The 144,179-nt window shown below is 34.7% G+C and overlaps 1 protein-coding gene across 1 annotated transcript; it reads right to left on the minus strand.

Annotated features, from left to right (window-relative positions):
* Positions 1-7,303: 7,303 nt before the first annotated feature.
* Positions 7,304-101,370, minus strand: LOC150104898 (paired box protein Pax-6-like). Its single transcript, XM_090395084.1, has 9 exons — positions 101,274-101,370; positions 79,652-79,714; positions 41,726-42,117; positions 21,700-21,931; positions 9,081-9,224; positions 8,679-8,761; positions 8,346-8,539; positions 8,001-8,230; positions 7,304-7,398 (listed from the first exon to the last, which is right to left on the minus strand). Exons 1-9 carry the CDS (start codon positions 101,368-101,370, stop codon positions 7,304-7,306), a joined length of 1,530 nt encoding a protein of 509 aa, XP_090251210.1.
* Between the last annotated feature and the right edge of the window lie 42,809 nt (positions 101,371-144,179).

The raw sequence follows: 144,179 nt of genomic DNA on the forward strand, positions 1-144,179 counted from the left end.
GGAGCGAAGACGGAAGAAGCTAAAGAAGCGGAAATACTCCTACATAGGGAAGCTGACCTTCAGTGAAACGTACGCGTTAAAAGCGTTGTTTTCTGGACTTTCTTTTTTCCTTTTTTTGTAACGGGAAAAAAGTATAATTCTGATATCTGGTTTTTATTACCTCTTTTTTTTTCGGTTCACAACACTGGACAAAGTGATAACCACACAGTTGCCTAAAATTTTTATAATCACTGGTGTTTTTCCAGTTCTTTTCTTCCTGAAAAAAAATCTTTTTATAATTGCTTAATTAACCTCTTGTCATATTACTTCTAAGTTCTGGGAATCACTAGGGTTCACTTGTAAAACGATTATATTCGTTCCATTACACATAAAACTCTAATGATGAAAAATATTCTAATATTCACTAGCATGCAAAGCAAATTGTCGGCGTGTGTTACAAAAGTCTTTCAAAATCATATGGAATATGGAACAATTGAAGCGAAGAAAAGACTGTACATATACAGTTACCCATCGGAAGTTCCATACTTCTCCTGATGTTGTGGAGTTCTGCAGCATAACACCTTGTACAGGGAAAATAAAACATGATGCAAAATCGTGACGTCATGTAGTTAAAACTGCAACTACACAAAATATTTCACTGCTTATCATGTAGTTAAAACTGCAACTACACAAAATATTTCACTGCTTATCATGTAGTTAAAACTGCAACTACACAAAATATCTCACTATATTATATTTATATTATACTTTATTATATTATATTTAATATAATTAAATTTAATATAATTTAATATATTATATTATAATTACTTATATTTATGTTTATAATATTCATATTTATAATACACACATACGTTATATAGTAACTTTTCTTTTATTTTTTACATATAAAATATAAAATGGTGTATTAAAAATTCTAAATAAATGCGAAATAAATTCAACGCTTTACGATTTTTTATATGACACATAACAATAAATTACTATTTCATTTATATAATAGGTTTTAAAAATAAAAATATATAAAACTAGTTAAAGTTGTATTTATTTTTCTTACCTATACCACTATAAAAATGAATGGCAATTTACGACGATAGGCTCAGCTGACTTTTAACACATGCACGCATGCGCGACAAACTGATTCAATTTTATCGTTATTATTTATTATCCGGAATATATTTGATCCTAATAATGAGGAAAATTTGGAATTCAGTGTCATCTATAATAAAGACGACACACTTTATATCTTCCACAAGCATTCACTTATAAATTAGATAAGGAAATTTCATGCTGGAGATTTTCACTTGGAAATTTAAATTTCATGAACTTCGCCATCAGGTGCTTTCTTGTAACTGAGATGCGCAATTTTGATTCATGAATTTCCTTCAGGGACTCAATCGTTGTGTTATTTATTAACTGTTTCTACTTACTCTTACCAGATGGCAGCCTAGTAGGATCCTTCTAAAACCAAGTCGTTCATATGGATGTAGTAACAAGTGAACATCGGTTATTTATTTATTTATTTATTATCACACTGATCAATAAATATGTTGAAACGTTTATAAACGAGTGATTTAAGACACATTTTTTTTTAAATATCAGACTGGTAGATTATGGTATCCTACGTATTTTGTCTGATGAGAGTAGAACTAATTCCATTTATATCTGATTTATTTATAATTTTTTTCTGATTGAACAGAGGATCAAGAGTTGGTCATTTCTGTGAATATTAATTTTTGACATTTGCTTAAACTATGAAAATCAGATTTTCCTGCATAATTATTTTTAGACATAATATGTACATACTTCGCGTAGATTTTATACAATAATATACGACAAATAAAATTTAAAAATGAGCAAAGATTTAGTTATTATATATTTATAATGCTAAAACCATGACTTTAATCAGATAGTATAATGGTAATTCATTTATTTATTCATAGTTATACAATTTAAAAACTTTAACAAGTAGTTCAATCAAAAATGCCTGAAAATAGGTCAGCGACATTTTTATATTTTCCGTCCTGTCTGGTCATGACTGTGTATATAACAGCTATGCTCTGACTAAATTAATTTTGAAGAAATTTCGAGTTTGACAGATGAGACAAATTTAAGTGCTTCAGTTATATAAAGACGAAAATATGAACGTCTACGCTGGGGTATTTATTGCAAATGTTGTTGAGACTGAAAATGAGCAATTATGATGATAATGATGAATGATGTCAGTTCACAAAAATGCATTTCATTGTTTTGCGACTGAATTGATGACTACATTAATTCAGGCTTTATAATATAAGAACGGTATAAATATATATTACTTGTTAATAACTGGATAATTGTATTATCAGGCCATGAAACTTTCATCTCATGAGAATCTTTTCCTTCCAGGCCATTCTATAACCTCAACATGAAATGGAGATCAGAATTAAAATCAGAATTAGCTTAAAATTCTATTTATTATGTATGATTCACTCGGGTTAGTTCTGCTTATTCGGCTTTTATTCCCCTTCGGAAATAAAGCTACTGTATATCCACTACAAACCGTTTTGCAATGAGTGTCTGTTCTTGTAGGATAGTAGAAAAAACGGTTGCCCTAACTTTTCTTACTTAACTACACGCACAGGTAAAGTTGGGTTACTATTCACCAATCATTTGAAACTTTTCGTTTGATTGAGAGTAGATAAGAAGAGAGACGAAAGAGAAAATGAAAAATTCTACGTTTCGCACATTATTATAGCCATCTTCATCAGGAGTTACAATAAAGTACTCATCAAATGCAAGTTCACGATGTTTCTGCTAGATCTCACAGTTACTTTCATTATGCGGAATCTCCTCATCATTAGTTTAGAAATCATTGTGATTTGCAGTTCACAAGTCGAGTGACACCTAACGATGGGGTTGAAATGAGTGCATATTTACATACTAGTAACAGAGCTATGTCTTAACCCGGAGAAGAACTTGTACGAACTGTCATAATGACAATCAGACTGGATTTTTTTTTATCACACCTGATACTGTCTTTTCCAATTTTTCTAAAGTTACGAACTTGAAATTTTGAAGCTATCAGACAAGACTTTAAAGAGGAAGATGATAATAAGAAATCGCTAACAACTTCCACATCCGAAAAATAAAATTATAAATTCTTTGCATTCTGGGGAAAAAAAAAAAAAAAAAAAAGCTACGACACGAATTAATGCCACAGCACCACATCAGTCATATCAAATATTGTCCGAGTTCATCAGACACGTCATTTCACACAAACGAAGTGTGCAGCAGTTTAAATGTAAACTTTAATTTTCGGAATTGATGAACATAATAACAGAAAGAAAGAAAATACCCACAATTTATCTGAGATTTCTCTATACACCCAAAATATTAATGTCCAGAGTAAAATATTGTAAAGCAAATTCATTGCCTTCTTTAACGAGGCATTCAACACGAAGAGTAATGTTGTGTTACGGTCGTGCAAAGATCAACAAAATCACATCGCCATATATTCATTCTGTACTTGCAGTTTGTCTTACAGGCATTATTTGATTTCTCTTAGTGGAGTTTTTGAAGAATAATATCTATTCAATTTACTCTTTTTACACTGGGTAAGTTGCACATTCAAATTCAGCATGCAAAAAGGCACATACATCAACAAGTGTTCCATAACACGATTTCTCCTTGTGGAGAACAAAATGAATAGCATATTTTGTTCAACAATATCGAGCCTCCATAGCTCAATCGGTCTCGATGATGCCCTTTGATTGGAAAGACGTGGGATCGAATCCCGATTAAGGATGCAAATGAGCTTTTCAACTGAACGAGTTAGACAGTTTTTTCTCTCCCTGAAACTGAAGTTTCATCTCTCACACAGGGAAACCGGCCAGAAGAACACACGTAATTAACAGACATAATAAACTGGCATCTTAGGCCTTAGTTACTTCAGGCATCATGCCAAATAACAGCATCAACAATATCGATAAACGTATTACCTTAAACTAATTTCTTCCGTGAGTTGCATTCATTTCTTTTTTTTTTTTTTTCACGTGGAAGTTATATTAACTACGGTGACGTTTGTTTGTGACTTTAGAACTATATTTAAGTTTAAAATAAACTGTGTATAAACTATTCGCATTACACTGCTTAATATTTCTAATTTTGGAAATATTGATTATATACAAAATAAGCAAAAAAAAAAAACACGTTCAATATATTGTACAAAGTTTATTACAAAACACTGGGACAATTCACATGTGAAATTTTTGCGCGCATTATTGATTTTCATTCACACAAACATAGCATAAAATCACTTTTGTTTTTCATTTAAACAAATTTTTAAACATTTCCTTCAATAAAATCTATACAAGATAAGAATTAAAAAAAAAAAAAAAACATTTTATTTTGTAATATAAATAGAATAACTAAACATTCAAAGTAAATGCAACGAATTTTTGAACCATAAAATGTCAGTTAAAATGCACAATTTGGTTTCCAAAAAATGTTCTTGACAAATAGTTAAATCAACAAGAAAAGAAATTCCAAACTAATATCGTAATATCTCGCGAGATATTCCAGAGAGCTGATATTTTAACAAATATCAATAGTAGTAGTGTTGATTTAGATTTTATATCGTGTGTATATATATATATATATATATATATATATATATATATATATATATATATATATATATATATATATATATATATATATATTCATCTTTTTTGACTGACTGAAACCGAGAAAATAGATAACAAGTTAATTTAATGGAACACACAACATGTTTCGTCAAAACGACTTCTGGTTTGGTAACACTTAAAGCAAATTAAAAAAGCCATAAAAACACTGTGCCATTATAATAACAGACTTGTAAACTGAAGTTAAGTTTGAATTGTCGTTATAGTCCGTTCTGTAGTTCTATTGTTGTGCAAATACGAACGTATGAGTTCACGCGTACGCCAGTATCTAATGGCAGAACTATGTGAGTCCGGTAGACTATAACTGAGGTTGCTGTTGATGTGAGACGAGTCTAGGACTATTTCTTTGGATTCCACTATGCGCCGTTCCACTTCATCGTGACAAATATAAACGTTTGATGTTGCGTTCCAATCTACTCCGTGTTGGCGGCCTTCATCGTTTTTATATTTGACACGATGAAGTAGAACGACGCATGGTTGAATCCAAAGAAATAGTCCTAGACTCGTCTCACATCAACAGCAACCTCAGTTATAGTCTACCTGACTCGCATACTTCTGCCATTAGATACTGGCGTACGCGTGAACTCATACGCTCGCATTTGCGCAACAATAGAACTACAGAACGGACTATAACGACATTTCAAACTTAACTTCAGTTTACAAGTCTTTTATTATAATGGCACAGTGTTTTTATGTTTTTTTTTAATTTACTTTAAGTGTTACCACACCTGAAGAAGTCGGTTTTAGTCAAACATGTTGTGTACTCCATTAAATTAACTTGTTATCTATTTTGTCCGTTTCAGTCAGTTAAAAAAAGATGAACATATTTAATCACCGAGTGAATGTAATTAATAATCATATATATATATATATATATATAATTATTAATTACATTTACTATCATATATATATGATTATTAATAATATAATTTTAAAATGTAAATTAGTTCCTAAACCATTTTTTTATTCTAATATACATTATATGGATATTTTTTGTTAGCACTGTTTTTTTTTTTAATTATTCAGGATTAAAAGCTGAAATCTGCGTGTTGCTAGTTGTTTTTTCCGATGTTAATGGCAAAAGGACGGCCAAAATATTTTTGCTAGTGACGCTAAGTTTATAACTATGAAAAATACGACAGATGAGTATTTCGGTATGTATTAAACGTTACAGAAGTATGTAACTGAAGACTTAGGTATGGATGGATGGCTAGAAAGAGCATCTTATATCACTATACAACAATGATTTTCAGTATGATCCTAAGAGCAAAATGAATTTCAAAAATTGAGCCTAAATAATTACAACGAAATGTAAGTTGATAACATTAAATACAAAGGAACAAAGTGTCTATGTGTAAAAGGCAATCACTTGAAATAATCGCAAATGGAATAGAGTTAAAATGTCGACCAACTACGCAATTCCCATTCGTTTTATTTATTTATTTATTCAAATCTTTTTCTTTGTAGTAGGATTTGATGATAAATTCGTCAAGATAACCAGTACATATTCAGGATAACACAATGAATGTAAGTTGAAAATCACAGTTACAAACTTAACAAAATATTTTTTTCAAAAAATAAAAATAAATAAAAGTTATTCATATATTGTTGAATTCAACAAGATATAATTAATTTTACTTTACTTTTTTTAAAAAATCTAAATGTCCTAACGTACGATATGGAAGACAGCTATTTTAACTAATTATCTATGCTACAAATATGCAGTTTTACATCCCATACCGAATATTCTAAGTCGGGTTTTATTAACCTTATATATTATGCTGATTTACAACGCTTCAAATGATTTAATTTTCCGACCGAACATTTAATGATTCAATAGCTCCTGGAATATCTGCAGAGAATTTCACTTAACCTTGCTCATTTAGGCTTTCTCAAAAGAAAAACACAGAACGTGCTTTTAAATGTTAATCTTTTCAGGAAAAAAACAATTACTGTGAACAAATTAATAGAAATAATTCAATAACAAGCAATTCAGAAGCATATCTATGTATTAAAATACCACTTATTTGTACACCGTTTATATATACGTTTCTTTTTTTTATTTTTTTTTTTTCGCATAGCGAACCATTTCGTTATAATGTGATGGACAGCTGCACAACTATTAAACATATATTTACCCTACAGCACACAATCTGCACACGCATACACACACACACACACATGCATATACACATACGCACAATTGTGCGCTCCACAAGCCCAAATAATTACCCCAACAAAGTACTTTTCACAAACGATGACATCGCTAACTTCTTCATTGGTGGATGCTACACTTCTATTTGCGATCCTTTAAATACAGAGAGGAGATTATAGTCCATTCCTCTAGTAGTACAATAAGGGTCTTGTATCATTTATATATATATATATATATATATGTATGTATTTTTTTTTCCTGAAGTCATTATGGGTAATCTTGATGTCCTCGCAAGGTCCAATAGCAAGAAACTAAAATTCAATGAAAAGATTCACGTCTAGGGAAACCTGGTTACTTGTTCTCTTTTATATTCTGTATTTTCTAAAGTCATGCGAGTTTTTCACAAGGCTTTAAGGGGCAGGGCATGGATGATGGGAGATTCACCGAACTCCCGTTAAGGTCATTGTCACTGTAGTCGTGTCCAATAATTGGAAGCCATGTTGAGGTCATTCGCTTGACCCGGAACTTGAACCGGAACAGACACTCCTGGAGATATTAACCCTGAAAAATAAATATCATCAGTACATCAAGTATAGTGTGATTATTGTTAATTATTGTGGATTTATAAAAATATAAGTAAAAACAATTGAAAAGAAAATTTTATAAGAAATATATATATAAATTATTGATATTTTTCTAGTGTGTAGATTTGTATGTTTTGTTTCTAGAAGAGGTTTACTGTTTTTTTATTTCTAAGTTTGACTGTGTGCCATTTCGTTGAAAGTCAAACAGTTCGCTAAAAATAGAGAAGCTAATCAAACTGTTAATAAAAATACTCTAATCGGCCCACGGTGCCATGCATTCCCAATTTCGTTACGTTCCTAAGTTTTAGTTTATCTAATCCGAAAAGAATATAAATAAAAGATATATGAAAAAATTATCGGCTTTAAATATATTATATGTTTACTCAAAAATTATTAAATTTTTTGAAAAAATATGAAGATATTTAGAACAAATATTATTGTCGACTAAATGTTTTATAAACATTTTTGTATAATAAAGTTTGAAGAATAACAACGGAAGTTTTTTTCTTAATAACTTGTTATAAATACACCACTTATCAATGGACGAACCTTTTAATGACAGATAGGATCGCCACCTACCGGTAGATGCTGCACCTCCATTGTTCACGGCTGAAAATTGGGTACTGACGGGTTGCATCACATGTGGCTGAGCTGACGGACATGGAGGACGACTGTAGTTACTTAAAGCCAAAGGATCGTATCCTCTTGCAGTTCCTGGTGGTAACATACAAGAATAGGATGAAGCCTGCTGTTGTAGGCACGAACTGGGAGCCATATTGTTGGAATAACTGGGCATAGTAGGAAGGTTGCTATGGGGAAAAAAGAAAAATAATGATTAGTGTTACGATATATAAATTTACGAAAACAACACCAATACAGTGAAATCATTACGAGACAGTGAAAAATTGTAAATTCACAACCTACCTGTATGTTTCGGCCATGCTGGCGATCGGCTGTCCTATAGTAGGGTAGAGAGAATTGGGAAATCCAGAGTTCAGAGGCAAGCGTCCGGGCGATGTGTTTGCCGCTGCTGCTACCGCCGCTTGTTCGGCAGCACGTCGCTGATTCCGTAGCTTCTCCTCCCTCCGCCACTTCGCTCGTCGGTTCGAGAACCATACCTAGGGAAGAACATAAGACGGCGTGTTAAATTATTTATTCAGAGGATCCAAATATGCTAATCTCTCTCTATATATATCATACTTCCAATTTAAATAGATAGAAAAATGGAAAACAACTTATTATTGCCTCAAATCTTACCTGTATCCGAGCTTCTGGCAGGTCTATCTTAGCTGCTAACCTTTCTCTAGCGAACACGTCAGGATAGTGTGTCCTCTCGAATTCTATCAAATAAACAGTGTGATTTAATTATGATCATATTTAGATGTGCACTAGCAATCATAAACTGCATCTTTCTCATTGAAGCAATGCTTTCTCTGCAAGGCAAGAAGACCTTGTGGTTACATAAATAAAGTGCCAATAACTTCTCAACCTTTGAAGGATATTATTATTATTTAGTTTATTTATTTATTTACCTATTTATTTTTTAACTATCAGTGTACTTGTTTGGACATAATTTATAATAAAAAAATTAGAAATTTCCGGTAAGAAAATTGCAATAAAAGAAAGGAACTAAATGATTGGAAAGAAACGAATTCTCACCTTTCTCTAAAGCTTCAATCTGTTCCGGAGTAAAGGAAGTTCGGTTCCTCTGTAACTTCCTTTTCAAACGAAGGCGGGCACTGTTGTCTTCTTCACCACTTGCGCTCTGGTCACTAGGAGTAGATGCTTCCGTAACGCTGCCTTCTACGGATAAAAAAAAAAAAAAAAAAAAAATCGGCATGTTTATTGGATGTAGAAAACAAAGTCAAGACCACACACACACACAAAAATCAACAATATTTCAAATCAGTGACATCCTACCTCGATACTCACAACTTTCTGTTCATATTTAACAGATATTTGCGACCGAGAGTGTACAACGAGTAGAACATCAACAGGGAAATCATCACCATACACTAATATTTAATCTTTCTTTCTTACTATCAGGTCCAACTCTCTTGAATGAACGCCACCTTCTCGTGCAATTCGATCATCTTATTGACAGTTCTTGTCATTTTCTCCTCAAGTCGTTCAATAGCGGTTGGAGATGAAGAAAAGCGGAAACGAAGGAGTGCTATCAGTGTCTGTAAGCACCGCTCCGTTTAGCAAAGTATTTCGAATCCCATTTCCACTATTGTGCTCCCCCCCCTCTTCCCCCCCGTCACCAACCATCGGAAATCAATTCAAAACCCGACTGGCTAACTGGCATTTTCTTAACTCGTAGAGTCAGATATTTTCTTCCGATTCTCTTTCTACCTTTCCCCGTAGAATGCTAAGAATCAAGTCCAAAACACTTGTTTGAGTGTACTACGCAACTTCTAAACGTAGTCTATGACGATCATAATCCTCCACCCATTTACCAAACTCTTAAGTCGGTAGCAATCGAAAACCTTGAAGGGCGGAGATACTTATCCCCAACCGACAGTAATCAATGTCCCCAAAGGCCATTAAGGACGCTATTTCTACAATCCGCGGTTGACCTCTGCCTACGGCGATTGTCCTCAGAGCTTGAGGTCAAAAGACGCTAAAACGCACAAGTCCTAAAAATGTCTACGAGATTTCAGGTGCTATTTCTTACTGCCGACAGAGAGAGAGAGAGAGAGAGAGAGATTATGTTATTTCTACGTGTTTTCTATGAGTTCTCCAGCAAAATGACATTGAATACAAATTATTAGTTATTAAAAATATTAAATGACGCTTACTGGAAAATAAACTCAAATATTTTATTTCGTAAAGTTGTGAACTGAATGTTTAGGTTTCTTTTTTTCTTCTTTTTTTAAAATTTAAACTAAGCCTATATAAGTCATCTTATATATAACATGACGCCTATTTGTATCAATTTTTTATTAAACTAAGGTACAGAATGACACCTGTTTGTATCATTTGTATTAAACTAAGTTATTAAATGACACCACTAAAAAACCATCTTTAATGCTTTATTCTGTAAATGATGGGTAGTTGGCAGCAGTTTGTGAATCTGCTCTTCAACTAATAAACCACGGTTTCGAATTTCGCCGATGGCATGGATGTGTTTATTATAGTCTTTAAGCGGAAAATGAATTTCATCACTTGGGAGAGACCTATCACCATCCTATTTATTGAGCCCTGAAGTTGTTGAAAGCATTCGATGTTTGGATTCTAGAACAGATAAAATTCAAAATAGAAAATATCCTTATCCAACAAATAGGAATAAATGATGTACCATACATTTAAAATTTCGTGGATGAGTCATAAAATAGAAACATATTTACTTATGGTAAACTTACAAAAAGGAAAAAAAAAAAAAAAAAAAAAAAAAAAAAGCAAATGGCATATAAAACTATTTAACATTTAATTTTATAGATGGTGTATACCACTTTGAGTTAGTTAAATTTAAAATAACTTAGTAAAACTTTGTTATTTTAAACAAAAAGCACAGTTATTTGATGGTAAATAAACTCATTATAGAGTTTAATGAATAAAGGATTTAATATTTCCTTTTAAATAAAAACATTCCTACACTTTATAAACCACGTCATCTATCGAGCAAAATTAAAAATATATATATATATATATTCCTTTCTATATATAAAATAAGCGAAGTGTAATTATAATACATACTGTAGATAAATAATTTAATAGTCGCATTCGTGCAGAATCATCCTTTCTACACGTAACTATACAGCATCATTTAATTTTCGAATCAGATGTTGGTTAAGCACCTCAGAGAAATTTCGTAAGTAAATTAAACCTTCATTTCCTCGAATAGTACTAAATAATCATTGTTAGTTGTAACTACAATATATTTTGGTAATTCTTGTGCACGTTAAACGTAAAATGTTGGGGGAAACCTGGTCTATAGTAAATTAACATTATATTCCTGTCAAAGTTGAACAAATGTTACTGCTAAATAAATTGTAATGCTTCTGTTACAGCTTTGAAGATAAATTAGCTTGCAAACAAATGCATTATTTACAGAAATGCGTAATATTCTGAGAACTGTGTCGTATTTCCTTGCCTGACATTTTCTATCATCACTTTTCTACGAAGCAACGGTCTTTAAGGAAGAAAAAAAAGTTTAATGGTTTCCAAAATGCTGTTTTTTTTTTCTTTTTTGTCGACTGTTTATGCAGTGTTATTTGTGTATCGCACCCATTTGGGTGATGATAGGAAATGAAAAAAATACATCAACCGTCTCTAAGGGGTGTCTTATCGGTTGGGGAATCGCTTTAATATCCTCCCTTTATGGAACCCACCAAACAATTTAATGGTAAGACGTTCATCTCTTCAGAAAAAACGTAAGAGAGAGAGAGAGAGAGATAGGAGCACAAAGATAGGAAGTAAATGTGAGCCGTCAATTTCTGCAGGTTTTCTTCTTTTTTTTTTCCTTTTTTTTATTTCTTCCAACTTTCCTTCTGACAAAATGGGGACTGGAAACGCGCCGTGAAAATGTCGCCATTGCTAGCGTTTCAGCCGTGCGGAGTTTTAAAGAATCCATCACTTTCTCTAGCGCATCCCCTCCCATCTCGATGGCGGAATCCCTCCCTTCCCCCCCCCTAACCCTCCCAACTCTCTGCACATCGCATACGGAAGACGGCCCACGAAAATGAAGGCTTTTCGCAACGACGAACGACGAATCGCGCACTCTAAATAGACCGATCTGCCGTTGGAAGAAAAGAACGCACTGATACCAGACGAACGCTCCATCATACTAAATTTCCTGTCCATCCCATCTCGTAAGGTAAGCTCGAAGCGTCGCTCTCACTCAGTGGGTGCTGGGATGCGAGCAACATACGAGGCGAGCGTGCCTCTTCTCTCTCTCTCTCTCTCTCTCTCTCTCTCTCTCTCTCTCTATGTGTGTGTGTGTGTGTGTGTTGTGCGAGCTAGAAGCACGACCGGTCGCGTTGTGTTATCGGCGTCTTCCGCTTCAGTGGGCGGAGACCACGTTAGGCAACGCCCGCCTTTAGAGTGGGATCTCCCCTCCTCCCCCCCTACAATCTGCACGTACGTTGGCTTGCGTCCCCGAAATGAGATAGGCGGGCGGTGACAGGAACAACGAACGAAAGGCGAATGTCGTCCATGTTGAGATAAGAGAAGACGCACTCGGTTGCCGTTACATAGATAGCCGGTCCCCGGACGAATGATGTCTGAACACATCCCCCTCATTTGGCCGCAGTATGGCGACTGTGACAAGATAATTTGACATTAATGTTCCCCAGATAGTCTAACGGAGGAAAGAAACTTCAAAGATGAAAATAAAAATATAGATAGAAAAAAAAAAAAAAAATCTGGAAAGTAAGAACGTCTCCTTTCGTTATAATTTTTCCAGTATTTTTTTCCTCTACACCACCCATCAATGTTTCATTTAACAGCTTATTTCTTCTATTTGCAGTTGTTGTACTAATGGTCTAACTTCATTGTCCACCAAAGATGTTTCCTTGCATTTCTTGTAATTTTGGTTTTGATAAACGTACTTTAGTTTACATAAGTTTCTATCTTTCTCTCGTTTTCTATCCCCCCCTCACAGCTTTTCTTCACTCTATCCCTATCTATTTATTATGCTAAGCACTCGGACCTGCAACTACGCACACAGCCAAGAAGACTACTGGAACTTAGTCCGTACAGAAGAGAACAGACACAAAATACGCAATTTCCTCTTCATCTGCGCTAAGACCATCATCTGCAGCTTCTACCTAAAGCACACAAGAAATAACCATCACCTATCCATCACCGAATGGGCACAAATTCTCATGTATAGCCTACGTCAGAAACTACAAAGCAGGCTTTCGCTGGAACTTGATTACTACAAAGAAACAAGAACTGTCGCGAGATTCATAGAGGAGTGGGCCGACGAAAAGTACACTTTGACCGAAAGATAACTAAGACTGATACTTAACTGTAATGTTCACTCTTTTATTGTATTTTCTATTGTATATCCGAAAGGAAAATCTTTTTTTCTCTGTAATATATATACTTATAATATGTAAATAGTCTTTTTGTTGCCTATCTTCCAATGTATATTTTATCAAATTAAATAAATAAAAAAAAAAAAAACACTCGGACATCCAGGACGACAAACAGACTGTGTAATCGAATCCCACCATTGCCATTGATGTTTTATAAATGTCTGTAGGTGTTACATGAATTTTATCGTCCGCTCTTAGACCACCACCCTACTTACTGGATGACTGAAGTGGTATTTAAAAGTTCCATGTTTGGTCTATAGAGAAGTATTTCCTGGTTATCTATTAGCCACCCAACCAAGGTACTAATACAATACTAAGGCACTGTAGTCTAGTAGACTTTCATGAATAAAAATAACTTAAAAGATTTTCCATTAAAAGTGTTTCGTATTCTAGGCCATTTTATTTAGTGCTTTGTCTTCTTTCTTTCTTTCTTTTTTTTATTTTTTGGCTTTTTCCATCTCTCCTTAAAACACACACATGTATAATAAGTGTACGCAAGCATGTATGGTTGTATGTGTATTCCTCTTGTTTATATCGCACACTCTTTAACATTTTCTTGATCCTTTCTGCTATCTACTTCACTGTTTGCTACACGGATTCTTCACGATTTTCCAGTACTCCACTCTGCCTTTATGTCCCCAAACGAATTGATAAGCTTACCTTCACATCACGACAACAATGCCATAATAAGTAATGTAAATTCCAGTGTTTGTGAGTTCGTCCAGCCAAACATAAAAGCTAATACCATTAATGCACTAAAAGTATTTAAAATAATTGTTGAAATGAGAACTTATCAAAAGAATCTTTTATCATATCGATAACAAGTCTACTGTATTGATCAATGTATGTACGATAAAACGAAACTCATAACCGTAATAACATCGGCATATAAATTCAACCAAGTCCTGCGTATTACAAAAGTCGGGTAACGTCTATAGATTCTCACATAAATGCCCCCGAAAGAAAGTTTAACACAAAAGCTTTTGCGAATACTCTTATCAAATCAGTTGTCATTCATACATCGACTGTTTTTCTTTGTAATTCGAAGAACGTGGCGTTATCAGCAGCACAACAATAGTCGTTGGTAGCGACACGAGCTGCCAATTACTCGATGCGTAGCAGCGGAAAATAAGGAGAAAGATAAACAACGGTTAAACACGAGACATGAGTTAAAGAATTCACGTTCGTCCTCATCCTCGCGCTCGCTCTGCAAACAAAATGGCTCTGCTCACGCGGGTTCTATCGCGTGAATGCGCTTTGCTGATTTCCATGACGTCTTTCTCAATGCAACTCCGATGCCAGCTTTAAAGTGATTGTTAGGGGGATAGTGGGGAGAGAGAGGGGATGGGGGGGGCAAGAGAAAAGTTTTCGTAAAAAGAAACTGATCCAGTTTTGTGTCATCGGTGCAACAGTTGATTTCATCCTAATTTATTCTCGAGTAGCAAAAGCAGACTTTGGTCGTAAATTGAATTTCTAACGCCTGGAACTTTGTGCACGGTGCCTAAAGTAAACAAGAGACCCTCGTAGCAATTGGACACACTTCGTACAAGGCTTTTCAATAAGTAGCCGACAGATAACCTTTCCCCCTCTTTATACCAAATACGTTCGAGTTTGTGCAGAAACATGAAACAGGAAGCAAATAGGAAGGGTTTGAGTAAAGGTTGAATGTTGTTTTGATATCTGCAAACAAACGAAGATGAGGAATGATTGTACTGTACAAACACGCTTCCAACTCCTACAATTAAATAGTTTTGAACTGTTTCTTTGTTTAAACAGTTCAGAAGTATTTCTTTGTTTTAAGCACAACCTTTCTGAGCATGAGAAGAGATGTGAACTCAATAAAGTTTCTTTAAAAAGGATTTTATAAAACGTAGCTAGAAAGCAGTGTCTAACACTGGTTGTTTCGTAGACTTAATATTTTGGATTCCATGAGAAAATTATTAATTATGATAATCACATTTTAAGGTATTTATTTAAGGGTATTTGGGACACAGCTTATCTTAGTTTTCGTCTTTGTGGATAGCTCTTAAAAGCGTGCCCATTTTCTTTGTGCGTATAATGACACAGAACATATATATACACGCAGAACTTGTTTTATTTCTAGAATTCTCTGAAAAACACGGACATTTTTCCCATTTGAAATAAAGCTTTCACTTATAGTACACATAGATAAAAAGTATATAAAAATGTGGAAAAGAAATAAATAATTTTTTTTAAGGATTTTACCAGCCTGCTCTCGTCCAAGACGGCAGTTCCCTCTTAGGGATTTTAGGCAATTTAATGCAGCTGGCTTGCTCATTCCTCTAAAAGTAAGTGTTTTATGTCTAAAAAGTATGTTCGTGGACCGATGTGCTATTATTACGGGATAAAAACCCCTGATAAAAATTCTCCACAGTATTGGAATACAGATCTTTCCAACTCGAATGCTTCACTTATACTAACTGAACTTTGGAGACACCAGAGTAAAATCACTGTCTAGAAATAAAACTAAATTAAAAGTATTACCGGCCTGATTGGCCCAGTGGTTAGCGTATCCTCTCTCAAGACAAAAGGCTGCGGGTTCGAATCCCGCCGTGGCCATGGGGGTTTGTGATTGTCTATGGAAATGCTAGTGGCGGTGTGGCCAATAGATGGCGGATGGCGTTGGTGTAGATGATGTGGTTCGCTGTAGTTGGTGGATTGAGTAGCGGAGATAGAGAGTTGTAGAGTAGGTGCCCTCCCTCGATGAGGCTTTGGACACCCTGGAGGTATCACGTAATAATTACTTTATTAAAAATCAATTAACGTATGTCTAATCTAATCATATAACATTTGTTTTACAGTTTAGCCTTGAAAAACAGATGTCATCGACGCTTTCTTTGATGCTTTATCCGATGGGTATTCTGAGAAACCATGTTTTACTTGATCAGCTATTTAATTGTATCAAAATCATTATTTAATAGCTGTATATTGTTACTGATATAAACTATGATATCAAATAGTAAAAGAAACAACTCTATAAAATGATAAGATCGACTTGCGTTTTCTCAAATAGTTGTCATTGTGGATCACAATAAAATAAAGATCACATATATCTATTATGGACCCATCTCTGTATTTGTAAAGTAGTTAATCGCTTGCCTTGAATTATCGGAGAATAAATGCTGTCTCTATCTATTTATGAAATAATATTAAAAAAGAAAATGTATAAGAATTATAAATTAAGATAAAGTGGTTTTTTATTATCAAAATTAAATTGAAAAAGCGTAAATATGAAAAATCTTCCCCTACCATTTTTGGTTTTGAAATATGTTTTACAAGAAGTTGAATCTGTTTATTCATATCAGTTATCAGTTACAAAACTAAAATGTTTCGTGTCGTTGAGTTTTTTCCATTCGCTCTTTAGTTTTCTTATGTTGAAAAAAGCGCTTCAAAATTATCAGAAATTCTAAAGGACGCGTCCATTGAGTTAGAGCAACGTAAGATCAAGCTTAAGCTTCCTCTGCATTTTGTTAGAAGTATCAGCGATGTTAAATTTAAATTCTGGATTAAAAGAACAGGAGGAAGTGCAAAGCCAACCTAGGCTACGAAGGTCAACTCGAGGCGGGCATCGCCGAAAGGAGGACTCTTCCAGGCATTGAACCTTCCCTTCATATACCGATTAAATATCGGCACACACATAAGTACTCACTATCTGCCCCAGACAGTATTTTCATATTTGTGATAAAAAAAGATTTTTTTTTTGTTTGTTTAGTTTACATATAAAAAAACTGATGTATAAGGAGTGACCATAAATTTTCCGCAATATCCAGCAGATGGCACTATTGCAGTTACAACAAAGTCTCTTCACAAGCACACATTTGCGTTAATCTCGCATACTGAATTGCTTTAGTGCGAAATAGGTGATTGGGTGTTCTTCGCTTGGCAATTTTCGCTCATTCAAGGAATGCAGAGGTCAAGAAACAGCGCGTTATGTTTCAAGAACCGCTTGAAATAACAAGCTGGAGGAAAATTTGAAATAATCCTTCACGTTGTTAAAAACTTACTTTCGGAGAGAAAACGATGGGTAGAACACAAATATTTAATTGGAGTTTACAAGCTGTGGTCTTTTGAAGATGCGTAAGTTGGAGAAAGCATCGATTAGCGGAACCGAATATAATATGGTACGGATTAAAAGGAACTTGACCAGAGAATGAAACAGCAGATAAAAGTCGTTATCGCTAAAATAAATAATAAAATAAAATAATCAGGAATTAATTCGAATCAAGAATTTTTTTTCAAACCAAATGGCACTATGGTTACAGACTAAACGAGAGGCTCAGAAAACTAATGAAAATGATCTTTTGCAAAGTCAGTTACGTGCATTACCTGTATCCAGGTATTTATGTCATACTTTTGAGCATTTAAACATCAAACGTAACGTGGACGGGATAAAGTATTCGATTTTATTTTATGATTTATTCAGAGATGACAAACGAGTCATGTGATTTCTGCACTGAGATTAGGGGGGGGGGGGAAGAGAAACAAGTATTTGGAAATTATAATACAGTACAAAGAGAACATCTTGAAATGAGAACATCTCCTGGATCACAATTAAAAAGTCACAATAATAGCGCGTACCGAATGATATCAAGTTTAATTACGAAACGAAAAAAATCTTAAGAAAAACATACTAATTAATTTGCCTGCTACTACTTTGCCGGCCTGATTGACAGAGTGGGTAACCATTCGGTTCTCCGTTCAACAGACCATGAGTGCAACCACACTGTGGTATAAATGTTTGTGAAAGACATAAGGGAGTCTTCTTACCCGGAACCACATTACATAGCATTCTAAAAAGAACTAGGCGATGGACTGAGTCCTTGACTCTTTATCCCGTCATCTGAATGAAGAAAATCTGCGTGGATGGGGTGTTATTGAGCTAAAAGCTCTAGGCATGGCTGGGTAACGGCAATAGCCGAGTCTCAGTTAAAACTTAATTGGCTACAGCATTGCCACTTGTTACCCTGGAAAGGACTTTCTTCGTTGTCATACCATTTTTTTCTTTACATGGCATCCTTATAAGGACTGGCTTAAAGGGGCGAAGTAAGAATGCTTTTCATCTTCCCCGTTATCTGTAGAGGACAGTGTAGGGATAAGGTGTTATTGAGCAATTAAAGCTCTGATCATGGCAGGAGGGTAACAGCAATAGCCAAGCCTCAGTTAGAACTCCATTGGCTAGAGCATTGCCATCCATTACCCTTCAAGGGTATTAATCACCGCATCTCACGGTCGATTAACTCTCCAACATCATTCACATGTCACCATCCTCTTTGCATAGCATACCTTATAGTCCTTATAAGGACTGGCTTAAAGGGGCGAAGCAAGAATGCTTTTCATCTTCCCCGTTATCTGTAGAGGACAGTGTAGGGATAAGGTGTTATTGAGCTATTAAAGCTCTGATCATGGCACGAGGGTAACAGCAATAGCCGAGCCTCAGTTAGAACTTCATTGGCTACAGCATTGCCATCCACCCTCCAAGGGTATTGGATTGAATGAATCAATCACCGCATCTCCTGCATAGCATACGTATACGAAGGATAATATGTATTGAATATAATAATTATATAAATGAGTGTATGTTTCATTTTTTTAATCACAGCTAAAAGATATCATTAAAATATAACATTTATCACTAAAATTAACTTATTATATTTATTTATTTTTGCTTTCATAACAATTTTATGCTAAGATTAAATATAAAAATGAACAAATAAATTAAAAACTTTACGATATTAATATCCAATTAACTGTCAAAGAATCACTTTAATTTTATAGTAATTCAGCGAGCATAAAATATTTGATGTCAATTACGTTCTATTGAAGGAATCCGAAACATGTTATTGACTCTTACGACCGTTGTGCACAAACGGTGAATGCAAGTAGATAGTTTTTTTGTTTGTTTTTCCGATTTCTAAAACCTTAACGTTCAAATTTTTGTTTTTTCTTTCTTCTTCAAGATACGCACTTTTCATTTTTTTTGGTCTCTTACATTCCCTTGCTGAAACCAATAATCTTGATACACTTTTTCTCTGTCCGAGCCATAAAGAACATTGACTGTCACGTAATTACATGTCTGAGCGAAAAAAGTGTCATCATAGCAGGAGTGGAACGAACAAGTTCAATGATGTCTTTGTGTGATAAGACTTATTTCTTAGTTTCCATTTTTTTTTTTTTTTTTTTATCTAGAAAGTCCCAAAGTTTATTGTTCACATTATATCCTTCGTAGATGAATTAGAGCGTACACTACGACCGTTGCCTAGCAACAAGTAGTCTACTTCTTTTTTTCTTTTTTTTTTTTTTTTAATTCAGCTTTACGGTAAACTTGTGAGCAATGCCAATGGTCATCACCAGAGACCAGCCAGAGATGGGACATAAAATTTTTATCTTTTAGTTCTTCCCACAGTATTTCATAGGCTCTTTCATCCTCCGGTCTGTATTCTGTGCGTGTGTACGCTCAGCATCGCTACGTTGATAACAAAGTTAATGACGCATTAGAAGCTGATAACTCTGTTGGCCGCGGGATAGACAGAGCGAGACAGCGAGTAGGCCTGAATTAGGTGGACAGTGGCAAAGATGAAAGAATGGCGCAAACCTTCAGAAACAGAATAAATGATGGAGCGTGGAAAGCACATCTCGTCAATAGGATAACTCGATTTGGAGTTTAATTTTTTACCATAATTTATTTTTGTTCAGTTCTTCTTCTGATAGCATCCTGATGATGGACTTTTTCGCCAGACCATTCAGTCAAAAGAGAATTGATCCAAAATACACTTTAATTTCAAAATACGTACCTGATCCATCTGTGGTTCCATGACGTCACTTAATGCAGCCATGAAGATATCAAGAAATTATAAAGATTTAACTTTTTCAGGAATGTCCGATCCGTTATTCACTTTTTCAAATCGATTCAAACATTATCGTGAAACATTTCAATATCTTATAAAGAAATAGCAGACTCTACACATTGAGTAACTGCACCTGCGTAAGACGATGATTCTGTCATTTGTCTCTCATGCTTAATCCAACCCAACTAAGTATTGAAAAGAGCAGTTTATAACACAAATATGGCACTCGTGATTGTTTGATACTGCCTCTTATGTGAAATATACTGCAGAAATCATTCGTTATAGTTAACAATGATTACGAGAGAGGGTAAAAGTCGTTATAACTAGAATATTAACATTTTTCCCAGAATCAAGCTGAAAATTACAGTGATCGATAAATTTAAAATATTTGTCATTTATATCGCAATAGCTTTCATTAAATTAACGTGTTTATCTTACTGAAAATTTGCATAAGGAGACTCCCCAGAGACTCAAAATGCCCTAGGAGAGCATTTTGAGTCTCTGGGGAGGGTGTTCTCCAGCATGGCCCGTGAGGGGCCCTTGTCGGTGGATGCTTTTCCCTGGAATATGAGTGGTTCTACTCGGTGTTGGGGGGGGGGGGGTGTCACTGAGTGGAGCCAACGCTGAGTTAGACGGTCTTTCGGCCACTATTGAGTGGTCTAGAGGTCGTTTTAATTTTTATAGACGGCTTTACTTCAATATAAGTCACTGTATCCCATGCATGTCGTACGAGGCGACTAAAATGGGACGCGAAACCTAAGAGAGCGAAACTCTCTTAGGTTTCTTCCGGAATTTTGCTCCCGGTGAAAGGGCTTAGATTTCGGGAGGTTTGCCCTAAGAGAGCAATTTGAGTTTCGGGGAGGGTGTTTTCCGGCGTGGCCCCTGTGGGTGCTTGTCGGTGGACGCCTGTCACTGAGTGGGCCAACGCTGAGTGGACGATCTTTCGGCCAGTGTGGAGTGGTCTAGGGATCGCTCTAATTTTTAAACAGGGCTTTACTTAAAAATCGCCATGTAGCATGCATGTCGTACGAGGCGACTAAAATGAGTACCCAGGGAGGTAATGGATGGCAATGATGTAGCCAATGAAGTTTTAACTGAGGCTCGGCTATTGCTGTTACCCTCCTGCCATGATCAGAGCTTATAGCTCAATAACACCCTATCCATATATTTTCTTCTACAGATAATGGGGAATATGTAAAGCATTCTTGCTTCACCCAACTAGCCAATAAATAAAAAAAAAAAATTCTTTCCGTGTAAGGCGATCTAAAAATCTTGTTTCTAGATGTATTGTAAGATGTAAGATATAGTGGTGGTGTTAATACGAATGAAGTATTACAACTAATATTTGAAAAAGTTGGCTGCACTCACCCCTTTTCTGAATTTGGGAGTTTTCTACAGGTATTGTTGGCGTACTAACTGGAGCCACATAACTAGGCGTGATCCCACTAAAAGTTGTTCCAGCAGGATACCACGGATTTGGCCTAGGCCATCCTTGGCCATTGAGCATGCGCAATTTATCATAGACCACGTCTTGCGCTTGAACTTGGGCCTGTTCCTTTTGCGAAGCCAGGTTCCGCAAGACACGATTGATTGATGATACCTGCAAAAGAAATAAATTGCGAATAATAATTAGAAAAAGCTATTCATGCAATAAATAAGCACATAGGATAAGATGAATTCAAGTAATTTATTTTATTTCCAAAGAGACCGTAAGAGGACATTGAAAAAAAAAAAAAAAAAAATGAGGATTTAGCTATTTCCCCCAAATGTCAGTTTGTTAGTTCCCTCATTTACCATCAGAGGGCGCCACACAAACGTTTACAGTTATGAAAAATAACTGCCCAAGCCCATTGATGATCGCGGCTATCATTTTGTCCTTACGGAGTTAAATCACAAGAACCTCTCAGCGGTGAAGCCGACCCATTGGCGTTGATCAATTAATCACAAACAGCCACCATTTCTCCGCGTGCCTTTTGCAAGTCCTCCCCATCTGGGACTTGTGTTAATTTGTCTTCTTCCGAGAAGGAGCTAGTACAACCGCCTTGCTAACTCCCTGTCGCTCCCTCTTTATCTGCTGCATTTGAAGGAGTGAGGGATAGATGCTCTGATTCGAGAAGAAAATTTATTACAGGGCCCCTTTAATTTATGTTGATGGAAACTAATAGTAAGGAAGTAGAAAAACGAAACTTTAATACCGGTAGACAAGGAGAAGAATAGCGGTTTCAGGAGGGGGAAAAAATAAACCAGTTGGAAGATATTTTCCCCCATTTACTTGGAAGGAAATTTGCAGCCAATAATTGTTTTTTAAAAAATCTAAAGCAACATTTATTCCCAGTGAAACATCTTTAATTTAAGGTAATAAATTATTTATAGTTTCAAACACTCAGGAATTCTTTCAGATTTTTAATCTGTTTATTTCACGAATTAAGAGTTTTCTCAAGTGATCACATTTCTTAAAGAGACTAAAACATCTTTCATAAACATATGGAAAGGAAAGATGTTCAGTGAAGCATGTAGCAAGTCATAGAAAAACTTTAATGGATCAGTAACAAGATTAAACATTGAGAAAGTAAAAAGTATAAAATGTTTACATCAGAAGTTGGCATTATGCAGACTCCTGGTCACCACATTACCAGCTTATGATACGCTGGACTTATTTTTATTCGCATAAATTGTATAACATTTTAAGCAATTTTATTATAGTTTTTAGTTTCCCGTAAATTTATAGGAATGGATTAGGTTTCCAACATCGAATTCTATGAAAAAATGATAGATAATAATAATAATAATAATAATATATTGAGTTTCCTCAAAAACATACAAATTTTCTATAATTTTGCCATAAAACTTTCGAGAATTGTTATAATTTTGCCGCAATTCATATCACTTCAACTGTTAAAATAAAAATAAAAAATAAACCTAACGAGCGAATCTATGAGAATTAAATGTATAAACTTTGTAAATCACGTAAAATTATATAGAGATACGTATCGTTATCATGGTCTGGTAGGTTTTTTTTTTTCTTTATCAGTATTCATTCATTCACGTTTTTGTCCGTATGTATTATACGAACAAAAACTGTTCTCAAATGCCATTATTTCTTGCTTTATTAGCGAATGCTAATAAGGAAACTCATCAGAAATGAAAGGGAATTAGTTGTTACTGTGCTGCCCTCTAATTATGGAACATAAACTTTGATTGGTTGTTTTCAAAATTCTTCTCTTATTGAGAAAATGTATTGTATGGAACTTATCTCTCTACAACTACCGGGTAAAATTTCTTGAAGAATTGAAACGTTAGGTAGGCATAATTAAAAAAAAAATAAATAAATTACAACGGAAAACTGAAATGTTTTCGAAGAAATAAATTATTTGATCTACAGATCTTTATACTCATTTTTATATTTGTAATATGGGATGAATTACTACATTTATGATACACGTAAATGTATTATATTATATTATATTTCAATAACATAATGTGATTGCTTATATAATTGCTTATATATATTTTTTTTTATTTCAATAATATAATGTAATTGCTTATATAATTTATTTCAATAACATAGTGTAATTGCTTATACCATAAGATATTTTTAAAGATTTATCAATTTACGATTTCTGTACTGAATTTTAAAAATAATTTTAGTGAATGTAAGTTCAATGTATTTGTTTTTAACGATTCTATAACTGCTAAAAAAAAAGTTCCTTTTAACTTTTTTTATATGAATCCAACCAATGAAAAGTTGTGAGCGCAATTTAATTCCCTTACTTTAGTGTACTAATCATGGAACTTTTTCTTAGTCGAGGTCTTTCTCTCCCCCCCCTCCCACCGAGAAATCATTTTTTAAATGTTTGATTTCATATCCTTTTTGTTCCTAGCATACTACTACATCAATCAGTTTATTTTTATTTTTCAAATAAATCTAATAACTATGTTAGTCCAGTCTATAAATATATATGAAATGTACAAAAACATTAATATATGTAAATATTGCGCTGAAGATTTCTTTTCTTTTCTTTTTTTCCTCCCCTCAAATAACTTCAATAAACTGAGTAAATTATTTTATACACAAAAACTGGTGTACTAATAAATTATAAATTTTGACTCAAATATTTTTTTGGGAAATATTCTGAATGTCTTCTATATTTTATTATAGTTTACAAAAAATTTCAGACACATTTTATCGAAATAAGTAAAATTTATATATTTAAATATTAATTTTAAATTATGAAATTAGTCACAAACTTCCCAAAATAACAAGAACAATGTTGGGAACAGTAATTCAATCAACAGTCATTTATTTAATACGTGATTTACGTATTGAAATGGAAACATTGCTAAATAAATAAGTTATTCAAGTAAGTTATATATATCACTACTATTTAAGATATTTAATAAGTTGTATGAAAGAAACTGGAAAAATAAAACATTTTAATTGAAAAAAAACTAGAAACAAGTAAAAGTTTTAGGTAAAGTTATATACTTTCTAAAAAAATATGAAATATAAAAGTATAATTATTAAAAAATCAAGTAAACTCATAAATCTTAGTTTATTCATCTCTAATCAGCATAAATACATAAACACCTATCAATATATATAATGTTAAACTATAAAAAATTTTTGAACATTTTAAACATGCATATATCACGCACCGGTATTCAACAGAAACTGCAGTAAAATTAACATGTTTTTATTTCCCGAAATTCTTCGGAAAAATAAAACATTTTAATTGAAAAAAACTAGAAACAAGTAAAAGTTTTAGGTAAAGTTATATACTTTCTAAAAAAATATGAAATATAAAAGTATAATTATTAAAAAATCAAGTAAACTCATAAATCTTAGTTTATTCATCTCTAATCAGCATAAATACATAAACACCTATCAATATATATAATGTTAAACTATAAAAGATTTTTGTACATTTTAAACATGCATATATCACGCACCGGTATTCAACAGAAACTGCAGTAAAATTAACATGTTTTTATTTCCCGAAATTCTTAGCAAATACAAATATTTTCATTATGCTATGACGCATTCCTTTCAACATTTACCCACAAAGGTAGAAGAATTTCTTGAAAATGCTTCGTCGCTTCCTAATAAAGACTCATAATGTAGTCGTCAAGCGTGTAATTCTTAACGGTTTTCGTAATTTTCTCCCTCTCTCTTTTGAGCATGCGTCTTTACATCCTAACACTTTTCGATCGGACGACAGTGCGGTGTTTTTGTTTGTCTCTTTGCCTATACTGCCAAGTAGCGTTCATTCAATCTAATTAGTCTTCGGAATTCTTCTTTCCTCAAATTTTTTGTTTCTTTGTTTTGTTTCGTTTTAATTCTCAACCGATAGTCCAAAACAGAATTCAGAACATACTCGTTTTCTCTTTTCTCACACGCTGTCAATTATTTTCGGTCCGTATGTTATTATTTTGATTCTTATTGGTCAACTATGGCTGGCAAATATATATTTGGGCCACAAATTCTTTCAGTTCGTCTATATCAGAGTATACAAAAAATGTGACCCGCGGACTGGCACCGGTCCTAAGTAAACAATAAATTCAAATATGACATGTGTTGTTAATAGAGAAAAATCAAGCTGTAATTTTTTTTTTTAAAGAAAATATTAAATTAAACAACAAAAGTGTCTAATTGTTGCCTATTCAAGTATACGATATGCACACATTACATATAAAATATATATTTATTCCCCGTTAGTTACTAATGGAAATCAGATAACAATAAAAATATAATTTATTTAAACTTGTATTAGTAATTTATTTAAAGTTGTATTACAAAAATTTTTCTCATACACCTACGCTTTTTCACTTTAGAAAATGTAGTAGAGGTTTTATGATGGATCTGAGGACTTGAAAATTCTTAAATGTGGACTGTTCGAATGCCATTACTCCTACAGATCTTCTTACCTAAGTGTACCATTATAGGTTTATGCTGTTTAATCAGCATTACAGTAGTGATATTGTTTATGACGAAATATTCACACATTGCTAAATAGTTGTTCGAAGATTAAACCTGAAGCGAAGTATCTAAGTTGCGAATAACCTACATTTAAGAAGGGGATGAGCTGAATTATAAAAATTACAGCATCCCCCCCCTCGAAATTTATGTTATATATTATTTATTGAAGAACAATCGCTTTTCCAATAATTTTGAAAAGCGAGAAAATTATAATTATACGCTATTGTTATTCTAATAGTTAATGTTCGAAGCATAACATGAATAGATCTACAAAAAACAGGATCAGAACCTTTTCAACAAAACGCCCGTTTAGTTCTGGGATATCTATTAAAGAGCCTCAGTAGCTCAGTCAGCATAGGCGAAGCCCTTTGGTCGGAAAGACCTGGGTTCGATTCCCATCTGTGACGTGAGGAACCATCTGGTGTCTTTCGAAGGGTGAGTTAGCCGGAGGTAGGGGAAATTTTCACCGGGAAACTCGGGTTTTTCGTCTCCAAGAACACGCAAACCGGTCCCGTGAACACGCACATCTTGGCCCTATGCCGTTCCCGATCACGGATAAAGTTTGGTGGGGGGGGGGGGGAAGCAATGGTGAACTACCCTGTAAAAATCTCACCAGAAATACTTTGTGGACAATGTCTACAAAGTCACCTACGGTCGGAAACGACTGAAAGGGAAAATCAGATCGGATATCTATTAATGACAGTAGTTGAGATATAAATTTATTTCTTTATCGCTTTTTATCCTTTCTTTTTTTCTGACTTTGTTATTTTATTTTAATTACTTATTTTTTGAAGCTTGAATTTAAAAAAAAAAATGTATGGCGAAAATTCTTTCTCCTAGTATAGCGAAAATTATACACCTCTAATTTATATTAGGCGTTTTAGCAATGCATTGTTATTATTATTTGACCATTAGTAACATTCTCTCTCTCTCTCTGTATGTGCGTGCTCTCCAAATGTGAAGGATTACATATAATTTGTCTCACGTATATTAGGTCTAGTGCTCGTTACGTTCGTATTAGGCATGGCCTATTATGATTTGAAACCGCGACCGCTTCGAGGACAAGGTGGTTAATCCTATGCCTCCGGTGTGTCCTATGTCTGTAGATGCGAGTGTTCACGGGAACGGTTTGCCTGTTCTCAGGAACGAAAAACCCGAGTTTCCGGGAGGAAAAAAACCTCCTTCCTCCGTATGAGACCGGCTAACTCCCTTTTAGTCGAAAGAGTTCCTCACGTCACTGACGAGAATCGAACCTAGGTCTTTCCAAACAAAGGGTTTCGTCTATACCGACTGAGCTAAGGAGGCTCAGCATCTAGAATAAAAAAAATAAAAAAAAGTAAATAACGGGTTTATTTATTTGTTTGCTACAACTTAAATCTTTTATTTTTGGTATGGGACATTGGCTTGTTTTTATGATTAAAGAATTTTAGAAACTTTAGAAGGTTAATTCGTCGCAGATAATCAATAAAGACTTTACAATAACTTTCTGAAAACTTTTAAACTTTTTTTTAACAGATTTCAATAATGAAAATGATGAACACCGTTGCCGAAACAAAGATTTTAACTGTTTATTAATGTTAATCCGGTGAACACGCATCTACAGACACGGGATGCCATTGGATAAGGAAGGCACCGGAATCCATCTTGTTTTTTTTTCTTTTTTAATAATTCCCTAGTATATTAGCATTTGTAACCTAACAACCATTGGAGTGAGAAAAAATACAACACAACACCAAGGATACCCCCATGAACGAGCCTGATTAACGTATCTACTAACTTATCGACAATAAAGCAGACTGCTGGTTCGAATCCCACCGTGATTACGATGTTTATGATTGTAGTGATATGGAAGATGTCTTTTCTATATATATATAGAAAAAATCCTTAGCCAACCCACGGTACAAAATGTACTATACGTTTGGGAAAAAAATAATAAAAACCCTTTTTTAGGAGGTAGGAACATAAACAAATTGAGTTAACTAAATAATGAAAACGGTTTGTTTTAAATTGATTTTACTTATTTCATTTTTATTTTTCCGGTATAATCTTAAAAAAAAAAACTTTTAATGGTACAAAAGTTAAACTCATACTTCATCCTGCCTGATACCTACAACATAAAATATCCGAATGTTTAGTTGTTTTAGTCTTTTAATTAAAGTTCAGATATATAAGAGAGCAATAACTAAGTAAAAAATGACTTCAAACAAATAAAAAAATAATTGAATTGTATTAGCATATGTCTGTTACTAACTGCATCGTGTTACGAAACACAATTTAATCCAAATATTGATCTTCCGGACCTTTGAGATATTGCCGTATATAACTCACGTTCTTATTTTTTCAATTTGTGATGAAGGCGGGCGAAATATTATTTAGGATTAAGATGGCATTCCGATTCAATTTCACCAGGAATTGATCACGTGAGCCGCATCTTTAAACTGCGATCATAATGGCTATACAAGACTGAGTCAAGGAGTGCACTTTACACCGTTCGTGTTCATTGTGAAACGAGTTACTAGTTGTGGTAAAACGTTTCATCGATATTTTTATTTTCTAGATATTTTAATAAGAACGTCAGAGACCCTAACTAATGGTCTACAGTGGATTTAATATTCTTTAAACCAAAAATCGTAATCTTTAGGTTCAAGGGCGCAATCTTCATTTTGGTTTTCTCTTATCGTGGTATAATCAACATATATTATTATTATTATTATTATTATTCGTGACACCTCCAAGGAGTCCGAAGACTCATCGCGGGTGGACACCTACAACTGTCTCAACCACTACACCGAACCTCTACTACGAATCATCTCCATCAACGCCATCTACCGCCCACCTCCACCACTACCACAACTAGTATTTTTTGTCTGTAAATTGCGTGTGTTCTGAAGTGCCGATTTGTCTGTATGCGGGATGAAAAACCCTAGTTTCCGGGAGAAAAAACCCTGCTACCTCCGTATGAGATCGGCTAACTCACTTTCGATTGAAAGCGACCAGATAAAGATTCCTCCCATCGCGACGAGAATCGAACTTAGGCCTATTCCAATCGAAGGGCGCAATGTACCGTTGTTCTTCCAATTGCGCTACGGAGGAACTTTTATATATATATTTTTTTATATTTTTTTATTTTTTATTTATTTATTATTTTTTTTTTATAGGACTCTTCCAGGATGATCATCTTTGCTGGATGGACTGTTGGTTGACTCTACCTGATAGATTAGATGCTTTCCTTCATCCACAAAAACATTAATCCTGTAAATGAAACTCATTTATAGACTATGTGCTCGTCTGAAGAGGTCTGCTCCTTCTATCCCAAAGCATGAGATAATCATCGCTATACTGCCTGAAATCCAGCAACTGGAATCATCCTTTTCCACACAAGTAAAATATTACATCGTTTGTTTCAGACTGTTTAGAAATTATACAAAGTTGTCATTTTTTTCCCTCGGCATATGATCAAACTAGAAACACTTCCTTCTGTGCATACTTAGTAAAATTTTCAGATTTTGGTTTACGATTAGTTATATTTTTCTTGCTACAAATATTTGATTGACAGAACGGTATTCTATTGAATATTGTTACCACGAAGTTATTTAAAATTTTCGAGTGTGTTTAAAGGAGAATAGTTAGGTGATTAGGTGAGAGGAAGGTGAGGGACCCACCACCCTCCCCTTTTTTTTTTTTTTTTTTATCATTGATCGATTTTCCTATCACAGTTTCTGCAGATACCTGTTGAGAAGTATCTGACACGGACTCTTTCTGCTAAACTTATTAGAAGTAATAATTTCGATTTTATGTTCACTGAATTAACATGGCTCATCTGTGATTCAGCTCTATTTGGATATTGGAATGCGACTATTAACACTGCACTTTTTTAATTAAAATTTTCTTGTGTAAAACAGCACATTCCAAGTAGCTCACACTCTGACTATAGTATCTTTCACCACTAAACGCTGAAACAACTATACTTAAAACGTCATTATATCTATAAAAGACATACAAATAAATTAAACGTGTATTTAAAAAACATAAATAACAAATTAAATATTTTTATAAATAAAATATTCAAAATTTTATTACAATATGTTTTTTCTGAAATATATCTTTAATTTATTTCAAAATTATTTAAAAATTATAAAATATTATATAAGTATTGGGTATTATCATTTTTTTCTCTGTACGTGAAACTTGAAATATGACTATTTACTCTAATACCATGCATCTTTTAAGGTTATAATACGGCTGTTATGCTTTTCTATATTACGAATCTGTTGTCTGTCATTGTGCAGATAAGAAAATTTTCCAGTAAGAAAACCTGTATATGGTATCTCATACTCCATATGAGAGTCTATATAAAGCTTCGTTATATTCTATAAGGCGCGTGTCCTATTACTGATTGTCATACGGGAAAAATTAACGAATTTTAGTAAAGTAGAATAAAAGCCATACTTCTTAACAGGTAAATTCAAAATCTGTGAGTTGTCTCTGAGATACTGGAATCGCCGATTTTGATTATGTGCACTACAACATCACTTAGCATGTGTTGCTCTGAATTTATCACTCGAACCATGGCGGACTCAAAATGTACTGTTATCAAGAAGCACAAGAGTTAAATAGTTCTTTTTGATCAGGCATATCATTGATAATAATTACCGATATCTTTCGTTTTCGAATTCACGTCTTTTATATATTATTTAAATACTATGCCAGTGTTTAACAGGGTTGTTAGCCATCCTCGACTGCTCGTGACCATCCCAATTAATTGTCCTCATATGAACATAATATAACCACAATGCAAATATTAAACCTTAAATTAACACCAGAAAGTTAACAAACATTAGATTCGTTTGTTGACATTTAGCAAAATGGAGTCATTTAAATTTATAGTCTCAGTTTTTTTTACACATTCTTAGCATATGAAATGTTCATTCTTTAATTTCCTTTTCACATTTTTACTCTACTTACAAAATTCAGAATCTGATCACCTTGTCTTTACAATGGGAAAATTATAATAGGATCTTTATGAGCTAACGTCTTGGTCTCGGGACAGTAATTTTCGCCGTTATTATATTAGTGTATATCAAGAGAACGTTTCTTCCAGGTGGCGCAGTGCTAGTTATTGGTTACGTCACAACAGACGTATGCTTGCGTAGCTAATAAATATGAAACTAAAGTAACCAGTTATATTACAAGACTGTACTATTTGAGAACAACAAAATTGTAAAGTTTGATTACTGAGAATTTTATTTTTTAATTTAACTTTTTATATACATTTTGTGTTGTGTATAACGTTTGTAATGCAAACAATGTAAGTTCGACACCCAGATTAGTGTAAAACGTATTAAAAATAAATAAAATAAAATTATTTATAGAGTCCCAATCTGCAGTCTCATTGGTATTTTAACTTTTCGTCGAAATACTCCTGCAATGTTTTCATGTAAAAAAAAAAAAATATATGAAAAATAAGACTTTTGTTATGTTGAATGTAAGAACTTTTTAAAAGCAGTCTCAAAAATAAATAAATAAACAGTTTCTGTTTTGTCGACAAACGTAGCTATTCCTGTCCAAAGAGACACAACCACAGAAAGAGGAAAAAAAATAAAATAAAATAACAGAAAAAAAAAGGCGCCATTCTCGAAACACGTGCCACTGCATTACCGAACTTCCGCAAAGTAAAGTGCTTACTCAGGAAATGAAAATCGAAAATTCAAATGAACAAAGGCGAAAAGGGGAATAAACGAGATTGGCCAGCATCTCAAATGTAACGAAAGCTATATAGAGAGACAGAGCACAGGAGGGATGGATAGAGGAAGGGGGGGGGCGACAAAAAATAGAACGCGACTTTGGAAGAGAGAGAGAAAAAGGGGAAGCAAAAGGGGGATGGATGGGAATACAAAGTTGACACTGGTGCTCAATTTGCATTGTAGATTCCTCCATCCTATGCAACAGCGGGCTGTATCTTGCTTTTGTGAGCACAACTGGGACCGAGAAATACGTTTTCCCAGCTGCATGTACGGTAAACATCCGATCGACGTGTCTTCGGCATCTTTTCATAAGATTTAGCCATGTAACATGTGAATTCAACTTCATAACTTTCCCGACATCTCGGAAGCAAATTTTTCCTCGATGTCTAAATGTACTTTGACAGACGACAGCTTTGTTATTATAATACTTCGAAAAACTTGAAGAAATTTTCTTCAGTTTTTCAAACTCTTTCTTTAAAGAAATAAGAATTTTCGCGTTTTATATTGACATCTCCACGAACGCAGTCTGAAAACTTGACTTTTATAAACACTAAGACAGAGCGAGGCAAGCGCATTGAAGCATACTTAATAAGTTGTACCGGGAAATGTTGGTTAGCTGAATTCGTCAACAAATACAAGAGTAAGAATAGCGATGGAAATATGCAAGACGAATCGAATGAAATCTTGACACGGTAAGAAATGTTCTCCGAGATATACACCTGCTATGACAGATGGATATACATATATATATATATATATATATGTATATACAGGTAGCATCCAAACTTTTAAGTTGCTAATAAAATGAAATTGGATTATTATAACTTTAGCGTAAGGGTAGCGGATCTTTTTCATATGTCAAATTCCATTATAGGATTCATGAAATTTTGATTTGAGTCGTCCCACTGTATGTGAACTCCATTTCCACAGTTATGAATATATTTGGGAGTGTATATCGAGTATGCATATGTTGAAAGGGACGAATGATAATCACCCAAGAGAACAATACGATAGAATTTCGGAGAAGGAAAAGAAGAAGTCAGATAAAAGTGAAATAGTAGTCAGAAATAACAAAAGGAGACTTGACAGATGATAGAGGAAACAGAAAATTAAAACATTTCCACTCTCTAGACATCTTTTCAGAGGAACATGAAAGAAAACTTCAGTATCTGAGCTTTATGCCGGTATCCAATAGGTTTGCGAAATACCATTTGTTATCCGAACAAAGAATGGCCAAATAAGTAATAAAAATAATTTAAATACTTACTTTGCACGGTGGTTTAGATCCGTATATTTCAAAGTGAATGAGATTAGTCAATTACTTTCTAATATTGAGACTTTCCGCACGTCAATTTGACATTTGAACATTTGAGCAGTTATTTTGATCTAATAACTATTAAATATAAAATGTAGTTAGTAATGTTTTGGCACTAGAAACGATAATTATACCAATCGCTCTTACATGTACTCATAATCAATTATTTAAGTAATGAGCCAACACCAGATTTTAAAAAAATGCATATTTTTTTTAAAGAAGTACTTTATCTCATCCGATTTCCCCAATACCATTCAAATATAAGTATGGATTTGTACCCTATAAAGCAAACTCTCCTAAGATTCTGAATATGTATATATAGACGCGTTTTTAAGGTTTTTGAGGTGAAATGACTTTAATTAATATACTTAAAACCGAGCAAAACAACCATCCCAAAAAAGTTCTTGGCATAATTAACTGTTTACCGTTGTTTTGACAGTTTATATAATAATGCTGAACACAAACAACAAATCAGATTTTTTTTTGTTGGTAAGAAAAAAATAATAAGAAAAAAATATAATATTTTTCTTATTATAAATTCAATATACTACCTACCGCTGTTGTACAAAGACGAGAATTAATTTAATTAATAAAGATTGTTTGCTATCGAGAAGATAGCTCTCCCTAACGCAGACAATAGCAGGGTAAAAATCATCGCCATTATTGATATACAACGAGGCACATTATACTATCTACCAATAATTGTCCGGCCATGCCTGTTATTTGAAGTTACGGATTATTCCCGGCTTGTTATCACATACAAACTGGTGTACAGATAGCAGGAAACAGTATTTCATCGTAGCAATTGAATACAGATGTTATAACAACACGACGTGAACTCTGACTTCGAGAGAGGTGTCATCGTGGGCTATCACATTGGTGGCATGTCCATACGTGCCATTGCCGCTCAACTGGAGCATCCAAAATCAATTGGCCATGTGATCAACAAGTGGAGACGTTCTGGCATCACTAGTGCAGAAAAATATCCAGGCTGCCGAAAATGACGGACAGGTACAGGAGGGCGTTAAAAACGGATGGCACCAAAAAAACCGGCTACAATCGGCATAAACCATCCGTGATGAGTTCCAGAAAGCCAGTAACACCATGGTGAGCACTAATACTGTACGAGAAGAACTCTATTTACTGGCTTTCCAAGGAAGAGCAGCGGCACACAAGCCGAACATCACAACAACGAACAGAGTGGCTCGTCTGGTCTGGTGCAAGAACTGGACAATTGACCAGTGGAAAACGGTACTCTGGAGCGATGAATGAAGGTTCATCTGTTTCCAGTGTGGGTATGGAGGCAGTCCGGTGAACGCTTGTTACCACAGTGTGTTATCCACAATCAAATTTGGTAGTAGAGAAGTAATGGTGTGGGGTGCATACAGCTGGTTTGGAGCGAGATTACTGGTCGTTTTTCGTGGTTCCATGAAGGCAGCTCAGTACCTTGATATTCTGGATAATCAGGTGCTGCCTACACTGTGGAGTTTTTATGGAACGCATCCGTGTTACTGTCAAGACGACAATGCCCCATGCCACAAAGCTGCAGCTGTTATGGAATGATATGAAGAGATGGGTGTTAAACGACTGCCCTGGCCTGCGCAGAGTCCTGACCTCAACCCCATTATCCCATTATGTGGAATATTGGTATTAACTGGACACCCTCGAAAAAGTCTATACAGAAAAAAAAAAAAATTAATAAAAGTTATTTTCTTTTCATGTTCCAAATGCGCTATGGAATACAGCAAAAACTTTATTCATGATAGAATGTAAGTCTGTCGAACAAAATATGCTATATAATTTATTTTGAAAAGTAATGTTAAATTAATATATAAAAATACATGTAAACTTTTTTAAAAAAATTGGCGTTTTTAAGTTTATTTGTAATACACCTTTAAATTAATTTGATATTCTAGATTGTTATACCTTTCTCTGTAGTCGTGAAATTCTCTATATGCAATTAGAGAAAAACCATCAGCATCTTTTAGAGATACGTTGCTCTTATTTTAAATTACAACTAAATTGCTACCTGGAATCTATCAAATTCCTTGTAATTGCAGCTCATTCTGTTTTGGATAAATAGGTCGCTCCGTCACAAAATATATTTCTAAACATCAATCCTATATTAGATTAAATAAGCGACATAAGTCCGGCTTTGTAGAATGTGGAATTAATATCACTAGTTATAGGATCTTTAAGATAATGCTAAGCTTCGACACGGAAGCATCTATAAATCTGAGTGTCTTTTTTAATGAACGTGAATCTTCATCGCCCAAATCTCAATTATGGTAAGGTATGAGTAAAAACTGTATTTCTTAATATTTAATATGTTCTTACTTTGTTATTTTTGAACGAATTATAATATGAATGAATAATAAAAAGAATTATTAAATCTTTAATGTCTTTATTACACAAATCTTCAATAAAGGCAATAAAATTATTGAAGATTTGCGTAATAAATAAATGGGTTGAAATTTGATACCAATAAAAAAATTATAACAATCAATCAATCAATGATATTCGGAAGAACTTTCTATGCTCAACTTTTTCATCTTTCGGTCTATCCGCCATATTAATTACGATTCCTGTTTGCGATGAACTGCAAGGTGAAAGAGTTAACCAGAGTTTGTATTCTCCCCGAAACTTTAGTTTGATTCAAATAAAAAAACAAACTAGCCGATGAACACACCAACAATTAACCACCTCGTTGGCCTTAGCTACCGCTGTGTTAACTCTACATAACCCAAAGAGACCAAATAATTAAAGAGAACTTACTTCAAGTGCGCACAAGTTGAAATACCATATCAGTGCACATGCGATAAACTGGCTAACCATTTAAATCTAACAGTGAGTGACAGAAAAGCCGATCACTCACTGGCTTCGCTGTCACTCTTAAGATAGTATCAGCTGATGGTCCAATCTGATATTATCTTGGTGTATATGTTGGAACCTGTCTTAATACATTTAGTTAAACTAGTTTCCTACGTATCCTTGTCACACAAACACGTCTTAATGCATAGATGTCTTCACAGCCAAGGAAGATCTGGATTATAGATTACAAAGGCAATAATATTTCTAAGTCTAATTCTAAATCTCCACCTCCAAAATGTTTTACACGTGTGTAATTCAATACCGATATTGCTTTTTTTTTTTATATTTTATGATTTAGTGTTTGCTGATTGACAACAAAGAAAATATCTTGCATGCCTCATATCTGAATACACAAGCATCTTTAATAACAATCGGTCAACGCCCGTATTTGCATGCGCCAATTTTGATTAAATCCCTTTCGGCTAATCTGAGCGCATTGGTCAGTTCACCATGTCACGTGACTCTCTCAATACCGTTACCGATACTTACTAACAGTATTAAAATATAATTAAAATGCTGGCAGCTGTAATAAACATTTGGAGATACATTTCCTAGACAAAATCGTATATTTTACTGTTTATTATGCGAAACTTTTTAGTTTTAGATAAGCTGAAGTCATTCTGCGAGTATATAGCTGCTGACGTTGGTAGAGCGAGTTAACTTGTCGAATCAGAAATTTTAAAATAATTGTGAGAAATATTGCACTAAAATCACTAATAACCAATAAAAATGTGTTTTTTTTTAAATTAAAACATTAATATAACCTCTATTCCCTTATTTTATTTGATAGTGAATGAGACACCTTTATATTTATTTAATACAATCCTAGAAATGGTACTTTTAGTGATATGACAGCATGTAACATATCATAATATGTTATCATAATATGCCAACTGAAGGTTTCTCGTATTTTGTATTAAATAAATAAATATATTGTGCTGTCGTTGCCTGAAGCCATCCAGTAAACAGGTTTGATTTGCAATTCTCACACAAACAGATGAAAATTGTTTATTGTCTACAAAGCAAACATAAATACGTTCACAAACATGCATGTCAACAATGGGATTTGAACCTACTGCCTATTTGTTGGAGAGGAGAAATGCTATCTACTCGAGCAAAAATTGAACTTCCCCAGATGAGCCCTTCGGCTTATAAAGACATGGATTCGAATCCGAGTCTCATGCCATGATGAGGGCGAAGATTTTTCCTTTAGAAATTCGGGAGTATTATGTCTAAAGTTTCATTTAGACATAATACACTAACTAGGGTTAGTTGCTTCGTTCAGAAATCAAACTACCTACTGAACTCTTTGATTAAGTAGTTTCTGAAATGTAAATTAGTTGTTAACTTTAAAACCAAGTAACGACTGATATCATAAAATATCCCTAATATTAGGCTGGAAAACAAGAAATGCTTATGAATATTATGCCACGATTTAGCACATGATATTTAAACATTTGAAATAAAACATTTTTCTACTATTATTTCTATACTTAAGCTGTAATCTCGTGCTTGATGGTCCTATTGTATTGCACTTTTCACAGTACGACTTCAAAACACTTAGCACCACTAAATTCTTCCCCCAAAAGGACTTCAGGTAACAGTTCTAATGTCAAAAAGAAGGTTCAAACCGATGAATGGAGTAAAGGACTATTTTTCGGTGCTGACAAATGGTCGTTTACGAGCAAATTAATGTGACCCTGGATGACAAATATGCTAACCAAGACAAGGTTAAACAGTCATGGTCCCTTTTCTTCTTTAAACGGAATGGGGGTCATCGAAAACGCTAGAACGCGCTGAAAGAAGGCACAAGAAAACGATCATTCTCTCTCCGCGAGGTTAACCCCCCCCACGGGTCTGTATTCCCCTTTCCCCGATGGGTGAGAACATTCAAGATACAGACACAACATTCACTCGCGTTGTCATCTGGATGTGATGTATGATGCACCTACCCCTCCCCCGTTGCTGAATGTGTCTGCAGCGTCTTTCACGGCGTTCCATTCACAGCGTTCTAACTGCCACTCGCCCAGTCACAGCCGACCGACCTGAAAGCGTTTAGTCCTTTTTACCTTTGACCCTCTACCACTGCCTTGTCGCTACAACCACAAATACAACCAGGACTTGAATAGACGGCAGTTACAGAGGGCGCTGCATTGCTTAGTATTAACAAAAGGGGGGTACTACGTCATTACATCGGTAGCAAGTTTCGGGTAAATAATAGAAAAAGATTCTACGGTTTCCCCCGTCAACTCCCCCCCTTCCCCCTTGGTTCTCCTCCCTAACGTCTGAATGTAGAAGCCGTCAAGTGACTTACGGCTCCTACAGAAACCAAGTCTTCATCTATGCACTTAAATTGTTGACCGCTCCTAAAAGGTTACCATCAAGGACTAGTTAACATAGAAGTCCAGTAGGCGGAGCTCCCGACAGTGAAGATATACATTTCATCATCGTTTGTTGAACCAGGTGTTACTGCTGGTCTCAAGTGTGTTGAATAGCCTGCATCACTCTTAAACCTAAACACACAGGTGTCGACGGAACAGTCTGGCGGAAAAACAAACGGTTTTTCCGCCACTCAAATCGAAATGCATGTTGCTGCACCTATCACGAAGGAATAGATTTGTATTATCCTCTTTCCCCTCTTTATACCCCCCTCCCCCTACGTGAAACCGCTCCTATCACTTGTCTTCATTATCACTTAATTTGATTCCGTGTTTTCTCCCATCCATGACTCCCATTCCACTTGACAAAGGATCGGGACTCTGGATCAGTTGATGTCTATATCGCGAGAGAGGGGAAGGCAAAAACATCCGTCACCAAGGGAGCCATCTACGTTGCCAGAAATTAATAAGCTGAGATAACCCAACAAAAAAAAAAAAAAAAAAGGAAAAAAAAACCGGCCGAAAGCTGTTAATGTCTCATGAGGGGTTCATTCATATCAGCTTTGTTCCTATTCTCCCCTGCACGTCCTTCATCTTTTCATCGCGTCCCACCTCGACTGGACGGTTGAACGGTTGAGCGAAGGTTACAAAGCCGCACTGAGTCGTTGGTATAAAAGTGTGGCACGCGTCGCGTTAATGACGTTAACAGGCCGTGAGGTGATGAAGGCGACATCTAGTGTAAGAAAAGACTTAATGAAACAGTAAACTTTAGACTGGATGTAGTTTTTTTTTTTTTTTTTCATTGCACTGATTCATAATGGAAGAATTGTACGGGCAAAACCCGGAGGTTTCTATAAGTGAAAAACAGATCCGACTGACGACAGTCAGGAAGAGTCCCTTCACAATTAGACATATATACGCTGTTATTGGAAATATTAACATAGAATAGAGAAGCAAAAAATTTAAAAGAAACTTAAATATAAAAAAATAAATGAACAAGAAAAAAGTATTTTCAAATGAAATAATAATAGAAAATTTTAATAAATGCGTTTTAATTTAATGATTTTATTATACACCTAAAAATTAGTGCTATAACATTTTTTCAAATAATGCAACTAATACCGTTTATTTATTATTGGTAGTAATAGTATGCATTGACTGCATTTTTTATAGCTGGTTGCGAACGTTTATCTGTAAAATCTAAATCACTGAGTCTCTCTCTCCCTTCTTTTCTTCCTCATGCACAGAGGGAAAGAAAGAGAGAGCTAAGCCAATTCTTGCAGCCCTGTTTGCCATCACTATTTATTCGACGGTGCGTTTACGTGCGCTAATTTTTGCCGCCGTTTAACGAGCTGTCCTCACCGGACCCGCCATCTCTTGCCTCAGACGCACCTCTGGCGTTCCACGCGAGCGCTGTGCTGTCATTGGTTGACATAAGGGTGACGGTCGATTTCTCATGTCCGCAGGTTCTAATGATCCGTATTGTCAACACCAGGATTCGGCCAAGAGGAGGTACTAACGTTACAGTATTATAGCTCTTTCTCTTTCTCGGAGAGTATATGAAATAAAGGAGAAATGTTATTTTCCTTTTTTGCCAAGAAACTTTTAAATTAATAAACTTTCCTAAGTGTCTGCCTATTCTAAGCGTGTTCACCAGTGTATTTGTGACATTACAAACATATGCATTCATAAATTGACATGATTCAGTATGTTAGGATAGTTCACATTGTTAAGTAAATGTTACTGTTAAGGATGTGGGTGTAATTTGCTTCGTTGCGTGATGATAATGATGATTGTCATTTTCTTTCCACTAAGATACATACGACCTTGAGTGGGAGCAGGTCTAAATCTTTTTCTACGTAGAAATCAATAGCGTATACATTTTCTTTTGAGTTCTTTTCGAAGACATTCCCTTATCATCATCAAAAAGAGAGGAAAATAAAACAAGATAATCTATGTTGAAGTTTCATTTTTTTATTTTTATTAAAACATTCTGAAATCTCAGGATTTTAATCATTCAAAGTTCGAATTTTGTTCGTTCGTTTTTGAAATTAATATATATTTCTCCGAGGATGCCTTAATTATATTAGACAGACTTCTTACTCCCAACGCACGATAGGGTTCGTCATGACTAGCTTCAACTTATTCTGGTTTGTTTACATGAGAGCTGTTATTAAAATCGACTCCGTCTTGGGATTAGATTTGCGTAAGGTTTTATATTTAACATCTGCTTTCATTTGGTTGTTATATCCTACGCTCACTGAACACAAATATGGACTTACATTGAAATGAAAACGAACTTCTGTTTTTTTGTGATTTGCACTACTGTCCATCAAAGTGCTCAAAATACTTTTAAAGCCACTCAGTTCCGATTCAAACAGTTGGATCATCTATCCAAAATACACTATTAATTATATAAGCAGTTAATAATGATTACACAAGGGTAGTTATGTTATTGATTTTGTGGGAGGGGGCTTCCACTCCTTCCAGTGAACTCAGGTCACCCCCCCCTCCCCAGCGAAATAGATAAAGCAGTAAGAAAACAATTAATTGATGTAATATACTTGCCTCGTAGTCTTACCAGCCTTGGTGTTAAATCTAAATACCTTTTAAACATTTTTTTTTTTTAAATGTTGACTTTTGTCTTTCTATTACTGTTCCCATCTGTATTTCGTTTGCTTATTATACTCGGTGAGTTCTCAAGTGGGATGTGACGTAAGACCAGTAGCAAAATATTTAAGAAAATAACCAAACGATAAAAAAATAGGAACAGTTTAGAAAAGGACACATTTGTGTCACTGTTGACTATACACGCATGCACACAAACAGTTTAATAATAGGAGTGTAGTTTTACAATCTAGACAACGGACCTTGTTTCCTGTCTTATATAAGTGAAATTGGATTCTTTTCGTTAATTTGTAACTAAATTATGTTTAGTAACGAGTAAGAGAAGACGCGTTCGCTTTTAGTCTACGAGAAAAGAGAAAATATCGCATTTATTCTTACATAAAAATGCATCTCATAAATATAGAAACGATTACAATAATCAAGACTAGAAGAGGAGTGTTTTGATCTCTCACACAATAAATAAATAAAACGGAACACTTACGCTCGGTACGGAGTCGTTCGTACACACCCCTTCCGACAGTAACCGGTCTCTTATCTCCCAAGCGAAGATCGACGGGCATTCCCGCTTAAACTGGGCGATCTTGGCCACCACATCCGGCGTAGCTACGCGGGGCTTGCTGCCGCCAATAGCACGTGGTCGTATCGAGCCCGTCTCGTAGTAGCGTCCCAGGATCTTGGAAACGCAGCCGTTCGAAACCTGCAGGATGCGGGAGATGTCGCAAGGTCTCGCGCCGCTGTGGGCCAGCTCGACGATCTTCTGGCGAGTGGAGTCGGGCAATGGACGGCCGTTCACGTAAACACCGCCCAGTTGGTTGATGCCGCTGTGGCCTGCAAGTGAAAGGGAAATTCCATTGAAATCTTTTGGATTAAATGCTCAATGAATAAGTATCTTGTACTAAAAATTAATAATTTTTATGCTTTATTCAGACTCCATCATTAATAAATTTTCGCTTGTTGATATCGCTAATGATAGAACTGGGAAAAGATTGCAAAGTTGTCGACTACACGTAAATAATTTTATTGTTGAGTCAAAACTATTCACACATTGCAAATCGATAAATTGTTTTTCATTACATACACTTATCCCATTTTAATGTGATAACGCTGAATTTGAAACAAAATAATTTTCTATTTTGCAATGTAATGAATTACTGAAATTTTAGTAAGTATGATATGGTCACTTTTTTATATAGTTCATCGCATTTTTATTACGCAATGTTATTAGGCTTAATTATGTGTTCACCCTTCTATTGATAGTATGATGCTGAGGGAAGTATTGGGAATGACTGAATCGCAACAATAACAAATTAGTTCCGGTCCATAAAAGCTGTGTATAACATTGGAACTCCTTCTGCTCGTTGGATGATTTGCAACTGTGCAAACATGCTTTGAATACGCTGACAGAGAGAGAGAGAGAGAGAGAGAGAGAGAGAGAGAGAGAGAGAGAGAGAGAGAGCAATGAGTTTGTGAGTTGCCTGTACCCAAACTGGGCTTTCTTTATCATTCCGAAGTTGTTTCTACCTATGTTTACCTTTCGGATGAAAACCAGAAAGAAATTGAACCAGATAGCAATCAAACTACTTAAGAAAAAAAGAAACAAAAAACATTACTATGAATTTTAATGTCAGATCAATAGATTGAACGAAAATACTTGTGTGAAAATGAAGTAGATGGAAAATAGATATACAATTCAGATTTAAACACATTATTGATTAATTCAGTTATTAATATTTAATAACTATACTAAGGATAACAAATAATTTTTATTAATTATAATTCTCTTAGATTTCTCTAATATTTAGAAAAATCTTTATTTTTTTAATAAATAATTCACAGTTGAATTCCAACAGCTTCTAATATATTTAAGACATTAATATAAATTTTAATTCTCAGTTACTATGGTTTAAGGGAGATGGATTCAATCCAATACCCTTGGAGGGTAATGGATGGCAATGCTGTAGCTAATGAAGTTCTAAGTGAGGCTTGGCTATTGCTGTTACCCTCTTGCCATGATCAGAGCCTTAATAGCTCAATAACACCTTATCCCTACACTGTCCTCTACAGATAACGGGGAAGACGAAAAGCATTCTTTCTTCGCCCCTTTAAGCCAGTCCTTATTAGGACTATATGGTTTAAATCGAAGTATTTTTCGTATATTTATGAGCAGTTCATTTCACAAGTTGGAAGATTTTGTTCAAATGAAAATAAACCGATATTTAAATACATATACATAATACGGTTTTGTAGTTTTTATGATACTTTGTCATACTTGGAATATTGTCCAAACGAACGCGTAGATGAAAAAGATTTACTATCAAGCGATATATAAATTCTAGGTTTGAATCTCTTAAACACACATGGAATTTTATCACAGCTAAGCTCTTCAATATCTCATACAGAGGTAGCAGGGGTTTTTCGTCCCGCAAGCAGGCAAATCGGCCATTAGAATACACGCAATTTACAGACAACACTGATTGTTAGAGCTAACGACCTTATCCTGATATTATGGTTAGGAAAGTCGTGGGTGCTTAAATGCCTCTTAGAGTCACCAATGATGAAGACAATGGGCTCTAACATATCAAACGTTTTGAAGACTGATTTAAATGAATTAAAATAAATATACCAGCATTATTCTCTTCTGGTAATGTTTTAGTTCTGTCTATAATCATCATCAACAGACATTATTTGCATAACTGTTATCATCACTTGATAAATCCTGAGAATTACTTTCGTAATTATTGCTTCGTCATATGTAAAGAAAATATAAAATGCAATAAAATCGAACTTGTGTTATTTTTAATAGATAACAATAAAAAATATATCCCATTAATTTAAAACTTATGCTGAAATAGGGTAAATGAAAGACAAAAATTATTAGAAGTTAGAGTGTTCTCGTTACAGTAAAGGCAATTGAAGAAAGTTTGAAGGTTTTGAGAAAGTTTTTAAGATGTGGAAACAGTAATTTGTATTGGATGAGGAAGTTAGTAGTTAAAGTTATTTTAGAGAGGGAAATGATATTATCGACTGTAAACTTGGGTAAACGGATTTTTTTTTTAATTCTTGATAATTAAAGGACTGAATTTTCTTTCTTTGTTCTGGATTGGTATTTAAAAAACTGGTGGTTGGCGATCAGAAATTTCGTTTGTATGCACAAGTTCGGTCACACAAGAAAGATGGCTATAAACGCTTTCTTTCATGCAGAAAATTTTTTTTAAAAATTCCCATTATAAAAGATTTTTTAAAAAAACTTTATAATGGGAGCTTAGCAATTCATTATTGTTATTATTATTATTACATAGCATCTTCATGAAATCCCAGGATTCATCGCGGTATTTCCCTATTCCATACTACACTAATCTACGTATAAGCGCGATTGTATATACTACAAATGTATTATTAAGTACGTATGATCTCTGGTAGCCTTTCTTTCTTTCTCTTTTTTCTTTCCAAAGGAAAAAACATGAGTTTTAGGAAGGAAAATCCCTGATAATTCCGTATAAAATCATTTTGATATTGTATATGATTTGAATGTCTTATTTTTTTTATTTCTAAAGAAATACAATAGAATAGCCAAAAGCGGTGATTAAAGTTAACTGATGCACAGTAAGCTTATAAAAGCAAAATACCACTCTGTTGCCTCAATAATCTTAAGAATATTTTAAAGTATATCAGTGTAACCTTAAAATTTTGTTTTATTTTTAGATAACTAGAATTGTTATTTAGTATTTAATTAATTTTTTGAATAGTTAAATACACCATTATTTAAATTATTTAGAGATTATATATATAATTTTACCATCCATGCTGTTTTCTCAAAGAAGAGAAGTTGAATTGACCGTGAGATGCGGTGATTAATACCCTTAGGGTAACGGATGGCAATGCTGTACCAATGAAGTTTATCTGAGGTTCGGCTGTTGCTGTTACCCTCCTTGGGCGATGAGTTTCGAGAGTTTTTGAGTTCGCTCTCTTAGGGTTTTTGCCTTAAGAGAGCAATTTGAGTAGTCTCGGGGGAAAGTGTTCTCCGGCACGGCCCGCTTAGGGGCTTTGCCGGTGAATTATTTTCCTCGGAATTTGAGCGGTTCCGCTCGGTGGTGGGGGAGCCCGTCACTGAGTGGAACCAACGCTGAGATATGGACGGTCTTTCACCCACTATGGAGTGGCCTAGAGATCGTCAGATTTTTTGAGATTTCACCTTTTCTTACATAGTCGGTGATTAATACCCTTGGAGGGTAATGGATGGCAATGTTGTAACCAATGAAGTTCTAAGTGAGGCTTGGCTATTGCTGTTACCCTCTTGCCATGATCAGAGCCTTAATAGCTCAATAATACCTTATCCCTACACTGTCTTCTACAGATAACGGGGAAGATGAAAAGCATTCTTGCTTTGCCCCTTTAAGCCAGTCCTTATAAGAACTGTTTACTCATTCTGGATTGGGAATCGACCGAGAGATGTCGGTGATTAATAATACCCTTGTAGGGTAATGGATGGCAATGCTGTAGCCAATAAAGTTCTAACTGAGGCTCGGCTATTGCTGTTACCCTCTTGCCATGATAGAGCATTAATAGCTCAATAACACCTTATCCCTGCACTGTTCTCTACAGATAACGGGGAAGATGAAAAGCATTCTTGTTTCGCCCCTTTAAGCCAGTCCTTATAAGGAAAAGGACTGTTTACTCATAGAAACATTTGGCAAAGATTTCTGCAGATTTGATATTCCGTATCTTGTACAATTTTTTATTGATTCAGTTTCTTACTCCAGTATTGTGTGCTTCGTTCAGGAAATTATTTACACAAGTTATTACACACAAAAGTAGATCTAAAAATTTGAAACATTAATAGAATGTCACGTTAAAAGTCAAACCTGTGTTTATATCTAATAAACCTTTTGTAAACATTTTCCTAACGAAACACACTATAGTCGTGAACGTCCACAAAAGATTAATGATATAAAGGTATCATTTATCAAAACGTTCTCCAGGATTTTTTTAAATAATCCAGACAGACTTTTAAACGTAACACATTTTTCGTTACCTGGTGTGACCATCAGGTAACGAAATTTATTGGAAGCCTGAAGTGGATTGAAAAAAATAGTCCCGTGTTTTATCCTAGAGTAGGGTTCTCAGATTTTTCTAATCCCTAGCCTCATCCACTAATACTCTACAGGTTAGTTTATAAAGCATTCTTGTATGGAATTCACATTACAAATAATCTTCCCGGTCCTTGCTACCAATTTCATCAGCTGATAACACTTTGGGAGGCTTTTCTGATCAGTTAGCAAATAATCTTGCTGCTGTTTACTCTATCAGGTTGTGTTTGGTGGAGGAGTCCGAATATAGCAGATTGCAGGAGGGACAGTCGAGCCCACTCTTGGACTGAAGTCCAGGCACTCATTGTGTGGGAGTTATCCACAAGTCCATCCCTGAATACATGTCCGTACTCTATAAATTTTCCCAATACTTCACTGCTATGGACAGTATCATAAAAAATTGTAGGGTTACTGCAGTCGAAAATATCTCCTACAAAAACCAATGTTTTTTTCAAAGAAAAAAAAACGAGGCTTTGAGTAAGAAGGGTGAAAGATGCGCTTTTGTCAGTTTAGATGTCTCATGTCAAATGATCAAATCTGGAATCTCTTTCATATCATAGGCTTCAGCTCAAGGTTTACTTGTCTCGTTTTGTTTCCTTCATTTCCTGCTCTCCTAATTTTGATGACTAGAGTGACCTTTTTTTGATTACCTGTCTCTGAAAGCTGATCACATATCCAAACGGTGAGATAATCTTCCATAATTCTGACTGGCTGATCTTCTCTAAATTCACAGACGAAGCTGAAATGTTTGCCGTCAGTAATATAGCAGTGATATAAATCGTTGACCTACGTAACATAATTCCAAATAATCCTAATAATTTCCCCACAACATGGAGTCTAAATCACTTGTCCCTCTAAACAGGGACGTTGACATTAGCTCTCCTCTTGTCACGCTGATCATAATTTTGTCGATGTTTCATTTCCACATAACTTTTCCTTCTCCCAGCCAATCTCAGCTTCTTATTTTATGGCACTACAATTTGCTTCAATTGGGATGATCTTCGGATTTATATGCTCTTTTCCATCGTCTGGTTATTGCTTCTGCTCTCCTGATCAAAGCACTTGATCCGATGTATTAAATGAAATTATTCTTGCTGGGATGAGTGCCTTTATTTTCCACTCCATTAAAAACTTGTGCCAGAGCAGTCTTGCGAAGTTTAAATCTCCAGGCCTCTCATTACACTCCGTAAAAACTCAACAAAATAAAATAATAATAAAAAAACATCAACAAATCTAGACTTTGTAAGTGCCAAATGTTTTAAGCTTGTCTGTTGCTCAAACGACATTCAAATCTTTTGATCCTTTGCTAAAACTATTGGGAGAAACTACTATGTTTCAACCTCTCTCTTTCTCCCTCTGTCTCGTCCTAATGGAATGATAAGGCAGACCTTTTGAAATTAGCCTTTTCTTCCAATTGATGTTTAGAAGATCAAGGCAAATCTCCCTCTAGTATTCCACAATCCACAACTGTATGCATCTCCCTTCTTTCGTCAGAAAGGCATGAGAAAAATATTCGATAGTCTTGGTATTAATAAGTTGTACTAAGAGCTTGTGGTCTAAAACTAACACCGATTCTACAATGTCTTTACAAGCTGTCTTATTGATCTGGCAGCGCTATCCAAAAGCATAGAAACAAGGTTTTATTCATCATGTTCCTAAACAAAAAGATAAAAGTCGGCTATCAGAGTAATGTCCCACTGCCCTTAATCTCATTACTCTCAAAAGTGTCAAGTGATAGAAAAGGTCATGAACAAGCCGTTCTTAACTGTCTAGAGACAGATCGGTTAATTAGTGATTACCAATATAGATTCTGTCATTCTCGTTCTACAGCCAACCTCCTCGCTAATCTTACCCACCTTTAGACACAGATCATGCATGGAAAGATTTGGAGAAACTCGTACGATCATTCTTCATATTTTTAGGGTATTTGATGAAGTCTGGTGTCTCGACCTTCTTACCATGTTGCCATCTTAGGGTCTCCCTCCAACACTTGAGAGCGGATTGTCATCTTCCTCTCTGGTCGTTTATTGAGTGTCGTGGCAGATAGTTCCCTCTCTCTACTCTAATTTTTCCATAAATGCCAGAGTATCCCAACACAGGATTTCATTAGGAAAATCCTGACTTATTTCAAAGAAGATGGACCATGCCTCACTCCTGATAACATTCAATTTGCTAATCAAGATCAGTTTTTCTGTTTTTTTTCGAAGCAACTTTCGCATCACGTCTATAGCTTCTTTTGAACCTCAGCAATAAAAGCTTGGTATTATTTTTCATTGTAAAGATTATTTCTCTCCCGCTTATCTGCCCAACTTTAGAATATTGTTCTCGCATCTAGTGTCGTCTGGAGATTCACTTTACAGATGCCCCTCTCTCCCTTACTGAATCCCTCTAATTGCCTTATCGTACACGCTCTGTATCATGTTGTTGTTTTTTTTCTATGGGCATTTCCATGGACATTGCTCCACTAAACTGACAACCTCCATTCCTCCACTTTAATCATGTATGATCACGGGCAGCTGCTGTTAAACATCCATAAACCGTTCAACTCTAAACTCAGCAATCAACTTCTCATCATCTTTCTTCATTCGATTCCCTGTTCTTCAAAACCGTGTTCCACTATACAATTTTCCGCAACGAATACAGTCCCCAACTTTTCAGGTGACAAATGCATTTCATTGAATACCTGATACCGCCACCACCACGCTAAATGGAGGTCTGAAGTTGTTTAAAAAGTCTCATGTTTGTTCTATATCATCCTACAGTGTTTCTGGTTTATCGGACTTTATACCTTTTTAGGGAGGAGCATCAGTAGCTCAATAGGGTATCGAACGATGTGCCCCTTTAGTTGGAAGGTTTCACTTTTTTTAAAAAATGATCGCGAGTTAGCCGCCGCTTGCTTATGCGGAGATGACAGTTCTCTCCGAAATCTCAGTTTTTCAGAGCAGCCAGAAGAGCACACTCAGTTTACACACATAACTGCACTGGTTTCGTAGCCATAGTTACTTCAACTGTAATTTAAAACTAGAGATTTAATTGAAAGACTATGGCGATAAGCAGTGCGAACATTGGTCTTCAGTGGTCTATTGTTTACAAGTTGACGTTTCTGCTTACATATTTCCTTCATGGAAATCACTACAGTTGTATCCTTAAATCAGTTTTCCTCTCATTATTACTAATGAAACGTGCAACTGCGATAGGAGGCGGCAATCAGTCAATTATTCGTATTATGTACAAACGATGACATCATCGTTTGTCAAGAACAGTCCAAGTCTCAGTTGAGGAAAATTCATAATAAATCATTCAGAAAGACAGAAAATGAATATCATAATATAATATACAAAAACATTCTACCAAATTAAAATTATGAAGTACTGATATGATATAGAATTTGTGTTGTCAAACCAATCATCACTAAGTTTTGCATGCATTATGTTTGCACTCAAAAATTTGACTTACAAAAACACGTATCTAATTCATTAAAAAGAATTGAAATCGTAGAGGGGGAAAATGTTTTGAGTTTATGGGATTTTAGTGGGCATTCTTATAAGTGAATGTCACTAAATGACGTGCTGCGTTAAGTTTTGGATCACGTAGATAGTACTATATAAAGATATGATTAAATCAAGCATATCAGCATGATGCAACAATACATCACTTTTTTAGGTTTAACTTTCCTTTTTACACTGATATCACTTGTCTATTTGTGAACTCACTTTTGATCATGTGAAATTCAAATTTTCTTCCACAGAATGAAAGATATTTATACCATAGAGAATTTCCAAATTTTTGAACTTCATTTTGTAATTCTTCCTCCAAATAGTTTTATACAAAAGCACTATGTACATTCCAACTATAAAATGCTCATATCAATCACGTGTGACGTATGCTATTTAACAATATTGGTATCCAATCAAATCGCGTCATTTAAATTACGTAACGTGTTAGTTTTTGAAGAAGAGAACCAATCATTTTAATAGCTTTTAGTCGTAACTGAAATATACAAAAAAAAAAAAAAAAATGCAGGCTCTGCCTTTCAAATAAACAGAAAAAAATGCATAAAAAGAAATTAGTAAACATAATACGAATTTTTCTATCATTTCTATTTGTAAACGTCTCCCCTTAATAGAATCTCACGGTACTTCAGACACGGTTATCATTATGTAAATTGTGCTTGAAGTCAACAATGCTATGACGTCATCTTATGTTGTGACAGTGGAAGTTACTAAGAAAAAAAAAGTTAGCCTGCTATTATAGCTTACAGTAAACAAGAGAAAAACATTCACACGCACATGCAAGCTTTTCTTTCTAGCCTCATCAAAGAGGAATAATGTGTAAGAAATACTATTAAGCCTACCTGTTTTTTCCGGTAGAGAGCGAGGCAATACTAAAACGTATTACGCTTAGCGCGTGCATAAAACCTCATCCTTTAACTACCCTGTTGTCCCATTGGTCCAATAATCCGGGCAAGCGAGTTCTGATAAGATCATTTGTCTCGTCGATAAAATTTGTTGTCGCACTTTACATAATTCATTACATACCTCACCCCCCCCCTTCCCAACACACACACACACACATTCACCTCCCTCTCACAACTCTAATACTTGCTGGCCACAGTTAATGAGAATCGAGAGAGGGAGGCAGAGGATTTTTCGCGGATAAGGCCAGGTCCGCTTTTCCGCTAAACAGTGACACTGATTAGGTCCGAGTGCCGTGAACGATTTATGCACATCGGACGAGCCTCCTCTCATTCCGACGGCTGACGACGTCACAAAGCGGAGGCTGTGAGTGAGCCTGAACTTTCCGCCTGTCTGGACGCTGCAGGCCTAACGACTTGAAGCCGAAAGGTTTGCTCCTGTCGTAGGTAAGCCTAACGAGGCTTAGCTTTCCGCTTGTCTGGGTAAGCAGCTACAACATAACTCTTAACCTTATTTGCTTGTTACTGTTCTGCATACGTCGGTTGCCAAAAGTTAAGGACCAGCCTTAGTTATGAATCCTCTAAATACTCCCACACTAAGTAAATAAACTCGGCAAACAATGCATTCCCACCAGTAATTTTCAAAGCCAGAAATAAAACTTCAGTTGAACAGGATTGAATACAGATTCTGTTTAAATGCTTCTCTATCCTATGGTTAAACCACGGCTCATTGCATTCCTCATGCTCTTGTATCATAGTGAAATACGAAAAGAAGCCAATTATGAAGTTAGTTCACAAACAAACTCGTATTTCTAAATGAACTTTACTGTACATATTCCTATCCAAAGCAATCCATTTATATTTCCCGAAATTAATTAGTAAAAAAAGAAAAAGAAAAAAGATCAGTCTGATCATGATATAAAGGTACTCACAATCTAAACCTTAGAGTTTAAAATGTTATCTTTCTGCTTGAAAGGTTGGCCACCAGATTGGCCAAATTTATGTAAGTATTAAAATTTAACTCATAATTATCAAGTTTAAAAATGAACTCGAATAATGCCATATCAAAGTTCTGGTGACAAACTTAAATGATGTATTCAAAACGATATTTTTGGAAGAAATTAACCAAATTTTCTTCTCAAATCTTTTTTTTATCACGACTCGGTCCTATACCTTTAAAAAACCACTAAAAGCATAACGTAATGCAAAAAAACATAACATAAGTCCTTATACTTGGACTTAAACATAATACTTGGACTTAAACATAACATAAAACTTTTAAAAATATTTATATTATAATTAGATAATAATAATGAAAAGGTGTAGTAGTATAATTGCAATTTAAAAATTAAAACTGCTTTTTTTTTGTATGTTTCTTTTATTAATAGAAAAGCTATAAATTTCTAATAAACTTATATTTTTTAATTCTTTTGTTTTAAATAAAGACATTAATTTATTAGAACTGCAGAAACTTCAATCAAAAAATACACTTCCTATCTTTATTGACTCCGGATGTTTTCGGTTATGCGCGCCCCCTACTGTACATAATATGATTACGTCAGAACACTTTAATTACAATTAATTTATATCGAAAGAAGAAAACTCATGTTTAAAAATATACAAAATCTCTTCGTCCCCATTACATAAACTTTAAAAAACATTAAGACCATGAAGGAAACCAAAAACTATTCTCAATTCCGGAAGCTCAAATTTAAAAAAAAGTTTTAAAGTATTTCAGTTTAATTTTGCCTCTTCATCAATTTATAAAAACAGTATACTCATTATCTCCTCTTCTCTTAGCTTTGTGTCTTTTCTGTAACGGATTAAACAGGGGATTAAGCTTTTGAAGCTTTTGAAATAGTTTTCTTTCCGTCGTCAAAACTTCAGTAGGCCGGCCCACACACACACACACACACATACACACACTGAGGTGTATTGACCGTTAAAGGATAACGAACGCTTTTCTAAAGATTTCCTTTAAGCCAAAAACATCGATTAACGGTGGAGATTACATCCCTTTTCAACGCCTGCAAACTGTCGATCATTAGTAATTCAGCACTTTTTGTGCTCAGCTTTTTCTCCTTCACTGAAGTCACTGGAAATTGATTTATACTATCTGTGCTCATTCTCTATAATTAGGGAGATTATCACACTTCCAGCCTCTCGGTAACGTTAGTAATGTGCTTGGTGATTAAGCACAAGATCGCAGAGACAGAGAAGAGAGCAAAAGAACAAAAAAAAAAAAAAAAAAGGTTGAAATTATAGTGTAATTTTATAATTGCGCAGAGACAAAACGTATGGAATGGAAGAAAGATGTTTTCATCATCAGGGTGGATAATGATTGCGTAAAGAAAACATTGCACTGATTCCGAGGGTGGGGAAGCGTCGTTTTGTGATGCGCAGTTTTCTTGTGCTGCTTATTTTCTGCTTGAATTATTTGCATAAATTGCAGATTTTCCTATGCTTTTAATGGCAGCTAAGAAATGCAATCAAGTATCATTTAATACATCAGAACTGAACCTAATGAAAATAGATCTTGTTAGAACAAAAACTTAAAGGAAATTAGACTAGTATGCGTGTGTGATTTATAACACTCAAACAACAGTCAATTTTTGATTAAGCTTTTACTAAATATTTTTATTTTGATAAATTTTATTTATGTTCATTGCGTTACATATACTTCGAAATATAAAAATTTTATTTGAAATTATCAATCGAAATCTGTGAATTTCAATTGAAAATGAAATAAAACTACTACTTAATTCTAAATTAAGTAATCATAAATAAGGTGGAGTAATAAAAACACAGTTTATACAAAATCTTTTAAAAATTTTTCTAGTTAAAATTTAAAAACTTAGCAACAATAAATATTCGTTATTATTTTATAGACATAAAAAAAAATATCAAACGAGTTTCAAAAGTGATTGAGAACTTACTGAAATAAAAACCGTTGTCATGCTGGCTGAGTACTGAAGTAACTAAATGAACAAATTAATTCTTTTAGAATGTCGTATATTCTGTTTTTGTTAATGCTTTTGAATAAGGATTTCCTCGGTCTGACAACTGTTTATCCAACGGTTGGATCATAACTTTCATAATTATATATCATGATTATTTAGAGGATTTCTTTTGTTTGATGAAAAAGAACCATCAATTTGAAAGCGTTGTCGGACTAGTAAAATATTTAATCAAAAGCATTAATAAAAGGCGAATACACAAGATCCCATGTGTAGTTCCTTTAAGTATTGCGATACCAAGGCAACTCATGCAGAAGGCATATATTTTGCAATCTCTCGATCACCATTTTTTTTTTTTAAATTATAAAGTTTCAGAGATCGACAACATTTGTTCAATTAGCTATTAATAATAAAGGATATTTATTGCCTTTCTTTTAATAAAGTGGTGTTGTAAATCATCTTTCGATAGGATTATAAATAAGTTTAGAATTAAATCTCATTGTCTAAACTATTCTAAATGTTATTTATAATACAGTACTCGAGTTGTTTCCGAGTTTCATTTAAATCAGAATTTTACACCCTTTTCCCCCCTTCAGTTTCGCAAAAAAATGCTAGCCCATTGTTGATAAAAATGGGATAAAACTCCAACATTGATAGACAGCTTAGGTATAGTTTCACACAGTTAGAGCAATTCAGTGAACAATGTCACAAATAGTAATGAATTTCGATCACATCATAGAAAATATCTGATTTACACAGTATCCTTATTAAATCACTTCCGACTTAATTTCTTTGAAACTTAATGAATTACATATAAAATAATAAAGATAGAGAAATCCAGCTCCTCAAATTTTATAATGATTATGAATATAGATTACTAAATAAATACATTTAAAATGATACACCCTTTTTATTTTTGTACACAAAGTTTTAAAATAAAGAAATGAATACCACTCTGTGTGAAGGAGAGTATTGCTCGGCTATTGCCGTTACCAGCCATGACTTAGAGCTTTTAGCTCAATAACACCCCATCCACACAGATTTTCTTCATTCAGATGACGGGATAAAGAGTCAAGGACTCAGTCCATCGCCTAGTTCTTATAAGAACTCTGTGTGAAAGGCAGCAGAGTACGAATCCACCGTGAGATGCGGTGATTAATACCCTTGGAGGGTAATGGATGGCAATGCTGTAGCCAATGAAGCTCTAACTGAGGCTCGGCTATTGCTGTTACCCTCCTGCCATGATCAGAGCTTTAATAGCTCAATAGCACCTTATACCTACAGATATAACGGGGAAGATGAAAAGCATTCTTGCTTCGTCCCTTTAAGCCAGTCCTTATAAGGACTCCGTGTGAAGTTCTAATTTCGTATACTAAATAATCCTAAAATGGTTCATGTCGTGGTTTAGTAGAATTGTATTACATTCATTTAGATCATGTTTGATAGATTTATTCTTAGTGGATTCCACGACCTACAAAGCGTTTCACAGAGATGTTGGGTTGTAGATCATCGGTCACTAGAACAGCTGATTTGCATTAAATATCCCGGTACTCGTCTCATTTCCAATCAAGGCAAAACAATCATTTTGCGAAGACGTGTTTTGTATATGTATAGTAATGAGTTTGCTTTTTGGATAAGATTTCTATACAAATAACTGGTGGTTGTTTGGGATTAAGGCAGAAGCAACTAAGTTCATGAAGCCAGTGTATTATTTCTAATTGCCTCTTCTTCTGGTAAGTTTGGTAGCTCTGCAGTACGAAAAATCCCTTCTATCTACATATGATACCTGCTGACTCATCTTCTGTTTAAAAGCCCCTATAAAGGTTCTTTGCGTACTAAACAGGATTCGACCCGAATTTCTCCGACTACAGAGCATTATCGATACCGCTGAGGAGACTTCTTTGAACAGTCGAAGAACATAATAGCTGACAATCATATTTGTAGTTTAAGGCACCTAGAAAGAAAATACTAAGATATATATACTGTCTCCGTAGCTCAATCTGGTACAGACGAAGCTCTTTGGTTGAAAAGACCTGGATTAGAATCCCATCCGGGATATAAATGCATATCAGGGTTTTTCAACGGAAAGTGAATTAGCCGGTCTCATATGGGAGTGGAAGAATTTTTTTTTCAGCCCGCGAACAAGCAACCGGTCCCGTGAAGACACACACAGAACACTGCAGACATAAAATATTTACCCTTCGAGGGATGCAGCAAACGAATGGCAAGCTGGCTGCATTAATTGCTTAAAACCACTAATTAGAGACGACTCAACCCGTATTGGATGGAAGATCTATATATATATATATATATATATATTCTTGAAAACAAAGCTTCCATCTTGAAAACAAAGTATATATATATATACTTTGTTTTCATTAAAAAAAAAAGAAAGAACAGAAAACTTTTACTCGTTCATGTAGAGATATTAGAGAAAATGGATGCTAGATGAAATCTATACCAAAAGGAAAGAGATACTCTTCCACTTTGAATAAAAATATTTTCTCCAAAGTCATAGCGAGTTTTACTGAAACAGAAATCTGTTACATTTTTTCCCCATAAGAAATCACGTCATTTCTCTACAATCTACAACTTTAGATCGATCACTTTTTATATGCGTGAAATGTTATTTTATGCAGTGGCAAACTTACATATAGATGCTCTTATCGATATCTCTTAGGGTTTTCATATGAAAGAACTTGAGGTCCATATGCTTAACTTCCTTTCTTTGAACGGAACCAGATGCACATAAATATCGATGATTTTTACCAGCAACCCTGACGTTTAACTTCACTTCTCATTGCCCTCAGCAGTGACACGCTTATCTACATATTTCAGAGTGCAAGAGCCGTCTCTTGTAACTGGACCACAGACTAGTGACTCCTCACCAAATTAATCTGCAGTATTCTTTGAGCTACATACTTTAATGAGAATCTCAATTTAAACAGTGATTATAAATAATCAGTATTTCATTGCATAAATAGAGATAATTTTAGTGGTTCATAATGTATGAGTAAACATTGTCTGTGAAAAAGTATAATTGGAAACAATCTTTGTCGTATTTCAGGAATTTTATGAGTCTTCGCGAATTTAAATCTAAAAATCATATAAAATAACAAAGCAAAATCTGCCTGATTATAATAGGCGAAACAATAAATTTAAAGTTATTATCTCCCTATAAGTATTCGCTTTATCTCCTGTTATTCAAATATATTCAACAAATTTCTTGTTCGGTATTTCATATTCACGTTTTCTTATCAATTTAAATATCTAGAAATAAAGTAGGATTCATATGGAAGTGTTCCTTGCAATGTTTATATAATCTGCTCCAGATTAGCAATCCACTAGGAACTGTAGTGTCAATTATTTTTTACGCCTTTAAGAGTTGTGGAGAATAGTGCTATGAAACACACACTCGCAAGTACTACTGAATGAGAATCTCAATGGTTGAATGCAATCAGTAGTGAATGCTGGCGTTATCTGTGGTTTTGCAATGCAGAAATATATGGGAAAAGCCACACAATTCCATAAAAACAATGCTTCTTCTCTAATATGTATAAAAATTTTATCGTGGACAGTGGCTTGCGCATTTTATATCAATTCAGGAAGGGGTAATGAATACAAACACACTTCACACAGACCTAGAAATCTGTGTTGCAAAATGTGACTAAACTTAATTCAAATTGCTATGATAAAGACCACAATGTTTAGCGCCATCTGACGTATAAACTCTGAGTGGTGCGCAATTTTCTGCGCAGGTGTCCTATTATCAGCTTTGTCCAAAGAAATTTAGAAACAGATTTCTGAATAAAAGTAGCATTTTAAAAAAAAAAAACATGAATATTTAAAAAGATCAGTTTCTAAAATAACACTGTAGCAAATATTTTGTGATCTACTATGAAATCTAAACTTTCTTTTCCTATCTATATCTAAGTAAAAGAGTTGTCTATTTAAATCATTTTAATTTATGTATAATAAACAGTGTTACTTAATGGTGTTCATATTTAAAAGTAATATAATATATATATATATATATATATATATATATATATATATATATAAAAAACGATGAATAGCCAAACCAGATCAAAAGTTAACACTTTTGATCATCAATCAGTTGGTAAGTTTCGTAAGATTGAATAACTGTATTTATATAAATTTACATAATGTATATAGTTTATAACAAGAACTAGAAAACGAAATTTTAATATAAAATGGAACAAAATACGATCTACCAGTCTGTATAAGTAACCAAAATTAAATGCATTACTAATTCTATTGTGAATTCCTAAATATACTGATATTATCATATAAATAATGATCTACTGTGGTTCTGTTTTGTATTGTTATTAATATGCTAATTGTCATTCTTAACAAGAAGTCAAATAAAATCCCAAGGGGAAAATGACATCGGGTATGTCTAGTTTTTGGGCCTTTTTTGGTTCTATCAAATTTTAAAATTAAAGTTATGACGACCGTACTCTTGGAATTCTACTCAAATAAGTTGTGCACATCGAATGACATAATAACATACATAAGAGATAGAGAGCTGTAATGCTCTTATCCAAATTGCATTTAAAAAAAAAAAAAAGGAAGGAAGAAGTAGGATAAACATTCGCAAAGCAGTAATACAAAATTAGAATCAAAGTAAAAGCTAATGAAATTAATAATAAGAAATAGAAGAAAAATATTTTTAAATAGCTTTACTTATAAATGTCGACCTAAGCATAAAAAATGAAATAATCGTAAACAATATTTAATATGGAAGATTTTAATGATAATAAATTGTGATATTTTAAAATGAATTTATTAAAATTGCTAAGACAGAGGAAAATATAATTTATTTTTCGATAAATTCTTAAAATTAATTTATTTTAATTTTTCCTCAATCGAATGGTAATCTAAGTAAACATCAATATATATATATATATATATATATATATATATATATATATCACAGATAAATTAACTATACATTTCTTCTACATAGTTAAGCTTAAGTTATAAGATAACAGGTAAATTTAATAATGTAAGGGAAGAGTCGGTACCATACATGAGGGCTGAGATGAAAACGGCGCAGAGGCGTACTTTTGCTTCGAAGGGTCAAACGCACACAAGATGTCGGCCAGGCGGCGACCAGGTAACTGGTCCTAGACAGATAATTGGTCTGTCGACGTTGGTCTCGAAGTCGGAAGAAGTTGCTAGGAGATCAAAACTCCACACCAAGTCCAGCTGCCCACGGTGGAGGATGAAGAAGGGGCGCGCACACAGATACCAAGACTGGCACCCCTGCCGCTGATAAGCGAACGCTGCGATTGGTGAGCACGCGACTACGGGCGGTGTCACAACGGCGATGCTGGGGCGGTGCGCGTGCACGCGTACAGGCCAGGCCAATGTTGCGTTCCCCTGTTGCGCCAACATTGCGGCACGCACGCTTGCACACACACGCACACACGCACACACAAACCATCGAACACGAGATTTAAAAAGTTCCTTTTGAGTGACTAGCGTAAAAATGCACGTGCAGTCTAGCTATTCTCCCCATCTTTCCTGAAACGTCTTTTTGGATTTTTTTTTTTTTTTTTTTTTTTGGAAATGCCTAAGCAGCTGATGACACTGTGTTCATTAAAATGGGATTAATCCCCGCTGTTAGACATGGAATAAACGAAGCAAAAGAGCTCTAAGGACGTTAGAAGGTCCTAAGAGTCTCTCGCTCATCTGTTATACAATGCTGCCACTGTTGTGTTATATCTCTAGTCTTGCTTTTATATACATTTTGTTTACCTTTTAACGTGCTAGTTAATAACTAAATGAGCAAAGTAACAATTCTTATAATTGGATGGTTGATTTACAGAAATAAATTTGTTATTATGTCTGATATGGAGCGGAAGAAGTGAAGAAAAATGTAGAGAAGGAAAGAACAGAAAAAAAAGAACGAAATACACATCCCGGCTATAAAGTAAAAATTAACTTCTACGCTGCAATTATGAAATTAGAAATCACCCCACTTGCACAAATGTTGACAGATGGTAATGCACCATGATAGTTTTACACGACTACTTTTGTTTGATCCTGATAATACAACATCTGTTGTGGAATGCTGCTCAGTCCTAATGTACCAGATGAACAATAATAATGGAGTAGATATCAGAAATGGCTAGTAGCTTCGGATTGGCAAGCTGTTATGTGTTTTTCTGCTTAGCGGGAAGAATACCACGAATATTTATGGGAGGGAAAACTTTTTCACGTCTATAAGAGACTGGCTAACTCACTTTTAGTTAAACGTCCTTACACATATTTTTCTTACTATAATAACGGGATTCCAATTCACCATAGCGCTACAAAACCATTATAGTTTGTTTATAAAAATTATGCTTCAATAAGATTTTATTTTTAAAACATCGTTAATAGAAACTATTAGCTAAAAATATTAACGAATTCTAAAGCTATATCTTCAGCTTTTCAATATAATATATATATAACGATGTTCTTTGTTTCTCATAAAAAAAAGTATTAAAAATACACACTTGGGCACAGTAAAAAAAAAATCTTACTTTTAGTTGTGAATGGTATAACGGATTTGTCAGTTTTAAAGAAAGAGACACTAACCCATTCTACTCGACAGGTATTGAAAATTTGCTAAAAAAAAAAAAAAAAGGTTTAGTATCCTTCATCGGATCTTTCCAACGAATTTAGTCACAATGAAACTCGGACTTTCTATTCAGTCCAAATCATCATTTTTAGTCCTTATAAGGACTGGCTTAAAGGGACGAAGCAAGAATGCTTTTCACCTTCCCGTCATCTGTAGAGGACAGTGTAGGGATAAGGTGTTATTGAGCTATTAAAGCTCTGATCATGGAAGGAGGGTAACAGCAATAGCCGAACATCAGTTAGAATTTCATTGGCTACATTGCAATCCACTACCCTCGTTTATTTACTTACAAGTTCTTAAAAGAACTGGGAGATGAACTCAGTCCTTGACTCTTTATCCCGTCATCTGAATGAAGAAAATCTGTGTGGATGTGGTGTTATTGAGCTAAAAGCTCTCTCGTTACCTGGAAGTCCTAAAAATAACTCTCTACCGGTATAAGAACTAGCATTTTTCAACCTGCAATATCTCTTATAGATATGGCATTTAAGCTAAATTATGGTGTTGCTACATTTTATTTCGTTTTAAAATCATTTTGGGTTACCTTAAGCAATATTTTAATTAAAATTAGTTATTTTCATCAATATTTCATATTAATAGTCATTCTAATATGATTAGATGCTCGGAGAAATCGCTATCAGGCCGTTTTGCATAAAATCAAACAGTTACTTGTTACCAATAATGCAACTTTTACATTAACTATATGAAGACAAGGAAACACCTTTCTCAAACATATCTATAAATGAAACTTGATAGACGTTTATAAGTGTCAAAACTTTATCGAAAAAGAAAAAAACTTAAAAATATTCTTTACTGCAAAGGAGTTTTTGAACTAATGACTCACAATTTCCTCAGATTTGTTCGAAATTCCAAATCGGGCTGTGTGTGATACACACACACACACACACACACACACACACACACACACACACACACACACACACACACACACACACACACACACACACACACACACACACACACACACACACACACACACAGAGAGAGAGAGAAAGAGAGAGCGAGATTCATTAAATACGTGTATTTTTACAAGTTTTGTGGAAGATCGAACAGCAACATTCTTCAAGGTCTTAGAGAGATTTCTCTCGATCTCTCTTTCCTTTATTAATCACTACAGACTCAATCAGTTCTTCCAATTCATCGCATTCTCTCGCGAATATGCCTTTCTAGAAGGATTTATTCAGCATTAAGTTGTCAACCCTATTGCTTATTCTCAGTTGTTAAATATTGATTTAAATTCGGTAGTTCTGTTTTTCTCAATGGAAAACAGTTGGGCAGTTGAATTGCATCTCATCTCAATAATTTCACGTCCCATTCATATACTTAATGCTTACATTGTGTGGAGATAATTGAATTAAAGTGGTCGCTCTTAAAATTTAGAGACGAAAATGTCCATATGATTACTGCAAATGGATGTGGAAGCATTTTAGAACTCTTTATCTTCCGAAAAACGAAATGAGGCAAGAAAGACATCATTTTTATTTAAGGAAAGCTCTTCTGATATCATTTTTATAAGATACACAGTTATTAGTGATGATATAAATTTGTCCTTATTTGAAGTTAACGATACGGGTTACTTGCAAAAAGAACAATTTGCGCAACTCCATTTGGTACATTTCTTGCAATAATCAGCAGAGTAATCTCATTTAAAAACAAATATACACAGCGTCATTTATTGCTAGTTAGTTTGACACAAATCCGCACTTTCCCTTCAAGTCTGAAACATTATGTAAACAAGTGCCCCCATTTTTTTCTTTTTAGACAGGCAACCTTCTTATTGAAGTCTTTTAACTTCTTCCAGTTATTCTTTTATTCGCAACTAAATTTATCTTCTTCCTCACTAACATTCTGAAGAAGAAGACACAAGCCATCCTATACGTAGAGTGGAGAAGCTTGCAATGTGTGTATCGGTTTGAGCACAGTTTTAATTACTCGTCCATTTACTGTTATTTATATACTTCTAAGTGCTTCGATAGCTGGTCTGGGACTGTTGTCTCGTGAATGATGATGGAAGTTAGTTTTGCTCCTGGTGGTTCAGGTTTTCCCTTGCATTTCGTAGTGGTTATATGTACTGTAAAAGTTTAAAGAATGAATTTAGATAATCCGTAAGATTATACCGTTGCCACCCTAGAAGAACTCTATAAACAATGTCATTAAAATTGACACTTTTATTCAAAGATTATATGACGAAAATAAGCATTTATTATGTTGTTGTTTTTTTTTATTTCGCATAGGATTTCCAAACATCACACTATAGGAACTCGAAATAGTGTGAAAATCCTATGATTACGTCCCTTTTGGATATAAATTGATAAAGTCATCTAAAATCACTGAATAAAGACAATATATGGAAATAATTTCATACAGATAGATATCTTAAACAGAGCTTAACATATTCAAACAAGGCATGTTCAAAAACGTATATGCTCTGTCGTGAAAGGTTTACATTTGAATGATCCACCTGCTTGACAGCAAAGTTAAAGATACATTCCTGTTATTTTAAATTCTTCTTGCATTCTTAGCTTCCTTATTTGTGAAGCAACAGAAGCCAAAGTTTAGAAGACATAAAATGATCCACTGATAAATATATCGATTCAACCACTTCTCCTTCCTCCCCCCTAACTCTGTCCCCCCATCACCCTGCAGTGAAGTGATCTGGTAATGAGGGTATCCTAGCGAGAAGCTTCAATGTTCAGGCACGAGAGCTCTACCCGCACTTGTCCTGGAAACCTTTATCGATTACAGTATTGGTCGAGGGCGGCAGAGTCGATATAGAGAGGTATGCTTGGTCCGTGCGTCTGTCCGGGCGTTCCGCCGCACCAAAGGAGATGGAGATATCTGATCAACTTCATCACCGAGAACGCAAAGATCAGTCTGGTGACAGTTGCTATGGAGATGGGAACTGTAAGAGTTGGCACAAGACGACCAGGGATTCCGAAACACATGTAAGTCTAATGCAACCCCCTCCTTTCCCTTCGTCGATACAAAGGCACTTGATATATCTGAAATCAGGAATCGATGGGAGTAAAGAAAAGAAAAAAAAATCAAAGTTTGCGACAGATCAGATTTCAAGACAATTGGCAAACCGTTTTGGGGTAGCAAGAGTATTGGAGAAGATTACACCAAGAAATCTTTAAATTTCAATAACACTGTGAAGTGGTGTGTATGTTGTCATTCAGAAGTGATTTCCGAAGCAGAAGGAAAGAAAAGTTTAGAGCTATCATCATTCAGTTATAACAGAGAATACGAAAAAAGATTATTTTAGCAGGAGAGGGTTTGCTTGTATTACATCTGGTATAGTATGGATGCAATGACAGACTAAGCCTTTAATTTCTATACTGTAATCAAATAGGGTATATCAATACAACATACACTACAAACATCCTATTATTGAACAACAACACTTAGCTTAAAAAGGTTATTCCACGTCGAAGTATTATTATTATTTTATTTTATTTTATTAAAATCGACATCAAAATCCCGATGTCAATACTATAAATTACCTTAAAAGGACTGGCTTAAAGGGACGAAGCCAGAATGCTTTTCATATTCCCCGTTATCTGTAGAGGACAGTGTAGGGATAGGTGCTATTGAGCTATATAAAGCTCTGATCATGGCAGGAGGGTAACAGCAATAGCTGAGCATCAGTTAAAACTTCATTGGCTACTGTATAAGTACAGCCATCTCTAAAAATTAGGACGATCCCTAGACCACTCGATAGTGGCCAAAGACCGTCCAACTCAGCGTTGGCTCAACTCAGTGACGGGCTTCCCCACCACCGAGCAGAACCGCTCATATGTCAGGGAAAAGCATCCACCGACACAGTCCCTCACCGGAGAACACCCTCCCTGGAGACTCGAAATGCTCTCTCAGGCAAACCTAAGAGAGCGAAACTCAGCGACCCAGGGGGTTAACAGCAACAGCCGAGCCTCAGAACTTCATTGGCTACAGCATTGCCATCCAAGTGTATTAATCACCGCATCTCACGGTTCATTCCTTCCACTCTATAAATATAAATTACCTTATCAGAACTGACTAAAAGGGGAGAAGCAAGAATGCTTTCCATCTTCCCCGTTATCTGCAGAGGACAGTGTAGGGATAAGGTGTTATCGAGCTATTAAATCTCTGATCATGGCAAGAGGGTAACAGCAATAGCCGAGCCTCAGTTAAAACTTCATTGGCTACAGCATTGCCATCCATTACCCTCCAAGAGCATTAATCACCGCATCTCACGGTGGATTGACCTCCTTCCCAAGATCCCCTATATTTTAAATTACCAATGTATAGGTTTCAATTTTAATGTTAAATTATAAAAGATTTTAATGGGAGTACGAATGATTATCTCATTTTTCATTAAACTTTTAACAGAAATTATTTTAGCAAGGATCTTTTATATTAAAAAATAGATTTAAAATGTATTTCATTTGTTACTACTTTTTCAAATCTTATACTCAGTTAATTATTGTGTTTGAGACACACACATCTGTTGCCTTGGTGGCAAAGTTGGCACTTGACTTGGTTGGAAAGCAGACGTGAGTTAAGATTACATCTCTGACGTGAGAAATTTTCTTACCTATTTTTTTTTTTTTAACCGTCTTCAAGATACGTGGATGATAATGAGAAGACATGCAATTGATACCGTATCAGAATGAGATAAAAGAGTCGACTTATTCCTGCATAATAAGTTAGACCAGTGATTCTCAACCTATGGTACACGTACCACTGGTGGTACGTGAGCATTCTCAACCTATGGTACGCTACACATCTTAGCAATTTACTTTAAATGTAAATAAAATTAAATTAAGTCAGTTTAATTGACAGAGGAGGGATGATATATGCCGTAATAGCAATTCTTGTTACGATAATTAATGTAAATCTCGATGTAAAGTTGCAAACCTCTGTACTAAATAGCACCTTTTGGGTGGGCTATAGTAATATGTTGTCTGGGAAATCCTATTCTTCAAGCCATTTTTAAGCCTTCGGTAAGAAAAAGCGTGGTCTCCCATCGGGAGATAAAAATCATTTACTACCTAGAGACTCTCATAAACATCCAAACTGGAGTTCAAATTCATAGCGGGTTGGTTGGAGACTCTATTCACTCGGCCAACCAGATGACTCCTAAAACATCTATAACCAAATCTTTCTCTTTATATTGTATATATTTGTTCAATATACCTTGCTATTAGAAAGAGGAGAATCTCAGTGCTAAATTAGCGCGAAGAATCTCACTTGTCTCTCACTGGTAAATTAACGTAATTGAAAACAGAAGTCATTAAAATTTCTTCGAGTGCTTCGTTTTTATCTGTTAAAACCAACAAATTACTTCCATCAATCGATCACGATTAATGCAGCGAAGAAGGAAGAAGCAAGCTACTAATTATAAGTGAAGTGTAAGAGAGTGATGTAAATAGGTTTAAAATTCTAATCCGATTTGCATTTTCATATTCTGACTAAAAAAAAAGTCAGTTTCATTTAAGGAGGTTTAAAAACCATTAACGTAGTGCTCAAGACTAGTGAGAATGTATTTTTGTCCAGTAATAGACAATTTTGTTCTGTAAATAACAAAACTACATATGCTTATATCGTCTTCCTGATGATGTAGTGAATAACCAATAACCGGAAGTGACGTCAAAATCTGTTTTTTTTTTTCCTCTCCAACATTAAGTCACTTGAAAATTTATCATATGCTGATGCTTCTGTCGTCTCGAAAACGTTTTTTTTTTTTTTTTTTTTTTTTTATCACAGGTTCCTCTTAATCTATAAATACAAACCATCGTATAGATGGTTTTCCCAGAAATGTGTGGCTTTCTATATTCAAATCTACGATTTTTTTTTAAAAGTGCAGTTTTTAAAACTTCTTTCAGTGTACTGCATGATCGGTCACTTCCTAAGGCTTCACCCAAAGCAAACGATCCGAAGGGAAACCCTACTCCACACGTGTATCGAGGCGCCAAATCTCAAACCTTGTGTGCGCGCGATGGTAACAAAATATGGCTTCTTGCTAGTTTCTCGTGTCGTTGTGACGTAGTCGGGGAGGTCAGCCTTGGGTGCGAGACAGTAGACAAACGACACTCCACGACCTATTAGCAATTGAGATGGTTAGAGGAGAGGGGAAAGTCCTGCCAAAGGGAGACGATGGACGGAGTGTGTGTGTGTGGGGGGGGGGAGATGGAGTGCTAGATTAGCTGGTTCAGTCATGAAAGTGTAATGGGTTGTTCTGTCGTTGAGTGGCGAGTGAGAATTGCTTCACGTTGGTGTATTTACTCCTCCTCGATGACTTCTGTACAGGAAGAAAAACGGACTAGAAATGGTACAATGGCAACTCGACTAGTTAGATAAGATTTAAATAATGTTTAAATGAATTAGCACTAAGGAACAATTCTCAAGAAGCTATTATTAAATCGAGAAGAATAAAAATATTTTATATATAACTATTTGTTAACATTTATATTATATCTTGCAAATATATTTTTAATTAAAATTTGAAATATTTCTAGAAATATTTTTAATAAACCTAATACACCATCTTCTAAAGGCTATAAATTGGTCTAAAATATATCTTATAAATGTGATTGGTTTCGCGAGGGAGAAAAAAAGTCCTTTTTAGGACTCTAGGGAAATAAATGGCAATGCTGTAGCCAATGAAGTTTTAACTGATGCTCGGCTATTGCCGTTACCCAGCCATCACTAGAGCTTTTAGCTCAATAACACCCCATCCACACAGATTTTATTCGTTTAGATGACGGGATAAAGAGTCAAGGACTCAGTCCAACTCCCAGTTCTTTTAAGAAATTGGTTTCATGGACGTTGGAATCAACCGTGAGATTCGGTGATTACCCTTGGAGGGTAATGGATGGCAGTGCTGTAACCAATGAAGTCCTAACTAAGGCTCGGCGGTTGCTGTTACCCTCCTCCCATGATCAGAGCTTTAATAGCTCAATAACACCTTATCCCTACACTGTCCGATACAGATAACGGGGAAGATGAAAAGCATTCTTGCTTCGCCTCTTTAAGCCAGTCCTCATAAGGACTAAAAATTGGTTTCATGTTTACATACGCTATGTATATTGAAATTTTTGATTTTCTTACTTCCATATGATATATTGCAAAATTTTAAGCACGTTTTAATTTTTTTTCATATTATGTTATTTAATCCTTGTGTATGTATGTGTTCTTAAATGAATCCTTATCAGTAATTCGCTGCTCCCAACAGTTCTTCATTTCTTGAGTCCATTACCTAAATTGAACAACTATTCGCATTGTTCACAGGAGTGTTTCAAGAACAGACCAATCGCTAACCGAAATCGAGCTGTCTTGCTACGGTGGCCTCTGGTTTATTGATAGGCTGTCTTGGCCCGAATCTTGACTTTGGGGTGAAAGGTTATAGTGGGAAAGATCGGCCAAGCCAAGAGGCAAAGCCCTCTTACACCGATGAAAAGAAAGAAACTCGCGCTCTCCCTCTCTCTTTCTTTCTTTCTGTCTGTCTCTCGGACCTGAATGTGTGGAAGATAGCGCAGACGACCGATCGAAATGACCACTACCGCAGGCAATTGCTGCCGCTACTACAATGCTGTTCATTGAGAATGTGCCTTGGATTCTTCGGCCGTCAATAGAAGGAAAAAAAAAAAAAAAAAAAACTGTGGGCGTTGAAAGCTTTTTTCGCCGTGACCAAGATTTTAGTGTTATATGATCCTTTATAGGCTGAAGTTTGTGTTTGACATCGTGCGATTTTTTCTTTTCTCTCTTTCTTTTGTGGCTACTTCCGGTGTGTCGTTATTTTTTTATTTATTTTTAAAGAGAAACTTTAGCTTGCGTTTTTACGCTTGAATGCCTTAATTTTTTAAACTGATTTTTTTTTTACTAGCGATTTTTGCAATATTTCATGAACACGCATTACTATTTATCTTTTTTTGATATTAAGTTCAATGTGCCTGCTATGACCAAATGCTTTCAAATATACAAGCATGCGTTTGTGCGCGCCTTTGTAGATAATACTTATGGTTTTGCTACAAGAATACATTGCTTTCTCCGTGTAAGACAGTCCAAATTCCTATCATCATGAGTGAGACTTAAACCTAGGTTTTCTCCAGCCTTGTGATGTTTGACCAAAACTAATGCACAGCAGAAGCGATACATATTATTACAGAATGGTAAAATATCATTCCGATCTCCAAAAAAAAAGGCATTAAAGTGATTTCTGTTAACGAACACATTAATAACGTGGAGCCAGTTTTTTTTTTCTTCTAGGATATGGCAATTTGAAGACCGGAAATCAGGGAGAAGACAAAAGAGGTGGTTTTCATCCACTGGATTCTGACGTCTTCTTGAAAAATCATCCGATTTCCTTCATAGCAGCCATTTCTACTATAAAATGTATGCCTTTTCGTTATTAGTTAAATACCATATTAACTCAAGCTATAGCAAACTAAGATTCTTCATTGTAATTTAAATTTTTTTTTCTTCAATGTTTAAGCCTTTACATGATCCCTGATGAACCTCGGATATAACATTGATTCAAGAATAAACTCGATTTTCACATTTTAAAATCTCACCTTGTAAACTATTATAAACAATAAATCTTCTTAAAAATTACATAGCAAATAAGAAATTCTATTTAAAATAAGTTTTATAAAGAGAATAATTAATAATAATTATCTTAATATCATGAAATCTCAATACACCTGTATAATAATTTCATAATAGTTTGTAATATTTAATATAAATGAATATACAGCTTAATTTTTCCTAACAAAATGGTGGAAGATTTAAATTTTTTAAAGAAATAAATATAGAAGCCAAGGCTAAATTTAAACCAATGTTATATCAATCATTTTTATTATTTATTTTCACAAATAATTGTAATAAATTTTCTTAGAACAATATGTATAGGCTTCATTTTGGGATAGATTTTAATTTTATGAAAAGTCATGTGACTCATAACAGTACAATGAAGTGTAATGTATATGAGTGTCACCCATAAAAAGCTGAACAGTAAATTTCAAAGTTTTATTTATGTAGTTGCATTTATTTTTTTTTTGTCTTAATATAAATAAACATTATTTATTTATTTACTAAGCATATATTCCGATGCTTATTTAGTGTCATAATATATTGTCCATAGCATCTAAAACATCATATTGTGCAATAATTAAATTTTATCATGCAAAAAAGGATTTGAAAGTGTTCGCATGGATAATAATGAAAAATTAGTCTAGGATGAGGCATTTGAAAGAATTACATAACAGTTACGAGAGTTATATTGTAAGCCCAGAGTGCATTAATACAGTGGACGATGTAATATTTTTTATTTATTTTTTAATATTTTTATAAAATCCTAAAAGTCTGATCTGAAAACATAACATTAACACCAACCGCATTATTGAATGGAATAAAAGTAATATGCCTTATATAGAAGAAAACTACCGTTCCAGAATTTTCAAAGAAGCAGCTACAGTCGCCCGTTCCACAAAAAACCTCAATAGGAATCAAGGTTTAATCTTACCTGATATATGGAAGACCTTAATCAGATCACTAAACACACATGAAATGAACTTCAGCGCCAACAACAAAATGTTTCTCAACAAGTAAATCATGTATCTGCGACACGTGTATTGTTTCACGCTCAGTACTATTTTGTTATTGAATTAGAATTGTCAGTTAACATCTAGCTTGTAATTTACTTTGCCTACCTTATTTGTATGCCGACAGCAATAGCCGGCGAAACTAGTTGGTTATTAAATAGTTTATTAACACTTGACCAATACTTCTAAATAAGTGTTAGTTATTCATTAATCTCTGTGGTCAAGAATTATAACAATTTTCAAATAACATTAACTTTTTTAAGCCATTTACACTTCTAATAAGCACCTAATATTTTTACACCATCCAATGAAATTCGTCTTCTAACTAAATGTTATCCAGGACCCCGTAGTGGCCGGGATAAAAATAGCTCCACTGCAGCCCATGCATGTCGTAAGAGGTGACTAAAATGGGACGCAGAGTTTCGCTCTCTTAGGTTTCTTCCCGAATTTTGCTCCCGTTGAGGAGGGGCATAGATTTCCGGGGGGGGGGGGGGGGGGATTTGCCCTGAGAGAGCATTTTGAGTCTCTGGGGAGGGTGTTCTCCGTGGTCCCGTGAGGGGCCTTGTCGGTAGATGCTTTTCCTTGGAATATGAGCGGTTCTGCTCATTGGTAGGGGGAGGCGTCACTGAGTGGAACCAACGCTGAGTTGGACGATCTTTCGGCCACTCGTGAGGAGTGGTCCGGGGATCGTCTTAATTTTTAGAAAGGGCTTTACTTACATACCAGCCCATGCATGTCGTACGAGGCGACTAAAACGGGTACCCAGGGAGGATAATGGATGGCAATGCTGTAGTCAATGAAGTGTTAACTGAGGCTCGGCTATTGCTGTTACCTTCCTGCCATGATCAGCGCTTATATTCCTATATAACCCTATCCATACATTTTCTTTAGAGATAACGGGGAATATAAAAAGCATTTTTGCTTCACTCATCTAGCCAAAAAAAAAAAAAGTATTTTCTTTCTCTACTATTTTCTTCTTTATTATTTTTTACCTTTTAGTTTTTTTCAATACTAGTTTCCAGTGCTCATGAATCTACAATGTAGAATACCTGAAAACTATGCTACGCATCCTCGCTCCACTAAAGATAGTATTCTACATGTCGTTACTTCCTTCTGTGCAAATACCAACCGTCTGCTCTATTACTCAAGTTTTTAAAAGTGTATTAATAGCAGTTTAAAATATATATATATATATAAAGAAAGAAATAATCCACATTTATGCGGTCATTGACTGCTTCAGATACCATGTAAAGCGACTAGAGATTAAAGCCCACTTGCCTCGAATATTAACAGCGACCTTCCTCCGGTAATAAGCACTTCCAGCAAGCGTGTCACGCATCAGGAAGACACAAATGGACTGCCATTGTTGGGAAAATTAAAAGCTATGGCAAACTAATTAAACAAATCCTTTTCTGTTGGTGGCGAGTGGCAAAGAAAGCTCTACAAAGGGCCTCATTCTTTTGCCTTTTTTTTTTTTTTTTAATCCATCCTGGTTTTCAAAACTCTCCAAAATTAAAGTTTTTGTTTTATCCTGTTGTCCCCTTCGACTGGTGTGAACAGCTTCTCCAATTACTACAAGTTTTTTTTTTTTTTTTTTTTAAAAAAAAAAAAACGCCTTAAAAACTCCGTTTCTGCATGAATAGGACAAAACAATCTTGTCACTCTTCTTTTTTTTATTATTATTATTCGTCTCACCGTATTATGAACAGTAATGCTCGCAGTATCAGATCAGGTTCACAGAACTTTCATCCCTCTCTCTCTCTCTCTCTCTTTTTTTTTTTTTTTTTTCTTTATTATTCGATCGACTCCCGCGTTTTTGTTTGTCGTCCAGAGCGTGCCACAAACGATTCGGGAGAATTAATTAAGGAACAGCACACTGAGGCAAGCGTGTATACTCGGTAGCCTGCCGTAGCGATTTAATAAAGATATCGACTACTACTGCCTATTCTGTGTGGGATTGGATAACAGGAGAATGGGGGGGGGGGGGGGAGAGGAACCGCGTGCAGCTGGAACAATGGCGTTGATCAACGTGTACATTTCACCACGCGTTGTCCTTTGGGAGACTGAAGTCTGGCGATGCTAGCCTTCTCTCGGTACATTCACGTGCCGAGTGTGTTTCTCGCGGTAAACTCCCGCTGCGTCCCACGCCAAAGTTGCCGTTTGATGTAATCCCGGGGTCTTGTCTTTCGTAGAGAGGGAGGAAATGGACAAAAGAGGCGATTGCCTGAACATTAGTTTCACCCGTGTCCAACTGTGTGTCACCATTGTAGGGAGGTCCCGACGAATGAGGATGGCCATCCCTAGTTACCGCACTTTACTGCCGTCTTCCCCATCACCGCATGTGATTATCTCGGCAAACGAACACTCTAATTATAGGCTACAAAATAATAAGAGTAATTTTATTGCAACTATAGCCATTTGTCAACACAAGCAGCTATAGTTCCCACATTAGTGAGAACTTTCTATTGGTTAGATCTTTTAAGAGAAAGACATTCACTTTCACATAATTTTTTACAAATTAAACTATATATAGAATATTTAATTAAATAAATCCTAAAATTATAATGTATATATTAAAATACTTAAAATCTTTAGTTTACTCTAAAAGTTTTCTTAATATTAGGATAAAATCTTAAAAATTCTTCCAACACCATAATTTTTAAATAATCATAATGAATTATATAATTTTAAGCTAAGAAGTGAAGCGAAAGGTAACTTTAAATAACTTTAAATTTAAAAGGATAAAATCTTTCCTTAAATTATTGTATTTTGTAGAATTATGCTTATTTGTTTAGTAAAATTAAAATAAAGTGGATTGACATAATATTATGCACTAAAAGAAACAAAAAAAGAATTAAATTATACGTTAAAAAAACCGACGACATATGTTAACAAATCTTACCGTTTTAGGACAGCTGTATGAACATTATTTCATCTTAAGATGTGGTGACATTATCCATTAAAAAAAAAAAGTACGCCTAAAAACTGTGTACCATCAAATAGTTATAATCATCCCCTCATGAGGCGAATTCAAGCAAGTCTAAGATTAGAAGTTTATCCAACGAACTGAGAATATCTCCTAATTCTTTTTTCTAGGTTCCGATAACTAGAACGTCTTATGTGTTTGATGCAATCATTTTAATGTACCCGGAATGGTTCGACTTCTTTTAAAATAGATGATGCCTAAGACACGTGACCAACCAAAAAAAAAAAAAAAGAGGAAGAAAGGGGGATAGGAATGGAACTGCTGGGAGATAATATATTATACACGCACCTATTCATACGAACTTCATAACGTTTGGGATTAACTGAGTCCAACACGCACGCAGCGATAAACTCGTCAATGTTCCCTACCTTTTACTATTCCAATAATGGAAGATTTCTATGGCAAACAAGAGTTCGCCCCTGTGTTTGGAACTGGTACAGAGACCGGCAGGAATATTGGGAGGGTTAATCCTGTCAACGTACGACAGACCCGAACAACAGACTACAGCTGGGTTATAAGCTGTATGTAACCAAAACGCTTATATAGCAGACTGTTCGCGGCTAAGCCTATTTGTCCGTAGTTCATATACACCGTATGAATATATCGGCGATGCATTCTCACTTTTTTTTTTTTTAATGAATTTTGTACACGAGTTTCATTAGAAGATGTTGGCAATTATTAAAAACAAAGTTACATTAGAACAAGAAGCAGCAGAAAATTGTGGTTTGCCTACCTTTATGGGGCATAATTGGCTCCACGTTTATCCACTGCCAGACTCTCCCTTCCGTGGCTGATGTAGGGAAGAATTAACACAGTAACTAAAGGAATGAGTTGTCTTTTGTTGGAAGAAGAGACTCTGCTGAAAATACAACAAATGGATTCATTTTTATTGTATTTTCTAATGAAGCGAGTATTTACATAAAAGAATTTGATTTTATTCTAGTGAAGAGAAATGATAGAATAAGCGTTTAACTGTGTGAAATCATAGACAGAATAAAGAGATAGCAAATTATATCTATATACACGAATAATTTAGGCTTACATTATAGGACAGATTAAGATTGTTTTTTGATTTTTTACTCCTCTGGCTGAAGCACTTAGTCTACAAACCTATCATAGCTGGCGTCACGATTTGATTTTTTATAACCACTTAACAGTCTAAATACTATTAGCATATTTTTCGTCTGCTAGACAATACGAATCTACTTGTGATAGATTTCATTGAAATCATGTGACTAGTTTTGGTAAATAATTACAAGGCTATCTACACATAAACTAAGCTACTAAATATGCAAATCAAAACACGAAATAAGTAAAGAAAAGGATAATAAAATATAACAGCAAGATAATCCGTTTAAGGATAATCACAATTATGTTTGGTTTGCGGACAACATTTCCACAAACATTTTATAGGATTCAGTTGACTTTTGTCACTATCATGAATTTCTAAGGAATCTTTGAAAGACATTTACAGACGAAGCCCGACAATAAACCAATTAAGTTGTCGTAATAAATATCGGAAGAGAAACTTTACCTTTAATTGCAGCAATCGACTTCAAAGTGATATCTTCTGCAATTATGCATATGAGATCCTATTTTCGATTACACAATTTCGTGATTTTTTTTAAGCATTTTTATTTATTTATTTACATGTTTATATTTGACATTTCAAATGAAAACAAAACATGTTCTAATTTGTTTTGCGTATGTTCTTCTGGCCGGTTTGCCTGTTTTTGGGGATGGAAAACCCGACTTTCTGAATCCTGTCATCGCAGTATAAGATCAGTTAACTTACCTTCAACTGAAAATTCCTGATAAAATTTCTTCTCCTTTTAATCAAACGATTTGAATCCAGGTGTTTTCAACCAAAGGGGTAGTGTCGAAGGCAGCTGAGTTACAGAGGCCATCAGGATTAAGTATTAAGATTTTTTTTTTCTCTTTCCTTATGACGTAAAGCTGGATGACCTCGAATTATCAGATGACATCATTTCTTTAGAAGATAATCTTAAAAGATGGAGAAAGTATGCAGAAGCAGTTGATTAGGAATAAATACAAGTATATGCGGTTTGGTAACAGGCAGACCAGTGTTGAATTGTAATTCTGATTTCTACTCACAAAGATTTTTAATCCAGAAGATCAAGGGTATTCAAAAAACATTACCTAGTTGTAGAAGGATGGTGTGACGATAGTTATGGGAATTATTGGTTAGTTATTAATTATGAAATTTATTTGATAGGAGACGGAGTTCTTAAGTTGGTTCACGTTATAGGATAGACTGCAGGAGTTTCTCACACTTTACTTAATATACAAGATTCATTTTTTAAACTTGGAGCTAAAAGTATGCTATGCTGAAATAAATCATTGGGATAGTTTTAGGAAAAACTTATATGTCACACACCTGAACAGAGAACGGGCCCTCCCTGGTCCGCTTCGACATGAAAATTAGTCCAATGTGTCACTGTGGGATACACTAGTCTGATTAGCACCTAATATTCAATTTCATCCTAAATGCGACTAATTGGATTGACAGATTGGGACTCAATCAGTAGGAACGAGTGGCAATCTCGATCCGTTAAGGTTTTTTATATTTTTTTTTTCAGATCATTTTCCGTATATAACATGGTGCATTATTGTCATGTTGAAAGAAACACGGGTCTGTCCTATGAAACTACTACAAGGTAGAAAGCATTCTATTGCATTATCCAGAAGTGTTACTTATCCGTTGACATCCATCTTCCCAGCATCTGTTATTAGACGTACTACGACAACAACAAAGATGCGTTGTTGTTGTTTCGTTAAAGTATTGGGATTGGATCTTTTAAATCTGGTGGTGCATATCAAATTCGCACGAATTAAAGACATAAATCTGTGCATTCTATATGTGCGTTATAAATTTCTGAATTTCCATCTTATAACACAAATATTTATTTGTCTAAGCTTGGTCTAAAAATACGTTCTCCCCTTTTAAATATTTCTATAGTAACTGATCCAGTATTCGGCACTTACTTAAACGATACGTACTACGACTATGAACCGTATATATATTCTAATTGGTCACTCGTCAGATTACAGAAATAACGTTTATAGTACGAACCGGTTACTTGAATTGCTAGAGAGTGGTCGGATATGTCAGTTATGATGATTTTTCAATTTGGAAAGTTCCTGTGGTATAGACATGTTCTTAGTAGGAACATGTCTATACCACAGGAACATGTTCTATAAAATCGATGAGATTTATAAATAAACTGAAGGTTTCGTATTCAATTTCAACTAGACTAGACACTAGTTCTTTCATCCTAAAGGCTGAATATTATTTATTTATTTATTATTATTATTATTATTTTATTTTTCAAACGTAGCTTGAATAGTGGAATAGACTACCTTTATATGCTTGCATTTTTGTTTGCGTCTTCAAGGAAGATTCTAGCGATCTGGATTAGTATCGAGTTGACTCGTATTACAACAGTAATTAAATCATAAAAAAATGCGACATCTCTTCCAGTATACAAAAAAAAAAAAAAAAAAAAGTATCTAAGCTTTGTTGAAGAGCGAGTTAATTATTCATTCACAGAAACACTAAAAACCACAAAATAATCATAAGCGAAATACGATACCAATATCTGGATAATGTCTTTCAAGTGGTGCGATACTAGCGCAACTCGTGGTAAAAGCCACAAACAGAAAATTTCTTGTTTTGCCTTTTAATTTTTTATATGTTATTTTTATGCATCGAGGAATATGAATTATATTAAGGATTTTATTTCCTTCCAAGTAGATTCATTCTGAATGTTTTTTTTTTTTTTTTGGCCACTGAAGTGCTTATTCAAAGATAGTATTGTTAAAATAGTACTTTATTCCCGCTTTGTTTAATTATGTCAACACACTAATATATTTTATACTTCGAAGCACCTTGAACAGACGGGAAAATATAAAAGTCACGTGATCATTTATGAATACTAAAACTGATCAAAAAGTTCAGAATAATTTGGACTGAATATGTAATGAGAATTGTCATTATAAGTGGCATTAAGTGACAGTGGCATTAAGTGACAGTGGCATAAAACTTTTCATGCAGTACAAACTACGATATTTTATTTTTAAGAAAGCTATAATAGTTTTATAAAAAAAAAAGAAAAAAAATTATATTAAGTAACTAAAAATTTTTTAATTTAAAATTTCTTGAAATTTTTGAAATAACTTTATATGAACTAAAGACACCTTTTACTTATATTGTAAAATATATTACATAATAAAGACGAAAGTTTTTGATTGCTTATCCAATTTCCCGTTCATTGTTTTTGCAAAAAGTTTATTGATTTTTAGTTACATGGAAGGAAACTTTAAAGCAATCACGTTGTCAACGATCTTAGAAATTTTCTAAAACTTCTTCCTGTGGGAGCTTTGTAAACAATCCACTAATTAGTACTGTAGAGAGATTTGCATGTCATTCAATAATTTAAATTTTTGCTTAGATAAGTAAATATACAAAACACCCACAAAAATTCTTCAGATTTCGGGAACGAATGACAGACAAATAAAATCAAAATCTGTGCTTTGAATTAAGTCAGCAAATCCCATATTAGTGATGCTAATTAATAGATAAAACAAACAAAATAACTTTGATGAACACTTACTGGATCTGTAACAGTGAACAGCTAAATGAGAAGCAAATAATTAATACACTAATTAATGCACAACTTTGAACTTAAGCTGAGCTGATATGTCTAGACTTAAAGGTTTATTTTTTTATGCCAGAAATCTGTGGACGATCGACCAAGTATTGAGGCGCAATCTGAAACAGTCGCCGATGTCGAATCAAAATGTTCTTGCTAGAGTTCTTCATATTCCAAGTGGGAAGAAGCAATTCAGATAGAAAATGCCTACAAGAACACAGTTAAATCGGAATAATAATCATATAGAAATATTTGGAGTCGTTCTTGAAATCTAATATGTAATTTTTTTTTATTTACCAAAAAGGGCTTGAGCGTGTCCATATAAGGCTTGTGATAGATATACGAAAGTTGTCTATTGATGACTGACAATATATCTCAAACTCACGAGGAGAAGTGACTTATGAAATTCATGGTTGAAACATCGTTTAGAACAGTGATAGTCGAACATTAATTCAGAATGCAAAGCGGTATTATGAAGGACAATGGAGGAGGAATTAAAAATTCCCAATGCTTATAAAACACAGCCAGGAATTTGAATGCTTTTGTATTAACAACATCAGCGCGTGGAAATCACTTCATAATACCTGATAATCATCGTGCTAACACAAGTCGAGAACTAAAGCGAGTTTTTTTTTTTTTTTTTTTTTTTTTTTACGCCATAAAGTTCCAAAAGCGGCTTTATTTAGGATGCATTTATTTCCCTTATAAGCTAGTTAATTAAATAAAGTACTTACTCATTAAAATAACTATAAAAATCTAATAAATTAACTACTTAATAGTCGATTGTTTCAGGATTTCAAACAAATACATAAACAGTTTAACGGTTTTTTTTTTTTTTTATTCGGCTACAAGAGTACAGTTAAAATAGTATTTTAAAATACTATTTTAATTGTACAGTTTAAAAATATTTCTCTTTCGGAAGAACACTTGTTGATATAGAAAACTTTCTTTTATAACTGACAAATACAAACTTCATCGTTAGCATCAAATTCCTGATATGTACCCTCAAGGGATGTATAGGATATGATAGTACTGCATGAAAAACTTACACTATTACTAACTTCCTATCTACAATTTTCCTCCAAATCAAATCTATTACCTGTCAAGCCTTCAACATTATCAGATCATATATTTCGACCTTCTAAGGCACTTTTTATCTATCAATCCACCTATATCTTGGTCTTCCTCTGAGTCTTTTTCCTGGCAGAGAATACTTGTTTCGCTAATCTTTTCTCTCCGATTCTGTTTAAGTGACTATACCACTTAAGATTAGCCTCTGCTAAGGCATTCCTGGATGCTGACAATGTCAAGTTCTTCCCTAATATCCTTGTTTTTAACATGATATTGCCATTGATGCCATCTGTTCATGCCTCTAATCTTTCTCAGGACTCTCATATCTGCGGTCTCTAGTCAAGTGTTTTTACTTGTAACGCAGCTCTCAGATCCATAAGTTAAAATTGGTTTGAACACTATCTTGTATGCAAAACGCTAATTAGTATTTTGCATAATGAAAAAATTAGTCAAAACACTAATTTAGTGTTTTGACTAATTTCTCTCTTATTCCATACAAATTTATTCGGTTGACTTCCTGCCATACCAGCTTTGTCGATTCTGTTGTCAAATACAAACTTAAGAAAAGAAAATGTGTATCTATTTCAGATGAATCACTTTGGTTTTAGTTCAATGACTTAATATGTAATATATGTCTTGTTGCTTGGAAGCATACATCCCTTTCAGAAATAAGGCTACAACTTTCTGTTATGATTGGATTCGCTATTAATAGAGAAAAAATTTAGATATATGGGTAAATGAAAAAATAAATAAATAAATAAAGTAAGAAAGAAAAATCTTCAAGGTATTAAAACAAATTATAAGATAAACTCACATTAAATAAACCTACCAAAAAAAAAAAAAACTACATAAATTGATAAATTTATATAGTTTTGATAAATTAACACTTGATAAATAACAAATAATATAGAAATTGTGCCAACAGATAAAAAAGGGGGGAAAGTCAAATGTTTTTAAGGGTGACTTACTGTCGCCCCTTTGCTGTGGCATAATAGCATTTATCGTTTTGAATATCTCAAGTTCTAAAAGTGCTGCAATTTAAAACAAAAACTGAAACTTTAGATCTCATATTCTTATTTTCATCAAGTCCGTTTGATCAGAGTGCTAATTGTGTATTCAACAAATGAAGCGATTGTAATAGGAACTTAACAGGTACTTAAGTTGTTACAAAATACTTTCACATCGTAAAGTAATGCACCGAAAACGTATCTCTTATACGTCAATAAATAATTCTCCCAGTTTGCAAGATTTTGCTTTGAACGTTGTGGAAGCAGCGATAAGAGGTATGAAAAAGCTATTGGTCTGGGAGATTGGTTGAATAAAAGTCTGTCTCTTTATTCATCCAAAGTTGTAAACCAAGTGTAACTGAATTTTCTTTAATACCTAAGGAGTCGTCTTGCAATTAAGTTTAGCTAATCGTCATCAGCAAAATTTAAGTACTCAAAGTAATAATTATATCATTCATACTTCTTAAAGCAGTAATTAATGCTTACTCAGTAATAATAATAATAATAATAATAATAATAATAATAATAATAATAATAATAATAATAATAATAAAACACTGTATTTATACTGCAGCAATGCTGTAGTTATGCAAGGGAAAAGTTCTTTTAACTTTCGATGTTGAACTCCGGAGGAGAGGGGGAACGAAGAGGAGGAGGGAAAAGTTATTCTCTCTGAGCATGAATAAAATCCCATTATCTGAAATGTTAATATATTTGTAAACAAGAAACAAAAAAAAGTTACGACATTCTATTCATTTATTTAATAGAGAAATTATTTACCATGAAGCTGAGTGTAAGATAAACACAAATGCTCCGCAGTAAATTAGTTAACGCAACACACACACACACACACACACACACACACACACACACACACACACACACACACACACACACACACACACACACACACACACACACACACACACACACACACACACACACACACACACACACACACAGTGCGAGTTTTAATTTGAATATTTAATATTTTGTTTATTTTTTTTATGTTTCACACTCACAACCATACGCTGGCTAAAGAATATTTAACCATTTATTATTATTATTATTATTATTATTATTATTATTATTATTATTATTATTATTATTATTATTATTATTATCCATAATAACGCAAGCATAGCCCAAACAAATATGCAACATGACATAAATCTGATCACAGACTGGCTCACGAAAAACTCCATACACCTAAACTCAGAAAAGACAAAATTAATGATATTCAGAAATCCACTGACTCGACCAGTTGATAACAAATATATAACCATCCAACATCCACTTTCCCAACATAAAAAACACACGGAACTGCAAAACCACTACAATCACTCAGGTTGAAACAATACGATACCTTGGAATTTACTTCGATGCAGATATGAACTAAAAGACATAGTTCCCATACGCCTAAAAACACTAATATACAAAGCACTATGCCAAAATATACTAAGATACGCTATAACAACGTATGCTTTCTGTGCACCCTACAAATTAAATAGATTATTGTCGCTACAGTACAAAATCATAAAACTGATCTTTTGGGAACAAAGAGAAAATAACGACCTTATATACATTGCAATGTCAGAACACAAAATACTGACAGCAAAACATTTATGTCACTATGCAGCCTTGCTAAAACATTATTTCGATGCCAACTACAGGACAGTCAGAAATACATACCGTATAACAAGACCTCAGACAACTAATTATATTACATATAAATACAATAATCACTACGGAAAGGCCACGCGAAACTTCTACATCCCAGACATGATAAACAAATTACCTTTTTGAATACAGAAACCTTACAAACTACAATAGCCTGAAAAGAGCTCTAAGGATACTATGAATAAGAAACACGCACCCCAAATACCATACAAACTTAATGAAACACAATATATTCGTTCAGGCTTCCAGTTCAGCGACGCATCAGTACATTACAAGTTATTGTGTGTGTGTGTGTGTGTGTGTGTGTGTGTGTGTGTGTGTGTGTGTGTGTGTGTGTGTGCGTGCGTGCGAATTTCTCAATCACAACACAGCAAAAAAAAAAAAAAAATAATAACCAACTGGTGTCATCTTCAGATAAGCTTACATATAAGCTTCGAGGATGAAAGCAGAGAAATTAGTTCTCATCCAAGATGTATCATATGTAACCAAATGCATGTAACGTACGTATCACATGTAAACAAATGTATGCAATGTAAGTATCATATGTAATTAATGTATCATATGTAATCAAATGTATGTTATGTATGTAATAACTGTAACAAAAGTATGCAATATAGAGTGATTATATCCATTGATATTGTATATATAGAGTGTAAAATTGCAAAGAAACATCTGTAATAATCATCATTATGAATATTATAATAATATACGTTGTAAACAGTTATTCTTATTATTACTATTTAAAAAAAACTTTATGTACGAGAAAGTATTTGTTATGCATAATTGTGTTCATATAATGTATGTAATTTATCTGAGAAATAATAAAATGATAAAACGATTAAAAAAAAAATTATTATTATACTGATTTATTTTTACAATGTCCACTACTCCAGAGACCAAACATGAAAATTTCAAACCTCTCCCAGTCTTCAGTAAGCGGGATTGTGAGCTAACACTGATCAAATTCATCTCCCATCTAAAGACACTCACAAACGTCCATGCCCATATCGGGATTCGGACCGGAGCTTGTTGCATGAAGAACGGATACGCTAACTACTTAGTCAACGAGGCCGGCAAAAGTTGGGTAAAAGTGAAGTAATAATTCTACAAAACAAATACAAACATATGCAGAAACAGCTTAAAACTAGGGGGGGGGGGGAAATACCATTAAATCTTATTCATCTTTTATAATTCGGAAGGGATGTGAATTATAGTTAAGAACACATTCTCAGAATTACTGTTATGCTCTACAAAAAATCGGAAAGGAATAATTGCTGTGCATGCAAAAATTGGATCCGATACTGGGCATTTATTAGTATGTGTTAAGCCCAAAAATTAGTTCATACCTACATTGACTGACAAATTATAGTGAAAAAGAGTGAATAATATCTGTGGGAGGATTTCAAAACATTATGAGTGAAAAGATAGAGACAAGAAACAAATCATGACTAGGAAAAACAAATGTAAGCTATTGAACAGCATACACTTCTATGGAAGCATAAAAGATTAATAGAAAGATCTACTTGATACTCCAAATATTTATACCAGAGTTGATATAAGGCTAATAAGTCGACAAATATATAACTGACCATTCTGCTTTGATAATATTTATTCGCTTTGAATGTTCTTTGCACATTCCTCGAATGCAGATAGATAGATAATCATCTAGAGGAATAGTAGGAAGATAAAAATGCTTGTAAAAGAAGGGAACAAGTGAAGAAACTAAATTAGAACATAACGTAAAGGATTAAATTCTGGATTAAAAACTATTTTAGACATCCAAACATATATCCAACATTTCGAAAAAGAACACTTTAATTTGTTAAAATATCAAATCCAGAGTTTTATTCAAAGCAGAAAACTTTACTTGTGTTATTTACAGATAGAAACACCAATAATAATAATGATGATGATAGAATTGAATTCGAAATACTTAACATTAAATCTTAAGTATTTCGAATAGACACCAAATATGGTACTTTTTTCGAGTCACTTCAGTCTTCCAATAAATAATGTCGTGGTCTCTCGGACAGAGCGATGAAAGTCGTGAATTCGTTTACCAGCTAAAAGCAACGTCGATGTCATCCATTCACTATATCAAGTATTAGAAAAGAACATTTTAATATGAGTAACAGCTACAATGAAAGCACTTGCATCAGCTAAAAGCACTTGCATGTATATACTCGTAGAGTTCTTATAAGACATATTGGAATGCTTTATACTTTGTGCTTTGAGAGTATTTTTGCAAGCTTACAGAGAAAAGCCATTAATTGCTGTAATGCTTTGATACCGATATCACCAGTTGATTACAAGATATAACCACATTCGACTACAAAAAAATCAAAAGTTGCAAAAACAGGGTCAGTAGGGAGTGCCAACATTTCGATGTATATTACTTATAACCTGAATGACAAGCCAGATTAATGAAGTAAATCCGAGAAGTCAAAAAAGTAAAATTTATCCGGAAGAGGTTCTTAGAATTCAAATATCTATATGCATATGATATCATATGCGATATCTCTTTGCGAGAATAATTTAACGCCAAATAATTCATCACGGGTATTATTTGGCGTAATTAAATCAATTTTCTAAATGGATTGTGCAAAAAAATAAAAATTAAAAACCAGTGATTAAACCAATTCCATGAATTACGGACCAAAAACGACCTTAAAATGCCATGCATCTGTAATAATACTCACAAATAAAAAAATTTAAAAAAAAAATAATAATAAATGATGGCATGAAAATTACCAAACATTTAACGATAATAAGTATCCACCTGAGAAATACTATTTAACTTAATAACTAAAAAGTAACGATTCTTGCATGACCTTATTTAAACTGTCTTATTACACAAAGGATGCAAGACCATTTGCTAATACAAGCATCACCTGAACAGAAAATAAGAAGGTAATGTCAACGAAATATTTATTTACTGAAGTACTAACTCATATTGTCAAAATTGTTATTAAGTTGATTTGGCTATATGCTTCCAATCATGTCTGCAAGAGATGAATACGTCTCTCATCACGTGCCTCTCCCTGTGAATAACAGGACCTGATATATAGTTTTTAAGATTCCCATGAGTAGTTTTTAATCATCATAATAGAAATAAGTTCATTGTTAGCATGCTCGTAATAACATCAGGTAATCTAAAATTAGGAAAAATTCGATATGCATCATAATAGAAATACGTTCATTGTTAACATGCTCTTATGGGGTAACCTAAAATTATTACGAAGTATATTTGATAACGAAAATAGAATTCTTTTTCCTCGATTATTATATTATATTATATTATATTATCTATATTATTATCTAAAGTCCTTATAAGGACTGGCTTAAAGGGGCGAAGCAAGAATGCTTTTCATCTTCCCCGTTATCTGTAGAGGATAGAGGACAGTGTAGGGATAAGGTGTTATTGAGCTATTAAAGCTCTGGTCATGGCAGGAGGGTAACAGCAATGGCCGAGCCTCAGTTAGAACTTCATTGGCTACATTGCGATCCACTACCCTCCAAGGTATGGTGGTTCTCACCTCATATTACTTATCTAAACATTTCATTATACATTATTCATGTTTCAATTATTTGAGAAAATATTTACTATTCTGCGTTGATTTTTTTCAGAAAAATCTGATTTTCTGAGAGAAAACTTGTAAAGAATATAAAGAAACAATTCTAAGCTTAAATACAATATATTTAAAAAATGATTTTAGATATACTACTTCATTTTACTTATTTATTTATTTTTAAATTCCGTTTGTTAGCAAAATAATCAACATATTTTTTCATTGTTTTCAAATAATAAACAAGCTTTATAGAATTTACACTAGAGGGCGTCTATTTCGAAATCATTTCTCGCTCATTACTTCTGTCAGATAGTAAAGTTAGAGAAACCCTGTCAGACGTCTCAAAGGCTAAAACAGTCGTAATAGCTCCCAACACATGGAACGACTTATGTGGTTGGTGCATTGACGTCAAATCAAAAGGGCTAAAGTTAGCGTTTATTACAAGACGATCGTAAATGGACAGCAAAGAAAATATCCTTAATCTTACAGAGTTTTTCATTTGCTGAATCATCGAGAAGCGAAATAAATAAATAAAATTTCGCCGATGCTTACCGTTATTGGAGAGTGCGATATCTTGATGGATTTCACTATTCTGCGAAAGGCCGATGACTGTGACCATTTCTGACCACCAAAGAAATAAGAATAATTTGGAGATCTGTGTCTTTGTCTTCTTTTTTTTTTCCTTCCTTGTCATCAATACTTTTAGGGCTACCTAAGTCACCTCTGGCACAATGCTGTCCGCCCATTGACTACTTCAGCATGCTTCCTGGTTCAAATAACCCCACAAAACAACCCATCACTGTCATCACCAGCCACTTACCGAATTAACAAATACCACGGAACTTCTCACTGATTACAACCGGCTCTAGGAAACGCCCGCCCTGGACTTCATACGCTACTGGCGCACGCTTCGCGTGGGCGAACACCAGACTGGCCGTAGAGGCCAGTTCGCTAGACGAGAGAGCCCTTATTTGTGGCTTTTGTGATTGTCAGTTTCAGTAGCAACATCTGACGTCACTACGAAAGAAAGAGAGAGAGAAAGAGAGAGAGAGAGAGAGAGAGAGAGAGAGAGAGAAGAAGAGAATGAACATGCGGAGACCGACACGCCGATTCTGAGACCGTCACTTTTTCAGACAAAACGTGCGTTGAAGTCATCCTTGTTAAGTGCAATTGTTCTAAGGCCAAGCAAGCGTCATACAAACAAACAAAACAAAACAAAAAAAAAAAATCTAATCTGTTTTGTTAAAAGGCACACGAGAAGTGCAGCCAAGCACTTGAAGCAAGATAAATGGAAAATGAATGATCAATAGATCGATTGTATGTTAGGCTGTGAGATTTCTTTTCAGTTATAAACGACAATAAAATTATTTTTCAAAGCCATTTTTAAACTAATTATTCTGTTTTTTTTTTTGCTTAAGACCGTAATAATGACTATAGCTACAAACTTCATTCTCTATGTAATAAAAGAAAATATCATATCAACCATATACTAAATTAAAATTAATTATTACAAAAAATAATAAATAAAAATCAAAATTAAGCGTTTTAAAAAAATAATTTTTACACTGTTTAAAAAGATATTCCTTAAATTTTTTTTCTTACACTATATTTTTTTTAATATAATTTCTACTAAAGTGAAAGTAATGGTAAAAACATTTGTCAAGTCAGCTACTTGACAAGTGTCTAAACTGTGAATTGCAATCGATCATGGATGTTACACTGCAGTTTTAACATTCCAACGAAACTGAATGTAAAGATTTTTTTTACCCGGTTCTTAAAAAGACATAATAATATAAACTCCTAGAAATGCCGCGAATGATAGAGAATACAAAATAAACTTAACTCTAAATTTAAATATAATTCCTAATAAGTTAAAAAATACACTTCAAACATCAATGTTAGTAAACGTACAAGCTTTTACGTGACTTTTTACGGTTTTATGTTATGAAAAACGGTCACACAAATTAGGACCCCATAATCGAAAACAGTGTCGTTCCTAAAGGACGGATGAATTGAAAACGATCATCTCATAATGTCAAAGTATAAATCATACAATAGCACTACAGTACGTTCCATGTGAATTTCAAATTATTGAAAAAAAGATAAGGTTTTAACTCTCAAAAAGAAAATAAATTCTTAATAAAGAATGGAAAAATAATAATAAAGAAAATTGAAAATTATAAAATAATTTTTAGAATAAAAAAGAACACCATATAAATAATGAATATTATTAAAATATGTAGAAACAAAGCAAGTATTGTATTTTGAGAGAATCGACCGTGAGATGCGGTGATTGATTCATTCAATTCAATACCCTTGGAGGGTAATGGATGGCAATGCTGTAGCCAATGAAGTTCTAACTGAGGCTCGGCTATTGCTGTTAACCTCCTGCCATGATTAGAGCTTTAATAGCTCAATAACACCTTATCCCTACACTGTCCTCTACAGATAACGGGGAAGATGAAAAGCATTCTTGCTTCGCCCCTTAAAGCCAGTCCTTATAAGGACTATTGTATTTTGAGAGAGAATTTATTGAATTCAATCCAAATACCCTTGGAGGGTAATGGATAATCGATAGCAGTGCTGTAGCCAATGAAGTTCTAACTGAGGTTCGGCTATTGCTGTTACCCTCCTGCCATGATCAGAGCTTTAATAGCTCAATAACACCTTATCCCTACACTGTCCTCTACAGATAACGGGTAATATAAAAAGCATTCTTGCTTCGCTCCTTTAAGCCATCCTTATATAGGGACTATATTCTGCTGAGATAAAAATAATTCACTTCTAGTCCATTTTAGCCGATGAAGTTTTAACTGAGGCTCAGCTATTGCCGTTACTCAGTCATGACTAGGGCTTTTAGCTCAATAACACCTCATCCACACAGATTTTCTTCATTCAGATGAAGGGATAAAGAGTCAAGGACTCAGTCCTTTTTAGGACTGTATTTTGTGTATATTATATTAATTTTAATATTTAGGCTGAATGGGCGGTATTTATTATTTTATTCTCCGAGATTAGTCTGTAGGAGTTTTCTTGTGAAGTATTAAAAATAATCATGTTTTATTTTATGCCAATTTCTACAAAATTTTTATGTAGCACTTCATAGGACTGATCATAAATCAAAACGTACAATTTGTGGCCTTATGGGGAGTAGTAACTTGAAGCAGAAAACAACTCCCATCCTTGCTTTTATCCAAAATCAAGCTAAAGGAATGCAGCACACGAAATTACATTCACCATCCTACTTCCATACCAAAATCGATGACTGATGACTTGCTTTAAATATCGGATACACTTGAAAGAAACGTCCTTCACCATCTGTTGAACAGATACTATCTTTCAATATAACGATTTTTGATTTAATTTTCAATTGCTAAGACGATCGTTTCGATAAATTGGATCTCATCAGCGAACTAGCATTTTCGACTATAACGTATAAGTTCAACGTTTAGCGTATATAGAACACAAAGGGATTTTTCATTCTAAAACATTCAAAAAGATTTAGTTGTCAGTTCTGTTCTTTGTTGCTTGGTGGATTAATGACTAACACCAGAGATTTTCCACCTCGTTTTGATTCACATTTAAGCTAAAGCAAGTTATATTATATTTATGCCAATGTTTTTAAAATTAGCAATGCCTGTAATGAATTTATGAGTCAGTCTATTTGATATAGACTGGCTTTGGATTAAAAATAATAATAATGGAAATCCTTACACGCTGGGTTATTCTAGCGTTATCCAAAATCTCTTTTATAGTAAGATATATTATCTAGAAGGAAATTTTTTTTTGGGGGGGGGGGGGGATGTAGAGGTCCTTTTGCTTCTTATATAAAAAAAAAACTAAACTGCTGAATTAATATATAGTACATTATTTATAAAGAGATGTTATATATCTCTTTTGATCTTATAGTCAGATTAAATTTTTCCTGACAGCTTATGAGAATATAACCTTCGGCGTGGGGGTCGCCTTGGTTTGCACAATTTAAATACTCACCCACGGGCCCATATTCGCGTTTTATTAGTACGTTTAGGTTTCACTGGCTTGCCAGCTGTTTCGAACTTATTGGTTCTCATCAGAGGCCAGAATTACTTTAAGTGTATATGTAAAACGCCGCATGTTTACCACACTGACTAATAATTTGTACGATCCTAACCAGATGGTCCCAGAAGTGCACACACCGAAACCCTTTCTACACTTGCGGGTTGAACGTGAGGTATGATTTCAAATCTACCTTCACCTACTCTTTTAAGGACACCCCCGGAAGTCCTTTGAAATTTCTACGTCCATAGTCCACCATCCTGATAACCACTGTCAGAACCGATGATTCCAGCGCATTTGCCGAGAACGAAACGGCTGCACTTCAACCCCCCCCCCTTCCCTCAAGTTTCCATGGCGTGGATTCCCCCTTCGGGAAGCAGCCGTGGCGTCTCAACTCATGTCCATTTGAGCGAAATAATTGCTTCGTCACACAGGAACCCCTCTACCGATCAGAAGAAGTAAACGTGGAAGTCAAATCCGCTGACCTGACGGCCTGGATGGGCACACATAACTGATCTAGTAGACCTGAAAATTTGGCCTCCCCAAAAATAGAAAAGTAGTCAATGTCGGCAGAAGATAAAGCTAAACTAGAACATGCCGCCCCTACAAGTGGGCAAGATGATAATGGTGTCGTTACAGAAGGAATGTATGACTAGGTTCTGTAAAAAAAGAAAGCTGTGGTAGTTTCTAAAGTATAGGGTTACCACCCATGTTTTTCCCAGAGAACGTGAGAATTTTGCCTACAAGTAAATTGCTCGACAGAAGTCTAGTTATTATTATGCGAAGTTTATTTCATCTGCTAATTTTGTACTTGAACTGATATCACATCACACCAATGAAAAAGTAAATAATAATAATAATGTACAACTAATACTAACTATAGCTGATATCGTACTTCTAAAATTTCAATTATTGTAAAATATACGAAATAATTATAGGTGCGTGAATTTTATATGCATGTAAATAATTCAGTTTATTAAAATTTAAAATATTAATATTAATTTTAAATAAGTATTATCAATTAATTATAAGTTTTAACAAAATATAAAGTTCTTAGAAACTTTTGTATAGTATTCATGAATGTGATGTGAGAAATTCATTGAGCATATATTGATTATTTATGCTTTTTTTTTTATTGTCAACAAGCCTGTTAAAAATGGAAGTACACATTTCTGAGGCAGACAACACAAAAGAGAAGAGATGCAAATTAACAGCTCCGTCACCCATTATACTCCATCCACATCTAACAGTTCCATCACTTTTAATTTAATTACGTTTTAGTCTTTCCACATGATCCAGTTTCCCTGGCAACTTCTGTTGTCAGTTCATGCCAGCACTCTCAAACTGTGTTCGCTCACGCGTTTTCTCCTCAAATCGATTGATAACGCGTTAGGCTACTGTTAACAATAGACGCATGCGTAAGAGCATGACGTCAGGAGATATTTCCACCAGTTGTGAAGTGAGGCATACAAGATGAACCAATGACATAGTTTGGAAGCTCACGCTGAAGGAAGATGATAATGATATTTAAATAAGGTGATAGTCTTCCCTTTACAAAAGCAACACAATCCGTCAAAGTTATGCATTAAGACAGGGGAGAAAATGTTGATGACGAGATGTTCTGGCGGCATTAATGGCTTTCTTGAGTGTTGTTAAGTAGTGATGACTTAAATGTTTACCAAGAGTTTAATGAATTATTAACTCCGAAAAAAAAAAAAAAAAAAAAAAAAAAATTGGAAAAGATTTTTCCCAAAAGGCTGCTAATAGTTCTATGAAGAACCAAATAAAAGAAACTCATCTTAACGGAGACTTTATATGTAACTAATTCTACTTTATTTATTTATTCATTTTTTAAAACGAATGAAAAAATATAAGCCAATGAAACAAAGCAAATGCATTAATTAATATAACATACTGCGTTAATTTCTGATTTTAGATAATTTCATTTCTATAATACATTTGATTCCTCTCTCTCTCTCTCTCTCTCTCTCTCTCTCTCCCTTTCTCTCTATTCTATTAAGGTTATACAATGCTGCTATCGGTTGGACAGCGGAGATACCACCACAAGTCTTGCGATTCCCCACCTGTGCGCTATGGCGCTATATTGAACTATTATTATGTGTTAATTTTTAAAACGATTACTAAGTTTTTCGGACGCAAATACTTAATAAGCAATTTGACTCTAATTAATTAATAAACGGAACTGTTAGGTATTTCGTTTGGCCGAGGTGAAAAAAGTCTGGGAACGTCTGACTAGTCCGAACTGGAAGGCGATAATAAGGCATATACATGTAGAAATAACGCTGTAATTGGGTTTATAGAACTATATTCTCAAAATCTGTTTGAAAGTAAAATGCTGATTATATATATATATATTATTCTATTAGTGGTTGTAATAAATAAAGCTAATTGTTATGTTATTAAAATTAAATTTACTAAGATGCATTCAAAAGACACCCTTTTATAATAATTATGAATCTAATCGGCAATGAAGTTCTAACTGAGGCTCGGTTATTGCTGTTACCCTCTTGCCATGATCAGAGCTTTTATAGCTCAATAACACCTTATACCTACACTGTCCACTACAGAGATAACGGGGAAGATAAAAAGTATTCTTACTTCGCCCCTTTAAGTCAGTCCTTATAAGGACACGTGGTATTCAGACAAGAGTTGCGGTGATTAATACCCGTGGAGGGTAATGGATGGCAATGCTGTAGCCAATGAAGTTTTAACTGAGGCTCGGCTATTGCTGTTACCCTCCTGCCATGATCAGAGCTTTAATAGCTTAATAACACCTTATTCCTATAACGGGGAAGATGAAAAGCATTCTTGCTTCGCCCCCTTTAAGCCAGTCCTTATAAGGATAAGGACACGTGGTATTAAAATTTATTCTGGGATGATAATATAATCTGTTTTTTTTTGTTTTGTTTTTTTGGCTGGTTAGAATGAGAGGTGGTCAGATCAAGCAGTTTTCAATGTGTTGAACGCGCAGTTTATGTTCAGATATGTAAAATTAATAGATTATATGAGAATTGTTTTTAATGAAGTCTAGGAACAATGCGTAGTTTCGCTAGGCACTACTTGCTAAAATTGACACTTAAATCGACTTCGGTCAGGAAATGTATGATTTTTTTTTTCTTTTGTGAGCATATCGCAATCCATAGTTGCCTCATCATTCAGAAACTAACTATATTTTTTAAGGAAGGTATTACGTCATCTCTGAATGTATTTGTTTCATGATTGAAAAGATTACACTTTTAGAAATACGCTGGAGTTGCATGTCTTCACAAAAATCAACGAAAGGTTCACTAGTTTTATAAAACTAACATATAAAATATGAAAACAAAATGTAAATATAAGTATTTACAAATCAATGACAGTTTTCCAATTCTTCGAAGTCCTATTTACAATTCTGTTGACGGTCAACTACATTATGTTCAGTATGTTCTTCTTTGCTGCATGATTAGCCATGTTCTGCGTAATCAAGTAATTCTTGTCGAATATTTTCCTCGGCGTGAAGAAGTCAAAAGAATGGAACGTACTCTTGGTTATCAACAAACCCGATTCAAAATTCCATTGAATTATTTTAGTATAACTGTTGAACTAAGACTTTTCTATAAGAGAGAGCCTGCTTAGTTCAGGCAGTAAAGATGACCTTTTGTTAGAAAGACCTGGGTTCGAAACCCATAGAGGACACAAAAAACATTTATAGGAACAGACAAAATGTCACAGTATAGACTCATTTCTGAAAAATGCAGAATCACATACATAGAATTAACTGCTCTTAGCGCCTTCATAGCTCAGTCGGTATAGGCGAAGTCCTTTGGTCGGAAAGCCCTTGGTTCGGTTCCCGTCCATGACGTGATCTTTATCGGGTCTCTTTCGACTAAAGGTGAGTTAGCCGGTCTCATACGGAGGTAGAGGGTTTTTTATCCAAAAACTCCGGTTTTTCATCTCTCAGAACCTGCCCTATGAACACAGAGAGAGAGAGAGATCTACAGTCATCAAATACATACTTAATCCCTCATTAGAAGGGCTCAACCAAATCTAAAGGACGGGATGGGAAAGGGCGAAACCCCCCCCATACGAAATAAATAACTGCTCTATAATAAGATAAGTTTTTATAAAGCCAGTTATTTGCCTGTGACAGGCTATTGAGCCTAATATGTACAGTTTCATACAAGCAAATCTTGATCATATTTAATTTTCAGAATTTAAAAAAAAAAAAAATCTGGTTACCTGAGTAAATAGCAGATTCATTCTTTAATCAACAGGTGAATGCGAATTCCACCCAAGGTATGGATGTTAGTAAATGTCTCTAAGTGGTAGATGAATTTCATTACTGAGTGTGAGATCACCAGTGGAGGTTTCATACCCAGATCACTGAAGTGGATTGAAAAACGTTCTTTGTTTAGTTTATAGAGTGGGATTTCCCATTATCTAACTCTCAGCTCATACACTGTATTAATGTGACATAGATTTACAACCTTTCACGACTAAGATGCACATTAAAAATATAGGAAAGTGATGTGCTTTTTCTCTCCAAGTTTCTTTTCTTGTGCAATGAGTTCATTTATTCTATAAACAGATCTCAACTTCTTCCTTGGAGGGGAGAAAGAGATGATCAGAGACAGGTGTCTTCATTGCTTAGAACTCCTCATTTGTATTAAGAAGAGAAAGAAATGAAGACACTGTTTCCGAGAATCTCTTTCTTCTCTCCAAAAAAAAAAAAAAAAGTTTCCTCCACGATATCTTGGATAATGCCCCGATTCTTCGAGAAGAAGAAAAAACTGTTCCTTTTTGGAATAATATTTAACATGTCATAATACGGTATGAACATATTTCCTCCACAACTTCTGTAATAAATATCCAAACCCAAGGAATACTTAAAAAAAAAAAAAGAAAAAAGTTGACATTCTTTTCTGCATAAAGGCATTCCTTTTTCACCTGAATAGATGCTACTAATTCAGCAATTATTCATGTGAAAAAACTTCTCTTATTGATCCACTCCTCTCTGAAGTGTCACTCCTACGTTTGCGAAGTAGACTCCCGAAATCTCCTTAAAAATCCAATCATTGATCCCTCTTTTACTGACTTCTCCACTCTTTCTCTCATAGTAAGACAGTAAAGTCAAAAAGACACGCGCGCCATATCCGGAAAGACCCAGATTCGAATGCAGAGTTTCCGGAAGTGTTTTTTTTTTTTTTTTTAGTTCCTTTTCAGGAAACACGTGTTTTTCTTCTAGCAGAAGAAGCCAACTTGAGGACATACATACTTATAAATGCATACAGTTCATTGCGTTGGTTGTCTAATGTATAATACCTTGATGGACCTGTTTTTCACTCAGGATTTCTCAACAATCACAACCGTTACTCACTATTACTTTCCCCAAAGTCTATTTAGAACACTAACAATTGTTCCTTACAATTCATCCTTTCATTTTCCAAAGAGTGTAAGTGGAACGTTTCTTAGCCTACCACCCGTCAGTAATTGAGCTTACAGTCATCGGTAATTGAGTTCATTTCTGCTGACGATTTGTAATTAGAAGGTAAAAGAATGGTGGACAACTACTGCCATCTAGTGTTGCTTCCTTAACTGGCATATTGTCTGAAATATTGAGTTCTGCAGTTGATTTTTCATAAGCTGTGGAATTTAAAATAAAATAAAATAATAATAATAAAAAAAAAAAAAAAACAGATACCATTGGGGAAACCACAATACGTACAACTCGGGAACAGGTTCCGGGAAAAAAAAAAAGAAACAGAAAAATTCTTCTCAACTTCTATAACAGAAACTATAATGATGTTCGTGTAAGAATACACACGTACCGGTCTTTCTTCTGCAGGCTAGCGTTATAGAATTATTACCAATACACAAGCGCTGGCATGGACTGAACTACTGCATAAGTCATTCTAGTATAATTTCGAACTTAACAGTATTAACTGTCCACTTCTCTTCATTTATTCTGGCTGATCCTGTCCTATGGATCGAGCGTCCATCGTCATCATTTTTCAGAACTTAATACTTGAAATTATTTAAGTGAAATATGAAGAAAATTTTTCGCCAACACTTTTTCCGACCTAGAGTATATACTTGGGATGTGAACACTTTTTCCTGGAAAGGAATACTATCAACAATTTGATCCACTGTTATTCTTTTACTCCATTTCTTGTCATGTAGATACCAAGTTTCTGTCAAATACATTTCGTATAGATATTTTCATGGACATAATAAGTTCATCTGTTTTTCCCGTGAGATACCTCCGTAACCATTCGGAAGAATGATATGTCATTTGATTGATATCAGAGAGATAGGATTTTCCCCTCAAGACAAACAAACCAGCCGAAGAACACTAGTAGTTGAGAGATAATGAGCGCGCTCGCTCATACACAAATCATGGCCTTAGCCGCTTGATATCGTAAGCAATGTAATACTATCAAGGATCTTTCTTCTCAACTTCAACCCATCCAAGCAACTAGGATAAGTCCATGCTATCTTTTTGTGGTTTGTTTAATGATAAGACAGTTTTAATCAGTTGCAGTTTGGTGTGAGAAAGGAGAAGATGGCTCTTTATTCCTCCCACTTATCTCCGGATTTGAATCTGGCTCTGAAACTTGGTCCATTACTCGATGTCACTGTAGACTAAGTGAACCTGATGTATCTGATAAGTAAACACCCCCTACATGCATGCACACATAGAGAGAGAAAGATAGACAGAGAGAATTCAGGGACTTGTTCGTACTCAATAATCGTTTTTTTTTTTTTTTTTTTTTTGCAATCACAGCTTGTATAGAAAAAGGCAAAAATCTCTGCTGATTTACGCACTCAGTTTTCTGTACTTCAGACCACACGAACTTCTCCCCATGTCATAAAAATTATCCCAAAAGAGAAGCCATTAATTAGAGAAGCAATTAATATGCTAATGAAGTTTAAAACTCCGGCCGAAAGGTTTTTTTTTTCGATTCGTGGTATGTTGAGAAACCACAAAATGTATTTTTTTCAAATACTTCATAAGTGTCAAAAAGATGATAGGAGAAAGATTAGGACAGTCAGGGATTAATGAAGAGAGTTGGCTCTTTGCTAAGTTATGGACATTCCAATGTGTTTTACTATGCAATCATGGTTTCAAGTTTTTTGACTGTTTTCATTACGAATACCAGTAAAAAGCTAAAAGTAACGAATCATATGAATGTTAATGAGGTGTCAGTGAAATCGGTTTTAATTTTATTGTAAAATTCTATTTGCTTCTATTTCATTTTATAATTTTTTTTTATTTTAAAATTTAATTTTAATTATTTAAAAATATTCTTAAATGAATTAATTTATATTGTATTATACATATAATACAGTAATACTGAACAGAATCCAAAACACTCTCGAAAACAACTCCAGTAGAGAGCAGGCAGGATTCAGAAGAGGCTTCTCCACAATAGATCATATCCAGGTCATTTCACAACTAACAGAAAAATGCAGAGAATACTGGAAATAAATGTGGATCCTACTTACATCCACATGATAAAAGAAATTAACAAAAATCAGATGACACACAAATAACCCTATTTGATCAACCTATAAATATAGATATAAAGAGAGGGGGCTTTAAAGCGCTGTGATCTCCTCAAATCTATTTACAAGCACTTTAGAATACATTCTGAAAAAAAAAAAATTAGACCTAAACGGAGGAATAAGCATAGATGATGAAAAACTACAAATCCTTATGTTTGTCGATAATCTAGTACTGATATCCCACAATCCAAAAGACCTAGAAGAAATGGGTGAAACAATATACACAAACAACAGTAAGATAGGCATAGAAATGAATCTAGAAAAAACAAAATGGATCAAAAACATCTACACAAGTGACATCCTATGTATTGATAACATCCCTATAGAACAAGTTGACTCCTACAGTTACTTAGGACAAACAATAAAAATTAATAACGATTTTTCTGAAGAACTAGCAAAAAAGAAAGAAAGCTGCATGGTTATCATTCAACAGACTAAAAGAAACATTTACTGATCCAAATCTTGACATCTCTGAGATGGCAAAACTATTTAATGGTGACATTCTTCCATCACTCACATATTAATCAGAAACATGGAACACGACAAGAAAAGAAGAAGAAACTCTCAGAATAACTCAGCGTGCAATAGAACGCAGGATTTGTAACATCAGCAAAATGGAACATGTTAGAAACACGGAACTAAGAAAGAGATCAGGCATAAAAGATGCGGTAAACTGTAGTATATGAAAGCAAGATGAGATGAGCGGGTTACATTGCCAGACTCAGGGATAACAGATGGACATATAGAATACTCAACTGGCAACCAAGAATAAAGAGAAAAGCAGGAAGACCATCTACAAGATGGTCCACTAGTGAAATCTACGGTTATAACATGGAAGAGAGAGAGATCGTTGGAGGATTTCTCCATGACCTGCACTCATGGAGAAATCCTGAGTGAAACACAGGTCCATCAAGGTATTATACATTAGATAACATTCCTAACAACTGTTATTATAATCAACTAAATAATGTTTTTTTAAAGAATAAACATGTATAAAAGATTATGATGCAAATAAAATTTCATAATTTCGAAACCGTATTCATATGGTTTCGAGATTACATACATTGATCAGTCAGTCAAAAACCTATAAGAATGCTTAAAAGTTATTACATGTTTCGCGTGTTATTTTTATTTTATTTATTTATTTATGAACGTCTAATGAAATGGAATATACCAAATATATTTCTACTAGAGGATGGCATATTACTACTAATATCTCTTAGTTCAATTGAAAGGTAATACCGCATTTGGTGCATATTTTAGTAAAGAAATGGACATGATTGATATTCAAAACATAATACAAAAATATCTTAACGAACAACAAAAAAAAAACAAAACAATAACCTTTGCAAGATTTAATATTCCTATATTATAAATACACCAAAATAAATTCTAAATACTAATTCTATAACTTCACTATGATAAAAACATTGCTTGCGCGCATACTAAGAAAAAATGCTCAGATTTTGTAAGCTAATATTGATTTTTTCTAGTATACCACAGAACAGGTGAAAGTTTTGTTAACTAATACAACCAAAGGAACCACTTTGGACCAAACAAAAGAGATAAAATACGATGTCCATCTTTTGTAAACTCAGTATGTCCTAACAGATGGCCACTAAGCAGGACCTCAAGAGGGGCGGGTGGGGTGCCCAAGACTTTCCCAGTGGTTAACGGAGCGTTCCAGAGTACTGTCCCCTCTATGGAATAGCCTAGGGCCGTGAGAACTTGGTAGATTGTGAGCTTCTGCCAGTCTGCTCATCTGGAGAGCTACCTGTACGAACGCACGTGGCTGGAGGCCACAAAAGCCAGCGTTTCGTCTTGCAACCGCGTGTGCAGGTGCGACACTTAACATTCGACAAACGCTCCGTAGGCGTCCGGCTACACAACATTCCAATCTCCCTGAACCCCAGTGGGAACCGGCATTCTTTGAGGTTTGGCAACAGATGCAGGCTACGTAAAAATCATAATAGAGTTTTTTATTTTATTTTTTAAGGGAGGAGATAAAATGTTGTGAGAGGTTGTTTTATTTTTTAGAATTTTTCTTGGTGGTCCATTATATTGGCAATGTATGTGCACATGGCTGACATTATGACGATAGTTTTCCTTGACAGTTTGCAGATGATATTCGATATCTCTGAATCGCTACAGGTGGCAAGTTTTGCAAGAAATTCTGATCCTGACCTATAGCTGTGTGTGTTGGAAAAAAAAAAAGCTGGAAGTGTCACAAAACTTGGGTGGTTCAATAAATGAAAAAAAAAAAAAAAACAGTGTACTTCTAAACAATTAGCAATGTTTAAAAAAGGAAGAAAATGCAATATTTAATAAAATTAATAAATATAATTAAAAAAAACTTTATGTATATAATATTACAGGTTTCATAGTAAAAGATTCTAGGGAAATTTCTGATATAAGTTTTTATTTTTTTAAGACTAATAAAACACCTTATAAATTTTAAAATATTAATTTATAAATAACGATGATGAACAGCTTGGAACAGATACGAAGTTTCTCTGGTTGGCTTATTACCCCGTCCTCACCTTGTAACCAAAAAACTTCAAGATGTTAGAAAAAATGATTCTCACACTGGAGACAGCAAGTAAACCCTCAAAAAAGTGTAGCAATTCTATTCACTAGAAGATTAGTATCTCCCAAAGGGGACAGTATTCTGTTTGGTACCAAAATTCCATGGCAAATAAAAGCCAAATATCTCGAGTTACTACTAGACAAAAGATTATGTTTCAGTAATCATATCAGGTACATCTCTGTAAAATTATCCAAAACTATTGCTCAACTCTACCCCTTGATTAATCGATATAGCAAATTAAATACAAGGAACAAACTATTACTCTATCAGATAGTGATTCGTCCCATAATTACCTACGCTTCTCCAGCTTGGAGCCATGCTTCCAAAGTTATTACAACGAGTGCAAAACAAATGTTTGCGAATGATTCCAAATGCTCCGTGATTCATCTGAAATGAATAGATTCACCGTGATATGATACCAATACTCGTGTCTCCTCAATCCTTCCCTCTCTAGCAGTAAAGTTCTTTTCAAATGCGGCTACGCACCCTAACAACTGATACAACAAGCTGAAGACTACAACGAATATGATTTCTGCAAAAGACCTAAAGCCATTTTAATTTCCAATGATGTCATTTAATCCCTCCGCCTCCACAGAACGAGCTAAATGCTCATAAGTTATTCCTACCAAAGTTTACTTCGATTCAGACAACGGGGAATACAAAAGCGTTAAGCTTCACCTTTTTTTTTGCAACAGTACTGTTAAGCGTTTTTAAATAGTTGGATTGGAAACTTCACAATGACGATTCACTTGGGTATAATGGCGTCCCAGCAGCCAATTGATTATCAGCACAACTGTAACTTATCGAGGCATGGACTCCACCGGTATGCCATAGCATTCTATAGAGCTTCCGATCCATGCACACAGCCATTCACAGATGCCTACGATTGTACTGCAGGTTGTTCCTGTCATCAACAACACTTTCTCCCTTAATTCACAGTTCTTCAATTAGCTTGAAACTGATAGTACTGGAATCATCTGTGCCTCTTATTATTGTGCATTATTCTACCGGAAGTAATCATCATATGGATAAACTGTGAGAATGAAGGGATTTACTGGATCAGCAATGTTCAAAGTAGGCTGTGAACATTCGTATGTCTCTCCGTTGGCATCAGACACTTGAACGTTTTCAAGAAAATACAAATATAATGCTGCAATCTCTCTGACTTTGTTGTCAGCGAGGAACAACTGGAACCCAGAATCTACTGAACCACATGACCTCTTTCCGGATGTTCCCTTTCTGCTGTACCCGTGTTTGTTTTTAGAATTTCGTTGGTTGGATATTATCTAGTTGTTGGATTAGTTTCACACACACACATTCGTGTGTTTCTCTGAACACATACTTATTCTGTCTTTATATTAATACAGTCATATGAACTGAAATTCTGAAATCTACTTATAATTATTGTTTTCTTGATCGAAAAAAAAAAAAAATGAGACGGGCATGGAGTTTTCTGTTTTTTTTTTTTTTTTCTCCCCTATTTTGAAACTTCAAAATCTGGATTTTTTTTTTTTTTTTTAAAGGATTGTCAGTATTAGAGATTTATGTCTTCCCTTTCGTTGGAATCTGTAATCAATAAAGTTAGAAGTTCATCCCAACCTGCAGCAAGTCCTTGAATCGATTTTCAGTAAGAAGTGGAGCAGATCCTCCTATCTTCCAAAATGGTCAGTCACGCTGACAAATCCAGACATATTCGATGTTCAAGACTGTCTTTCTATTGTTTGTTCCCCTGCTCTACTTCACCATCAGTAAACAATGTAAAGAAATGTTCTGTGAGAGTAGAAACATCGAGATCGACGATATTAACACCTATTTTTGTCCTTGTTTTATAAAATCATCTTTGAATCCACGTACTTGAAGCCAAAGAACATATTTTATGCTTCGTCCCATTTCATTTGAATTGAATCATTAAGATAGACTAATAGTGTAAGTAGTACTTTATTGTTTATCAGTAGCTGCGCTTTCTGTGATTCGCTCTGTCTTCTTACCTTTCGTCCTATCTATAACGTATTGCTTGAAAGATGGAATGCATAGTAATTCTTTGAAGTGTGCACACCCCACGTACTTCGTAAACACTTTGACCTTTCCAAATACACGCTGTATTACAAGTAGACATTGTTGGATCTGAATATCTTAAGCATACCTCTTTCTGTATTTGACTTCATGGAAACTTGCCGTCTCTCTTGTTCTGTGTCTTTGTGAGAAGGCTTACAAGTAGGAGCATATTTTCCTGCGGTCATAGGGAACAAATAAGTGTGGGACAGTCGGCTCCCTCACACACACACACACACACACACACACAGAAATGAACGGGCTTTCTTTGAGAGCTTATCTCCTTTTGCTGTTTGGTGTTCGTACGGTGGACGCCAAACCTACTTGTCTCCACTCGAGGGGGGGATACATATAGAAACACAACCACCCCACTGTCGTTTACTGTCCTCTCGTTATTCTTCTCTTCCCCCCCCCCCTCCATGACAACGACCCACCTCTATAGCTCCTTACAAGAATCTCTCGTAGAATCTGAATATTTCAAAGAAAAAGCCGCCCTGTTTAGAACTCGAAGATTCAAGTGACCTTCGTCTGTGGCACCGTAATCCTCTCCAAATGTGTGTCATTGTAGTGAATAGTGGTCGGACGCTTTCAGATGCGGTTCGTCACCCCAGGTATTTCCGCTTCTCGCTTTACACACTTGTAGATGTATTTATATTTCCCTTATAGCTACCTGATAATCATAACACAAGTCACCTTGTACTCGGCTTTCGAAAAAAAGAAGTTAAAAAGCGACTATTGGTGAGATGAGCACTCCCCTAAGTGGAGATGTTGACAGTTATGGACCCCCATCCAGTCGTCCACTAAAGAAATAGAACTAGGAACGACTATGAAAGCCACATCCAGCTAAATGACTTCCCTTTTCACAACAACGTTTTACACTTTTGTAATATTTCCTAGCTTTTTTGTTTTAAAATATGGGACTTTAGCTTTTGACTTCGAGTCAAATATTCGATGCAAAATAGGTTTGATTCGTACTGTAAATTAAGAGTCACATTACCCAAATGCACGTATGAATGATTTTTCGAGCGAAATAGCATTATTGCAGTATTAAAATGATTATTTTTTTTCTTTAATTTTAAATGTTAAAATATTTTAGAATAAAATTGCACTATTGAAACATTATTAGTTACTAATTAAAATTTTAAAGCTTGCATTGTTATTTTATAGTTAATTATTAGTGCGAAATTGTGAAGAAAGTAAAAGTATGATTAATTGTACTTTTAAAGATGTTAGAGCTTAACTTTCTCAGTGGTATCAGACAACAAACCTAAACTGAGGGCCAAGCGGTTTTTGAGAATCAGCCAACGCTAAAAATTTAAGCCTTAATTTGGAAAATGAAAGAGTTTTGATCCTCTCATCGCTAAAATTTCATAAATGTTGGATGATTTTCAAAATCTTAATTATTGATTCTTAACTCATATTATCTTATTATTGAAATTAAAATTAAAAGAAGCATGTTGCACACATTTGTTAATTGTACGCATCTTCCAATTGACAATTATAACTTAAGGGGTGAAGCGAAAAGCTTTTCATATTCCCCGTTGTCTGTTACGGTCACAGCGAGGGAAAATATTATGTATTACGAGCAGTTTGCTCGCCCAGAACGGGCATGGAGATTATACATCACTGAAGGAAGTTAAAATGGCTTTTGGTCTTTTGTGTTTGAATGTATCCGTAATGAATTTAGACTACAACTTGCTGAATAATGTTACTTGGCTATATGCGATAAAAAATGGTGGATAAAGATCGGTTTAATTTTTTTAAAATAACCTAATTAAAATGATAGAATTAATTTTACAAATAATAAATACAAATAAAGTTTTAGTAAAATATAATTTCAAATATATAGAAATAAATTTTGCACAATTTACAGAGAAAATATTTTTTACATATATGCCCAAGATTCGGAATTCAGTTATTCGAATGTCACTGTTCATTCCAATACGTCACAATTCAAAACTCTTTACACACTGAAAAAAAATCATAAAATATACTACAATTCCAATTAAGTATAATTAAAAGAACTTTGGGAAAACGGAAATGTAGAGCAAGCCTTAATTATTTTATAATAAAAGTATTAATAGCGATACTTAATAAAGGTCGATTAGTATCAGTTTTTAAGCATTGAAACTGCATGACTGGTAATGACAAGCCATGTCTGGTTCTTTCTTTAAAAGAACCTAATTAAAACTTTAAAATTCAGTTTGAATAAAATGAGAAACTACACGATCTTATCCTCCCAATATCCATTCACACAAAATCAAAAAGTATTCTTTCTAAGTGATACTCCTCTTTGTTAGGATTACGACAAAGATATTCCCGTAGCGCCATCTATTATTCAAAGATAGAACCAGAGCCCATAATATGCATGCATAAAAAATTGAGGCCCACCATCATAAATCATACTTTGCCAGTTCACGGTAAATTTGAGAAAATATGTTTCATATGATATTACTTTCCAATGGCTTGCACACGGCGATTTTTTTACTTGACTGGCATTTTCAAACTGTGCATGATTCGTTGGTTGTATTTCCATGCAATTTTCCTATAAAAAGTATATGTGAATTTTTTTTTTTTTTTCTGCTTATGGCTCTTAAGAGCGCCTTGTAAGAAGAGATTAAATGGGTTCCGGGCTGTAAGGAGCGAAGCAGTGAGTACAGCATTAAAGAAAAAGGGAAGTAGAGTTTGTTAATTTGACTTTTTCATTATCTTCAGAAGGGGGATGAGTCGGTTCATTATTTCTAAAGTGTAAAAAAAATATTTAACGGAAATTGTTTTGTATAAATTAAGTTTAAGCATAAAATAATAGAAATTTACAAAATACAGAAACATTTAGAAATTTAAGATAAAGTAAATATATTTTCTGTGAATTTTTCTTTTTTAGGGGGAGGGGGAGAAAACAAACATCCCTGAAAATCTTCGCTTTCTACTTAGTAAATGCTAGGAATATTACTACCGATTACAAAACTTAATGTAGCAATTTAACTTAAAAAAATTTAATCACATATAAGTACTGTATATATATATATATATATATATAAGTATTGTATATAAGTACTGTATATATATATATATATATAAGTATTGTATATAAGTACTGTATATATATATATATATATATAAGTATTGTATGTATTTTTAACTCCCAAGACTTATTGACTTAGTGTACGTTTTTGTCATAACAATAAGTTCTTAAAAGAACTGGGCGATGGACTGAGTCCTTGACTCTTTATCCCGTCATCTGAATGAAGAAAATCTGTGTGGATGGGGTGTCATTGAGCTAAAAAGCTCTAGTCATGGCTGGGTAACGGCAATAGCCGAGCCTCAGTTAAAAATTAGGGATATAAAGTCCTAAAAAGGACTTTATATCCCTAATTTTCTTAAATAGTCCTTATAAGGACTGGCTTAAAGGGGCGAAGCAAGAATGCTTTTCATATTCCCCGTTATCTGTACAGGACAGTGTAGGGATAAGGTGTTATTTAGCTATTAATTAAAGCTCTGATCATGGCAGGAGGGTAACAGCAATAGCCGAACCTCAGAACTTCATTGGCTACAGCATTGCTATCCATTACCCTCCAAGGGTATTGGATTGAAAATCAATCACCGCATCTCACGGTCGATTGATTTCTAAGTCCTTATAAGGACTGGCTTAAAGGGGCGAAGCAAGAATGCTTTTCATCTTCCCCGTTATCTGTAGAGGACAGTGTATAAGGTGTTATTGGGCTATTAAAGCTCTGATCATGGCAGGAGGGCAACAGCAATAACCGAGCCTCAGTTAAACTTCATTGGCTACAGCATTGCCATCCATTATCCTCCAAGAGTATTGGATTTAATGAATCAATCCTCTCTGACCCCCGATCGATTGATTCCCCTTATCCAAGGAAGCAATAAGAAAATTAAGGTATTTAAAAAGTGGTGTATTATAATTTCATTTTCATTTTTAAGAAATTAAAATGAAAATCCCTAATTTTCAGCAAAACCAATTATAATAAAACTTTATTTTATTTTAATTATATCAAAATATAAAAATGTTTTAAAATAAAAAAGAAAGCTATACTATTAGCAATAATTTTTAAATCACCATCACTGAGTAAATACAATGAATTCTGATCTATTCGTACGTAATATACCATTACATTATACCGAACATATTGCTAGCAACTGCTCAAGTGAGAAAAGAAATATGTCAAGGGAACTGTAAGTTTACACAACATGACCCATTTTCTCATTCTGACCTCATGGTTCAGGTAAAGTAATGTAGCGAATATTTTCCGTCACATATGTCAAACATATTTTATAAGGAATGGTGCTTATTTTTGTATTGTCAAAACACACATAGCGATGATTCATTTTGCTATAAAAAAAAGATGCGAATGCATTAAGAAATGTAAGTGTGCCACAAGTCTTACTTCCCACGCATTTCGTATTAAATGTATTCTAACATCTTTATATTGAATGTAAAATATTACCAGCGTCAAGAGGGTGTCTTAGTAGCTCAGGAGGTTCTTCTGAGTTTTTCAAAATTTATCAAGAAGACATTTCCATTATGAAGGCGAAGAATTTAATTAAAATATTCTCCCGTCTTAGCAGATTGGAGAATTCTCTCCGGGGGATATTAGACAATAGGGAAGTCTTCCTGACATTACATCACAAAGTGAATTAAAGACCTCGTATTCTAGAGGAAGTCTTCCGGAGATAAGAGTTGATCGGACCCAGTAGGACTGCGTCAAATAATTAACATTCTTTTAAGGAATTGTTAGAACAAATCTGCCAAAGTTGGCCTCTGATGGTCCTTATTTCCTTAGGAGTTCTTTATCGCATCTGCACATGAATTCATGCAATCTAGTTTTCTATAGCAGTGTTAAGTAAGACAACAACAGAACGTTTACCACTATAGAATTATGCATATTTTATTTCCCCGATAGCTAAAAGATAATGAAAAGTAGCTTAGAAATATATATATGAAAACTAAAATTAATTAATCTATTATTGTAAATATAATATCTCTCCTTATTTGCCTTGAGAATGATAAACGTGGCGCTAAGATTATGTCCCTTATAGTCCTTATATAAGGACTGGCTTAAAGGGTCGAAGCAAGAATGCTTTTCGTCTTCCCCGTTGTCTGTAGAGGACAGTGTAGGGATAAGGTGTTATTGAGCTATTAAAGCCCTGATCATGGCAAGAGGGTAACAGCAATAGCAGAGCCTCAGTTAAAATTTCATTGGCTACAGCATTGCCATCCATTGCCCTCCAAGGGTCCCAATTTTAGTCGCCTCGTACGACATGCATTAGCTACATTGGTGCTATTCTTATCCCGACAACCACACGGGGAATCAAGTTTAGTTTCAGGATTGATATATTCTTAAGTTCTTAAAAGAACTGGGCGATGGACTGAGTCCTTGACTCTTTATCCCGTCATCTGAATGAAGAAAATCTGTGTGGATGGATTGTTATTGTTGAGCTAAAAAGCTCTAGTCATGGCTGGGTAACGGCAATAGCCGAGCCTCAGTTAAAACTTCAATGGCTACAGCATTGCCATTCGTTATTCGTTACCCTGGAAGTTCTAAAAAGGACTTCGGATTGATATATATCAATCCTGAAACTAAACTTAATTAATATATTATATTTGTAATAAATAGGTGTCCCATGTTTGACAAGATAAACTTAAAAAAAAAATGCCAATATTTTACATTTTAAATTAATTTCTATATATAATTATTGTTTATAATTAATTATATAATGTTTTGTAAGTTTTAGATAAAATTTATAAAGTAAAAAAGAGTTGACATAAGTTTTTCATAACATCGGTAAAATCCATAATATCACATTTTTTTATGTATGATACGCTTTCGGGGAAGTCCGAGTGATTATAAATTAAAGTTTTCATGATTAGATGAATTCAAGTATAAACAGTACGTTTTCCTAGGTCTCCCTATATACAATTTTAATCTACTCAGACCACTTGTATCCTCTTAAGAAGTTCGCTTACAACGCCGCCTATTCAAAAGTCAACATTCCTGTTACTAATATTAATAAATAATATTTTACACTGCTATGCTATATGGGGAAAGGAAGCAATAGTTGCAGCCTAGTCAGAACTTCCGTGTGGTTTTATTAGGAAAGTTTGCAGCGGCAAAAATTGTCCGCTTTCTTTGTTATTATTCCATTCACTATTGCACATTAATTAAGCTCGTGTAATGGATTTTCAGTACTCTAATCGAGCGTCTTTTAAAATATGGTTTCGATAGTCATTTAATATCCTCGAACCAGACGCAAAAAAACAAACAAACTGATTACGTTAGATACACTAGATTACAAAGAAAGTATTCGTTTGGCTTTTCACACCTGTTATTTTCGTTCGTCGAACCGCGATGTAACTTAATACTATCAGGCGCTTTCGTCTTGTTAACATTTCCGGTTTCACGCGTCAGAAGATGCAAAGGAAGAGGGAGGGAAAATAATAATAATAAAAAAAAAAGGATAAAAAAAAAAGGTGCCGAAACGTAGCTAAAGTTGATATCATTCAGTACGATCAGATCGCAAAGAAGACGGGCGGGTTCCATTTCAGCGTCAAGTTGATAAATTTTTGTGCCGCGAAGCGTGGAAGAAAATCGAGGTGGGGGTGAAATAGCAGACAGGTTGATGGTCGGGGAGGGGGTAAAAGGAGGAGGGTTAAGTTGGATATTTTCCGTACTCTAATATGACATTAAAAATCCAGGTGGAGTAAAGTGAAGATTAAAAAAAAAAAAAAAAAGAAAGAAAAAAGCTACCAATGAGAGACGCCGTTGGTGCGAAAGCAGCTGTGACACTTGGCACGAACTTAGCCGAGCAAGACACGCGATGTGCTAGCGGCGTTTAATAAGGAAGGCTACGGGGGCCTGCACAGTGGGCTAAATGAATCGTTAGTTCGTAAGAAATCGAGAAGGTCGATCTGAAATTGAGCCTGCCAACCTAACCATCCAGGCGGGTAGATGCGCATTATGACCTTAGCCTCTCCTTTGCCTGGGCTCCCCCGTAAGCACGCCTCAGCAAGCGCCACTTCGAGCTTGGCACGCGCAACTTGGCGCGCTTTAATACGCGGAAACAGCGAATGGGCAGCAAATCATTCGTGTGAAACAAGGCTTCTGTCTTGGCACGCGAAAAGTGCTCGAGCCCATGGGCTGTGTGACGCGCGTCTTTACCTTTTAGGAACGCTGGCAGACGGCCGGAAGGGAGTCTCAAAACTCCCTTTTACCTTGACCATAACTACGCTGGCGTAATGATCCTGTTTGCCACTCGCACGGGCTTTTGCCCTTCTCCCCTCTTTCACGGCTGTCTGTCTGGGCTCCAATGAAGGATGCGAAGAGAGAAGGGAGGAATCCAAAAAAAAAAAAAAAAAAAAGATGAAAAATTGTACACACCTGAATGCTGCTGGAGATGGTTCAAGTCTTCCCACATGGAGGATTTCTAGAAGAAAATTTGCATTTCTAGATAGTAGTTCTGAGCTCGGACCGGGCCTGTCCCCTGTGACAAGCTGCACACCCTACTTCTCAGTTTTCGTATGAAACCCACCATCAGTTGCCTACCGACAACAGACCTCCAGAGACTCCTCTCTGTTGCCACGGTAACCAGACATCGATTGCTTCCTCGCTTCAATTTCTCTGACCAATGAAGCATTCGCCCTTGAGCCGGAGGAGCTGCCACGTCACGCGATTGACAAGCTACCACGGCAGGCGGGACCAGAGGGCGGTAGTAGTCAAACGCACGGAGAAATATGAACGTTTAGTCTTTTCCCCATTCCGTGCCGTACAGCGTTCTTTTTTTTTTTTTTTTTTTTTTTTTGATTTCCATTTTTATGAATATTTTCCAGCAAGTCTTTTCGTGCATCTTTTTTTAGAATTTATGACAGATTGAGAAGCATGGAGAATTCGGTTTCTCAGGAGAGAGAGAGAGGGGGGGGGGGGGAGGAAGATTCTAAATAAAACAAATAAATGAAAGAGCATATATCGGAAGTCATTCGCAATTGCATTCATTGTAATCCAAAGAAGTTAATTTTTAATTTATAATAACGATATACACTATCACCTACAATTTATACAATGCTAATATGATTACGAAATACTTTTGTATAATGATGTGTGAACATTAAAAGGAACTGTCGTGTGAACCTCATTATAAATTTCTGATTGGTGTTTTGATGACAGAATCGGAATTACTAAAATAATTCGTATAAATTTATTGGAATACTTCTCAAGAAAAATTATTATTTTGATCTACATTCCTCTCGTAATATCAGATCGCAAGCAACAATTTACAGCCGAGACTTCATAGTTGGATGGTGCGCAGTCAGAATCCGATCCAGGATTTGTTACCGTAAATTTTAATCCATGTACGTGATATATCACGAAATTATCAAACTCAATAAGGGCAAGTGACGGGAAATGTGGAAGAAACCGTTTGTAGCAATCGAATTTGGGTTTCTCGGCTTGGTTTACATCTTAAGAGTCTTTTGGTTTGGCAGATGGAAGAGTATAGTTTGAATGGCTAAAAATTTTCTATTTTTTTACTTATACTGTCTGCCAATCCCCCCTCCCCCCCAAAAAAAAACCAAGTTATTCTGTGTGTGTGTGTGTGTAAAAATGACTTGCTTTGCGTCACAGAATCCTGTCTGCATCGAGAAATCTCTATGTTACTTGCTGGTGCAATACTGGGTAATCCGTACAAATTTATACGAAGGAATCTACCAAAGCGCTGCCAATTATTTTCACAGATTCCTTAAACTTTATAAAAGGCAAAAGAATTTTCTTCTCACCATCCAAATTCTGTTTAACCTTTATGCGTAGACCCACACTGCACCATGCAGGCTCTTGATATCGGATCGAACAGAATACGGTGACTAATCCTTATTCCTTTATCGTTTTTCTGAACGGTTTGTTTATTTTGCAGATTAAGAAAACCTACTTTCCAGAAGGGTAACCCTTCTATTTCTGCATGAGGAAATAGAAAGACCACCACCACCTCTTATAGATCACAGGATTCGGACCCAAGTCTTTCCACCAAAGGACATCTTTGAAACCGACTGAGCCAAGGAGGTTCCACAATCCAAATATAATAAACATTTCTAGTTAACAGAATTAGATCTAAAAAGGTGAACAATACTTGTTTATCTTTATATAAGTCATGCTATATCTATTTATAAATCCAAAAATTCCAGATCAAACAAATTGATAAAGGTTTTGAAATATATTTTCTCCTCCTAGCTACTAAATTACTTCACAGTTTACCATTTAGTATCAGAAATACTATTATATGGAATATCTCTCAGAATTATATTAATGAGTGCAATAAAGAATATAACGAAAGCTTTTTTAAATAGAAACAAAATAGGCTTTCGTGGTTATGTGGAAATTTTTGACAGTTCCATGGCCCCTTTTTTTTTATTTTAGATACGGTAAAATAGGTATGGATATAGTTATTTTTATACAGAAAAAGATATCTGTTGTCATTTAACTTTATATTAAAAAAAAAACTCCCAGAATTCTCAAGAATTAGAAACAAAATAATCATACCACATTAACACAACTGAAATCATATATCGCATTTGCAAAATAACTAGCTTTAAGCAGTTTCATGTTTGGTGCATGAAACTGCTGAGTATCAATTCCCAACACTTTAAAAATGAGTGTTCAGAATGAGTTTTACATTCTAAATGCTATTGACATGTTGTCCAAACTGTGAAAAACATTGCTTGAGATTACTGTTGACTAAAAAAATAATAACGTGAACAAAAATTAAAATAAATAACCCGAGAATTATTATATTTTGCTGTCATCGTAACTTTATGCAAATATTTTGCTGTCATCGTATCTTTATGCAAATAAATTAAAAAACATGAAAAAAGCAATAAACTAAAAATGAAAAGACCGTCTATATATATATATATATATGTGTGTGTCATCGTACCTTTATGCAAATAAATTAAAAAACAAAAGCTTAAAAAACATGAAAAAAGCAATAAACTAAAAAGGAAAAAGACCATCTATATATATGCAAATAAATTAAAAAACAAAAGCTTAAAAAACATGAAAAAAGCAATAAACTAAAAAGGAAAAAGACCATCTATATATATATATATATATATATATATACTGAAAAAAAAATGTATTAATATAAAAATTAAACTATATATAAAATATATAAGTATGTGTAGTATATCCAATGGCTTTAATTAAATTTTTAAAAAAATCGTAAGTTTTTGTCTGAGTAAAATGGCACATAATAAATTATATATAATTATATAAAGAAATATTATAGATTTCTGCATACTTGCAACAGCGCGTATAAAATTGAATAATACTGGTACCGACTCTGATTTCACTTTTGTCATTCATATCCACAGAAAAAAGATCGTAATTATATTTCAAATAACATAATCCGAACAAATTTGTAAATTTTATAACTGTAATATTGAAACGATAAATTGAAATTATGAAATATGCAAAGTACTTTAGCTCAAATTAAGTGGATAATGGTATAATTGCAAAATACTATCTTCTTTCGAGACCGAGGAACGATAAATGCTTAGTAATGCATGATGGTAGAGTTCTCTGGTCTGCATACTGGAAAACAAAGATAATTTCTCAATTTATATATAGATTAAATTGGGGATTTTTTAGTTTTCTATGAATATATAAGTTTTTTATTGGCTTATTTTAAATGAAAATGCAATTATTTAATTGTAATAAAGATTTCTTGTTAAGTTAATGTTGGAGGAATCTTATACACCTCTACGTTTCTTAAAGTTTTTTTATATTTAATTATAATTTAAAAAAAAAGTTAGTATTATAGTAATTGCATCCTGTTGCTTGCACGGTATATTTTAATATTATTACCAAGTTAATTGTTTATTAGAATAGAATGTTCTAGATTAAAGGTTGTTCTAAAATTATAATCGGTTTTATTATAATTCGTTCATAATTACAATTCTACAGCATGCAGAATTGTAATACATAAATTGAACAACCAACCAACAAGTTATGCTTTCTACAGCATGATGTTTATGAACGTCTTTAGGTGATTTTCATTGCCAAGTGTGAGAACCCCAACCGGCCTATAGAAGGAAGAGGCCTGAAGTGACTTGTAAAAAATTTCCATGTATGGGTTTAAATCGGAATCCAATATAATTTAACTCTTACTCTACCTGTGGTGCCGTATGTGCTATAAGTTTCTAACCTTTTCTTTGGGGTAGGAGGAATCCCATTAAAAAAATACGTGTCGAATTATTTGGTGGAAACTAAAGATATCACCATTCACAAGAAGAAAAAAAAAATCTAAGGATATGTGTCCTTGTTTTTGAAGTGTTGTTATCTTAAGTTTAAGAAATATTCGAAAATGAATAAAAACAAAAATACATTTGTCATACTACGCTGTTATAATATTGCTTGAGCAAACAAAAGAAATTTTCAAGACTTTAATCCAGAATTTAATTGCAGTATTACCATATTTTAGATAACTTTTTATATAAAAGAATTACATAGTTATTATTTTTTTGATAAACTTAAACATTTTGGAAAAAATTTTAAATAAAAAAATGGAAACACTCAACCACCTCTTTCTGATTAAAATCCTAATTATATTAATAATCAACAAGCCTGTGTTTATATGATTTTTACAATGTAGATAATCTTGGCAAAGATTTCATTCTCGCGTCTATTCGTTCATAAATTATACTTATCGGCTTGCACACATCTCTCAGACAAAGAACACACGCAATAAACACACAGGTCAGAAGAACACATGCAATAAACTGGCATAACATAATAGTTTATCTTCTCTTTCCCTTAATTTCTTAAGTCTAATGGCTTGTTAAGTTCAAGTAACCTCATAAAAACCTAATATCAAAGCTATAATAGCTGATTAATCCTTTCGGAACAGTGTAATATATCTGTAAAATGCGCATGTATTCCCTTAGCGGTTTGTCTGCCTGGTGAGTATAAAACCTCTTTTCCCCGCTACACGAGGATGAACTGAACTACTGAGCAGTAACCCTTCATGTGATTTGTTTGGCAGCACGTCACCCCAGTTGCTACACTTCAAGTATTTGGCCACTAAGCCAATTGCTTCAAACTCCGCACGTTTTAAGAAAGAAACACTGCTACTAGTGACTTGTAGTCTATTGGTGAGTTACAGACTTTTCAAAATTTCCTCAGCTTCATCATCATCAAATTCCTGACATGTACCCTCAAGGGGTATACAGGATATGATAGTACTACATGAAAAATTTACATCATTACTAACTTCCTATCTACAATTTTCCTCCAAATCAGTCTGTTACTTGTCAAGACTCCAATATTATCATTATCAGATCTGATATTTCTATCGTCTAAGGCACTTTGTACCGTATCAATCCACCTATATCTTGGTCTTCCTCTGAGTCGTTTTCCTGCTAACCTGGCAGAGAACACTTGTTTAGCTTAGTTTCTTCAAATTTTGGTCAATTTTTTTCTGCTGTTTCTTAATTGTGTCCATTTTTCTCATTGTCCCACTTTCACCATGCTGAAATGCTTTGGAAGAATTTGATTTTCTTTTGATTATTAAAATTTTAATTTGTGGCCTTAATGACCTTTCCATATTGTAATATTCAATTTAGAACATCTGTTCATTACTGTTACTCTCGCTAACAGTATGCTAAATGGCAATAATACATTGGTAAAGGTGAAAAGTAATACATATAATATATTACTTTACATATATATGATATATAAAATAGTTTATGATTTATCAAAGACATACTTAATAAAAATAAGTGTACCTTAAATTACCTTTCAGTATTTTAATAATCTTATAAAATATATATGATACTTAATAAAGTAATAGATTATTATGTTGTTGTTTTTTATATATAAAGCAATTCTTTTTGGAAACTTTGTTTGCTAACACTTATGCCATCTTATCATTGTACATCCCAACTAGAAGGCAGTAGTATGCCAATATTGTTCTAATGTTGGTAGATGAAGTTTATCGCCTGGTGTTCGAGCATCATCTTTGATTATTGGACCCCCACTACCTCTCTTATAGATCACTTGAATTTCAGTTTTGGCGTTGTCTCATTTTTAAATATTTAAAATATTAAATTGTTTAGGTATTTATGCTTACTTTATATAATGAATATCGCTACTATGTAAAAGACTTGTCTCTACATAAAAATTTATTTCCAACAAAACACTTCTTTCGACATCACTAGCGCCCTCTCTTGAAGGTATTGTGAACTAAATAAAATTCTAACGTGAAAGCTTTCCAAGCATGAAATTCTTTGTTATTTTATTTATTTATTTATTTTATAAAGAGGAGAATTATAACCATAAAATAGAAAATAGTCATATTATCTTATGTTAACGAATATTTTTTTAAGCAAAACAAACTAATTTTTTCGGTAGTCAGCAACTTTATGTAAGAAGCTAATTTTGCCGTATTAATTTAAATGTAACATATTTATTTGCTTTATTAAGCTGTTGTAATTATAATTACATCAAAAAAGCACAGATTTCAAATAATTTTCGTCATAATTCTGAAATGATTGACGAACATGTATAACAAACATGTGTTCGTTCTCAAATGTAATAAGTAAATGTTATTTTTCAAAGATTGTAGTAATTTAATGTTTGGATCTACTTTGAATTACATAGATAAAGAGAATATAGAGATAGAGAAAAAGATAGATAGATAGAGAGAGAGAGTGTTGATAAACCTCACAAAAAAGTTCTCTATTAGATAGTATTACTCCCAAATACGCAGCAGGTATTATATATGGCAGAATTATTGTCAAATTCTTAGTACACACACGGTACTAACATACTATAGGTTTACAACCATTCGTGAATGAGAGTTACATAAAAATTTTAAAAAATAATAATAAACGTAATAACTATTTTTGTTACAAATCAGTAATAAATAACAGATTCTAGTGAGAAAATTTCCATGTGTGTGTGTGTGACCTTCAAACACCCGCAAAACATGGAATACGGCCCGATGTGAAATTGAAACATTTCATGTTGGAGAAAGATGTGGTCTTGTTGGTCACCTGCAGTGAAGCTGTTGTCTAGTAATTATTATTATTATTACGTGACACCTCCAGGGAGTCCAAGGACTCATCGTGGGAAGACGCATTACTCCACCTCGCCAAACACATCTCATCCTCTCCACTACTACTTAATTTTCCAACTACAACACTACTACTATCAACGCCATCTATCGCCCATCATTACCAACAACAGTATTTTTTTTTTGTCTGTAAATTGCGCGTGTTCTGAAGGCCGATTTGTCTGTACGCGGGATGACAAACCCGAGTTTCCGGGAGAAAAAAACCCTGCTACCACCGTACGAGATGGGCTAACTCACCTTCGATTGAAAAAAAAAAAGCCCATATAAGGATTCTCCTCGTCACGACGACAATCGAACCCGGGTCTTTTTCAATCGAAGAGCGCAATGTTCTACTATTCTTCCAATTGCGCAAAGGCGGCTAATAGACTAGCAAAGTGAAGCAAAATTCAATCCGATACTTTCCAGACAGAGAGTATTGATTTCTTTTTTCTTCCTTTTCTAGGAAAGATTCTTATATAGAAACCGTTCATGTTGCTACATATTATACGGAACAAAAGGAAGCTTGAAATCAGCAACGAGATGAAGTTCGCTCGTTAGTGAAGTATAATATACGAATGTTTTAAGACACGGAAGAAATTCCTAGGATCGATTTCACTCAATAGATATTAACGCAACCTTGGTGGAAATTTGAATAATTTAAGGAGCAACTAAATCAAACTCGGAGAAATATCTGCAATCAAATTCCAACTATGTATATAAACGATTAATAGGAAGAAGACAGACGTTGCTAATGCTGTAAAGATTAAGCAACAATTCTAAGGTAATGCTGCATAATGTTCCTAATTAATATCCATCCAAACTTTGTCCATCTCACCTGCATCAGGATGGTTCATATCTCCTTTTTTTTTTCTCATTAGGATTTCGTATCAAACGTCCATTCTGTAGGTTAATGACGAATCTATCAAGTCTGCAGAAGAAAATTTACTGTCAATAGTTCATTTTTTCCCATTTTGGAACCAAACTGTCCTCAGAGTTCTAGTTTTGGACTGGGGGAGGGAAGGTGGGTTGGAATGGATGAGAAGCAGCGTTCCTTGTAGTACGTGACCGAGACGCCGACTTGTCAAGCGTTCCGTTAACGAAGAGGCAGCCGAGCAGAAGACATCGTCGCCGAAATGACGTTACACTTTCGCATCCAACGGAGAGGGGGGGGGAAGAGAAAATGTGTACGGGAATGGGGGGGGGAGAAGCGAGATTGTTGGAGAGGTGGACGTGAGAAGTTGGAATGAGGTGGGGGGGGGAGAAGAGGATACAGCTGATGACTGAGATAGAAACAGTGGCAGGACCATGGGGGAGGGGGAAGGAACAATAACGGGCCAGTCTGAAGTGAGGACAAGACTCTCTCTCTCTCTCTCTCTCTGATGAAATTCCCATTAGGAGCCGGTGTGCCCTGCCATTCTGCGGCCAAGCGGAAATTAGGACTTGTTAGCTGCGCGCAGCACCATCGAACCGGAAGGAAGGTCCTCTCCTGGTTTAATTAAGGCCTGGCCACAAAGTAAAAAGCTACTCTGTAACAAAGTTACGGAAAAGAGTCGGACGTCGGGAACATTGAGGATGGCCAATCATACGCTCAGGTGTACTGGTGACTTGATAAATGGCCAGCCGAGAACAACAGACAACCCAAATACCCGGATCTTGAGGTCATTAGTTATTGCCCACGTCATAGTAAGATTTTACCATATTGCTGTTAAGTGTACGGAAATTTCTATCTAAAATATCAATAATTATATAAGAAAACATAACTATTTGTATATAACTTATTGTACAATATCGAAATCTATCAAAAAAAGGAAAAAGTTATTCCTTTTTTATGATTTTAAGATTTATTTAAAATATTATATAATACACACCATTTTTATTTTTAAAGCTAGCTAAATTAAGGTCATTTTGAAGGGAAAATGTTCATTTTGTTCTTATGCTGTTCTTGTTTTTGACATTGCTATTTCAAGTTCTGACCTCGAATTAATTGTGTTTAAAAATACTGCATCCTTAGGCAATATGGACAGGAAGTTTTGTTTAAGTTACGTACAATAAAAACTCATTTTCTAATTTTCTAATTTACTTTCTTTAGAAGTTTCATTTAAGCAGAAACGCAACTAGAACCCACTTCACTCTTTGACTAACAATAGATTAACTCCTTGTACACCACCAAATTTATGTTTCCTTCATTACCAAAGTAGCCAACTTAAAAGTACCACTTTAAACAAGCGTTAAATCGTCGGAGCATCCAATAAAGTTCCAAATATATTTCCTACGGATATGTATAACGGATACAAACTCAATCGCATTCCATAGTTGGCTCAGATGAAACTGCTGTGGATGCCGCTCATAAACACCTTTCAACCTCATTCCTACTGATTCTCAGTCGGGTTAGAATCGATAGACAAGGTTACGAAAGTATAGTAAAGTCACACGATAATCCTGGAACCATTTCCTAACGATCCGTGCCTTCAGTTTTGTGAATGTCAATGGATTCACCTGGTTAGCATCAATGTTCGAGTAAAGCCATGTCATTCGGACGTCGTTCTACCAATTTGAAGGCATAAAGAAACCAATTGGTACGATGGCTGCATTTCATTGATTTCTACTGTTATTCACGCTTTTTGCAGGGTTACGCCAGTAAGAAGAATGGGTGTCGAGATTCATAGTACCAGATAACGTCTTTCTATTCTCCACTAGATGCTTGTTTTTCATTTATAGGAGTGGAATTTGATAAAGTTGTCTATTGATACTTCCGATACGTTGAATTCTGATACAGATTTTCATTTTTATGTACTCGTACTCATACATCATACTGCAGTATGATGCAATTTGCAAGATTTTGATTGGCCTATTAGATTGCATGATTCTTTGAACAAACTTTGGTGCTTCTTACATCAAAATCAAACAAGTATTTTGAAGCATTCTTTCTTCAACTTGATCATAAGTCTGTGTACTATTACTCGACACACTGCTATGCTTCAGCACATTCCTAAAATTCACAAAATCTAGTTTGTCAAGTAAAAAATTTGACATATTGGGAACTCAATATAATATTGATATCAGAACGATACAAACTCCAGTTCTGCTGCTACGCAAATATCTACCTTAGAATCGAGAGTGCGCACTTGTGTGAGAGAGAGAGAGCTCTTGGCCAGACTTCATCATCATCATTATCTTCTTCTTCTTTGGTCTTGCCTCGATCTCTCTCTAAGACAATGGCGTAGCTAGGGGGGAGGGGAGACGTTCCGCCCCTGGCGGCACTTTGAACCTTTTTGAACTTTTGCAGTTAATTCTAAAATACAGTCTCGAGAACTCAGTTCCAACTATTGTAATACTACTGCGAATTTTCCTCACAATTGCTGTAAGTGTTGCTAGTTGTGAGAGGAGTTTTTCTAAATAAAATTGATTAAGAATTACCTATATTACTATGAAATAGACTTCGCCAATGTTATCGACGATTTTTCTTGCTTTTCTTGCTAACAGAAAAGCAAGAAAAATAACATTTTAGAAGGATATACTCTGATATATATATATATATATATATATATATATATATATATATATATATATATATATATATATATATATATATATATATATATATATATATATATATATCAGAGTATATCCTTCTAAAATGTTATTTTTATATATTCTGATATAAATATATATATCAGAATATATATATATATATTCTGATATATATATATATATATATATATCAGAACTTTCCTCCCAGAAATTTGAAATTTTGATCTTTTAGATCAAAATTTCAAATATTTGAGAAGGGGAAGTACAGAAGATCAGCTGTCCGATGTGAAAATGATACTCTACTGGGAGAGAAGAGCGCCTAGAATATACAGGACTTTATGCTAGTAGCGGGAAATGTGAAAATGTAGAAGAAGCACCGTTTGTCTAAACAACTGTTCACAGGATAAACATTAATAAATCAACGGTGCAGATAACACTAAAGAAAATCACGACTAGTGTGTAGAGCATCGCAAATCCGTGATATTCAGAGAACCCATTGCAATAAACCAGGGGGTCTTCAACCTTTCAGACAGTGCGGGCTGAAAGACTGAAGAACCCCTGGTTTATTAAAAATTTCAATGAAGCTCGCGGGCCACTAAGCTATACTGCGGTATTTAAAATTGTAAGATGCTTTCCAGATTCAAAAGGAACGCTATGCATTTGATACTTTACATAAAATCCTATAAAAATATACAAACTCAGCATTAAGAGCGTAGGTAGGAGTCGGGTTCATGATAAGTAAATGCAATCAATGCTTGAAAAAAAAAGATAATTTAATGAAGAAAACATTCATTTTTTACCATGTCAATGGGAAACTTGGCAATGCTTTTCCTTTACCAGCTTGTCGATGTTGGCATCAATGTTGGAAGTCGCTATGCGCAGAGTATTCTCGAGATGCTGGTCTGTAATCTGAGTTCTTGTCTTGGAGTTCACATTCTGGAGAAGAACTGCTCACATAAGCATGTGGTTCTTATCAAAGCGCACATCTTCAAAGCATGTCGGCGAAGATTAGGAAATGCGTCCTAAGAAATGTAGTCTTTGTAAAATGTAAGCAAGGGCACATTGAATAATTCTTCTCTCAAAGAAGAGTTGTTTTGAAGTTCAAGCAGCTCGATTTGTACCGAGCCTGGCATTTCGGCAGCATTGACACTGAATGGCATTGAAAATAAATCTAAATAAGGCTGTTGGTTACGAAAATCACTAAATCTCTTTCGAACTCACTTCGTAACACGGCTAATTTTGTAGCGTATTCATCAAGACACGAACTGTTGGACTCAGCGAGAAGCTGAAAATGAGTTAAGTCTTTTTTTTTTTTGCGAGTTGTGCCTCCCAAAGTTTGAGCTTGGCCACAAAAACTTTGATGTGATCAAACAGAGTGTGCACCAGTTGATCTTTGGATTGTAGCCGCGTATTTAGGTCATTCATATGCAAGGAGATGTCGGTCACAAAGACAAACTCTGACATCCACTTCGGATCGTTCAATTCCCCAATCGGATTCACCTTGGTTGGCATGAACTGCTGTATTTCTCTCCTTATGTCAAAGACTCTTTTAAGAACCTTTTCTCTGCTCAACCAACGCACATCACTATAATAAACCACATCACCGTGATCCGCTTCGCACTCTTGGGTGAAAAACTCTTGGAATTGACGATGATTCAATCCTCTTGCCCTAATAATGTTGACGACAGTCACAATAACTTTCTTGACATTCTCAAATCCAATAGTTTTCGGCCACAAATTCTCCTGGTGGATTAAACAGTGACAATGGACGAAATCTTGACGTGAATATGACGTAAATTCGGACGACCGTTTTTTTTTAAAGTTCCTTCAATGTCGTTGGCAAGTTCTTCGACACATCGTGCTATAGTTACCCCAAACAAACTCGGTTTTCTAAACACTTCCTTATTATTTGGGCACGGAATATCCCCAAATTGTTTCAGCAATTTTTTCAGCTATTACATAACTTACTTTGATGCACGCTTCGCTCTCTTCCCTCTGCCTTTTAAACGTACCCTGCTGGGCATTTTAAATCAATTTGGAGACGGTTCACTTTGTCCACACGAAGCCGCCCTTGAAGGTGATCGAAATTGGACGCATGCTTTGTGTCATAGTGTCGTTTTATATTGTATTCTTTTGATACTGACACTGACTCACGACAAATTAAAGAGACTATCTTATCGTCGATCGGCACAAGTACAAATTGGTCCACTTTTCATTAAAAACCGGACAAGAATCACTTGATTTGCGCTTTTTACTCGTAGACGCCATAGTGATGGAAGGTGAACCAAAAAAATGATCCAAAATGGCCGTATAACGGTTATTATCCACTGAATATGTCTCACACTAATGAAAAAAGTCTTACAATATAAAACAACAATAGGCTATGACTGACACGACGAAGATGCGTGCTCTTATACACGTATATCACACTGTTCACGACTGACTGACTGTGGATGAGATCCTCTTGTATTTATATGAAAATAACGAAGTAGCGAGAACCTTCAAGATGTATCTGGAAGGCACTAGAGCGCATTCGAACGAACTACTGCTTCAGCCATCTACCTGCGACGTTAGTATTAGTACTTAAGTACCGCTTGGCGCTGGTAGATGGCTGAAGAAGCATGTCTATTTAATATTTATTTTTATAGGATTTTATGTAAAGTATCAAATGCACAGCGTTCCTTGTGAATCTGGAAAGCATCTTCCAATTCTAAATACCGCAGTATAGCTTAGTGGCCCGCGGGCTTCATTGAAATTATTTTGGATCGGAAAATGTAGATGTGGTAATATGTCTTGAGGACACCTTATGCTTGAGTTCATCACCTGAAGCGGCTTTTACTGGGCTCACCTATGATTATGGTCTCGGAAGGATGATCGCCAACGAATATGTAATAACTCTAGATAATTCAATGCTTCCATACATTATATTATATATTATATATTATATCAAATTTTAAAGAATATATCCATGTCCATGTCTCTTCCTTCATAAAATGCATCTCATCATATCTACAATATGATGATATTATCGCGACAAGAAAAAATGTATAATCATCTGATATGTGTCCACTATGTGTCCACAAAAAATACTTTTTTCAAAAAAAAAAGTATTTTTTTGAAAGTCATGATTTTACATTACAGTTTCAATATGGTGTGTGAGTGGGTGGCAACTGAGTTCCTCGAAATGCTTAACTGCCAATTATCCTGTAAGTAATGAATTAAAAAAATAAACAAAAGAAAGAAACAAAAAGACTTTCTGTTTATAAAAAATCTCCAAACACTTATTTTCTAAATAAATGAACACCTACATTAAGATGTAAATCCATTGAGTAAACTAAACAAATAGTATTAAAAAATGTATAAGACATAAACTATATGATTTATTCTTAATGATAATTTTCTTCTGTATTTTAATGATCAGATAATTTAATTTCACATATTTTTAATAATTATTATTTTTTTATGCTTGTATATCTCACATAATGATTATCCCGATGAAGCTGATGTGGACTGGTAGAAACATATCTGCACTTTAAGCATGATACTCGAAAACTGCCCGATTAAATGCTTGCTCCTGTAGTAGTATTTGTATCGGTGGCGCCATCTCTTAGCGAGAATATTAACCTAATAGATCGTTATTACGCTAATCAGTATATTAATAAAACTGGTTTTATAGTCAAATGATCTAGATTACTTGACAGATAAACATTACGTTGTATGTTATGAGTAATATAGAAATCTAACAAATGGTGGGTATACAAATAATAAGAAGCTGTACAAATATTAGGAAACATATTCAATGCTCCTGAGCTCTCTGTGGATTAAAAAAAAATAGTCAATTTTGATCACAAGAACTATAGGAGAAAATGAATGACTACTATTTGGGTTTTTTTTTTTGGTCAAATTTATTTTAAAACTAAGTTATACCAACTAGTTTCGCCAACTTTGGCTGTTGGGGTGCATCACACACATAGCGCGTATATGATCTACTAGTTGTTATGTAGGAGCGTTCTGTAGTTGGCAGCAAAATTTAATTCTGGCATGCTGAAAGATCTAATGAGTGTCTTCCAGATCTCGGGCAGAGTCAATCCTTGTTTTCTATTAAGGTTTTGTTCTGAACGGAGAACTGTTGTGGCTTCTTTTATAATTCGGGAGCGGAAGTCCTCCTCTAAGTAGGGCATGGAGCTTTTATCCCATTCTATCATATGGTTAGTCCTAGCAAAATGAATGGCTAACCCCGATTTGTCTTCTCTATTATTGTTTACGTCTCCTATGTGTTCCTTCTTCCTGATTTCGAAACTTCTTGAAGTCTGGCCAATGTAGTTCAAGCCAGAAAATGGCTTGAACTGCATTGGCGGAGATCGTAAAAATTGGCGAATGGTCTGTGCAGGTTTAAAAGCCACTCGTATTCCAGGCGGTTTGGCAATCTTATTGGAAATTGTCCCCACAAACGGAATCACTGTGGTAGAATTATAATGTATATCTTCAGGTTGTCTTTAGGGGGGGGGGGTCACAGAAAAGAATCTTGTGGATCAGTTTTCTAGGATAACTATTCTTTGTAAGGTTATTTGATATCAGGGACAGTTCATCTTGAAAGTCTTTATCATCTGTCGTAATGAGAGAGGCTCTATTTTTTTAGCATGTGTACAATGCTAAGTTTCTGAGAAACATGGTGTGGAGAAGTGAAGTGCAAATATCTACCTGTATTGGTGGGTTTGCAATAAACCGTAAGGCTGGTACGACCATCTATTCGTTTCTTCATTAAAATGTACAGAAATGGTAATTGGTTATCTTTCTCAAGTTCTAGAGTGAATTTAATTTTTTGATGCAAAGAGTTAATCTTTATTTTATTTATTTTTTTTTTTTTAGAAAATCGAACAGATCCTTTTCCGTATTTTTCCAAACGATAAAAATATCATCAACGTATCTCCACCAAACTGTGGGTTGAGGGTCTAGTTGAGATAAAATTTTACTTTCAAATTTCTCCATAAAGAGATCCGCACAAGATGGTGAAAGAGGGCTTCCCATTGTAAGGCCTGTTAATTGCTGATAAATAGTTTTATTCCACTTATTGAGGGAATAAGCTTCCTAAAATGTCGATCGCTTCTTCTACTGGAATGTTGGTGTATAAAGATGTAACATCCAGGCTTGCTAGAAGATCCGTATTGGATATCGAGATGTTTTTTTAATTTCTCCACGAAATGTTGTGAGTTTCGTATATAAGTATCTGAATTGCAGATGTGTGCTTTGAGGACACCTGTAAGGTATTTAGATAATAAATAGGTAGGCGAATTAATACCATCAACAATGGGGGCGTAACGGTATACCATTTTTGTGAACTTATGGAGAGCCATATAGTCTCGACGTCAATGGATGCATAGACTTCAATCTTCGTTTTAAATTCTGTTGGCCAGCTATCCATATTACGTAATAAATCGTTGGTATCATTATGATTCTTTAAAGTGGGGTCCGAATCTAGAACACGGTAAGTAGATGTATCAGATAGTAAGTTGGCAATCTTATCTTTGTAATCACTAGTGTTTAAGATAACCGTACAGTTACCTTTATCGGCTTTTAATATGATGATTTCTTTATCTTTCTTTAACCTAAACGTAGCTCTTTTCTCTGGAGGAGTGATGTTTTTGTGGGGAGCTCTTGAAGAAGAGAGAATGATACTGCTTTTTAGTCTGAGATCATTAGCTATGGGCTCCGGTAGCGACGAAACGGCCTTTTCTACACTGCATAAGATGTTCACTTTAGGAATTAGATCGGGGTAATAGAAAAATTGAAGCCTTTTTTGAGTATACTCACTTCCGGTTTTTATAGAACGCGATCAGAGAAATTACGTATCACCGTGTTGTCCGGTAAAGCAGGTTTTGACTGAAAATGTTTTTCGTAAAGAATATTAAAAAGAACTACAGAACGTTCCTACATAACAACTAGTAGATCATACACGCGTTCTTCTACTTTTATAAAATACAATTGTGTTCGGTTCATTTTATGGTTTTAGTGTTAACAGCTCCTATAATCAGTTCATATTATCTTCTGGATTAGCGATCACAGTTCGGAATATTCATGACTGTAATCCAGGTGTATTCAAGGGGGGGGGGGAGGAGGTTTGCCTGTTCTGAGGGACGAAAACCCGAGTTTCCTGGTGAAAAATCCTCCACATCCGTATGAGACCGGATAACTCACCTTTAATAAAAGAGACCAAATAAAGGTCCCTCACTTCACTGATGGGAATCGAACCCAGGTCTTTTCGAGCAAAGGGCTTCGTCTATGCTGACTAAGTTAAGGAGGCTCGTAATTTCTATATATGTTCATCTAATATTTTGCCATAATTTTTATTAAATTATGGCAAAATTTAATTTAAAATTTAACTGGCAAACAAAAAACTGTTTGCCAGTTAAGATAAAGGCAAACAGTTTTTTGTTTGTAGACGATAAATAATTGTTATTATTAGATATTACACCTTCTTAATGGAGGCCTGAAGTGGTACAAAAAAGATCGTGTTTGGTTATAAAGTTTTATAAATATAAGTTTGGTTATATTAAGGGGATAATAAATCCCTCATTATTTTAAAGCCGGATACGAAACTCGGAGATCTCAATCTAAGAGTTTCATGGCGAAGAACTATCGCCGATAGGTCTTCTGCATGAAACTCTTAGATTGAGATCTCCGAGTTTCGTATCCGGCTTTAAAATAATGAGGGATGTAGTATTAAGTATTATCTTAATTATCTATCGAAGCAAGTGGGAGTGTGCATCGGGAATAAGAGGACAAAGTGGACAATACTGACTGAATTCCTGTTAACAGTTCCCACGACAGCTAAGAAAGCGCTGTTGATAAAGTCGTGGCTGAATTCCAAACGTTTAACCCTCCTTGCACGGAGATAAACAGAATAAAAAGAACCGAACGAGATAATGGAAATAAAGAATTAAATTTGATTGCTTTTGACAAACAGATGTTATATTTATTAACATTTCTTATTTTATTAATATAATTAAACGTGTTTTTTACTAATAACATTTTTTTCAAAATTATTTATGTTATAATTATATATTTTTTTATATAATTATAATAACAGTGGAAAGCAGTATAGTAATTGCCCTCCCTCAATGAGTCTTTGGACTCCTTGGAGGTGTCACGTAATAATAAAACTGATCAAAAGCGAGACTCCATAGCTCAGTTAGTTTAGACCAACTCTTCGGTTAGAAAGACCCAGGTTCGAAACCCGTCTATGAGGTGAGTAACCTTCGTTAGGTATTTTTCAATCAAATGGTGAGTTAGCTGGTCTCATACGAGGTGGAGAATTTTTCTCCTGGAAACTCGGGTTTTTCCCTCACGTAATACTACAGACATAGGACACTACGGGGCTAACTATTAACCAACGTATTTCGTCAAATATGATTTTATGTTGGAATAATTAATTTTTGACTACATTCTTAGAGCAGGATTAGAAAATACTTATAAAAACAATAAAACGTAATACGCAGTTTTTGTTTCAGCTCACAAAATATATTTGATCCTAACAGAAAAATCAAGTTCTGAAGATGAAGCTACTAAGAGAGTGTAATGAATGCTGTTAAAAATAATAAATAAAATAAAATTGTATATGTTCCTAATACAGACAGCAACTTCCTACATCTTCGAAACGAATATTTATTCATTGTTGTTTGGATAGCGATGATGTAGGAAGGCCTAAAGATTCTATAAACAGTTATAAATGAAGCACTCGCCGTGCCACAGGCAGTGAGTGTGATTTCATTTTCTTATGGGGATGCTCTATAGTTCAGTCGGTATCGAAGCTTGTCCTTTGACTTGAAAGATCTAGGTTCAAATCCCGTTCGACATAGCAATAACTTAATTGTAGTATTACGTATGATCTTAGTTATATATGGAAGCAGGTGTAGATGGGCCATTTCGACTGTATAAGTGCTTTTACAGTTGAAAGTAAGTTAGTCGGGCTCAAACAGAAGTGTGAAGTTTTCTCTCTCTCTCTTTCTCTCTCTTTCTCTCTCTCACTTCCGAAAACTCGGTATTTTATCCGCGAAATAGGCAACCGAATCAGAAGCACATATAGGCATTTAACAGGCAACATACTGACTTCATAATAATTAAAAACGGTATCCGGAGAGTTCATCGAAAAGGCCATTCATCGAATGACAATTCGTCGAAAATGTAATTCATCGAAAAAAACAATAAACTGCAAATTTTAAATTTTCGAAAATGTTACGAGAAAATTGATCCATTTAGAACAAAAACCGAACCGTGCATAATGAGATATCAATGCTACTTTAATAGGAAAAAATTATAGAACAATATGGTTTCTTATAGTATTTCTTGTCCGATGAGTGTTTCATGTCTGTTCATGGGACTGTTTTGCCTGTTTCCGGGAGGAAAAGCCCACCCATCTCCGTATTATGCCTGCTAACTTACCTTTAGCTGAACAGGACTGATGAAACTTATGCGCGTCGTAAAAGGGATTCCAAATACCCAGGTCTTTCTAACTAAACGGCTTCGTTTATATCGACTGAACTACGCAGGCCCCATTATTATTATTGTGGCTAGTAGTAATATGCGACTTCAATACAGCAATTATCATGGAATGAATTTTACTCAGATTCGCTATTTAAAACTTTTACAAGAAAATGTCGAACCGGTCCAGTTTTCAGTTCAGCTATAGTCGGGCGACAAAGAAAAAACTTGTCCAAATTATGTACTGGATTACAAAAACTCTCTGACTTAGCGGAATTAGAAGGCAGTCTGTATGGTTCAGTTTTTGTTCTAAATGGATCACTTTTATCATAACATTATCGAAAATTTAAAATTTTCGGTGAATTGTTTTTTCGATGAATTGCATTTTCGATGAATTATCTTTAGATGAATTTTCATGTCACCATTAAAAACAGCCTAAACGTGGTCTGTAGCCAAGGAAAGTCGCTAATTCTAGTTTTTCATGTTAGCGAAATGAGAGAATGAGATACGGTTCGCTCAATCCTTTTAAAATCCACAAACGTCAGTTTGTCATTACTATAAGTCTATGTGGGGTTCTGTTCTGATAACACTAGTGAGGGTATTTACTTTTTATCTGTTAAACTAATTAAGCATGTTTCAAACACACACACACACACACACCTAAGCCTATAAACTTTTACTTCTTAAAAAAAAATGCCTCAAAATGCATTGAGAGAAAACTCACACGAAGTGTTTCATTCATAATTGTCAATGAATGAAAGCTTCCATTTATACAATTATTAGCTGAAATAACTGAAAGCTGCTTCTTAACACCTCTCTAAACGGATAAATAGAGGAATAAAATCAGTAGCATTCACGCAATGTCAAGTTTATAAGGATCATTTCTATTCAGATATTAACATTAGTGGTACATTGCAGGGTCCTTTTAAGTATCACCTGACCTCATTTACTGCATGCGCGTGCCAGAAGAATGAGTAGGGGGGGAAACAAGAATAAAGGAAGAGGGGGATGAGCATTATATTTCAACGACACAAATGTCGTATGGGATGCCAAAAAAGGAGCAGAAGTATCTGATCCATTTATCAGACTCAGCAGCCCTACTCTCTCTCTCTCTCTCTCTCTCTCTCTCTCTGTGCTAGCAATACTCTTAATTCCCATTTTATCATTCTTCTCGCACTAGGGTCTCACGGACGGCGGGGAAACTCCGCGAAAAACGTAATTTCGTGCGCCAAGCGATCCCGAAAGCCAAGTCTCTAGGACAGCAGCAAATGGGATGGAAGTATTTTATTACCAGAGCAGTAATAGAGGTAAAAATGCATGCGGGCGAAGCGTTGCATCAGTTTTAGAGGAAACACAGACAGTAAGAGAGAAAGAGAGAGAGAGAGAGGAAGTGGCGGCAGCTCGAGCTCGATGGGTCTCAGAGCCAATGGAGCATCAAACAAGCCAAGATGGATACTATGGCTGAGTGTTTGGACCTGAATTTGTCTTCTTCTTCGATTGGAGAAATCTCCCGCAAAGAAAAAAAAAAAAAAAGAAGGGAGGGTAGGATGAGAAAGATGGGGGTAGGAGCTTAGTAAGAATTGCACATTCGTCACCCTGAAGGCCTTAGATGGCCAACGAGGAGAATCGCAACTACCCCCTCTGTATGTCCTCTGGATATAGATGGCAGACGTTTGCCCAATGGCTATGCTACAGACGTGACCCTGCGGCCATCAAGTTTTACTAGCTTGCTACCAAACACTTAAGTAAATTGCCTCAACGTCTGCCATTTTTATGTTGCCCGGGTAACATGAGAACTCAATGAACGCTATATAACTTTATCCTTGCAGGGCAAGGCAGTAAAAGTTTGTCTCTAAATATACGAGTTAAAGAGAAACAAGGAAAGAGAGAGAGAGAGAGAGAGAGTTTAATGCGAAACTGTAGGCATAATTGTAGTAGTAAAGGTATCGATGCAAATATACATTAAAAGGGCAGACCTTGGTGTAAAAGTTCCCAATGGAATGGTCCTCGTAAACACAAACTGCTCTTTGTTGAAATGCATAATTATTCTAACTAAAGTCATAAAGATGCTTCATTCTATGTGAAAGTCAATAGGAAGTGTGTGCTCTATGCTTGATGAATCGTAGTTAGTAAAAGAATTGATATGTTAAAAGCAACGGAGTGGGGGAGGAACTTTGTATGTAAAGTTCAAAATGCAAACAATTGATGTCTTGTATTAAATCATTGTTAAGGACTAGCTTTCAAATTTACCCTTCTTCTAAAACAAGCAGTAAAAAAATAAAAAAAAACATTTTTATTTAAAACTGCAACGTACAACAATCCCTGTTGTACTTACAGGAATTATTAGTGTTATTATTATTAATCTTGCTTTACTGTAGAGAGATCATCGCTCTTCTGTCTGTTTTTTTTTTTTTCATGGTCCCTAAAATAGACAAATGTAGATACCATTTTTACAAAGCAGAACTCGAAACAGTTTTAAGTCTTTCTCTCACTCCCGTCTAAAGTTATCTGTCGCTATGTGCCTAATCCTCCCATCAAATCTATTTGTGTCAGAGATAAAATATGTTTATGGTTTATAAAAATTAATTTAGAGAAATAAATAAAAATACCTACTGAAGCTTAAAAGGAAATAAAATCGTTTCCAAAGCTTTTGATTTGATTTATGTAAGCTATTATCAACAAATAATATTTACTATTAGTCCTTATAAGGACTGGCTTAAAGGGGCGAAGCAAGAATGCTTTTCATCTTCCCCGTTATCTGTAGAGGACAATGTAGGGATAAGGTGTTATTGGGCTATTAAAGCTCTGATCATGGCAGGAGGTTAACAGCAATAGCCGAGCTTCAGTTAGAACTTCATTGGCTACAGCATTGCCATCCATTATCCTCCAAGGGTATTAATCACCGCATCTGGCGGTCGATCTCGGTGCCGTGTCATATGTCATATTTACTATTAACAACAACAACAACGTTACTGACTTGCTGGGTGAAGCATAAAATGCTTTTTGTTTTCCCCTTTGTCTGTGTCGAGAAGCTTGATGGGGAGGGGGTTGTGAGCCTTATGCTCGCACTTTGTGAACTATGGAGTTAGCTCTGTTCTGCTGAGAGCAGGATTGCCTTGGGTCTTTTATGTTTGTGATAGTTATGTTCACTATAACTGGAAGCTTGTCTGATTAGTGGGTTGGGATGAGAGTGCGCCTTGCTGAAGAACTTTTCCGCATGGTCATGAAGGAGAGAATGGATGTCTGGGGTTCCAGTTTCTCTGTGGATCTGCGTGTTTCTGATGAACCATTAGTAAAATTTCAAATATTAAAATAATATTTGGATAAATATAAAAATTAGGTGTGTAAATATATAATCTTTAATTAGAAAAAGTAAATGTTTAGTTACTCCTAAATTATTAATTATTATACTTTATGTTATTTGTATAATTATACTATTGATTAGTTTACTCATATTATTTGTATAATTATATAATCATAATCATTATTATCTTTAATTAAATTATTGCACCCAATATGTAACCCTATAAAGTTATAATAAACACCCTATATAGTTATAATAAAAATATAATTTTTCTCTGAGAGTTTATATCCCGACATATTAAAATTGATAATTATTTGAAAAAGGTATTACTTTAATCTCTATCAGATTTTCTTTAATCTTTAGGATTACATAGTTTATCTTTTATAATAAAAATTACAATTTAGTTTAATTATTAATTATTATGTTGATGGGGACAGTTGGTGAGGTTTATGAAGGACTGGAGAGAAACGGTGGTGAAGCTCAGTTGTTGAGAATAGCGAAAGCTAGAGATAAGGCCTCGAAAGACATAACATCAGTCAAGCAGATAAAGGATGCCTCAGGAGTAGTATTACAAGAGGAGGACAAAATCAGAAGAAGATGGAAAGAATATTTCCGTAAACTACTAAATGAGGAGAATCCGAGAGAGAGGTGTGAGGATGGAGAGGCAAACGAGAGACCGGTGCAAGACATAAGTAGAGAGGAAGTGGATTGGGTACTGAGAAAAATGAAGAATGGAAAGGCTGTGGGGGCAGACCAGATACCTGGGGAAGCGTGGAAAAGTTTGGGCAATGAGGGCGTGGATATGTTATGGGATCTGATGAGGAAAATAGCCCAATGGAAAAGATACCAGAGGAATGGAGGAAAAGTATTCTCGTCCCAATGTACAAAGGAAGATGAGATGTTCAAGACTGTTGCAACTATAGAGGGATCAAGCTGATGTCACACACATTGAAGAGTAATTGAAGGGAGGATACGGCAGGAAACGAAAATTAGTGAGGTGCAGTTTGGATTTATGCCAGGAAGAGGGACAACGGATGAGATATTTGCGCTAAGGCGATTGATGAAGAAATATAGAGAGATGCAAGTGGAGCTGCACATGGTGCTTATAGATCTGGAAAAGGCATACGACAGAGTGGCCAGGCAGGAGGTATGGAGGTGTATGAGGAAGAAGGGGTTGTCGGAGAAGTACGTGAGGATGGTGACGGAGATGTATGAGGGAACAGAAACTCAGGTCAGGTCTAGTGTCGGATGCGACTCATCCCGAGAGAAGCTTGAAAATACCCTGGAAGAGTGGAGAAAGATATTGGAGGAGAGAGGCATGAAAATTAACCGGGAGAAGACTGAATATATGTCAACGGGGAGTGACGAGGATATGAGCATACGACTTCAGGATGAAAGGCTAATTTCAGGGAAGAAATTCAAGTACCTTGGGTTGGTCGTCGAGAGGAATGGTGACCTGGATGAGGAAATACAGCACCAAATAACATGCGGTTGGATGAACTGGAGGAAGATGAGCGGGGTCCTGTGGGACAAGAGAGTGAGTTGTAAGAGGAAAGGAAAGCTGTATAAGATGGTGGTGAGGCCGGCGATGCTTCATGGAGCGGAGACGTGGCCTATAACAAAGGCACAGGAGAGGAAGATGGAGGTAGCGGCGATGCGGATGTTGAGATGGATGAGTGGTGTGACAAAGAAGGACAGGATAAGGAATGACTACATCAGAGGGACGGTTAAGGTGGGACCAATTGGTCCCACCTTAACCGTCTTCCCACCTTAATCTTCTAATCTAAGAAGATACAAGAAAGTAGGCTGAGGTGGTTTGGACATGTTGAGAGGAAGGGTGAGGAGTATGTTGGTAAACGAGTGGAGTATATGGAGTTGGAGGGAAGGAGGAAAAGAGGCAGGCCCAAGCTCAGGTGGAGGGATAAGGTGACAGAAAATCTTAGTGAGAAAGGATGGATCCGAAGGACGCCCTGGACCGGAGAACTTGGAAGAGGAAGGTTAAAGATCGGTGCGCCGACCCCGTTTAACATGGGATAAGACATAGTGAAAGAAGAAGAAGATTAATTATGTACATAGTAATTTCAATTGTTAACATAATTAATAATGAATTAATATCGTTGATCAATATGAAAAGTATGAAGTGATTCAGAAATTTGTGTCTAATATATAGCAGGGATAACCAAAGCACATAAATGAAGTCATGCGAATATATAATTCTGAATATGAACTTAGGAATATGAACATAGTTGTTAAATACTGTTAGGAATTGTAATTTGCTTACGTCCGGTATGAACATTTTCTTATATGTTTATGAACCAAAACTTTATGACCACCCAGCTCTTTTTCCGGCCAACGAGACTGCGCGGTTGGCCGGATATAGGTGAGGGCATCCTAGTGTGGAGATTGTTCCGCTGGCATCAATGAGTCCTCTCATCCTTACTGAATACCTTGACAGCTAATTTTTACCTCGGGAACGTTTTGGATCCAGTATTGCCCTACATGACAATAAGGCCGTATGTGGACCCTATCAGTAAGACCTCGTCTCATTTTGCAAGCATGATTCGAAAAGCAAATCTAATCATTCTTTGTGCTCCTACCGCCTTATTCTCCTGATCTGAATGTCATCGAACATTTTTGGGATCATGTGGGATGCCATATATCTGCCGGTTGACGCCATTCAGTGCGTAGATCACTCGCTGACCTCCTGGACGATGTTCGGGTCTAGCTGGTCCAGAGTATATCAGGACAACTGTGGTCGATGCCAAGACGGTGCAAGCAGTTATTTCGACGAAAGGAGGCCCTTGCACGTTATATGTGTTGGCTCATGATTGTCCAATGATGGTTGCGATGACTATTCAAATATTAAATATGGAAACTAATCCAAAAGGTGACTTCGAACAACATCTTAAAAGAAAATCGTAGCAAATATCTTTGTATTCCTTTAAAAAAATAAAATGAACACTTGTGCAGAATTTGGTGCAATTTTTTTGGGGGGTTTCATAGCAGTGATACCACGATATGTGGTATCACTGCTATGAAACCCAAAATAGGAGAAGATGCGCAAGCAGTAAAAACATCCAGACTTTCTTCCTAGACCAAAATTTAGGACCAAACGTCTGTTACCAAAGTTGTATATATGCATGCGTGAGGGGTTGACACACGATACAAAATAATTGGGTTAGAAAGAATAATTAGGAATAAAACATTAAAGGAGTTTAAATATAAGAAGCTTGGAACTGACGAGAAAATAATTTAGAAATATAAATTAAGAAAACAATAAAAAAAAGACTATGGAAATTAAATTGAGAGTTTGGTTATTAAAAATTGTGCCCAACTTATATGAAGTAATTTTTTTTTCTTCAGGAAATTCAAAGTTTTGAACCTCCCTGACAAAACAGAAAGAATCTCCCCTTTTTGTTATTTTCGCATTTTTTCACCTCATAATTAAAATAGAAAATTTGTATATCATGAAATAAAAAAATTTCTTACTAATGTATTCATTTTTATTTACCTATAATCACAATTATATTAAAATTGTGATTGGATGATTAAAAAAAACAGTTTTTTTATATATTAATGGAATGTCGTCTCTGATAAATGTGCCAGTTCAAAGTGTACTCTTACGTTGATAAATTTTCCAAATTTATAAAACGATAAATATTTATTGCTCAAATTTATAATTGAAATTGCAGTTAATTTTATTTAATCTCACCAATATTTGCTTGCTTTCAGATTGGAAAATGATTTCCTATCAATTAAAGTTCTCATCGTCACTAGAAGGGAAAAAAAAAGTAATTAACCTCAGAAATGAGCTGTTTTACTTATTTCACTAGTTCGCATGCGCAGAGTTTATTTATTAATAAAAATCACAGACGATGCGTTTTCTTTCAAATCAATTGAAGCAGCACTTCAATAAAAGATGGCGCTTCATTTGCATCATTGTTTGAAATGCATTGGGTGATTGATTCAACATTAGATGACGTGCCTTCAAACGCGTATCGAACAATAGACTAAAAATGGGAGTAAAAAAATGTCAAGTTATCTGTGTGCTTCAATATAACAAAGATGTCAAGGTTTGGATCAGAACTAAAATCAGAAGAAATGATGTTCAAATACAGAGACAAAGAAATACGGGGAAATTAAAAGCCTGTATATATATTGAATTAATCCATATCAGCTCTAATTAACTGTTGCGTTCGATGATGCGTGACAAAATAAAGAGAGAAAAGAGATAACGAAGAATAAGAGCTCTCTTTTTTTTTGGTACTTTTTTTTTTTTTTTTAGTTCTAAGAATTGAATAAGCTCTGGGGAGAGCGATGCAGTCTTCGGTTATATAGGCCTTATTAAACTCGAGTAGCATAAAGTCAAACAAGAATGGAAAGGAAATAAAAGGTCTGCCATTCACAAAACACTACGTTTACTATGGAAAGAACAAGCCTGCTTCTCCTGCAGTATGTTTTGTGCGATCTTACAAAAGGCACTGTACCCCTGTTCCACCGTTTTGGCTTTTTCTTTATTTGCTCGTTCGATGACGAACCTCGTGTGAATTCACAAGACATAGAAGGGATACCCCCTCTATGTCTTGTGAATAGGGGAAGGAATAAAGAAAAAAAAATGCAATTTCTTAAGAGAACGGAGTACCAATGAAGTCATTTTATGTGACAGTTGTAAGTGGCTGGAATCAGTTTGGAGGGGATGATTTTGAATCTCTAAAGGATTTCACGAAGTATTGATTATCATCGCAATGCAGACTGATTTTTTAAAATACAATCAGTAGGGTTTTTTGGAAACATTTTGCAATGCAGCGGATCTGGAAGTTATTTTAGAAACGACTATTTATGATATCTGTACCAACAACTTCACGTCTTCCACTAAGAAAAGTTTTGAATCTTGAGGTGAGACCTCGTGTGAATCTTGAGGTGAGACGTAGAAGTCTGGTAAGTATTGAACATCGCCATCATACGTAGAACCAGCTCTTCTGATCTCCACAGTGTTTGAGACTTCTGTCCAATAGAAATTGGTTATGCGTTCAAAACAATATAGCGCTGAGCACTTCCAAGTTCTCGTGGAACTTGGAAGTCCACGATTTAAGTTCTAGTGGAACTTAAACTTATGATGGACAAGATTTATTCTTCTGAAGAATAAATCCTCATATCATCTTAATCTTCTCGGTTTTTTTTTAAAACGCTTAGACCACCGGAATGTGATTTGTGGAGGTCGTGACCTTCACATATTCTTTCATTGTTTCAAAACTTGTTTGATGACCTTTCACAGTTCAATGTTTGTTCTTTAGTTAAAAGGCTAAATATATAAAAATAGATAAAACTTAAAAGAAAAGAAAAAGAAAAAAATAAACAGATAATAATAGAATAGAAAATCAAAGAAAATTAAAAAGAAAATTTGTAAAAGTTTAATACACCTTTTTGTTTTTTGAATGAACAAATGTAGAAAATTTTAAATGTAGGTTTTCAATGAGGTATATGTTTGGCGTTATTAACTATATTGCTTGTATATATATGCAATATTTCACAACTCACAGTAATGGACTACATGAAAATCTTAATTATATTAAGACGTATCTTATTTCTAATTGAGCCACAGTTACCGATGTAAAAGTCGCTGGAAGAAAACAAAAAGTGTCAGTAATCATTGAACAAAGATTCGGAATTAATGGTGATAGCACTGTAGATGTCAGTGAGATAAACGAAAAAAAAAAAAAGATTTTCATATATCAATCTTTTAAACTACAAAACACACAACAGACACTTTTTCTCCTATTAATGACAATTAATGAAAACTGTAAGAATCTCTGAAGTTTTTTTTTTTTTTCCAATATCGATTACACTTTAACACCAATTATGTGACATGTGAAGTGAAACTTAACATCAAAATGCTTTATTAATAACAGGCTGTGGCTACTAGACTGACCACTGAAGGACAAGAAAGTGAAAAAGTGAATCTTATGGTGAACCACCAATACAGCACACGAATTTAAAAAAAAAAAAAAAAAAAAACGGAGATTATTTGCTTCTAAAAAGAGGAATTTCAAATTGGTTCTTTCATTCATACTTCTATACATTTGCGTTTTGTATGTAACACACACACACACACACACACACACACACACACACACACACATACACACACACACCTCTTAAACTACTTTCAATACGAATTCAGATTCCATTCATCTCTATTCATAGATTAAGTCTCTTAGGAAACCAAAACTTCAAATCAATTAAAATGGTCCTTTTTTCTACTATGCAGTGGTTTGAACCCTCTCATTTTTTTATCATGGCTTTCAGCCAATTAACGGCAAGAGAGATTATCTGTCCTCTTGATGAAGAAATAATAATATTAAAATATTATTTTCCGAGTTTTTTTTTTTTTTTCATTTGTGCTGCTTGCGTTAAACATTTATTATGTGAAATCGAAACCAGACCCATTCGAATTTTCTGTTCCCTATTTTTTTTTTTTTTTTAATACTTGCAACTTTTTCTTCGCTTTTTTATGCTACACCCTTAACTTTAATACAACTCAGAAAAAATGTCTTCGAATCTATTAAATCTTTTGCAATGAGTTTATAATTCTTGATTTCACCTTTCACTTTATATTTTAACATCTCTCACGGTTAAACTTATACATATCAAATCTGTTTTCACTGATAATAAATCCAACTTTAACTAGACTACCGTACCAAAGTAAACGTTCGTCGAACTTGACATATACATGTGATGTGAAGCAGTTTCCGATCAAAATTATGGCAACTTTACAATTTTACTCCGAATTATTTTATTATAATAACAAGATAATGTTTGTAAAGAGGTGTTCATTATAAAAATAAATTTATTAAACAATAACATTATTATAAATAAATTTTTGGAATTAAATTAAGATAATTTTTTATATAAATTTAATTATTAACATAGAGGCTAAGTAATATGAGCATTAAATGAGATAAATAAAGTTACATCAATTTTATAATATGTTCGATCTTATTTTATCTAGAATAGCTCTAACTAGTTAGTCTAACATCATAAAAGACTTTTGGAAGCCTTAAATACTTGTGGTCATATACAATATAGAACTTGTATGCAACCAACAGAAACAAATTTACAAAACCGTCTAGGATATCTTTAAACGACATTTTAAATTAAAGACAGTGCTTTCTTATATTAGGCAATCTATCAGCATTTTAGTAAGGACTCACGCTTCGTTAAAAAGACCTGGATTCTAATCAAAGAAAGAAATGAGAAAACTTCTGTAAAATATATTAAACAGAAGCTGAGATAGTCGATTTCTGACTGTGTCAGAAATTTCTTTCTGAAACCCATTTTTTGTTTTTTTACTCCTGAAAAACCAGACAAAGTATCTCTGTTATTATAGGTAGGTTCAACAGCCTTAATTATGTCGTAATCCTACTACTGTTGTACAATGATTACTTCAAAGAGAGTTATTTACACAAAAATATGATTATTATTTGAATTCAATATAAAACACAAGAGGAAACATAAAAATAGATGTTGAAATTTTAGATTATTTTATATTACCTAAGGGTAATTTATATATGTGAAAATTTTGCATAAATTACCATTTTTATTATTACATAAAATCAAATAAATTTTTATTAGTTAGGTTATTGATGTTATCATATCGATGTTATCATAGTTAAACGAGTCTGTAGATTTTTCGCTCTTGTAGAATGGAGTAAACAGACTAATGAAATTTATTATTCCGCTTCTGTAAAGATTTTTCTGAAGTGATTTCCGGTCTAACAGATTACGTGATAGAGTTGCGAAAAATGTAACAAATAATTTCCAGCTAGTAATGAGTTACAATAGTACATTGCAATACAACCATCATACATTTGAAAGTTTTCTGATTCGGACATACCAGAGCCCATCATTATCATGATAAAATGGAGAGCGTCATTGGTTTTATTTCTTGATATTTTCTTTACAGACACTCTTAAAAAAGAGGAAGATCACATTTGTCTTTCATTTCTGGATTCTGATGTAATATTCAAGAATCAACTGAAGCATGCTCCATAGATTACTTCATCATAAAAACACTACGATACCAATTATCATGTGCAACACTTAATACGATTTACACCTAAACAGTGAACGATTCGAGTCGAATCGAATATAGAATTCTGCAGATAAGGGAGAAAACTTTCAACTATTGTAGTATGGAGAACCCAACACAATCCTGACATATCTACACTGTATGAAGGGAGAGTCTTCAGAAATGATTAAAAAAATTATCATCCCCCACCTATTGAGCCCTATAAGATGATAATGAGTGGATTTATATTGATTAAATTGAACGTGACTGAATTTCGTTTGCATACATTAAGACATCCTTTGTGTTTATATTGTGTTGTGCTATTTATTATAGAAATTGTTACGGCATACATCCAGCATCTATTCATTCGAAATCATGACATTTTGAACAACTACTTTTCTTCCTGCTCTTTTTATTTCAATTCATCAAAATGTCGATTTTAGGATATATTCTCAAGTATAACTGACTCTCTCCACTATTTCATTTTCAGTATTTTTGTCGTTGTTTTTAACGAAAACTATTATATATTTATACCAATGATATATACTTAAGATACAAGACTGGAACGAGATAAGGGAAATATGAAAAAAATTGATGATTCTAGAAATGTGGTTATTTATATTAACCCCACTAAGAAGAATGATGCGAATTAACTTATAGAAATGGTTACAAACAACAAGTACTTGAAGGAGCAAATAAAAAAAAATAATAATAAAGAGGAAAATTAAATACTTTGGATATACGCTAAGAGGAGGGAAGACTGATCAAATGATATTCATAGGAAAACTACAGAGAAAGAGAGGCTGAATAAGACATCACTATATGAAGGACATTGAACACTGGACAGGTAAAATTTTCTAAATCTTTTTCTGTCGAAGCTAAGAAAAACCTGTCTCCTAAAACACACACACAAATGAAAAATATATAACTAATAGTAATAGATAAACATATGAATCCTAATAGAGTTCGAATAATAAGAGAAAAAGCAGAAAGGCATATCAGTAATAGATATTTGGTCTCTAAGAACTAGAAAATTAATTCTTGGTTGGACTGTATTAAAGAAGCCAAAATTAATTTGGCTATTTTTCGCATCTGTAGGCAAACACGATTCTTTTTACATCTTTTGATATGAGATGGATTTCAGCGCAATCAAGGCTAGTAACAAGACTTTTTTTTTAAACCACAAGTGGCTTTATTGGGTTTTATCGATTATCTAACCATCTTGGTTTTTTATGGTATATATGATATTTCATCAGTGAAGCAGTCGACGCATTTTTCTACCCAAATACCTATACTCATTCATTCCATTATGGCTGAATTATAGAATGTGTGTGTGTGTGTGTTTTGAATATTGCTGAAATTATCTATATTATTTTAAATTACTCACGAATCATTATGTAGGGGTTGGACTCATTTCGTGTTTTGTATTTCTTTCCTAATATAAATATTATTGGGTTTGATGATTAAAACATAATTTAACTACTACGTGTCAGTTTACTGTATTGTGACACTGAGAATGATCTTCCAGTTTCTTGGTCTTGCACAACCGTGCCAGTAAAGCAGTAGACGGTATAGTAAAAAAATGTTAAAAGTTATTTTCCCACTGTTTAGTTTAATCTTAAAAGAAATCAAAATTGTGAATATTATTATTAGTATATTATAATATGCTATTAAAATAATAATTAACAACTAAATATCTTAAAGATTTTATAGATTTTATTGATATTTACAAAGATACTTATATATTTTTAATATACAGAAACTATAAATAATTTTGTTACTCCCTTGTGGTGTCCGTGATAAGAATAGCTCCAATGTAGCTCATGCATGTCGTACGAGGCGACTAAAATGGGTACCATGGGACGGTAATGGATGGCAATGCTGTAGCCAATGAAGTTCTAACTGAGGCTCGGCTATTGCTGTTATCCTTCTGCCATGATCAGAGCTTTATAGCTCAATAACACCTTATCCTTACATTATCATCTTCCCCGTTATCTGTAGAGATAACGGGGAAGATGAAAAACATTCTTGTTTCGCCCCTTTAAGGCAATCCTTATAAGGACCAATAAAAATTCTCCCGTGTGGTGGCCGAGATAAGAATAGCGGCGACGTAATCTATGCGTGTCGTAAGAGACGATTAAAATGGACGCAGAGATTCGAGAGTTTCTCTCTCTCTCAAGTTTCTTCCGAAATTTTGCTACCGTTGAGGGAAGTTTGCCCTGGGAGAGCATTTTGAGTCTCTGGGGAGGGTGTTCTCCGGCGTGTCCCGTGAGGGGTCTCGTCAGTGGATGTCTTTCCCTGCAATATGAGCGGCTCTGCTCAGCGGTTGGGGAGCCCGTCACTGAGTGGAGTCAACGCTGAGTTGGACGGTCTTTCGGCCACTATGGAGTGGTCTAGGGATCGTCCTAATTTTCAGAGAAGGCTTTACTTACATATAATCCCCAATGTAGCTCATGCATGTCGTACAAGGCGACAAAAATGGGTACCCTGGGAGGGTAATGGATGGCAATGAAGCCAATGGTAGCCAATGAAGTTCTAACTGAGACTCAGCTATTGTTGTTACCCTCCTGCCATGACCAGAACTTTATATATATATAGCTCAATAGCATCTTATCCTTACATTGTCCTCTACAGATAACGGGGAAGATGAAAAGCATTCTTGCTTCTCCCTTTTAAGCCAGTCCTTATAAGGACTATTAAATCAATGAAATTAACCAATAAAAATCACTCCGTGTGGTGTCCGGGTTAAGAAAGTGTCACTGCAGCCCATGCATGTCGTAAGAGGCAACTAGAATGGATGCAGAGATTCGAGAGTTTCGCTCTCTTAAGTTTCTTCCGGAATTTTGCTCCTGGTGAGGGGGGGCTTAGATTTCGGGGGATTTCCCTGAGAGAGCAACTTCAGTCTCTGGGGACGGTGCTTTCCGGTGTGGCACGTTAGGGGGCTTGTCGGAGGATGCTTTTCCCTGGAATATATGCGATTCTGCTCGGTGGTGGTGGTGGGGGGGTGCCGTCACGGAGTGGAACCAACGCTGAGTTGGACGATTTTTCGGCCATTATGGAGTGGTCTAGGGATCGTTCTAATTTTTATCTTAAAAATCGCGTCACTGTAGCCCATGCATGTTGTACGAGGCGACTAAAATGGGTACCTAGGGCGGGTAATGGATGGCAGTGCTGTAGCCAATGAAGTTTTAACTGAGGCTCGGCTATTGCTGTTATCCTCCTGCCATGATCAGAGCTTATAGCCCTATATTACCCCATCCATACATTTTCTTCTACAGATAACGGGGAATATGAAAAGTATTTTTATTTCATCCATCTAGCCAAATTAATTTTTTTTTTTTTTTTTTACCATTAAAGATAATTAAGAACTTTTCTAGGGTAACGGATGGGAATGCTGTTCAAATGAAGTTCTAACTGAGGTTCGGCTATTGCCGGTATCCCCGCCATGACCAGAGCTTTTAGCTCAATAACACACATTTTCTTCAATCAGATGAAGGAATAAAGAGCCAAGGATTCGGTCCATCCCCCCCCCCTCCAAAAAAAATAAAAATAAAATAAAATAAAACAATAAAGATTTAGTTCGGAAATCTTATTAAGGAAGTTTCAAATTGAAAATGGATTTGTTATTATATTATTTGAGAATTTAAAAATAATTTAATAATGATAATTATAGTTTAATAATGACTATTACAATTGGGAATCTAATGATAATTTGGGAAAATTTTAATTCGAGTTTATAATGATATGAAAACATATACTGGAAGTTTAATAATGATCTTTAGTGTTATTGGAAGTTTAATAATGATGTGGGAGAGGATTCAGCAGAAAGAATTTTATTGCTCTTGACTACTATTGGAAGTCCATAAAAAGAGAATGGTAATGTTTGCTATTCCGTAGCTCAGTCAGTATAGACGAAGCCATTTGAACGGAAAGCCTGGGTTCGATTCCCGCCCAAGACGTGAGCTTCTTTCATTTGGTCTCTTTCGACTGAAGGTGAGTTAGCAGAGTTTTTTTTTTTTCATTCGGAAACTAGAGTTTTTCTTTCCCCCCTCCCAGAACAGGCAAAATTTCCCCTTGAATACACACACACACTTGTACAGTTATAAAAAAAAAAAAAAAAATTTCCCCTTCCCACAACACCAGACTCTGCGACAAGCCGGTAGAGGTTTCCCACAGTCGCATAATCATACGACCCTGCACCAAGCAGGATAAAAGCGCTAGAAAGAGAAAGAAGTATGTACTTTTCTGTCATGTCAAATCAAAAATGAAAGTTTATTTATTTATTTATTTATTATGCTGGAGAAAGGATAATGCATAAGAGATGATACTTCAATGTGACTTTACTGTATATAATAAATATAATATATAATGTATGCATAAGATAAACTGTATCAAAGTCGGTAGTGAAGAAGCCCTTTGTCTGAAAAACCTGAGTTCGAATCTCATCCATGGCGAGATGAGATTCGAACGCAGAGATTGAAAATTCCTGACCTCCTGAAAACGGATTTTTCATCTAGCAAAACAGATAAACAGGCATGATGTAGATTGGTAAACCGCCCTCTCAGAGAAAATATATTAGATAATCCCTCGGATTCTCCGAAAAGAGACAACTTCAGGAATTTTGTTGCGATAGAATAACCAAGAGTTTCTTAAGATCTAAACTTCTTAATAAAATATTATTGAAAGCCTCCGCAGCTCAGTGAATATCAATAATAACCTTAAACTCGAGACTTGAGTTCGAACCGGTCTCGGACTAGAACCTTTATAAGTTATATATATATATGAAGGTGAATTAGTGTCATACGGAAAGGTAAATGGTTTTCCCCCTCCTGAAAACTCGGATTTTTCATCTGGAAACTAGGTTTTTGCATCCCTCAAAAGAAGAAAAATTGGCCAGAAGAATACATGCAATTTAGGCTTCACAACTTTATTACTTCAGTCATAATTTTTAAAAAAATCTAGTCTCTTGTTTCATTACTTAATTAATTATATTCCCGTATTTAATTAGAGACGGATTTAGTTTAAAAAGTTAATTTAAAAAAATATATAAAATCTCGTCTTAATAACCTTTTGAGATAACCATACAGCTCAAAATCTGTATACCTGCATTCTTCTATCTAGTCCAGGGGTCGGCAAACTGCAGCTCGCGAGCCACATGCGGCCCTTTGGGTACGTACATGTGGCCCTGAAGTAAAATTGAAAATGAAAATAAAACTATCATAGCTTCATTTATAAAATTTTTAAAGGATTTTATTCATATAATGGTGACTAATTAGGATTAGGTTTTAGGGTGCCTCGACATCTGAGGTCATTTGCAGAGCAACAAAGTGACTAATAAATGAGCGCACGGGCGCCCTCTACTGGGCAAGGCAATGTTGGCAATGGCGAAATGTGAAACTGGAGTCTGTGTGGCTTTGCTGTTTCTTCAACTTAGTATTCTCTTTTGGCTGGGTGCATCCAGAAACTGCATTAAGGTGATAAAGGCAGCCTGGCAATTA

Source organism: Typopeltis vanoorti, chromosome 7, assembly GCF_054136105.1.
Source record: "Typopeltis vanoorti isolate ZY-2024b chromosome 7, IOZ_Tvanoo_1.0, whole genome shotgun sequence".
NCBI lineage: Eukaryota > Metazoa > Arthropoda > Arachnida > Uropygi > Thelyphonidae > Typopeltis > Typopeltis vanoorti.

Excerpts from the sequence above, each read along its gene's own strand:
- LOC150104898 (XM_090395084.1), bottom strand. The coding sequence starts at position 101,370 with ATGACCGCAGGAAAATATGCTCCTACTTGTAAGCCTTCTCACAAAGAC. Across the intron at positions 79,715-101,273 it reads GAAGTCAAATACAGAAAGAG|CACTTTTAGAACTTGAGATA; the intron begins GTATGCTTAAGA and ends TTTAAATTGCAG. Across the intron at positions 8,540-8,678 it reads TGCCAGAAGCTCGGATACAG|GTATGGTTCTCGAACCGACG; the intron begins GTAAGATTTGAG and ends GTTCTTCCCTAG.